A 144179-nucleotide genomic window follows, 5' to 3' on the forward strand; every position below is an offset into this window, starting at 1 on the left:
AAATAAAATTAGTTTCTAAGATTTTTAATTAAACAATTAGTGTAGGACTGAATTAATAATCTCATAGCAATTATCCTTAATTAATTTTGTTTTAAACATAATGCTAGAAATAAACTGCTTTCAAGGACAAAGCAGTGTGACCAGATTGCTCTATAAAATATCATTTCCTAAATAAAAATGATTTCTGAAATCATCAAGTAAAGAGGGCAGCATAAATTGTATTTGGATATATCTTTTTAAAGTTAATTATGATTATGCTGGGAGTGAAACAAATCTGCTCAAAAGACAAATCCCCCAAATTAAGTACTGCTTATTTTTTCTTCTTTTTTTAAAATTTTATTTAAGTTATATAAGTTTCATGTATTTCATATATATAGATTTAGGAATATAATGATACTTCTCACCCCACCTTCTCTCCTGCACATGTTCCCAACAATCTTTCTCCTCCCTCTCCCATACCCACTCCCAATTTCTACAAAAATCTATTTTTGGTCTACTTAATGATGGCAGTGCTTATTTTTAAAATTGCATTGATTTTCATTTGACCATAAAGGTCAAGTGATAATTTAAACAAAATAGCATTGCATTATGTAACCAATCATATTGCCTGTATCATTTTTCCTTTTTTTCTACTTTGCATTTTGTGGTAGTCATTTTTGCCATCCCATAAATATTTTTATTTCTGCTTTGATGTCATCCTGATGAATGATGGTCCCAGGGTTCACTTTTATCATCACTGAGTAAGATTTTTCAAAAGACCTTTGGAATCAAGAATTTATTTATGCATCCTGCATGTAGAGGAAATTTGGGAACTCTTAGCTTGTGTCTGAAAGACTTCCTTCTCCCACATCAAGTTCCACATGGCTCTTGAGAGTGGACTGTTCACCATTCCTGACATTGCTGTTGCTGACTTTGATAGGCACTGCAGAGAAACAGAAACAAAGACAGAGAGTTAAAATATGTCACAGATAGTCTCACATCTAAGGAACAAAGTAAACGTTGAAACCTAATTCTACTTCTTTTTTTTTAAATGAAGAATGTTTGGAGCTTTAAACTCAGTGAAATAGTTGGTCCAGTGCATGTTTTAATAGACATTTACCAAAAGCATGTGTTTACCCAAGTCCTGGAGCATTTAACCATGAAAAAAGATTCAAGACTTATTAGTAAAGCAGCACTCATATGATTTCCTCCTATTGATGTTAGTGTTAATATTACTCTATTTACTAACCTAAGTACTTTTGCATAGACCTGATTATAATTTTCAAAATAAAAGTTACACACAAATAATATTTTTCAAGACAAATCAAACCATTATTGCATCAGAGAAATCTATTCATTTTGTTGGTGCTTGAGATAAATGGAGAAGAGTCAGGACTTGTAGACCAGGTTATTGTTTAAAATATTTCAATAAAAACTTATTTTTTGTCTTTTTTTAATCTTTTTTTAAACTTTTATTTAATGAATATAAATTTCCAAAGTATAGCTTATGGATTACAATGGCTTCCCCCCCCAATAACGTCCCTCCCACCTGCAACCCTCCCCTTTCCCACTCCCTCTCCCCTTCCATTCACATCAAGATTCATTTTTGATTCTCTTTATATACAGAAGATCAGTTTAGCATACATTAAGTAAAGATTTCAATAGCTTGCTCCCACACAGAAACATAAAGTGAAAAATACTGTTTGAGTACTAGTTATAGCATTAAATCTCAATGTACAGCACACTAAGGACAAGGATGCTACATGAGGAGTAAGTGCACAGTGACTCCTGAAGTTGACTTGACAAATTTGGCCTTGTCTAAATATGATCAGAGTCGGTGAACTCAGGGGGCTTCCATAGCCTTGGCAGCTCATGACAAGAGCCTAGGGTGATTACTGATGCCATAAACAAGAGTGTCAATAAAAACTTATAATTTATTTCAGCTTCCACTAAATACATTTTAAAAGCTAAAATAGCTAACATTTACTTTGTGATACAATCAGCCATCAGTTAATCATTTGCTTCTTCAAAGCCTTGAAAGTTAGAAAATTTTTTGTTTTCTATACTTTACATTCTGCTCTTTTTTAAACTAAATTATATCTATATGAAAAAGAGATGTAAGGGCATATAAAGAAATGCTAAAAAGTGAATTATCAAAATTATTTTATGTGAAAAACAATATTAATTTGTAGCTGAGCAAGCTAGCAGAATTATTATAAACTAGAAGTATTATAAACTATTTTGTAGGATTTGGAAAACATAAATAAAATGTAAACATATGTGGTTTCCTATTTATATACTCTCTATATGTAGTTTTGCACAATATACTTATTGTTACCATATCCTTATTTTTTCACCACTGCTGTCTAGATAACCAGTTTCTAAGTAGAGTCATCACTTTCCTTAAATCTTGCTTCCTCATCCCCTCTCCTAAAGCTAACTTAGCAAAGTAACTCTGAGAACTAGAAAGGGACAGACTAGTTAAACAAACATTTTATTTTTAAAATCAGATTTGCAGAAAATCTTATGCTTAATTATGGAAAGACATTCACCCACATGATTTTTCCAGTGCTGTGTCTGTAAGTTAATCCTCAAATCAATGAGAGAACTGTTGCAATTACAGATCAAATAAACACTGAAGAAGAAAACATGCATTTCCTGGGTTTTATTCAAATCCAAAACCTGAGTTTATTTGTCCCTGATTTGAATGGCTACCTCCACACACACAGGGCCCGGAACTGGACACATGGCAAAGTAGATATTCCACTTGCTCTCTTTATTCTTTCAAGTAAACTACTCTTAGTTTCCACATTCTCTCCCCTGGGTCATTGTTTCCTAAGCACACACAAATGACCTTCTGCTCCCTGCTTTACTCACAGACTGAAATAAGAAAGAAAGGCAGGAGAGTTTTCTAGAGTGAGTACATTATTAATGGAAAGGAAGTAAATTCATGGAGTTTTAATTATTGCAGTGGTTCCTCCTCTCAATCACATTCCGAATATCGGTGATACATTCAACTCCTTGCCTTCTGCATTTCGGGAAAAGCAACAATGACAGTGCACATCCGTGTTCCAAAAAAAAAAAAAAAAAATGAAGGAAGCCACTGACATATAATCCTTGAGTAGCCAATTCATATTTTTGCAAATAAAGGATTCAAGCTAAATAATTATGTTAACAAAAAGTTTCACTTTTTGAGCATTGCAAATCAGCCATCTTGCTTTATGTCAACACAACAATGAGCAAGGTATTTATTTTTAAAAATAAAAATAGGTCAAAGAACCTATTCTAATTCTTTTAAAAGAACCTATTCCTGCCGGTGCTGCGGCTCACTAGGCTAATCCTCCGCCGTGTGGCGCTGGCACACCGGGTTCTAGTCCCAGTCAGGGCGCCGGATTCTGTCCCGGTTGCCCCTCTTCCAGGCCAGCTCTCTGCTGTGGCCAGGGAGTGCAGTGGAGGATGGCCCAAGTGCTTGGGCCCTGCACCCCATGGGAGACCAGGAGAAGCACCTGGCTCCTGCCTTCGGATCAGCGCGGTGCGCCGGCCGCAGCACACTGGCCGCAGCGGCCATTGGAGGGTGAACCAACTGCAAAGGAAGACCTTTCTCTCTGTCTCTCACTCTCACTGTCCACTATGCCTGTCAAAAAAAAAAAAAAAAAAAAAAAACAAAAAACAACTATTCCAATTCTTTTAACAGACACAGAGAAAAGCAAAGTAGCTCCCTCATTGAGTTTACCTTCCAATCCTTCCAATGAAGGAAGTCAAGCCATTACATACACATAAATCATGGAAAGTGAATTTAATGTTACAAATAAGAAAAAATAAGGAAGGGTAAGGGGAACAGGGAGTGAGCAGGTTGGTACAGTAGAGACAACAGAGCAAGGATTGAGGAAGGGAGGAGGTGGCTAGCTAGGAAGTCAGGGCAACATATGGCAACCCTCAGGAGTTTGGCCAACGATGGACCTGGGACAGCCAAGGGGCCATTGGGCCTGGAGCCCACCGACTAAAGCAAAGAAAGGGCTAAGAGGAGAAGAAATGAGAGATTCGGCTGAGAGTTAAACGTGTAGTACGTGACAGAGCTGACTGAGGTGAGGAATTAAACTTTAACTAGGAATAAAATGGGAAGACACTGGCAATGTGGAAACTGGGAGTCAGAGAAATCAGGCCACAAAGCAAGAAAAAGCAGATGATGCAGATCCATCCGATGCACATCTATGCTCTAAACAAACCGCTGTGTGTAAAACAGACACATCCACACAAGCATCTCAGTGTAGCACTGGAGTTGCTTGCAGAAGAGTAGTCGTTTTTGGCTTGCTTTCCACAAAAACCCAGCACACACATAAAAGAGAATACTGAGAACTGTGGATGAAGTCACACTTGAGGCAATAGTCTGGTATGTTTGGAGTTTAACATCACGTTAAGTGTACTAGGAATTGGTTCTTGAAAAACCGGCTGTAGTTAGAGAATAAAAGCTAACACTGCAAAACCTTTTTTTTTTAATATTTATTTATTTGTTTGAAAGTCAGAGTTACACAGAGAGAGGAGAGGCAGAGAGAGAGAAAGGTCTTTCGTCCGATGGCTCACTCCCAGATGGCCACAACGGTCAGAGCTGCGCCAATCCAAAGCCAGCAGCCAGGAGCTTCTTCCAGGTTTCCCACGCGGATTCAGGGGCCCAAGGTCTTGGGCTATCTTCTACTGCTTTCCCAGGCCACAGCAGAGAGCTGGATTGGAAAAGGAGCAGCCAGGACTAGAACCGGCGCCCATATGGGATGCTGGTGCTTCAGGCCAGGGCGTTAACTCACTGCACCACAGCACCGGCCCCAACACTGCAAAATCTTGACTAATTCTGTTGTCAGTGGAAGAAATATTTTATTGCAAACAGAAGCAGAAGAGTCAGGACATGCAGCAATGAGTCAGTATTGGGTATGTATATATATATATATATACACACACACACACACACACATATATACACACACATACACACACATACATATACATACATATATATATATATATATTTGACAGGCAGAGTAATGAGAGAGAGAGAGAGAGAGAGAGAGAAAGAAAGAGGTCTTCCTTCCGTTGGTTCACCCCCCAATGGCTGCTACGGCTGGCGCGCTGCGCCAATCCGAAGCCAGGAGCCAGGTGCTTCCTCCTGGTCTCCCATGCAGGTGCAGGGCCCAAGGACCTGGGCCATCCTCCATTGCACTGCCGGCCACAGCAGAGAGCTGGACTGGAAGAGTAGCAACCAGGACAGAATCCGGCGCCCCAATCGGGACTAGAACCCGGGGTGCCGGCATTGTAGGCGGAGGATTAGCCTAGTGAGCCATGGCACCAGACATTATTGGGTATATTGAACTTCAGCTCTCTAGTGGAAAACACCCTGGTAGAAACTTGACTCAGGTTGACATGTTCTGCTAAAAACAAGGGCAATACATAAAGTTTAAAGTGTTGGATGGGACTGGCGCTGTGGTGTAGGGGGTAAAGTCGCCACCTACAATGCTGGCATCCCATATGGGTGCTGGTTCAAGTCCCGGCTGCTCCACTTCCGATCCAGCTCTCTGCTATGGCCTAGGAAAGCAGTAGAAGATGGCCCAAGTCCTTGGGCCACTGCATCTACGTGGGAGACCCAGAGGAAGATCCTGGCCTCTGGCTTTGGAACAATGCAGCTCAGACCATTGCAGCTATATGAGGTGTAAACCAGTCAATGGAAGACCTCTCTCTCTCTCTGTGTGTGCCTTTCCCTCTCTCTCTGTATAACTCAACTTTAAAATAAATAAATAAATCTTAAGAAAATTTAAAAAAATAAAATGTTGGAGTCATCTGCAAATAGGTAACCATGCAGACTGCATGTACAAATTCAGTGTGGTGGAACTGAAGAGAGGAAGCATAAAGAAACAAGGACAGGCCGGCGCCGCGGCTCAATAGGCTAATCCTCCGCCCTGCGGTGCAGGCACACCGGGTTCCAGTCCCGGTTGCCCCTCTTCCAGGCCAGCTCTCTGCTGTGGCCAGGGAGTGCAGTGGAGGATGGCCCAAGTGCTTGGGCCCTGCACCCCATGGGAGACCAGGAGAAGCACCTGGTTCCTGCTATCGGATTAGCGCGCCGGCCTTGGCGGCCATTGTAGGGTGAACCAACTGCAAAGGAAGACCTTTCTCTCTGTCTCTCTCTCTCACTGTCCACTCTGCCTGTCCAAAAAAAAAAAAAAAAAAAAAAAAAAAAAAAAAAAAAAAGGACAAACATTTGAGAAATGTGCATATTTCAGTGGTGAAGTAGACTTGAAAGAGGAATGCACACATAATAGAAAAGACAAGAGAAACGGTGTCAAGAGATCCGTAGGAGAAACATTTCAAGAAAATAATATGTTGAATGAGGCAGATAATTTGATAATAGCACAATCTCTGAATTTAGAAAAAATATTTGTTATTTCTGAGTGAGAAAATATAGCAGAATTTTTTTTTACAGGCAGAGTGGACAGTGAGAGAGAGAGACAGAAAGAAAAGTCTTCCTTTTCCGTTGGTTCACCCTCCAATGGCCGCCGCAGCCGGCGCACCACGCTGATCCGATGGCAGGAGCCAGGTGCTTCTCCTGGTCTCCCATAGGGTGCAGGGCCCAAGTACTTGGGCCATCCTCCACTGCACTCCCTGGCCACAGCAGAGAGCTGGCCTGGAAGAGGGGCACCAGGACAGAATCCAACGCTCCGACCGGGACTAGAACCCGTGGTGCTGTTGCCGCAAGGCGGAGGATTAGCCTAGTGAGCGTGGTGCCGACCTAAAATATAGAAGAATTTTAAAATAGAAACAGCACTGCGAGGTGCTCAGGGACAAATTGAGGGAACTAACTTGGAAAGAAGATGGTGGACGAGAAGGGTGGAAGGCCCTGGGTAACACTGCCAAGACTCTCTGGTCAAAACAAAAGTCCTGTCCCAGTTTATGTCCTAAATCAGTTAGTTAGTTAGTTTGTTTTGTTAATATGCTACTATGCTGACTTGACTTGTTTGTTTGTTTGTTGCAACTCATGCTTTCTACTCATTGTGTCATCGTATCTGTTTGTAGTAGGAGTGGGAACAGGCCAGGGACAGGTTGCCCGGGTATAGGTAGGCAGCTACTGACCCGTGAGGGGGCCTGGGAAAGGAGAAGGCCCCAGCCCATTATATTTCCCTCTGAAATATAATGCGAGATGCAGGTGGCTGTTTAGCATAGCAGTTAAAGCGCCTATGCTCCATCCCAGAGCACAGGGTTCAATCCCTACATCTGGCTCCTAACGACAGCTTCCTGCCAGTGTGGACCCTGGGAGTCAGCAGTGATGCCTCCCATCATTGGGCTCCTATCACCCACACAGGAATCCTGGATGAGTTCCCAGCTCCTAGCTGCAGCTCAGGCCCAGCTAGAACTACCACAGGCTTTTTGGAAGTAATGTGAGATGAGAGCTCTTTTCCTTTATCTGTTTTGTGTTTTTTAAAACAAATACATTTTAAAAGTGAACTATAAGGCAGAATGGGATTGAGCATTTAGCCTAGCATGCTCATGTTACATATGAGAGTGTCTGGATTCAATTCTCAGCTCGGAATTCTCTGACTCTGCAGAACTTGGGAGGGAGTGGTGATGGCTCAAATAATTTGACTCTTGCCACCTATGTGGCATTCCCAGCTCTAGTCCTGCCCCAATTCTGGCCATTGTGGGCATTTGGCATTGGGGGAGTATACCAGCAGAGGGGGGCTTTCTGTCTGTTATCTTTTTTCTTTCTCTCCCCTCCCTCACTTTCTCAAATAAAATAAATGAAACTAGAAATCCCAATAACACAAGACAGTGGTTAGTTGAAACAAAGCGTCTCCTGGAAAGGACCCTAGTCCATGCCAGTCTGAGACTACCAGCCATCAGTGCGCCTCTGGAGAAACAGTGAGTGGGCTTGTATAGTGGATGACTCAAGAGGTGCAGCAGTGTCCTATGTGTGAGCTGAAGAAGCTGCAGCTTATGCAACAAAGATGGAGCCAGGAGTTGATTTGGAAATAGCTTCCCTTCCCTGCAGATCAGCTTCTGCAATTCACTACACTGAAAACAAGCTGCACCAGTGGCTTTGTGTAATCAGTTTTGCTTTGTTTTAAGCAAAGCAGCTTTGAAGAATCAGAAGTCTTCCGTAGCCCTAGTTCTGGCTGTGCCAGAGCTAGATGAACCCTATACTGTGAATTCTTGAAGGGTTAGTAAATGATGTAAGGTGAGCAAAGAAGAACAGAGAAGATAAAACGAGTGAAAGGAGAGCAGCTGTGACATACTGAGATCAGCATGGGGAAAGGTGCTTTGCATGCGGCTTAAGCCATGCCAGTCCTTGCACTGCCTCCCGTGGGAATCTCTGTGGCCTCAGCAGGGAGGAAAGCAACAGCCTTGTTCTAAATTAGAGCAGACTCTTCTCCTTTCCTGCATCACCCAGCATGTCCCATGCAGGAAAAAGTAATGCCCACCTCTTGCTGGTCAGGAGGATGGGAGGGTGGGGCATGATCCCTCAAGTCAGAGCTGTGTCTGCACACTGTTGCTAAGGGAAAAACTACTGAGGACCCTGCTTGCAGAGAAAAGCATAGAACTAGAACTACAGAGTCTTTAGAGATTAAGACCCAAAACAGCAAGTGCAACTGGGCAGGTTATGAGGTTAGCCATCTGGGTGAGGTGGCCAGATTCTCCAGCTCCGCTTCTGGGATACGTCATCCTCTCCCCAGAGTAAAGACAGACCAGGAAAAGAACTGCTTGCCTTTCCCCTTTTGGTGGAGAGGTTGCTTGAATCATACTGTCCCATGTGGATCCTCTAAAGCATCTAAACCCAGTTACTGACTGTGCATTCACACTGGGCTAATTTTCTGCAACTCTAAACAGGCATTTTGATAACCAGAAATCTGTCTGTGAAGCTCTTCCAAATAGCAGAGTTAATAATTTGATTAAAGTTTCCTCTTTCCCACTCCCTCAAGGAATTTCCATGGCTAAAATATGTGGGCCAGACTAGGGACCCTGACACTGGAAAGCATCTATCTGATGGTTTTAGCATGTACTCTGTTAATACATAGGTCGTGATATATACAAGAAGCGAAAAAAAGTAAAGAAAGCTAACTGCAGAAGTCTAGCATGTCCTGACTTGTGTGGTTCCATTCAGAGAACTACCAGTACCTGAAAGTAAAGGAACATTCCTCTTATCCTTATTCTTTTTATAATTAAAAACTATATATTTTATAATTTTTATTTATTTGAAGGGGACACAAAAGAAGTACTTTCATCTGCTGGTTTACTTCCCAAATACCTACAATAGCCAGGGATGGGCCAGGTCAAAGCAGGAGACAGGAACTCAATCTAAGTCTCCCATGCAGGTACAAGGACTCAAGTGCTTAAGCCATCAACCCTGCCTCCCAGGGTAAGCATTAGCAGGAAGATGGAATTGGATGTGCAGTCAGGACATGAGCCCAGGCCCTCCAAAATGAGTTGCATGCATCCTCAGAGGCATCTTAACCACTGGGCCAAACCCTCACCCCTCATGGGTTCTCATTATGATTTGGACTTCTGTTCCGGCAACCTTTGTTGAACTACTCTAGAATGACCAATCACTGCTGCTTCACATTTAAATCACCACACACATTTTTATTTTTACTGCATGGCAGGAACATAAGCAATAATAATTAATATACAAATGTAAATTTTTGGAACCCATATTGGACAAGGCAGTTATATTATTCTCCACAAATTAATCTTTTAAGTTCTATAGGTTGTAAATAAAGATGATTGTCCATTGATAATATCTGCATATGTCTAACAAGCATTTTAATTTTCAGAAAACACTACTCATGAAAGACTTTGACTTTTCTATTTAGACTTCCAAGTAATAATAGGAGAAAATACCATTTATTTTTTATTTTTTATTTTTTTGTTGTTAAATTTTATCTTTATTTTTTTATTTTTTTAAACTTTTATTTAGTAAATATAATTTTCCAAAGTACAGTTTATGTATTACAATGGCTTTTTCCCCCCATAACTTCCCTCCCACCCGCACCCCTCCCATCTCCCGCTCCTTCTCCAATTCAATTCACATCGATTCATTTTCAATTATCTTTATATACAGAAGATCAATTTAGTATATATTAAGTCAAGATTTCATCAATTTGCACCCACACAGAACATAAAGTGTAAAATACTGTTTCAGTACTAGTTATAGCATTAATTTACATTGGACAACACACTAAGGACAAATCCCACATGAGGAGTAAGTACACAGTGACTCCTGTTGTTGACTTAACAATTTGACACTCTTGTTTATGGCATCAGTAATCTCCCTAGGCTCTAGTCATGAGTTTCCAAAGCTATGGAAGCCTCTTGAGTTCACTGAATTCGATCTTATTTAGACAAAGTCGTAGTCAAAGTGGAAGTTCTCTCCTCCCTTCAGAGAAAGGTACCTCCTTCTTTGATGGCCCCGTTCTTTCTACTGGGATCTCACTCGCAGAGATCTTTCATTTAGTGTTTGTTTGTTTGTTTGTTTGTTTTTGCCAGAGTGTCTTGGCTTTCCATGCCTACAATACTCTCATGGGCTCTTCAGCCAGATCCGAATAAACATCATTTATTTGCATTTTTCCACCAATATTTCGAACTCCCTTCTGGTCCTCCTGGCTCCTTGTCGGTCTACATCTTGGCTGTGGCTGTGTTCAGCCTCCAAAGGGGAACCTTCTGCTGATCATGCCTCTCCTACAGCTTCAGGCTTCTGCATCTCAGCACGTATCCCCTCACCTCCCCCTGCAGACCTGTGGTGGTGACGCCTTCCTTCCTGAGTAAGTCCGGGGTTCTTATCATCCATGATTGGCTATCATAAGCCTACTAATAGCATTATAAACTAGTCATTTTACTAAATCAGATTAAATATCTTTAATTCTACTCCTTTGAGAGCACCTCAATTTGTTCTAGGGCTTCAATTGATACAGAAATTTTCACCAAGATTGGCTGGAGGAAATAGCCGGAGTGGCATCCTGCTATTGAATGACTCATGTAACTGATGACTGCCCTGATCATCTCATTGCTGGAGGAAATGGTACACAGTGATCCGAGACACATGGTGGCATCCTGACGACAAGTAGGGGGCAAGGTATTTGGAGAACAAGTGACTGTGACTTGAGTCACTGTAGCTATAGTGATGGATTTAACAGTAAGGCATAGGCTGGGTGTTTCTGATGGAATTGGAGAGTATGCAGAGAAATGGACCCACTGAAAGACCCAACTCAGGACACAAATGGAAGACTCAACCACCAAGATGGCTTTAAAGATGGTTTTGATCGGCTGGCACTGGGGCATAGCAGGTAGAAGTGCTCCCTGCAGAGCCGGCATCCCACATGGGAACCGGTTCGAGTCTTGGCTGCGCCTCTTCTGATCCAGCTCTCTGCTATGGTCTGGGAAAGCAGTAGAAGATAGCTCAAGTCCTTGGCCCTTGCACTCATGTGGGAGACCCAGAAGAATTTCCTGGCTCCTGGCTTTGAAACGGCAGTTCTGCGGCCAATTGGGGAGTGAACTGGCGGATGGAAGACTTACCTCTCTCTTTCTGTGCCTCCTTCTTTCTCTGCGTAACTCTGACTTAATAAATAAATTAATAAATCTTTTTAAAAATTTCATAAAAAGATGGTTTTGATCTCCAATAGCCACAGGGCAGATATGGCTGAAAATCAAGGCCAGTTCCCTACTCCAGTTGTCACAGCATTGCAATCCTGATGAATGTGACCCTGCAGGATTCCTATACTAAACTAAGGGAGCTATGGGAAGAGAAGATTCTAATTAACTTTTAACTCCTAAGTCATTCTAAAAATTCAACTCCTCATTGAAGAAAGGAGCTAGACTGCTCATCCTGAAACTCTTGCAGAGGCTACACACAGAGCCGTTGTCTCGACTCAGCACAGTCATCACTCCTGTAACCATGACGAAATTCAGAAACTGACAGAGCCCAAATGGAAAAGAAGAAAGCACTCTCCTCTGGTAGCAAAGACATTATACACTACAAAATGTGGAGAATAGTTTCAGTTTCAATTGATAGAAGTCTGGGGAATATATTGGGGTGGACCAGGAGGATGTTAGACCAAGAAGCACAAAAACTGTGTATATGCACTCACCAGGGAGCAAGGATAGCATGTATTAGCTCATGCAGTTGGGGTGGCATGGATAGGTTATTATGTGCGCTAATTAACTCTGATTCATCTCAATCAGTGGGTGGAATCACAAGAGTTGCAATGGAAAATGCTGCAACAGAGTGCAGCTGTGGGCCAGATTTGGGCAGCAACTTGTTTTTGTCAATGTGGTGTTATTGGAATATGGATACTCATATTCTGACCTGCAGAGTCTGGGTGGTAGTACAATAGAATGTCAGCTATGTCATGGCAGACACCATAATTTACACAAAATCTAAAATATTTGCTATCTGGTACCTTATAGGAGATGTTGGCTCCTGGGAGAAATAAAGGAATCAATGAAACACTTGCTTCCCTCCTCTCCTGTACCCTAACTGTATCCCTGGATTGGCTGGGCAATACCTGCTGCAAGACCCAGATGTGAAAATGTCATAATGTCCCTCCTCCAAGTTTCTGGGTGGCAGTGGGTGAGATTTCAATCTAACTATGCTCAGGGTTGGAGCACAGTTTTGTGGGTTTTAAAGCTGGTAAAATGGGAAGTCCTTTTTTAAGTAAAAATATTATGAATTCAAATATAATAGTGCTAATGTAAAAACATACAGAACATCATTTAATTAGAATAATAAATGTCAGAACAATCAGAATTTCAGAGAAGTTGAACATTGTAGAGTTTAAGAATAACTTGTAAAGCAATAATTAAGGTTTTGAACAATTTAAGATTTTTTTTCCTATTTTATTTCCTATTTATTTTCCTATTAATAGCGGTTGTGTTTAGTGTTGTTTGGTGTTTGGTAGTTTGTTTTCTGCATCTTAAGACCAATTTTCACTGTAGTGATTGCTTAGAGGTAGAAGTCCAATTGTCATACTTATCTACCAGACAAAATATGCGAAATTAAAACAATTATTTTAAAATATCTGTGATTGTCTCTGACTCATAACAAATCTTCAGAAATGAAGGAGGTAAGTGGTCCATTTAGGAGCTTTCTGACATACGTGATTGTATAATTTAAAAAGTGTTTGGCTGAATCTGATTGGAAGTTGCACCAGTGTGGGTTCATAGACTGCATGTTTGTGTGTCCCAACATTTCTGTGTGGAAGTCCCTAATCCTCAGCGTGCACTTGGGAGGCATTAGGAATGAGGAAGAGGAAAGTCTCTCTCCTGCTCTCTTTTTCTCATCTCTTTTACTCTACTTTTTTCTTGCTTTCTTTCTTTGTCTCCCTTCCTGTCTCTCTTTCTCTTTTGCTCTCTTCCCCACCTTCTTAGCCCCCTCCCAGCCACATAAGAATGTGTTAGAAAAGTCTTCTTTCTGCCAACCAAGACAAAGGCCCTTGTCAGACATCAGACTTCTGGGCCTCCTGCACCGTGGAAGATGTCTGGTGCTTCAGTCCCCCGTTCTGTGGTTCTCAGTTACAGAGCAGCCTAAACTAAGATAGCAGTCTAAGTCAGTTCACAAGCCTGGAACCCCTTGATTAGTAGAAAACCAGTTCACTTAAGGAAGAAGTTGCATCACTACCCATTGTCTATATATTACTTACTTATTTGAAATGCACAGAGACAGCTAGAAGAAACAGAGACATCTCCTTTCCACTAGTTCACTCTCCTTATGTTTGCAATAACCAGGAATGAGCCAGACCAATCCCAGGAGCTGGGAAATCAAAGTGTTTTCCAAGTAAGTGGCAGAAATCCAACTACTTGGTCCCGCATATAGTGACTACCAGAGTGTGCATCAGCAGGAAACTGAACTCAGAAGTGAAGCTGGACTCAACCCAGGCAGTTAGTCTGGTATGGAGTATGAGTTTCTTAAGTGGTGTCTTCATGGCTGCACAAAACACTGCCTCCACAGCCCATGTTTGTGAAAATATACTTCCACGTCTTTCACAAAAGCATATCCCTTGTTTATCTGCACGTCTGCCTTAGGGAGGGGGTGACAGTTCCAGTCCACAAGTTTGTGCTGATTATTTTCTTTTTTTTTTCTTTATTTTTTTTGACAGGCAGAATTAGACAGTGAGAGAGAGAGAGAGAGAGAAAGGTCTTCCTTTTTCCGTTGGTTCACCCCGCAAGTGGCTGCTACGATTGGTGCATTGCGGCTGGCGCACTGCGCTGATCCGAAGCCAGGAGCCAGGTGCTTCCTCCTGGTCTCCCATGCGGGTGCAGGGCCCAAGGACCTGGGCCATCCTCCACTGCTCTCCCGGGCCACAGCAGAGAGCTGGACTGCAAGAGGAGCAACTGGGACAGAATCCGGCGCCCCAACGGGGACTAGAACCTGGTGTGCCGGCGCTGCAGGCGGAGGATTAGCTGATTGAGCCGTGGCACCGGCTGATTATTTTCTTGCACGAATCCACTGAACTTCCACCAAAGTCTTTGCTGAGAATGGAGATTCAAGGGAGGTCAAATGGAAGATGGGTTTGGCAGAACCACAAAGCCATCCATCCCATGGTTATTGTCTGAATTGTACAATGTAAAATGAAGAACATGTGCACTTATAAACATGTTGAATCTCCACACTGGCTGCTGGATCTGGTAGGTGAGTTACTGTGTTCGAAAGGGTCAAAGGGAGGCCATGGAAGTGTTTCTTTTCACTCTGCCTGCCCTACAGCTGCAAATGGAGAGCATGCCTGTATCCCTAAGGCCACAGAAGAGTTTGGTGCCAACATCAAGGCTTTGAGAGGGGTATGGTTTCTCCTCACCTCTTCCTGTATGACTTTCATGACTATCTAGTTGAAAAGGCAGATGGACTTTGCAGAATGAAAAGGAACAATTAAAAATATAATTGAGTGGTGATAGTCTTCCCAGCTCTGCTTGCAGGTGTGTTATCCTTACTGCAACAAATAAAGACAAACTTGGTCACATGTCATGCAGCTCTAAGCTAGCACTCTGCTTCCACAGAGATAATCAGATGGTTTGTGCTCATGAGACATGGACAGCTATCTGACTAGGCTTTCTTCTCTCCAGATAATGTCAGCAATCCCGTGCTCTGTAATATATATACTTCAGGTATTTCAATTTTCTTAATAGTCCATAGAATACCTTATTCTTTATTCATTAAGGATATTGGAACTGGTGAGTAGGACACAGAGCAAGACTAGAGGATTTAGGTAAACTCTAATTTTGATTGGATGTGTCTATTTTAGGAACTTGCCATTTTCATACATCCTGCACACAACAACACAAACACACTGTTCTGATTTCTAGCTTTCTGTATCAACTTTGAAGAGGCAGTTCTGGTAAGATTAACCAGTAGTTTTTGTCATCAGTTGAATAACTTATTTATGAAGGCAATGTTGTCTTCATGGACACTGAGGAGTGGTTTCCCCTTAAGCTATAAGTGTATATATTACATTCCATTTTTTTATCTTTAGAAATTGAATTCTAGCAGTATTATTTTGATGCGTGTCAGATTATTTTAGTTTTAATTTCTGTAATGCTATTTAGAGTGATCTGTATCAATTTTTGTCTCTGTTGCATGTTTATTTTACTTACAATTTACCAGTTAAGCAGTTGATTTTCATTAGGACTTTCTTATATTTTTTTTTTGACAGGCAGAGTTAGACAGTGAGAGAGAGAGACAAAGAGAAAGGTCTTCCTTTTTTTCCGTTGGTTCACCCCCCAAATGGCCGCTACGGCCAGAGCGCTGCACCGATCCGAAGCCAGGAGCCAGGTGCTTCCTCCTGGTCTCCCATGCGGGTGCAGGGCCCAAGCACTTGGGCCATCCTGCACTTCCTTCCCGGGCCACAGCAGAGAGCTGGAGTGGAAGAGGAGCAACTGGGACAGAATCTGGCACCCCAATGGTACTAGAATCTGGGATGCCGGCGCTGCAGATGGAGGATTAGCCAAGTGAGCAGTGGTGCTGGCCAAGACTTTCTTATATTTTTATTAATATAAAGAGAACAGATTTCATAGATAAAATTCTAATTATTAAATCTTTTAAAATATGTAATACCTTTTATATTTGTTTCCAAAAAGCTAGGTGGTTGCTCGGTCTGTTTCATTTCATCACTCTTGTTAATCATGCAGTTGCTCACATGGGTGCATAAATATTTTGGAGTAGTTTGCCCTAGTGCTTAGTCTCCTGTGATACACATGGACTGATCTGTACAGAGCCCCTTGAATAGTCCCGATGTTTTGCCTGGTTTATGAAAACAAAGTTTCCCAAAACTTGGCCATCTCCTGTAATTTTGAACTTTTTCGGATGATTCTTGGCATTCTTAGCACATCAGTAATGACCAATCTGCTTCATAAGCCCAAAGCCATACTGAGCCTCATGCAGGCTGGTCGTTGACATACAGTACAGAGAGTGACTGACTGTGAAGGGTTGCATCTCTCAGTCACATGCCTCCACTTCTAGTGAGGAATTTCTTCCAATGGACTCTTTCTCCCTCAGTCTTGCAGGGAGGTAGCACACCTTGAAGGAGATGGCAGGATTGCCACTCCTGGAGCAAGTGTTTCATGTTGATGCCATCTGGGATGACTAAACTCTGTGTCTGGGTCCTGTTCTGCTGTCCTGACTTGGCTTCTGGTAGTTAGCAGGAGTTGGCTCAGGTATCTGAGTCCTTGTCACCTACGCGGGAGACTTGGATTGAGTCCCTGGCTCTTGCCTTCAGGCTGGCTCAGTGCTTGCTGGTGTAGGCATTCAGGAAGTGAACAAGTGGATGAGAGCTCCCGTGATATGTCTCTCTGTATCTCACTCTTTCTGTCTTTTGAGTAAGATGAAGAAATTATAAAAGCAAGAAAAGAGAGGGAAAAAAAAAAGAATGCTAATCCAGACAAGACCAAGAGGCAAGTGAGAGCTTGGAGAAACTCTCATTGTGACCACTCCTCTCTCTGTGTACGCCAGTGGCTGTATGATAGTGGGTTGTTGAGACTGAACATTACACATCCTCTTGCGTTCCCTCCTAAGCCTCAATAGGACTTCCAGACAGATGGAGAAGAAAGCAGCAGTAAGTGGCATAAAGAGTGCATAAAAGAAGAAAACCAGATAGAATTCTCTTCAGAGGGGTTGCCTAATTTCTGTATCTTAATGCTTCTTTTTCCCTATAACAGTATTGTGTATTTACTTGTATCATTATATTTATCATGCATGTTTCTAATAGACTTCTACAGCTGTCAGAATTCAACTCAGCCCCATAGTTTCTATGCCTGAATGTGGACATCTGCTCTGAATAAATCTCCTATAAAGCATCCGCCTTGATGAGATCATCAATCTGTCTCTGATTTTCTTGAGGTATCTCTTATTATCACAATTAACTGGAGATGGTTCTGGAACATATTCCCTTTACTTCTCTATAGTAACAATCATTATAGTGAATTATACCCTTCTTTGAATTCCTTTAAGCAATTCAGAATAATGTTTGGAGGGTTGAGATATTTGGGTCCTACTCATGTGTGCAAATATTATTACTAAAGTAATCATTTGTCATTTTAATTTCACTTCACTGAATCTTGTTTTTTTTTTTTTTTTTTTTTTTTTTTTTTAACAGGTAGAGTGGACAGTGAGAGAGAGAGACAGAGAGAAAGGTCTTCCTTTGCCGTTGGTTCACCTTCCAATGGCCGCCGCGGCCGGCGCGCTGTAGCCAGCGCATCACACTGATCCAAAGCCAGGAGCCAGGTGCTTCTCCTGGTCTCCCATGCGGGTGCAGGGCCCAAAGACATGGGCCATCCTCCACTGCACTCCCGGGCCATAGCAGAGAGCTGGCCTGGAAGAGGGGCAACCGGGACAGAATCCGGCGACCCAACCGGGACTAGAACCTGGTGTGCTAGCACCACAGGGGGAGGATTAGCCTATTGAGCCATGGTGCCGGCTGAATCTTGCTTTTTAAATGCAAAATCATTACTATTATACCTGTAGCATGAGCAAGGGGCTGATTTTGGACTCTAGGTTTCCAATGTCATTCCTATATTAACTTATAATTACATTTATTTTATATTTTAATAATCTATTTTATCTATATATCTTTCTTGTATTGGGAATTCTTGGATGCTGGAGGTCACTTTCATTTGTTTGTATTTTCCTATTTTCATACTGGAAATTTCAGAACGTTAAGTCAGGCACTTTTTTATTTCACCTCCACTTGCCTCTCTGGGGAAGCTACTGGGCATGCTAATGGATGACCACCTGTTCAAATCATCTCAGACCCTTAGGCACTGGGGGAATTAGCCTTTGTCTCTTACCTCCACAATATGTTCACTGCTAAAACTGCAAAGTAATGTTAATTGACAGTTGCTGTAGTTTATTAACTACTGATGTATGACCATTCAAGTCAGCATAATTTGCAAGTCGGCCGGATTTCAAGCAGGTGGGCATTGAATAATAAATTTGTGCCACGCCCACAATTCCTCCTTTCACTTTTTCTCTCTGTGGACTCCACTCAGTTTCCCACTTGTGTTAATCTGGCTTATAGAACCTCTGAGAAAAACCCACGTGGGGGTTAACTAGGCTCATAAATCCACGTCTGTTGAGTAATGTCTGAGGAATTTGGAAAGTAGTTATTGTTTTGCTTATAAGGTATGCTTAACTTTCTGTTAATTTTTATATTATAATTGCTTAGATATTTTGTCTTAGAGGCATAATTTACCAATCAACTGTATTATTTGTAACTTTTTTCAATGTCTATGTACCTTTCGGTTCAATATTAGGATATTTTTCCATGGAACCAGTTTGTTTATTTTTGCAACGATATTGTACCACAGTAACAAAATTTATTGACAATAAGCTAGTAATGTTGTTAATTAAAAATGATTTATATAAAGAACAAATTTTATGTATTTCATAACTATACGTCCAACCCTCCTTCCCTTATCCTTTCTTCCTTTTTTTTCTATTTAATTGGGCAATAGCCTACTTTCAATTTACTTTATAATCACATCCTTACCACACCACTAAATAAAAAATGTGATGTACATGAGTGACATTGACATCATGATATTTAACCCTTGTCTATACTCCTTCAGAATAGTGGTCTTTCTGCTTGTTGAAGTTATCATTATTTTTTTTGTCAAGAGTTTTAAGTTACACATCTATTGGGAGTTATCACAATAAAAATTAAATTCAATAAATTATTGCGCATCATTGAAAAGAAGTTAGAGTCTTTGTGATAGTCATGAAACACCCAATGCAGAGCTTGAGGCAAGTTGCAACTGGGAGTCTGTATGGGTCCCATCACAGAATGCAAACAATCCCCAGTTACTCTAATTATTTGAAATTGAGCTGGCAAATCTTTTAAACAGAGAAACACTTAGTTTTCTCATACCTAATTAGAAATGATAATATCTGGTTCAAAGGATTGCTGTCAGGACTTATAAAATCATGGATACAAATAGGAATTCTATAAAAACGATTATTTGCTATGCAGAGCTTTTTAGTTTGATGAAATCCCATTTATCTACTTCTTCATTTGCTTCTTGTGCTCTTAGATTCTTAACCAAAAAAATTGTCATGTCTTAGCATGCTTCTCCTTTGTGCTTTTTAGTAGTTATATATTGCACAGTAGGGTGACTATTGATAATGATAATGTATTAAAAGATGAAGAAAGAATTTTGAATGTATTTGCAATAAAAATGGTACATGTTTGAGGAGACAGATATGTTTAACCTGATTGTCCATTATATAACATATATATGTACCAGGGCCTCTTATGGTACCCCATATATATGTGAAAATTTTATATGTCAGGTTAAAAACAGAACAAAAATAAATAATTTTAGCAGACCAAATCTCCTATAAAAAAGCAGAAACTACAAGAAAGTTAGGTTGTAAAAAGTCATTTTGGAGGCTTTGGAAAGAAATCAAAGTTGCTGGAACTAGAGGAACTAAGTCTTGGTGGCCAGGGACACTCATTGCAAGGTGATGGATGTCTTATTTCCTTCCAAGACACCCCTCAATTCATGTGTGTGGCAAACTGAGCAGCTCAGTCAAGTAGAAAGCATGTTCTTGTGGGATGACAAGTTGGGCTTTGAAAATTGCACAAACAACTCATTTATGCAGCTGGCAAGACAGAGAAAATATCAATGTGAAAAACAGGGTCTTCTCTTATATGTGGTCAGTGATAACTTAGTTCCTTTTTGGAAAAAAAAAAGTGTAATTAAGTAACTAAATTAAACAGAAGAAATTCATCTTGGCTTTCATAAGTAAACATTAGACACTTCCCTGACCTATTTTTCTGACATTTTTCTCTTCGAATTCCAAGTCTTCCATTTGTACTTAGAAGAATAATGTCCCTATATTGAAATTAGGTACATTATGGGAAGAGTCGCAATACAGTCTTCACCTTTTAAACATTACTTACAACCTCTTTATTATGACTCTCTGCAGTGAAATTAATGAAGCAAAACAGTTGGCTGTTTTGAATTTCCTGGTTCAGATGGTTAAATGAGAAGTCAGAGACTGATCAGCATATCTTAATGAGGAAGAGGAAAGACACTAAGATAAATTATTACAAAATGAATATGAAGATTTACCTGAATATCTAAATATCTCTGAGAATGGGATAGCATTTTTAAATAAAAACTCCTGGCATAAATAAAGAAAATTACATTTGTCAATTCCTATATATTTCATAAGAAGTTTAATGTTTGCAAAAGTTTGTAATAGCATGTATAATATGGTAACACTTTTACTTGAAATCTATTATGCACAGAATAAATATCTCCAACACCATATGTCAAGACATCTAATAGTGATTATCACAGTAGGGAAGAATTCAAGGTGATCTTTAGATCATTGTTCATATTTAACTTTTATTCAGCTCTTTTCTGAAACACAAATTATACCATAAAATACAGAAGATCCTAATGTGGAAGACACATCATCAGTTTTATTAGTGCTCCTTCTCACCCATGTAGAAAACAGACTGGGAAGAATCTTGGTCTGATTTAGGCTCTGGTTTGCTTTGGTTTTGCCTTTCACTCTGACATGGATGAATTGCCCTTCTCCTGCGGTTTCTGCATTGAGGAATCAATCGGATATTAATCAGCCACTTACAAAGTGCATTCTGAAGGTGCATCTGGAATACTGGATCACTGAAGATTGAGTGTCTATTACATGCCAAGGGCTGCCCTGGTATCATCACTCATATCAACACATTTTAGCCTCAGACAGGCTTGTGAATTAAGAAAAATCTCAGTGTTTGATAACAGCACATATTCAGGACATCTTGCTAAACAGGCTTAACATCTTATTTGATAAAAATGTGAAGAAATCCACAGAGAAAGAGCAGGAAATTTTAGCAAATGTCTACAGCTAGAAACAGGTGGAACGGAATTGCAAGAATATATTTACCTGACTCCAAAACTTTCTTCTTGATTTCTGCAATATGCATGCTTCACATATATTTTAGATAAATGCATGACTTTTTTGAAATCCATTTTCTTATTAAAATATTTTCAGTGTTTCGATGAAAGCATTCATCTATTATAAACATGTACCGTGATTATATACCCCACAGACATAGGGAGACAAATAATATTAGTATTAAATCTACAGTACTAATGAAAATCTGTGTGCCTTTATGAGTCAAGGAAAGCTTCTGGCTCTTACAGCAAAATACTTCAGCCGTAAGGTGGCAGAATCTTCAGGTTCACTTCAAATCTATGTAACAAACAGCTGTAATGCATCTTTTTAGAATGTGTTAAAAGAGTGCCTTTGAAAAAACAACCAGTTTTAAGTGTCAAAAGTATGGTGAGAAAAATAGTACTTTCAGATGCACTTTATACAACTCTGTATATGATCAATAAAAGAGATTTAACATTATATTTTACAGTGATAATTTTTCTCTACCGAGTTTGTCTTTCTTCAATGTTCAGACTCATGTCAAAATCCGTGCTACTAAGATGCACCCTTATGTTCTGAAATCAAGGAAAACAACCTGAAATGTCAAGCATACGCAACATTTGTATTTCTGATGGCTGCAGGTTTTACTTTCTACTGCATTCCAAAGAAGTGATCTTCAGTGTTACTGTTTCCAAATGAAGTGATATTTAATGCCGAGTCCTTCTCCTTGTTCCTGTCTCTCTGAAGATGTCTTCTGTTTAGGATGCTGCTTTCTGATTCCTTTCACAGTTGGCTCCCTTTATTCTTAGTTGCTTAGAACTATCATCGCCATGTTTGAGAAGCTTTCCTGGTGGTGCTCTTTACCTCACCCACCTGTTTGCTATTTTTTTTCTTTAAATATGTATTGATTTATTTGAAAGGCAGGATTACAGAGACAGAGAAGAAGAAACAAACATCATCCATTCACTTGTTCACTCTCCAAATGGCTGCAACAACTTGTGCAGGGCCAAGCCGAAGTCAACAGCCAGGAGCCAGGAGCTTCTTTCAGGTCTCCCATGCGATTGCAAAGCCTGAAGCATTTGGGCCATTCTCAACTACCCTCCCAGGCACATTAGCAGGGAGCTGGGTGGGAAGTGGTGCAGCCAGAACACACACTGGCACCCAAAAGGGATTCTGGCATCACAAGTGGCAGCGTGATCTGCTATGACATGATGACAGCCACCTGCTCTCCATTTGGTGAACTACTCTCCAATGTGATTCTGTAACTTATGCATCTTATTTCTATTAATGTTAAATTATAATAAGCTGGTATCATCCTCAAATCCATTCTGATTTTCAAGAAATGAGGGTCTGTTTATATTGTGTTTTAATGGATGTATTGAGAAAATTCACTCATTTAAAAGATATGCAATCCAATGGTTTTACTATAATCTCATGATTATGCAATCACAATCATAATCCAAGTTTACAGCAAGTTTTGCCCCATCAAAGAAGCCCATGCACATTAGCCACCAATCCTTGTTTTCTGTCCCATATTTTCTTCTTCATACTTTCTAGCCTTAGCCAACTCTCATTTTTGCACTGCTTGTCATTAGTACAATGGTACATATTAAATAAATGCTTCTTTAGAATATAGAAAGCAATATGTATTTGGTATCTAGGGATGTCCTAACAAAGTATCATAAACGAGGTGGCTTAAAACAACAGAAATTTAATTTCTAATAGAACTAGGCTAGAAGTTAAAAGTAAACATAGTGACAAACCCATGATCCCTCTGAATTCTCTATGGGAATTTTTCTTTGAGTCTTTTTACTTCTGGTGGTTTCTAAGAATTCTTTTTTATTTTTCTTAAGTTGCAACTGAGAAAATCCAATCCAATGTATGCCTTCAGTATCTCCTGTCATTCTAGGATTTTGTCTTCAAATGGCCTTCTACTCATTATAACACTAATATTAAATTAAGATATGTCCAGTCATTTTCTGAAGTAATTTTAACTAATCACATGTGTAACCATCTAATTTCCAAATAAGATCACATTATGAGATACCAGTGGTTAGTGTATATATATATATATATATATATATAATTTCTGGGCTATAATATAGTGGATACATGATCAATAACATTCTTCTTTATAAAGGCTTTTCTCTTAAAAATGTTGTTAATGAGTAATATTACAGTTTTTACTTCTCTAGATGGAAATCCTTTCAGAGCATATGTTTTAATGGTAATTCTATGAGCCATTCAAAGTAACTTATTCCTATAGCAGGTTGCCACACTGAATGGAAACATATTGATTGTATCTTGTTCCACGTTTTGTTCCTGTCTGTATTTAGCATCTGTATTCTCCATCTTGTCCTTGAGGCTCTCCTAATAGAGTCACAAGTGAAAGATTCCACCTGCCATAACCCACACTGTCTTATTTCAAGAGAATTACTCTCTGTTTAAATTACTAGCTGTTATTAGAGCTACATTGTAAAAATTGAGTAGTGAAATTTAGTGATATGTTTTGTATGTTTTCTTTTTTCATATGCAAATTTCTGGTCCAATCCTTGATTATTCTTAGCCCAATAATATTTTGATACCTTAAAATAGCGGAAGATCCAACATCCCAAGGTTTCCAAATATATTCATCAATGAACAAGATATCAGGTTATAATTTGCTTGGAGATTGGGTCCAAAATTATTTGTGTTAAGAATACTACATGTAGTCTCATTAGATACTAATACTCAATCCCAGTATGAAAAATGATTAGGTGTTAAGTGAAGAAAAGAGAAAGGCAAGGAATAAATCTGAATTCTAAGAATGTAAATTACCGGGGAGTATTATTGTTGCTAGATAGTATTGATTGCCACCAAAATACAGAGTAGGTAAGATCTCCAAGGAAATTTACAGAGAAGGGGAAGAAACAAAGGAACCCAAGGAAGACAGGAGATTCTTTAGGTTTGCATTTATTGAGTTTATACAACTATAATCAATTACAAGCATTTTATGAGTGAACCTCTAGGGCCAGATCTACAAAGGAACTAGCTTAAAAGAAGTTCCAAGTACTTATCTGAGCACACATTAATCTTGTGATGCTTAATATGCACTACAAAGGAAACTTTTATCTGAATCAAAGTAGAAATATCAAATAAATCACAATTACATCTACTGTTATATTTTGTAATATTCTTTTTGTAATTAGTTTTTTGATTTATAATATGTTACTTTCTATTTTTTAAGAAACTTAAAACCTTGATAGCTTAATGCTTTTGAAGACCTGCTTCCTTCAAATGTTTCTTTCATATATTAATTGGTTTTTCCCTTAACATCTACTCCAACTCTAAAGGAGGATAACTGTCAGTAGGAAATGCCTTCTCCTTCAATATATGTGGTATAAATACTTTTACGATGTATTTTGGTTAAGAGGCATTATGTTCTTACATTCAATTTGACTTCTCATGTTCTGATATTTATCAAATTGTCCTCTGTTTTAAACCATAACAGCAATTTTCTCTGAGTGTTTAGAATTTTATCTGGAAAAGAGAGCAGATTGCATGGTAGCTTTTATTCATCACTTGATTCCAGAGATGTACAGAAGAGTTAAAAAAAGGTTTTGAATTTTATTTTAAAAATATTGAACTAGATCTTTCTAAATTGAGAACCTATTCTATATCATGTGGGAATTACTCTATGAATAATGTGGAATCCCTTCCTTTAAGGATTCTCATAATCTAGTACTTTAATAAAAGGGGGAAGTGAACAATAGAACTGAGGGGCTGAAAATAGGTTACGGGTGAAGAAAAATTGTGAGGTCTCTGCTGTGCTTTTCTTTGTTCAGATCCCCTTCAAACTTAATACATACATTCTTTCTCCCCAAGAAGCATTTACCATCAAATCTGTAATATTGGCTTTCTTAAACTTTTATACTATCAAAAGAGAAAATAATCATATATGACATATCATTGAATATAACATTTTCAACATCAGAACATTAAACAAAAATTTTGAAAATAATCTGATAGTCTTATGTTGTTATACCACAGAGCTTAGTCAAGTCAAACACAAACGATTTGGTAAAATTATGAATTATGAATGATCAGTAAAGTCGTGTATTAATTTATCCTTATTTTTATGTTTTTATAAATAAAAATCAACTAAATATAGCTGAAACATTTTTCGAAGAAAAATATTGGTAGGTATATTTTTAAAATTTATTTATTTATTTGAAAGTCAGAGCTACACAGAAAGAGGAGAGAGAGAGAGAAAGAGAGAGAGAGAGGTCTTCCACCTGCTGGTTCACTCCTCAATTGGCCACAAATAGCCAGAGCTGTGCCAATCCGAAGCCAGGAGCCAGGAGCATCTTCCAGGTCTCCCACGTGGGTGCAGGTGCCCAAGGACTTGGGCCATCTTGTAATGCTTTCCCAGGCCATAGCAGAGAGCTGGATCGGAAGTGGAGCAACCAGGACTAGAACTGGCGCCCATGTGGGATGCAGCGCTTCAGGCCAGAGCATTAACCTGCTGCACCACAGGGCTGACCCTTTTAGCTATATTCAGTCCTTGTTTATCATGAACATATCTCTTAAAGTGGAGAAGGAAAGCTATTGAACAGTAGTTTCTGAATCTGCATGAGACATTGATCTCAAAGTTTGCTTTTGCTTCTAGCATCAATACTTAAAACTGTTTTTAAATGCAATTAAAATTGTATAGGTTACATGAATCTAGAGAAGAGCAGCTGCCCCTATTGATCCATGAATTGTGTAGAAGATACAGATCAGAGTGTTTTTTCCACTATTCCAAATTTGCTATCTTATAGAAACTTGAGAATGAATGAATGTTATAGGTCCTAACACATTAAAGTAGATCTTTATACAAAAGTCATTTCACATAATTTGAAAATAGTCATCATCTAATAATTAATAATATACATTATTTGAAGAGTATAGTTTTTGATGCTGTTATAATTTCCTTTGTAATTATCATTAATTTGCATGAGCAAGTACTCATTTGTGAATAAATTGCTTGATTCTCCATGAGAAAACATGGGCAGACAGAGCTGATGTATTCTGTGGATCTTGGCGGCTGTTCTCTCCTGTCTTCAGGGATACATCCTGTATAGAAATGGAAGGAGTCAGCCTCTCAGAATGCATGGATCTGATTTTCTTGGTGCCCAGGATGTGGGTTCATTGTGACTTAGCAGTTGTGGGTTTTCTACTTCAGTGTCATGACCTAATTTTTTGCATTTTGGGTTTTATGAAAAGCAGACCATTGTGAACTGAAATATATAGGGCAATGGTCTCAAAAACAAAAATAGAATGTTAGCTCAAAAACCTTAATTTTAATTTTCTAAAAAGTTTATTACATGCTGTGAAAGGCTGTATACTTTTGCTTTTGCTAATGGAAAAGCACCGTTTAATAACTCTGAGTGGGACATGTGTTGGTGTTTAGTGAAGAAAAAATGGAAATAGAATTTATATAAAATTTCATCTGATTTCTAACTCTATAACTTACATGATTGTGATTTCATTTTTTTGACAGGCAGAGTTAGTGAGAGAGAGACAGAAAGGTCTTCCTTCCGTTGAGTCTCCCCCCAAAATGGCTGTTACGGCCAGCGCGCTGCACCGATCCAAAGCCAGGAGGCAGGTGCTTCCTCCTGGTCTCCCATGCGGGTGCAGGGCCCAAGCACTTGGGCCATCCTCCACGGCCTTCCCCGGGCCACAGCACAGAGCTGGACTGGAAGAGGAGTAACCAGGACAGAATCCGGTGCCCTGACCGGGACTAGAAACCAGGGAGCCGGAGCCGCAGGTGGAGGATTAACCTAGTGAGTCGCTGCGCCGGCCATGATTTCATTTTATAACCTATTACTGCATCACAAAACAATTCAAGTAATTATTCAAATTGCATGCCTAGACATTGCTGATGGTGTGAATTAAGAGAAAAAAAAATGGGAGCTGGTGTTGTGGCATAATAGATTAAGCCACTACCTGCAAGGCCAACGTACCGCATGGGCATCATTTCAAGTCCTGGGTGCTCCCCTTCCAACCCAGCTCCTTGCTAATATGCCTGGAAAGACAGCAGAAGATGGCCCGAGTCCTTGAGCCCCTGTACTCACATGGGAGAAGATCCAGATGAAGCTCCTGTCTCCTGGCTTCCAACTGGCTCAGCCCCAGGCATTGCAGCCTAGTTGATGGGGGATCTCTCCCTCTCTCTGTCTCTCTCCCTCTCTCTGTCTCTTCCTCTATTTCTAGCTTTCTTTCTCTGTAACTCCGCCTTTCAAACAAATTAAGTAAATCTTTTTAAAAAAGAAAAAAATGGTACAATATTCTAAGTGCTTGGGTCAATTTAAGCAAAATACCTAAGAGAAAAATAACATATCCCATCAATGACATTTTTGAGCATTTCCTTACTTTCTTACATTATATATAACTCCAGGCTTTTTAAAAATTATTTTTCTCCTAGCATCACCCACTTCTACAAGAAGCCTCAGCATCCATTATTGAAGATTAATATCTAATAGAATCTTTACTACTGGATATCATCTTTGAGCAACTCACGTATATGCATATTTATGTAAATATATCTTTTATGACCATCTATATTAAGCAAAACATGAGTTAGCACTTACTTCAGCTGTGATCTATTAGTGTGTCACTATGGGTTATTCTATCCTCTTCCTCTTGTTTACCTTAAATCTTCCCTCCAGATCAGCATTGGTAAGCATGCTGTTTTACATACATCTCTCTTATATCTGTATGTATCACATTGGGTCTGTGACTCTGGAGAACACTACCATGTACCTTAATGTGAAACAAATTCATCATTTAATGTGCAACCCTTCTCTCCAATTCAATTCTTTGGCTTTTGAAGACTCCACTCTGTGTAGATGCACAAGTGTTACATGCGAATCCATGGATAAAATAATTTTCGAAAGACCATATTCATTTCAAATTTGTTTTTCCCAGCAGCTCATTCCATCTCCACTTCTTCCACATGTTGTTGTTACAGTAATGCATAACACAGCTATATTCTGCAGTCATGTCTGACGTTCCTTCTTACAATCGCTCAGTCTCCTAAGGTTTATCTTTTAAATTTCAGAACAAATTTTTAAGCATTCAATTTCATTAATTTTGCTGTAAAGTTCTGGTTATTTCATATTTCTATGAATCTGCCATTATGATATCCTCTATAATACTTTTAATGTCCTAAAAATTTCTCTTGCGATTTACCTAATCATTCTCCCCTCCTAGCTCAGACCACTGGCAATAACATCATTTTGCTGCTTCAATAATTTTAATTTTTTCAGTATGTCATATAACTGCAATCACATAATATATAGACTTTTCATACTGGTTTTAGCTTAGCAACTTGGTGTTTCTCACAGAACTAAATCTGCTCTTACCACATGATACAGCCACTGTGCTGCTTGTTATTTTCCTGAGGGAGTTGAAAACTGTGTCTACATAAAAACTCTCATATGCTTGTTTATGATAGTGGTATCCATAATCACCAAAAGTAAAAAGCAACCAAGATGGCTTCAGTATGTGGATGGGTAAGTGAACTTGATAGATCCTGACAAACTGTAATATTCAGTAAAGAAAAGAAATGAGCTGATGAAAAAATGATGAAAAATGCAGAAAATTTAAACGCATGTTACTAAATGAAAGAAGCTCATCTATAAACACTGTATATTGCATGATTGCAACTATATAATGATTTGGAAATGGCAAAACAAAGAGGACAGGAAAAAGGCTAGTGATTCCTAGCAGTTAGTGGGAGAGAGGGACAAAGAGCTGGAGTACAGAGGATTTTTAAGGCAGGAGAACGACTCTGTATGATCTTATATTGGTGGACACTTGCCGTTATACATCTGTCAAAACCCATACAATGTAGAACATATTCTGAACTTTGGACTTTGGATGATAGTGTTGTGTCAGTGTAGTCTTTTTAGTAGCAGCAAATATAACATTTAATTTGGGGATGTTGCCTAATAAAATTATCAAATCTTCAAATTCAAGAACATGAAACACCCCTATGTAATTATATTTTTTTGGTTTCTTATGTGGGGTTCTGTTTAATAGATAGTAAACTATTTTTAGATTCAGTTCAAGGTATTATCTTTTTAATTTCAAAGTATATTTATCATTTGTAGTACAATACTTCCTTCCTTAACCATGGGGAATGTTTCCAAGACATCCAGTGGATGCTTAAACCACAGACAGTATCAACCCCAAAATGTAATGTGCTTTGTTCCTACACACACATACCTATGATTAAGTCTAATTTATAAATTAGACATAGTATAAGATCAACAATAATTGTACAATAGAACAATTGTAGCAATATACTCTAATAAAAGTTGCATGGCCATGTTCTCTCTGTCTCTCAGTATCATATGGTACTATCTTTCTCATTCTTATGGTGATGCTATGAAATGACACAATGCCTATCTGGTGCAAGAAACTGGAGTGAACAGCATAGGCATTGGGATGTAGCATGAGGCCCTTGCATAAGGGTTACCTGAAAAGATGCACCGTGGTATCGCAAAGTCAATCTGATGGCAGCCAAATGAGGAAGTGTTGGGTCACATAATTACAGTGAGTACACTGGATGGAAGGGCAATTCACATTCTGGATGGGCAGAACCTGGCTGATGCGACATTTCATCATGCTACTCAATGTATTGCAATTTTAAATTCATGGATTCTTTTTCAGATTTTGGTAAAAAAGAACAAATTATATGTATTTCATAAATGCAGATTTAAGAGCATAAATATGTTTCCACCCTACCCTTCTACACTCACTCATTCCCGCCCCTCCACCTCCTTTCTCTCTTATTTTTCTTTTAATTTTTGCAATTGCATACTTTCAATTTACTTTATAATCACAAGCTTAACTCTCCACTAAATAAAGAATTCACAAGTAAGTAGGAAAACCACTGTTCCTCAGGAGTATAAACAGGGGCTTTAAACTTTAATCAAACCTCAAAATGTCAATTTTTCTTATATACATTACTTTTTTAATTTTATTTTTATTTATTTGACAGATAAAGTTAGACAGTGAGAGACAGAGACAGAGAGAAAGGTCTTCCTTCCATTTGTTCACCCCCCCAAATGGCCACTGTAGCCAGAGCTATGCCAATCTGAAGCCAGGAGCCAGGTGTTTCTTCCTGGTCTCCCACGAGGGTGCAATCGCCCAAGCACTTGGGCCATCCTCCACTGCCCTTCCAGGCCACAGCAGAGAGCTGGACTGGAAGAGGAGCAACCGGGACTAGAATCCGGCGCCCATATGGGATGGCAGTGCAGCAGGCGGAGGATTAACCAAGTGAGACATGGCACCGGCCCCTATATACATTACAGTTTTTGTACTCTGTATATTAGTTATCACAAATCAGGGCAAATTTATTTCTGGAATTTTCAACTTAATATCTTCAGCAAGCATAGAGAGGAAAATCACAGACAATGTGGGACAATGCTATGTGGGAAGGTGACTGATTTTTGTATGTCAACTTTCCATCATACAGTTTTTTTTATACCTTCTTATAATCATTTACTTGTTTTTATCAGGTCCAAGTATTGACTATTTTATTTGCTTGTTTTTCTTTGTGTTGTTTTGGTGTCCCTTTGGAATCTTCTATGTAGACAATTAAGACGTGTGAACAGAAACTGTTTTACTTTTTTCTCCTTACTCTGCATAAATTTTAATTTATCTTCTTTTATGGTATTAGCCAGGGATTCTACAACATTAATATGAGTAGTAAGAAAGAGCATCTTCCTCTTATTCCCTATTTTATGGAAAAAAATGTTTAGTTTTCCACCAGTCGATAGGATGATAACTAGAGGTTTTATTGTTGGTGCTCTCTATTAGGTTGAGCAAGATCTTTTTATTTCTAGAAAGTTTGCTAGGATTTTTTTTAAATCATGAATGAGTAATTGATTGAGTGTGAGTCAATTAAGTCAGTTGATTGATGGTGCTTGTCAAGTCAACTATAACCCCATTGATTTTTGGCCTGCTTGTTCTATAAATCAATGAAAGAGTCTCCAAATGTAATTGTGGTTGTGTCTATTTCTCTCTTCAGTACTGTGTATCTTATGCCTCTGGTATTTTGATATGCTACAGTTACATACAAACTAATGAAGAATCTGTCTGTCTTCCTGGTACTATAATTACAATGCCCTATAATGTTCTTGCTTTTTTAATCCTCTTTTATCTATGGGTTTCCCTTAAAAATTCTTCTTAATTAGAGTGTCTGTTGTGAAGCTTTTCCATTGAAAACCTGCTATTGTTCTAAAACTGGGTTAAAGTGATAATAAATTATCAATAGATGTGAAACATTCTATAATCCTGTGATAAAACCCAGTGTTTTAGTGGTTCTCTGAGCCCTGTTCTGTGAACTGCACAGATGTGTCTCATCTCCCTCCTCTCTTCAGGTGAAACAGGAAACCTAGAATGTGGTGTAGCTTGAGTAATTTTCTCCCTGTGTGCAGGGAAATCTCTAATAAATTTCAGCCCTGCTAATGGGTAGATCTCTGTTGTGGATAATATTCTATGTTTGTTCCAACATGATCTTTTCCCTCTCTATCCTTTGACTTTTCACAGTGAGAACCTGGCTGGACTCTTGGAGGAACTTTGACAATGTTCCTCCCCCTGGAAACAGCCCCCAAGATGTTTTCACTACAGCTAGTTCACAATCTCCCTCCAGTAATACATCAAAGTTAACATGTAAGTATTCCTAACAGCATGTGTTCCAGAAACTCCCATCGTAACTGTTATTGTCTGTATTCTATCTCCCCTATCTGCAACCTCATTTTTTAATGGTTGCAAGAAAAGTCTTTGATTTTTAGGTTTTATTTCCATATTTTTTCTTGGTTTAAGGATGAGAGTGACACTTATAAGTCCCCTTACTTGTTGGAGGTGACCTTGGGATTTATGTAGACATTTTAAATGCTTCTACCTTGTATTTATTCATATAATTTTATCAACAATATGAAGAAAACACAGAACTTGAGTTTTAACATAGTTTTATTTCCTAAATTTTCTGGTAAAGTCAGTGCTGATTTCATAGCTAACATTCTGAAGACTTGGGGATTAGAAAGCTATCCTCTTAGCACTCAGATTATAAAGAGCAGTGACAGTGCAGTCTGTAGGGGTAACAGGAAATGTTAGCACAATAATTTTGATACCATATGTCTAATTTTTGGTTATTTAGGTAATGTGCAATATCTTAATCCATAATATGAGTTTCTTGAACTGAAGCTTGCCAAACAGAAAATGTTTGAATACACTATGGTTCTGAGTAAGTCTGTCTCTACTGGTATTCATGTGTGTTTGTTTGTTTGTTTGCTTGTTTGTTGACAGGCAGAGTTTGACAGTGAGAGAGACAGAAAGAAAGGTCTTCCTTCTGTTGGTTCACCCCCAAAATGGCTGCTACGGCCAGCGCACTGCACCGATCCAAAGCCAGAAGCCATGTGCTTCCTTTTGGTCTTCCATATGGGTGCAGGGCCCAAGCACTTGGGCCATCCTCCACTGCCTTCCTGGGCCACAGCGGAGAGCTGGACTGGAAGAGGAGCAACCGGGACAGGATTAGCCTAGTGAGTGTGGCACTAGCCATGTGGTTTTGAAATACAAATTATTTTCGAGAACTCCTTATTTTAAGCCCAATTTTTCTCTTTAGAATTTAAGCAAAAATGTAAATACAATGACGTTTTATATTTCTCAGAATGTATAAAATATAATGTTGATTCATTGAACACATTTAATTTATGTACCTGGACATTATTGATTATCTGAATTGTGTTATTTCCCCTAGAAATTGAAGCTCTTAAAAGAAGGAGGCTCACCCTCCTTATCATCTGAATCAGTTTCATTTTCTAAGCTTTTCATCAAGACTCAAGATGAAGCATTGTGTGCTCTCTGAAATGCCTCCATTTCTGCAGACAAATTCCTGGTGTTCTTTAGCTTCTAACAAAACTTTCATAATAGATACTATAGAATCAAAGCTGCACAAAAAATGAAAAGCAAAGCACAAGGTAGGCTGCAGCATCATGATTTTTCTGCAGGAATTTTGAGTAAAAATCAGCATAATCAATCATTTTTAGCAGAAGATTTACTTGTGTGGAAAAGAGTGAGATTTACCAAAGCATATGGAAAGGGACTAATATTTACAGAGATGGTCATCTCTTGCATGTACTCGTTTGTCTAATACAAGATGGCAGCATTTGTGTTGTGTCTCCCTTTCCAGATTAGAGATTCAAGGTTTGGTGAAGTTCAATTGTTTACTTGTTTTGTTTTTCAGATAAGGTTATGCAGACATTTTGTGTCTGAATCAGGATCCCTACCGAGGTGAGGCATGAAATGCATTGCCCATGCCCTCTTTCTCTTAAAGAGGGCCTCCTTCCCTTCAGTTTAGCAAAAGTCTCACACTAACTACACTTATGACCTTGGATGATTGACTTAACATTTCTTGATTGAAAATGGCATCTAAAATAAGCAAACGATTGATGATCATTTTAATTTCCTGTGTCCAGAAAAATCAGACCCAAGTGAGAATTTTGAAAGTGGATTCTATTGGAAGATGTTGTTTTTCTCTTTACTTGTTTCTCTTTAGGAAGTGGACAAATGATTGATAATGCTTTAATGAATAAATGCTTAAGTGTTTCCTCAGGGAAGCACTTAAATATATCCCAATAAATACTTTTATAGTGGTGCTTTTCAAACTTGAATGCACATGTAAATCACTCTGGGCCCTTGTTAAAAGGAAGGCTGACTCTGTAGTTCTGCGAAAGTGGTTCAATTGTGTATTTCTAATAGGCTCCAAGATGATGCTGATACTGCTACACCACACTGGTGTAACAAGGATCTACTCTGCTGGATAGACTTAATGATCCACTACAAAGCACCTGCTTCTTAGCCTGACTAAGTAGGCACATTTTTCAAAAGTTAATTTCTAATTAAAGACCAGGTTTTCAACCCTTGCTGCACATTACCTAACCATGGACATTCAAGGAATAGGTGTTGGTTAACAGTTGCTGTGTCATTGGTACCACGTCAAGGTGAGCAAGAATTGGCAGCAGGAATACATGGATTTGTTTCCAGAATCTGTGGATACTTTGGTTTCCTCTGAATGGTGTCAAGAATGCAATTCATGTTTATTAAACATTCTACTATTGAGAGAATCCTCCTTAACAGGAAGTATGTAGAAACTTCCCTTAAAAAAGTGCCCTGTCATTAAGAGTGTCAATCATTTGGTACACTTACAAAATATGTTGCTGTTTTCTTTTCCTGTCTTTTACAATTGAACTATAAAATATCTCAAACATGTTGAAAGTATAGGAAATAATCACAAATGCATGTTAAATTTTTGTCAACCTACTTTTTTTCCCTTGAATGATCTTTTATCCTCCATCTTCAATTATATCACATTCTATATACTAATCCTTGATGTTTTAGAATTTTTTACGTATTTATGGCCATACCCAGATATACTTCTTTCTACAGATGAGACAAACAAGTAGACATATAGATGATGGATATATTTTATATATATGAATATATATACATCCATTATACCTTTTGTATATGTTATTTATCTATATTATACATTGAGGTATTTTAACTAAAACTGATATTTTTAATCATGTGAACAACTTGAAATAATTTATATAGTTTCACAATTTATTTAAATTATTTTTACAACCATTTTTTCTTCTCCATTTTTTTAAATCTATGAATTGTTTTTTAAACATGTGCTTCATTGTTATTTTAGTTACAAATTTGCTCATCTTTTCTCAGTTACATGCTTTGAAAATATCTCCTGGTTGTGGATTGCCTTTCACTTTGGGGCATGTCTATTTAACATATAAAGTTATCTGAATTTCCTTTATATTTGACTTTTGAGAACTGTGTGCCAAATATTTTTCCTCCTAAATTTTATTTTTCACATTATATCATTGAGCCCAGTGAGTGATATCATGTGTTGGCTTTGCATACAGAACAGATTTTCTTTTCTTATAGGTAAACATGATGCCCACATCTGATACTGAATATTCTGATTTACAGTTCCACCTGTCATAAAATGTTGAAATCAGTGCATGAGTCTGTCTGTGTGTGTCTGCATCATGATTAAGTCCTACAAAAGTTGTGCATTGTTTCCATGATGTATATCCTCATACTTCTTTACTCCAGCAGCACGATGCTTATTTACCTAAATAGGGAATTACGATTTCACATCTTTGAATTGCTTTTAGCCATTCTTGTGTTTTTCTTCCTCCATACGAAGTTTAGCTTGGTGTTCTTAAGGGTCATACAAACACAAAGTGCACTTCATGCAATTTTTATTAGAATTTGATGGAATTATTAGAATAGTTTGAGAATAGAAATATTTTAAATAATAGATTTTTTTTGACAGGCAGAGTGGACAGTGAGAGAGAGAGAGACAGAGAGAAAGGTCTTCCTTTGCCGTTGGTTCATCCTCCAATGGCCGCCGCGGCTGGCGTACCACACTGATCCGAAGGCTGGAGCCAGGTACTTATCCTGGTAAATAATAGATTTCTATTCATAAGAAATAAATGCCTTACTTTTTGAAGTCCTTTGACAAATGCTTATAATTGTCTTTGTAGCACAGTAGTATTTTCTGTCTCCATATCTCCAGCCTGGAATATGACCATTTTAAGCATCTGAGTAGTCAACCATCAAATTTAAGTTCTCTCTCTCTCTCTCCCCACCATTCATTCTCTCTGCCTTTCAAAAAAATTTATAACTAACATACAAGTGCTCTTATTTGTAAGTTTACTCCCTCTTCTCCATAGTATGCAGCAAAATATAATAGTATCTATTATGAGAATGTGATGGGTTTTTGTATAATCTCATATTTCTCTTAAATAATATGTTAGAAAAAATACATGCTTTGTAATGAAAATTTTCCATGTTTTCTTTCCATATGTTTATTTGCTTATTCACTTATTTGTTTAGTATTTGTTACTTATATTCTGTCCCTTGGTAGGTTGTTGTGAACAAGAAGTAATAGTGTTAAACCTTGTGTGCTCAATAATTTCATTGTACTACTTCTAATATTGCACTAATAAGATTGGGCATTTGGCTTGGTGGTTAAGTAGCACTTTGGGATTCCCAGATCCCATATCAAAGTGCTTCATTAAGTCTCACTCCCTCTGCTTCTGGTCTAGCTCTCTGCTCCTGTGTATCCTGGAAGGCAGCAGATGATGGTTCAAACAGTTGGGTCCTTGCCATCCAGAGGGAATCCACGTTTGAGTTCTTTCCTCATGGCTTTGATCCGGCCCTGTGTCTGTCTCTGCATTTCAAATAAAATTAGATGAATAAAAATGAAAAAAATATTCACCAATAGAATTTTCATGTAGAATTTATCTGATCATAATGATAGTATATTGGCCATTCAAGATATACCAAGTTTTCTCCTAACAAACCTCTTCTGCTCTTTCACAGTTGTGGTGAGAGTACTGGGATGTCGATTTATTTTTAACATTTTTACATTTATAATTTAATTTTAGTTAACCTATAAATTTTCTTTCTCTAGTTATATTCTTGCCTGATTTTGCTATCACAGTTGTAGCAGCCTCCATAAAAAGCTTGGAAATTCTCATTTTTCAATCATTTGGAACAGTTTATATAATTTAGGGATTACATGTTCTTTAAGGTTTTACAGGACTTACTTATAAAACTGTCTGGATCTGGTAATAGCTGCTGTCTGTTGGAAGAGGATAGATTTTAAACTAATTTTCAAACTATACTTTCTGTAGCTTTAATTTCACAATTGCCTTATTAAGGTTTATAGTTCCTTGTGAGTGAATTTTAATAATTTTTACTATAATAGAATGTCAATATTATGTAAATTATAATTACTTATATACTTTTTAAGCTTTTGAATTCATTACTCTGCTTTTTTATTTTTTTTAAGATTTTATTTGTTTATTTGAGAGTCAGTGTTACAGAGAGAGCGGGAGTGGGAAGGACACACACACACACACACACACACGAGTGGAGGGGGAGTTTTCCATCCTCTGGTTCACTCTCCAGATGGCCACAGCAGTCAGTGATGGACCAGGCCAAAATCGTGAGCCAGGAGCCTCATCAGAGTCTCCCATGTAGGTGGCAGGGGCCCAAGCACTTGGTCATCTGTACGTGCTTTTCCAGGCAATTAGCAGTGAGCTGGATCAGGAATGAAGTAGTGAGAACATGAACCAGCACCCACATGGGATTTGGCATTGAAGGGCAGCAGCTTAATCTCCAATGCCACAATGCCAGCCCCTACATTACTTTAATTCCCTATGTTTGTGTGGGACTTTTTCTTCATTCAACACAACAGAGTTTCATCCAAAATCATATTTTTTTGTAAACTACTTAATCTTTCCTATTAACTGTTAGATTTATTATCCCCTTACTTTAATATTTCTGTAATTATTCTTTAGTTTTTTCTAAGTCTCATGGAATTCTCAACCTATTTTCAATAGAATGTATTTCACAGTTGGAAATCTCCTTCAAAGTATTGTTAAAGTTAAAGCCGCCCAGTTTTGGGAAACACTAGTTCGATTGCTAACGAGAGCAGTGTGGTTTGAATGTGAGTCCCAGCAACCAGGGTCTGGAAACGTAATCCCCAGGGAGACAGTGGTGGGAAGTGCGTCTGATAGGCACTGAGGCCCTTGTAAACAGTTTGCCACAGAGGGTTTCCAGGAGCACCTTCACTGAGCCTCCCACCGCTCTGCCACATCCTGATGGCAGCACCTTGAGCTTGGGCTCCCGTCCTCCAGAACCACAAGGCAACAGATGTCATCACCCATCTCAAATCACCTGGCCTCAGGCATTCTGTTGTAGCAACAGAATTCGGAATAAGACAGATTATTATATATATTTTTTCAGAGTACACATTTTTGTGCTTTCTTTTTTCCCTCTTCTTTAACATAGGAATTATTTAAATGAATATATTTTCCAAAGTATGATGGTTTGGGGGATTATTTTTGGTATGAATGTCTAGTGTTATGGTTCGCACATAGTATCTTTGACTTTGTATTTGTTGAGGCCTGTCTGTTGATGATTGAAATATTCTTTGTTTTTCAAAATTATATGTATGGTCTAAATTCCAATTCACACACAATGGTTCACTCACTAATCTTGTTCATTGTTCTTTTCACTATTATTCTTTTCAAATATATTTGAATCCCTTGTATTGTGATTTCTTCAGAAAGAATTATTATATCCAGAAACTGCTAAAATTCCTCATTATTTTGTCTGTCAACTTATTTTGGAAGTATACATTTTTGTAATTTTCCATTTTAATATTTTCACCTTACAATAGTATGTTGCAACATGTTTTCTTTTCAATGTTGGAAAACACAGAGGCGAGGGGGGGGGAGAGAGGAGAGAGAGAGAGAGAGAGAGTGAGAGAGAAAGAGAATGAAGATCTTCTATATGTGGATTCATTCCACAAACGCCCACAATAGTTCACTGCTCAGCCAGGACAAACCGGGGGCCTGAAACTCCATCTGGGTTAGTCAATGGGTGGAAGCAACCCAAGGGTTTGAGGCAAGAATGCCTTAGCAGGAAGCTGGCTCAAAAGTGAAGTAGCTGTGATGTGAACCAGTACTCTGATACAGGGCGTGAACATCCGAAGCAGTGGCTTAACCCACTTGCAACAGATTTTTGATATTAAATCTATGTATATTTGCTATATGCATTTTTATCATTCTGAATTAACATTTTCTATTGTTTTTATTTAAATTCTCTTGTCATGTTATTAAAATTGTTTTGTCAGCATTTAATAATTATTTCCTACATAATTATAATTGTTTATAATATACTGGATACTATCTTCCAATACATTAATTAATCCACTAATTCTCTCATTTACAATTCTAATCTTCTAGTTAAGGGATTCATTGAATATTTGGCTAATTTTGTACCCTCTACGGGTTATATGTGACTACTTTTCAAGTCTATATCACTATCATTCCTACTTTCACTTTCTTAAACTTGTAATTCTTCCCTTCATTTCATATCATCTTTTTAAGCATGCTGATTTCATTAGACTTTTTCAGTTTTCCGCTTATCTCAAGTTTTGGGATCTTAACCCTCTGAACTTTCATGTCTGTTTTCTTTCAGTGTGGTGGATGATTTCTCTTGTCAGTCATGGTTTCTTTCTTCCTTTACTCAGTTGATGCTTCCACCATGAGTTGACGGACTCCTCCAGATGGTCTTGAGTTTGTATTTACTGCGCTTTGTAGGGTGTCACTTTCTTGAGAATGATGGTTATGCTCCTATCTTGGCTTAGACATTTATGCAGCTCATCACTAATGTAAAGTCAAGCAGATATGAGGTGAGATGTCATCATGAGTTTTCAGTTTCATTGTGAAAATAACCTTACCCTCAATCCAAGTCATCACTGAAGTATCCTTTGTGGTTGTATGATCTCTCCACCTCATCCTCCCAGGACTTGGGGTTATCGTCTCACTGTCACTGGCACACGGCAAAGATGATTCCATTCCCAGGCTTTGCTTCCTGTTAATAAACAGGACAGAGATGCACGTTCCTCTTTCCTAAGTTTCTCATTATTTGGGGTCTAGCTGAGCAAGTGGCAATCACCCTGCTTCTTGATTGCTTGATTTCCCTTTCTTTGTAGCGCTCTAGATTTGCTTCTTATTTTGGAATTGTCAATAATTTTAAAATTCACTTTAATCTGGATTCTTCATGCTACTCTAGTTCTTTTGTTGGAGTTATAACTGCCTCCTTCTTCTGTTTTCCTTGCTTGATTCTTCTACAATTGCACCTTCCTGTTATGCCTCCATTTTTTTACACCAGTATCTCCATATTTACTTTCTATCATATAGTCTACCTACCCATAGCAAAAATTATTGGAATAGAAGGCATGTTTTACTGTGCTTGAAATCTGAGATGGCTTCCCAATGTCTGTGGATATAGTTCCTAAGTCACAGCTTAACATGATTCTCCATAGCGTGGCCTTGGTATCACTCAAACACAACTTAAGTTCGTTTCCTGTTCTCCGTTTTTTAAAAATTGTAACTTATTTTCCATTCCTTGCATGGTAAGTTCTTTTGTGTCAAGACTATATTGCAAGGCCTAGATTTTCAAGGTAGTTCCCAGGAATAGTGGCATCCCCTAGGAAAGTACTAGCATTGCAACTCTGGGGCTCCAGTCCCAGACCTAGCCAATCAGAAAACCCCCAGGCCGTGCCAAGCAATCTGTCCTTTCCCACCTGTTCCTCATGCACGATGAAGTTTGAGGCCCACATCCAAATGGTGTTCCTCAGTTTGACACAAGCTTCCTTCCCTTCCTTCAGCAAGTCCTCCTTGGTAAACTGTCCTGTGCATCAAGCTTCAGATTAAAAGTCAGTTTCTTAGACACAAGGTGGACTGAGTCTGACTGCTCCAGTCACCTGTGTTGTGCTGCATTCGTTGATTATTTTAGTCATCATGTTGTGCAATACTAAGAACCATGTGTTGTAAGCCTTCTGTGAGAACCCAGACTGTGAAAGCAGGATATTCAGTAGCTTTTTTAACATACATGATCAAAGTTTTTCATGTGCCTAGAAGGTAGATGATTATAAAATATTCTGAGCATCCATGATTATAACCATTTTGCATACAGTGGTTGAAATTGATTCTGTTCCTTCTAACTTCATTTTCTTCCACCATTTCCTGGGTAAATTAATAGCAAAGAAATGTGAATTATAGATTTTTTTCTGATGCCTCAACATTTTGGTTTAGAAATGTGGATTTTCAGGATGAGTGTGTGGTACAGCAGTTAAGATGTCACTTGGGAGAACTGTGTGCCATATTCAAGTCCCTGCTCCCTTCTCATTTCAGATTTCTGTTAATGCACACCCTTGGAGGCAGGAGTTGGACGCTTCAGTTTTTACTTAGGTTCCTGCCACCCATTTGGGATATTTGGGTTGAGTTTCAGGTTCCTGACTTTGTCCTGGTCTAGTCCTGTATGTTGCAAGTATTTGAGGATTAAACTAGGATGGAAGAAAGCTCTATTTCTGTCTGTCTTCGCCTGCCTGTTTCCCTTTCAAATAAATAAAAACAAAATAAAAATGTAAAACAAGCAAGATATGTTTCACAACTAATATGGATATGCATATTCATATCCCACTTTTTAAAGTCAATGATCAGTGGATAAAAAATTGTGAACATATTGAGTCATTGAAATAATTTGATGCTAATGCAGACGCAAACTTCAATGTGGTTAATAATTATTAAGGACTTACTCCATGCAAAATGTCACTGAATGTTTTCAGTGGACCATCACAGCTGTGTTTCCAGGTGGCCTGGGAAGGACAGCTGGGGTGCAGGGTTCAAGCTGCTGGATGCAGGGTGAAGGGCAGGAAGCCAGTGACGTGCATGCTCCGTTGCCCTTAGCGTCCACCTTTGGTGACCTCATCCTGCCCCTCACACTCAAGGAAACAACTTTACCTCGGAGGACTCAATTCATTTCTCTCCTGTGGCTGTGTTCTCACTTTTATTAAGAAATTCTTTTCTTTATTGTGAAAAAATCTATTATTTCATTATTGTGTGTTTTATGGAAATGTGTAACATATGCTTTTGAGTTTCAAGTTACCTGATTTTATTTCCAAACTTTAAATCGTTTATTTGTATCTGTTTGTTTAAATTGTTTTAATATTCAAGCACTTTTGTGACTGTTTTAACCTATTTCTTAGTGCTTCAACTTCAAAGATTATTCAATATATTTTGCTGTTCACATTTTCTTTACTTAATTTGCATTTTATTTACTTAACTGTCTTTTGAAGTTTCAAATTTTCAACTTGTAATTTTGCTCTTTGATTCCCTAATTGTATGTTTTCATGTTTACGTGATCAATCTTTACTTCTTAAAATTTCCTGTATTTCTTTTAAAAATTATTTATTTGAGATGTAGAGAGAGAAGACAGACATCTCCCTTCTGCTGATTCACTTTCCAAATGCCCACAGCAGGCATGTCTGGGCCAGGGCAAAACTAGGAGCTGGGAACTCAATCCAGGTAACTTGGACCCAAGTATTTGAGCCATATTAGGTGCCCACACAGTACCCCTTAGGGAAAAGCTGCAATTGGAATTGCAGTTGGAATTCAAATCAAGACAATGATAGCAGATGCTTGGATCTCAAATGAAATCTTAGGCCAAAAGACTGTCCCAATTTTGTTTTTATTTTTACAATTGTAGCTCTACTTTTGTGTATTTCATTTTCATTCTCATTTCATGTACTGAAACTTTTATTTTAGTATTTTAATATTGGTTTAGCAATACATTCTGAATTTCCTGGATTTTGAAAGCATTTATTTGAATTTTATTAATTTTCAATGATTTATTTCACAATGTCAACAGGAATCATGATCTTTAGTTTCAATACAGGAAAATCTATTACAATGAGAAGTGTGATGTGGAAGCTGTCATCTTTTCTCTATAACTGACCATCCTTAACTTCTAAAATAACGATTTGCCATTCAAATCACCTATCCATCAAGAGATTCATACACTAAACTTTTTAAAATGAAATCAGTATGTGCAAAGGAAAAGTATCTAGGCTTGGATATAGTAGTGGGAAAATGGATGAGATCATAGCCCATGAATAAGAGTGCAATGTAAATTAAGTATACACACAAAAAGAAGACCAAGTGGAAATAAATGTATTTTTTCCATAGTTTGTAAGACCAGCAAAGTGTATTTGGAAAGGATATTTGTGAGCAGCACATTCCTGGTCAAAACCATAAGAAACAAATGCATTATTTGAGAAAGCACTTTTGTGGCATTGGAGAATAGGAAAATTATAGAGAAACAGGAAAATCACGCTGGAGGTGACAGAGTGAAAACAAGGGTGAGGTAGCATCTCGAGGAGAGAGAAAACATTGATCCCAGCTGTGGAACTTGAAGGAGAGCCTGAAGAATGAATAGCCGTGTGGTTGTTTGTATTTGTTCTTCAACAGAGCACGCTGGTTCCTCAGTGCAGCATAGACAAGCAAGACATGGGAGCAGATGTACAAGGTTGGTTGATAAGATACGGGCTGTCTGCATGAGGGTGCTGTGAATGCCAGTGATGATATGCTGGGGGGCTTGGTGCACATGTAGAAGGTAAAATCAGCAGATTTTGGTAGGTAGCTTTCAGTGCAAGGTGGGTGAGGCTGGCTTCCTTCTGAGATAGGTGTCTCTGGAGTAAAAGCATGCTGGGAAAACAGACCTACCATCAGCTTGGAGTATGTTTACTTAAATATGTGTGAGGTGCATTGGGCTTAAATTACACCATTACATGCATATGAAATGATACCAGAGGTTTGAAATGGTGATATGGATGTGGCTATTGGCAGTGCCTTGTTGGTGTTGGAAATGATGAGGAGACCTTGGAGGAAGCAAGGTATGCACCAAGTGATATACGGTTGGCTATAAGAGGAGAGGCCAGTGAAGAAAATTAGTAAGCACTGGCCAAAGTGATAGCAAAAAGCTTAAGAAAGTATTTGTCAGCAATAGCATGGGGGATGTTTGACAGAAGGAAGGACGGTCAAGCATGCTGGCAGCTACTGTGGAGGCTGGTGATACGGGTCACTGGCATGTCCATTGGTTTAAACAACACAGTGATTTTGGGATATTTGGCAACTATTCAGAGCTATTAGTTTTGAGGTGAGGAGTGACTGGGAGGTAAGGTAAGGAGAGGCAATCGGCAGGAATAATATGTAAAAGGGATATAGAATACCAGGAGGATTTTCTAGTAGCAGGGACCTCATAGCACATTCAAATTATTTTGGCACGACACTATAATCATCAAAAGGCTTTTTCCTTGTGTCCCTCTTTTTAAATAAATAGATGTATATTTTAATGTCCATGTCTTGGTAGTCACACTCACCAGCATTTAGGAAAGTTACAGAAAAGGAAAGACCATTAAAGAGCACACTGTGTGAACCTGCTCTCTGAGCACACAGACACGTGCCAACCTGTGCCGTCAGCGGCCAACTCCCCAGTCAAGTGGCAGCAGGCACCTCTCCGCTGGAGCCCACAGGTGATTTGCTCTCCTGATTACTATCAAAGAACACATCTCGCTGCTCTTGACCTCAGACACCACCTCTCTGCGTATATTACCATCTCACCGCCCTGTTGCCATATTTATCATGTGGCCAGTAAGCTGCAGTAAGTCACAGAAAACTAAGCCACGTGCCATGTAGGATGGGTCTTCAAAAAGATCATGAGAATGTACATAAAAAAAAAAAAAAAAAACCTATGCATGGGTCTCCAAGTCTTTTGCACCAAAATAACAATTTTTTATTCTATTTTCAAAAATATATTTTTCTGAGGCCATAAAACTGGTTAAGGATCCTGAGATGAAATGATTACAGTGGACCACAATGATCCCTAAAGAAGGGAAGGAGAGTGGAAGGGAGAGAACCATAGATGTGACAGCGAGAGGGGAGGGAGGAGTTGGGGACAGATTTCCAGACAGCATCGTTGCTGGCTTTGAACATGGAGGAAGTGGCCACGAGCCAAGGAATGGAGGCCTTTTCACAGACTAAAAGATGAGGACATGACATCTACAGAAACATCACAGCCCAGACAACACCCTGATTTCAGCCCATGCAGCCCTTTTCATCCTGCAGACCTCAAGGACAGTGAGTGATGACTTTGTATTATCCTTGGTAATTTTCCCAGCAGAAACAGGAACCTGATACAGCATTCTGTAATTATCCCGTGGTTATCATGCCTGCTTTCAACACACCTTGTGGGTGGTTTCAGAGCTGTTTTTGTAGTGGCCGCCATTCATATTCAATGATAACACTGAGGTAGAGGCGAGCGAGAAAAGCCAAGCGGCCTGTGACAGATGTGGGGAAGGGGAGGGGACAGACAATCAGACCTCTGGAGGGCTGGTGAGTGGGATGGAGCAGTGCCACCATCTGCCAGGTCTGTGGGGAGCACAGACACGTAGCATCTCTGGCTGCAGTCCCTCGTTGTCCAAAAGTCCTCAGCAGGGTCACTAACTCCCTCTTCAGAGAGTGTATTCACGACGTCATTGACAAGAAAAATACAGAAATACACATGACATCTGTTTCTGTTAATATTTGGATTCCTATGATGTTCCTGTCATCCTCCTACGTGTCAGAAAATTCAAAGAATGAGTCTTTGCTCCCTGAAGAGGATAAATTGCCTTTCGGTCCTGAAGCCACCAAGAACAGCTCTGAGTGTATTTTTGTGGATGTAGAACAAATCTGGGATGTTTTGGTTTTCTAGCAATAAGTTTATGATAATGGATAAAAATAAGAAAAATACTTTTTAAATTGATTTTAGTTTAGATTTTTAAAGGCTCATTTATTTATTCAAAAGTCAGATTTACAGAGAGAGGGAGATTCAGAGAGAGAGAGAGAGAGAGAGAGACGTCTTCCATCTTCTGGCTCACTCCCTAAGTGGACGCAACAGCCAGGGCAAAGCCAGGAGCAGGGCGCTTCATCCAGGTATCCAGGTAACCCACATGGGTGTAACTTGGGCCATCTTTTGCTGCTGTTCCCAGGCCAGGAGCAGAAGGCTGGATCAGCTGGTGCACAAACCATTGCCCATATGGGATGCTGGTATCCCAGGCTACAACTTTACCTGCTGGACCACAACGCAGGACCTGGAACGATTTTCTTTCCTTTTTCATTTTTTAATATTAAAAAAACTATGAATCATGTGAAAGTCCAACTTTGAGTAACCCTTTAACAAATCAACATGGTCTTTTTGCTGTCCTTTATGGTATAAGCTGGAATACTTACTTTTGTACAACAGAAAGTTTGCCACACTGTGTCCCTAAAAGATGCATTTCCAGGTTAACTAAAGGCTTAAAAAGATGGCATTCTATTATTCACGTTAAATTGCCCCTATAAATGTGTGGCAGAGCTCTGTATAAAAGTTTGAGGGAATAAATCTGAATAATTTTTATTTAGCAGCTCAATTTAACACCTGAAAATATGTTGAGTTATGCCATAAGTGCTGTGCATGAAATACGCAAAGAATAAAGAATTATTCCCTGTGACAATAATCATGAAGTCACTGGGCTCGATGGTGTTTTCAGCAGCTGTGTGCGAATCATTATATATCAATGGCCATGGGGAACATTGTCAGCATCTGGAGTTTTTATTAAACAAATACCAACAGCTACCATTTGATTGCTCTTTCCCTAAGCAGAGATTAAATAATAGACAATCAGACACCTGCTGCACTAGAGTTGTCAGAGCAGCCCAGCACTCCATCAGCATGAAGCAGATCTTCCCTGTGTTCTCCCACACTTAAGAGTTGCCATTGTGGGTGTGAGTGTGTGTGAGTGATCACAACCAGACACTGCAGGAAAGTGTACTGCCTAGTGGGGAACACACTTTTCTTATTACCTAAATGGGGATGTTTTAAAAACTGAAAATATGATCATTATATCACAATCCAGACATATATTTTTCTGAGAATTTTATACTTCACATGTTCTTTAATTATGCATCAATATATTTTAAAATGTCATTCACACACAACAGGATGTGGCATAGATAATGGTAAGTTTCAGAGATAGAAATGGTGGAGATTCACTAAAACTAAAGGTATCAAAATGGTAGTCAGGAAACCATTTATTTGGAAAAATATTTTACATAAATTAATGGGTTGTATGTCTGGGAAATTAAGCTATTGTACTAAAATTCCATCAGAATGTTGCCATTATAATTCAATGGCCATACTAAATGGAAGCATGTCTTTTTTATTTAATTATTTATTTTAATGATTTATTTTATTTATTTGAAAGACAGAGTTACAAAGAGAGTTAGAGACAGAGACAGAGACAGAGACAGAGAGAGAGAGAGAGAGAGAGAGGTCTTCCATCTGCTGATTCACTCCCCAAATTGCCACAACCACTGAACTGAGCTGATCCAAAGCCAGGAGCTTTTCCCAGATCTTCCACAAGGGTACAGGGGCCTGTGGACTTGGGCCATCCTCAGCTGCTTTCCCAGGCAGGGAGCTTCATCAGAAGTGGAGCAGCCAGGACTGACAGGTGTCTATGGGATGCCAGTACTGTAGGACAAGGCTCTAACCCACTGCACCACTGAGCCGACCCCAGAAGCATGTCTAAAGTAACATCTGACAGCGTCTTTCCCAAAGACAATTGGTCTCTCCCATGTTGAAGGAAAGCAAGCATAACAGGTGTAACTAATAAGCAGTGTTTGTGCAACGTAAAACGTACTCCTGGAATCAGCAATGTCAGAATCAAAAGCGAGAGGGATGAGTAAGAAATGTAAATTCTTGGACTCAACAATTCAATAATCAGATCCATTTTTGGAACTGTGTTTACCTGTGTTTTATCAAGATTTTTAGTTGATCTGTATGTAAGCTAAATCTGAGAACTACAGGCTGACTTAGATTTATGTATAAAATGCTGAGGATACTCAAATGTTAGCGCAGTCTGCATTAATCATCAGCCATACAGGAATTCATGGTTAATATATGTAATTTCCGAAAGTCTCTCATTAAAATAATTTCCAATTGTGTCTAATTTTATAACATTATCCTGACATATATGATTGTGTCTATCTAGTACTTCCTCCAAATTTAATTTTAAATAAGAAGAGGTGATAATACATAGTGGAACAGCTAAGTTATGCGACATAAAGAGAAAAACACTGCAGTGAAAAAATACCAAGGCTAAGCAAAAGCCTTATGGTAGTAGAGTGTCTGAACATAGTTTCTAAATTATTAACCCAAACGTAATAATTTATGTAAAATTTTGAGTAAAAGTTAAATGAATATTATTGTGACGATCATGCATAGTCTTTCTGCACTTAATGTATTATAACAAATATTTATGTAATAGTAAATGCATCACTTTGGCATGTTTTCAAATGAAGTTCATGAATTAAATTTGGCTTAAATATGGAACTTACTTATTTTCGCATAAGAAAACTGTGTTGCTCACAAAGTTGCTGGAGAATTATTTGTAATTTGCACTTCTCTTGCTTTGCTTCTGAAGTTGCAATATATCAAGTCTACATTCAAGGAAAGTAGAAGGGGAGAAGGCGCAGCATGAAATCCATGTGTCCCTTTAATCAGAAACGCAAATCCGTCTTTGAAACTCTCCAGCAGGACTTGGAATGGGGCCCATGGCCATGTGAAGCCACCTCTAATGAGAGATGGTGATGGATACACAGGTCAGCCTGTCAAAACGTCTGGATAGTCAATCTAGAGCTGCCACAAACAATGTTTTATAACACCCAAATCCCTTTTGGTTCGATAATTCTGTAATCAATAGATGATATTTATTTAATGATTACTGTCAATTTTCAACATCTCCATGAAACAAGGCAATTGGATTAACCCTACCAAAGCATTGAAAGATGAATATCTTTCTATAGGCTTTTTGCCTCTGATGATTTCAATAATTGGTTTAATACATAAAACAAAAATGAAAGTAGTCATTTTCTCCAATTCCTTTCTCTAACAAGATAGACTAATACAGAACAGATGTTCACGCCCTCCCTTCCCATTCGCCCAGGGAGATAGGCTGCCTGGTTTTGCTCCGTGACCTCTCCTGGTGTCTCTGTGCATATTACCTGAAGGATGTTGCCCGAGACCTTGGACTTTGTTAAGCACGGCTTTATCAGCAGCAGGGAGCTGAACTCAATGAACTTTCAAGGTCTCATCTAAGGATATTATGAGATTTGCCTGGCTGTGTAGTCTCAGGACTTGTTTATAACCACATGAGGTCAATGCTGCTTCCCTCCTATTAATTTTCCTGCCATCTGTGCTGCCAGATGTAGTGAGAACAAGGGAGGCTCTCCACCCTTGGGAAGAAAAGGCAGCTCCGCCCAACTGCTCTGCCTCTGCCTCAGAATTGATTCTTCCCTTTGTTCCAGGGTATTTGTGCTCTCAGTTACAGAAAATCAAGGTCTGAGTGCACCACAAAGTTGAAACTAACCATTCATTTAGCTCAGAAATTATTTATGCCCAATGGATGAATATGGCACATATTTCTTTACCTCTGCTGTTCTTTGGAACTTATTTTCTAGCTAGATCAAAACTTAGTGTTAGTCAATGACTGACCAAAAGTAACTGAGATAAGATTCACTCAAAGAAGGAATTAAAAAATATCAAGGAAATCAGACTCTGGGATCATGCCATGACAGGACAAGGAAGGACACATTAGAAGTAGCTGCTCCAGTTTGTACAACAAGTTTATAACTATTCCCAAGAATATGAGATGTGCCGAAAATAGCAACATTATGTACTGATGGCATAAAATCTAACTCCAACTTTTACCACTTCTGATTCTTCACATATAATCTATGTTAATACAGTAATAACACTGAGAATCAGGTAAGGTTTTAGGAAACTGTATTTGTTCACTTTGGGGCACCCTCTAGTAGACTGTGAGAGGTAAAAAGGTGTCTGAGATCCTCCAGGTATCTCATTTCATGTTAAGAGACACAATAGTGAAGGTGCGCAGGAATGAGGGGATAATCTCCCATCTTCCTCATGGAGAGCTATGTATAGGATGGCAAACAGTATGTTCCTGTAAGGACTGACTGCTTACTCTGTTTACTAAATTACTGTTTTTGTTAAGTGCTTTTGACATACTCATCCACGAATCCCATCATCCAAATTGAACTTTGTGTGCATAGAGTTGAAAAATCACTTTCCCTTTTTTCATGGATACTAGCATCTTGTAGGAATAAATACCAGTTAAGGTGAAACCATTGCAAATAGATTCTTGATGGTAACCAGATTCAGATGTTTGGGTAGAGTAGGGACAGATAAGTACAAAATGATAACAGTAATATTAATAGTACTAGCAGTAGTATTGATGATAGATTTTTAATTCCGTCTACCAAGCTCTACTTTACATGGATGTTCTGACCTTGGATAAATCACTTAATTTAGAAGGACTTCCACTAATTGAGACCATTAATCAGAAAGTAAATGAATAGGGGCTGTAAGTTTTGTCCTTTTTGGTAGAAATTCACTTATCTTAGTTTTAATAAATTTCAAATGTAGTCTAAGACTATCCTAGAAAATATAAATAGGAACATGGTTGCAGGTTTAAGGTCAAGAAAAGTTGCAGGCTTCTACCCACAACCCTGAAATCCCAGGGGATGCAAAACAGAGAGTAGCAGGAATATTGGGAACACCCAGAAACCAAAGAAACTACAAACAAAATAAATTCATACTTAGAATCTGGCTGCCCACTCCCATTGGGTGAGATGGCATCAATTTCAGTGCATGGTTTTTCCACAATTAACAACCCCAGCGCTTTGTAGCTCCTGGAAATTGCAGTTAGATTAATTCAAAAATTAAGGTCCAAGTCACCGGGGAAATTGGACACTGAACTGCACAAACATTTACAGGATTTGATTATCCATATTATTCCAAGTATAAATGTTCTCAGACTGCTTTAATAACTAAAGCTGAGCTCTTCCTTTATGTTTTTATATTATATAAATATATTAATTTTTTAGTTGAAGCATGAGTATACTCGGCATTTAAGGCCATTATACTCACAATGTAATTTCAAAAAATAAAATACAGATGCAATCAATATCTATGGCTATATGGTCATATTTACAACTCTATATTATCTGCACTTTAACTTTTATGTTTAATTGAGCTGTTAAAATCAAGTGAGCAATGCAGACTTTAAGGTAGTATTTGACAGGAATCCTCAAGGACAGTGACTTCCTTTGGAAGAAAAGTCAAAAAAATGAAGTACAGCACACATTGCATTCACTACAGGGAATGCATTAGTTTGGAAATATATTTCTCATTTTTGTGAGTGCTTCTCCATGTTGTAACTTCTCAATGTTGGCTGCAACAGTTGGGAGTACACAGCATTATCACATTCTATTCTGTTTCTCTGAAAACCAGTGCAGGCACCTGAGAGTGTTAGAACTGGATCCAAACTGCCACTCGGGTTATTCTTCCCATGGACATTTGCTGCTACACCTTGGAAGGAATGTAAGCATAGCATTGCCCAGTTTGACACTGGTGGTCTTCTATGATCCTGGGAATCCCTCAGTAGGGACCATTCCTGCTCTTCCTAACAATTTGCTCTCACAAGAACTAATTCATTCCAGGAGACCAGATTAATCTCTTCCTTGCTGAGGATACCAAGTGACCCAGTTGTCTTCTATCAACAGCATCGCTTCCCTACTGCCTTCCTCCCGAGTGTCTCCATGGAGAACAAGCTCCCAACACATGAATAGGAGCCACTCAACCTACCCAAACCAGAGCAACTTCAGTTGCGATGTTTCAGTATTATCCCCTCCACAGCAATCCGTGAAATCAATATACAATTAAAAAAGGGTTTCTTGCTATAAAAATAACAATGACTGTAATATAATTCCCTTCTCAGAAACATGCACAAGATTCCTATTCCAGTGTGAAAAAAAGAATGCTGGAGTTGGATTTTTACTAGAAAGCAAGAAATATTAAAAGAATAGAAAACAGAAATATCAAAGATGAATATCCAAAGTGCTATTTCCACATTGTTGTCAGAGATATAATGAGAAGAGCATTGATTTGGGACCTGGTTTTACATTGCACTTATTCTGTTTCCTGTATGACCTTCAGACAATGTGTCAGACTTTGTGAGCCTCAGTTTTTCTTCTACAATGAAAAAAATAACCTCTTCCCACGATGTATGTAAATTATTGGGCATGTAGAAACATGGCTTGGCCTGTGTTAATCATTGAGGAAATATTATAAAAACAGGTACAACTGAATTTGTATGTTCATTCAGATCTCTTTCAGTAGATATCTGGGGATTTAATTCATTTTTAATTTATACAACTCTGGCTTTGAAATATACCTAACAATTATATTCTATAATTTACAGAATTTCCAAATAAAAGATATATTCTGCATACTCATTACCCTTCCCTCTCTAAATTAACTTAAATTAAGACATATTCCAGGAACTTAGGTAAATTCAAATGTATCAACCATATGTTGTCATGAAGATTAGGACTAATAAAATAAACAAGACCTAGCCTACAAGAAGCCCATCTCCAAGGAAGAGGTACCTTGTTACTGGATCTCAGCATCACTGATAGAAGAGAATGCTTATCCCCCTACCGTTGAGATTAGCATACCCAATTGAGAAGTTGACAATTAGGCTTTGTGTAGCTGTCTTTCTTTCCCGAAGTCACTTAACTCATCATGATATGAATCATTTTTAACACCTGATTTATATTAAAAAATTATACAAAGGGTTTCCAAAAGGTTCATCAAAAATTTATATGAATAAATTATGCATGGGTTTCAAAATAAACTTATCTTTGTAGACATTTCTATTGAGTTATTTTTATTTATTTGAAAGAGACAAAGAAGAAAGAAAAGAGTTGGATAGAAAGAGTGAGATCTTCCATCTATTGGCTCATTCCCCAAATGCCTGCAATAGCTGGGGCTGGACTAAGCTGAAGCCAGAAACTCAGAACTAAATATGGGTATCCCATCTGGCTGTCAGAGACCCAGTTTCATGAACAATCACTTGCTGTCTCCTAGGGTGCATGTTAGCAGGAAGCTAGAATTGGGAGTGGAGCTAGGACTCATATCAGGCATTCAGATATAGAATGCAAGTATTCCAAACAGCAGGTTAACTAATGTGCCAAACACCTGCCATCTGAACTTAAAGATAATTCTATTTTCTTTGAACAGCTGAAGTACCCTCAGATAGGGTAGTGTGAGACTAAGAAGTCAAGCTAGACCTATAACTCACAACGAGGTACTTGGTTTTGAAAAGTGACCTGGGTTTAAATTATTGTGTGATACAAATTTGAAAACAACATGGGTATGTCTGCATGTATTTTAAAATGTAAGACAAGGAATATTTGAACATGAAGCATGTGTGTGTGCAGTTTAATGTAAGTAGATGGAGATTTAAAAATAAATATCAATTAGATACATTGTAAATATGTCTATTAAATTTAACATAGAAAATATTTAGGAGAATTTCTAGGGTAAATAAGATAATTACAATAAAAAATAGTGATTTGAAAAATTGACCTGGGGCCAGCGCTGTGACATAGCATCCAATATGGACACTGGTTCAACTCCTGGCTGCTCCACTTCCGATCTGGCTCTGTGCTATGGCCTGGAAAAGCAGAAGTTAGTCCAAGTCCTTGGGCCCCTGCACCTGCGTGGGAGACCTGGAAGAAACTCCTGGCTCCTGGCTTAGGATCAGGTCAGCTTTGGCCTTTGCAGTTATTTGGGCAGTGAACCGGAGTGGAAGACCTCTCTCTCTCTCTCTCTCTCTCTCTCTCTCTCTCTGCCATTCCTTCTCTCTGTGTAGCTCTGACTTTCAAATAAATAAACCTTTATAAAAAAAATTGACCTAAGAAATTTATGTAGTATGTAGCATAAGAAGCCAACAATATAACAACCTTTAGAAACATATGTAGTAAAAGTAAAAATTTAATTTCTAACATTTATCTATAACAGTTACAGGAGAAACAAAAAGATAAAATGGCAGATAAGCTATAAAAGATATATTTGGTTATTTTCTTTCACTGCAATTGATTGTGTGTTCACAAAAGATTAAAAATGACTAATCACTTTTGATATGTGTAGTAATAGTAAAGAATATCTAGTATAAGCAATTTTAAAAATACAAAGTGAATATAATCTATAGTTGAAGAACTATACACTTAAAATATATATGCTATAAATTTATGTGTTTTTAAACATAATTTTTAACAAACTTAAAGGCTGTGGTTGATAACATTAAGTAATCAGAAAGAATAGATGTTAAATAACTTAGCTGTTACATTTAGCTAAAGAATGAATTAGAATTAAAACAAAATTAATGGACTTTTTTTAACTGCACACACATGTACATACATATGCAAACATACACAAATAAAAAGAAAGAAAAATAGTGATAAAAAAGAGTCCATTCCCCTTAGTAACCAAACCTCTATGATATACTGACCACTATCTTCTGGCATTCTTTATGTTAAATTTCTTGGAGATCATAAGAAAATGAAAAATACAGTATACTTATAAATATTGTGAACTATCATTTTTTCAAAACTGATCTATAAAATCTATGTTTCGCAAGATAAGAGTCGGTGAACTCAAAAGGCTTCCATAGCCTTGGAAACTCATGACTGGTGCATAGGGAGATTACTGATGCCATAAACAGGAGTGTCAATTTGTAAAGTCAACAACAGGAGTCACTGTGCACTTACTCCTCATGTAGGATCTCTGTCCTTAATGTGCTGTACATTGAGACTTAATGCTATAACGAGTACTCAAACAGTATATTTCACTTTGTGTTTCTATGGGAGTGCAAACTGTTGAAATCTTTACTTAATGTATACTAAACTGATCTTCTGTAAAAAAAAAAAAAAGAAGAAATTATCAATTCCCAACTTGACTCTCACTGGGATTAAACATGACAATAGGTCTGATCTGATTTCATCATCATTTAAAAAAATCATCTATTATTTTTCACTTTATGTTTGTGTGGGAGCAAACTGTTGAAATCTTTACTTAATGTATGCTAAACTGATCTTCTGTATATAAAGAGAATCGAAAATGAATCCTTCATGTGAATGGAAGGGGAGAGGGAGTGGGAAAGGGGAGGGATGCGGGTGGGAGAGACGATATGGGGGGGAAGCCATTGTAATCCATAAATCGTACTTTGGAAATTTATATTCATTAAATAAAAGTTAAAAAAAATAAAAAAAATCTATGTTTCGAAGCTCAATATTATTTTTAAATTAAACGTAAGAAGTTGCTATACATTTATATGAAAGGTTAAAAGTTGAAAATAATTTACATAGAATGAATATAAATGAGAATATAAATGAGTAAAAAAATGTTGGGAACCTGTAGGATTGACATCAGATTAAATGGACCAGTGGGACAGGAAGGAGAAAACATAAACAGATGCTCATATATTTTTAAAAGCTTTATTTATTTATTTATTTGACAGAATAATAAAAGAGGTAGGGCAAGAGACAGAGAGAAGCCTTTCATCTGTTGATTCACTTACCAAGTGACCACAGTGGCTGGATGGGACTCAAGACCTGGGAGCTCCATCCTGGTCTCTCATGTGGGGGTCAGGGATTCAAGCCCCTGTAGGCTCTTCTGCTACTCTCCAGGCACAATAGCAGGGAGCCGGATAGGAAGCAGAGAAGTCGGGATCCCAGCTGGTGCCACTATATGGAATGCACCTTTCACAAACCATGGCTTTTCCCACTGTACCTAATCACAAGCCTGCGTTTCAGAATTAAGGAGGTGCAAAGTAAGGAAAGGGGGCATTAGTCAAGAAACAACGAAGGGAGGCCAGCACTGTGGCATAGCAGGTAAAGCAGCCACCTGCAGTGCTGACATTCTATATGGGCGACAATTTGAGTCCCAGCTGCTGCACTTCTGATACAGCTTCCTGCTATGGCCTAGGAAAACAGAGGATGGCCCACGTCCTCGGCCCCTACACCCACGTGGGAAACCTGGAAGAAGCCCCTGGCTCCTGGGTGCGGATCAACTCAGTTCTGGCCTTTGCAGCTATCTAGGAAGGGAACCAGCAGATGGAAGACCTCTCTCTCTCCGCCTCTCTGTAGTTCTAAAAAAAAAAAAAAAGAAGAAGAAGAAGCAGTGAAGAAAAAATTATCTTCCCTGTCACCCCATGAAAAAATGCACAAAATGTACCAACTTTACCATATATTTGTTGAAACTTCCAGAAAATATTCCAAAAAATTTTAATGACTTCAAATTATTTAGTACACAGTTAATAACTTGGCATTCAAACTTAAAAGCTTATTCAATATAAGATTCCATACATATTCAAAATAGAATACTCTCAAATTATATCAGAATTACATTGAACCAACTGATGATTTTATTTAGAATTTTAAAGAAAAGTCAATAAAATAGGATAAATACTCAAAAATATTGGATAGCCCAATGAAAAAAAAAAAAAAAACAAAGTGTGCAAACAGGCAATTCAGGAAAGAGGTAATTGAGTAGTAAAGTGTAAATATTTGAGAAGATAACAAAATTAAAATTTATTTGGCGAAATGAGATGCAACAAAATGAGGTAACATACCAGAATGATTATACAGAAAAAAACAAATGTAAAATTTTGAGGACACCAAGCAAAGGCGGGTAGATAACACGAATGAAAAATTCTAAGCCACATAAAATCCCATCAATATGATAAGAGACCCTAGCAACCAGAAGACAATGACAGACAGTGAGGAAGAGGAGCTGCACAAGCAACCATGTGCATGCATATTTTGAAATATGTCATGGCAAGAACCAGATGCAGAAGATATTTAGCATGCAAAATTTGTATGGCAAATGTGAACTTGTTTTAATTTTTGAAATACTGAACAAATAAATTCAAAATTTAAAATATGAATTATGTTTGTAAGAGAAGGAACAGGATGGGTGGAGGAGGGAGAGAAAGGAAGCATCAGCTGTTTCTGCATTTTTATTCTATTTAAAATACCTTAGCACAAGGATGACTGCTTTATAATATTTTATCAACTGAAAAGACAGGCGTTCATAAACATTTTAAAATCTTTTATTTGTTACTTTTTGAAATATTTCATCTTATGACAGGTCAACATAAAAAATAATTTGAAGGGAAAATAGAGCAGGTCTTAAAAAAGTTAAAAAACATTTTTAATTTTTTGCACAGCTGAGTAAGTTGAGCCTCTCTTGAGGCGGCTGAAGCTGGTCCTGTGCTTATTCAATTAGGAATTTCACTGATCTCAGCGATATTTCAAGGGTCAAAGTTTCACAAGTTTAAAACTGTCTCAGAAAAGTTTTTTATTGTTCTTTTTTACAAAGACATGCACGTTTTGAAGTAGACATTCCAGGATTGATATTATTCAACGTGGCATCATGCCCCAGTTAAGAGACTTGAAGTATCAAAATACTACCAGCAAGCCTGCAAGCACACCTGCACATGAGGTTTCCAGAGTTTTGTATTTTTATTTCAGCAGTCTACCTTCTCTCCAATCTCCCATAAATCCAAATAACACTGGGGCATTGCTTTACAACATCTGGTTCTTAGTGGAAGGCTGTGGTGTGAAGTGGCACTCAGAGAATTGGAAAGGAGATGAAGTACAAATGGTCCCCTCATTTGTCTATTTTCATTTCAAACATCTAGGACCAGGGTATAACCCGAGGGTCCCTTTCTCCCTAATATGAAAATATGTGTGTGTGTGTGTGTGTGTGTGTGTGACAAAATAATTCAGATAACACTTTTAATTGATTTCAATAGAATGGACATGAATTGAGGGTGGCCTCTTTCTAGGTCCTGTGGGAAATATGAAGATGTTTAGCCATAATTCATGGACTTCAGAAACTTGATGTTTTAAAGGGCTATGGGGCATAAAGAAGTAACAATATAAGATAGATAATTTATATGAGTTCTCATCGAAGATTGTGCACTGAAGAAAATTAGGAAAGTATTCTGGAAATTGTCAAGTACAGTCTGCTCATGATGGATGAATGGAAAGTTCACTGGGGCGTGTGTAAAACAACTTCTTTTTTAAATTATAAATGTGCTGTGCGTTCTCAAGACTAGTGGTAATTCAGGAAAACACTGACTTAAGGTAATTCTTACTGTTCCTGATATGCTTGTGTATTTCAATAGATAAAGGGACCCTCACCCTATTCCCATGGGGGTCCTCCCAGCTCTGCCAGGAGTAAATGCAATGAAACTGACAGTGAGCTCCTGGCAGCCAGTGGGCCAAGCCTATGTGCTGTGGAGCTATCACTTTTCCTCTTAACACATGCTAGTCTTCCACTTTTACTATAAGAACATTTGCAAAAGGCATCTGAAGGCAAAGTCAAAATGGCAGAATTGAGGCAAAATTCCATATATGCAGGCAGAATGGATGACCCACAGCTGGGAGGCAGTTGATGACCAAGAAGTTGCTTTAGAAATATTGAGGCTGGCGCCATGGCACAGTAGGTTAATCTTCCACCTGTGGTGCTGGCATCCCACATGGGCGCTGGTTCTGGTCCTGGCTGCTCCTCTTCCAATCCGGCTCTCTTCTGTGGCCCAGGAAGGCAGTGGAGGATGGCCCAAGTGCTTGGGCGCCTGCACCCTCAAGGGAGACCAGGAAGAAGCTCCTGGCTTCTGGCTTTGGATCGGCACAGCTCTGGCCGTTGTGGCCATTTGGAGAGTGAACCAACTGAAGGAAGACCTTTCTCTCTGTCTCTCCCTCTCACTGTCTGTAACTCTAACTCTCAAATAAATGAATAAAATCTTCTTTAAAAAAAGAGAAATACTTATAGATAAAACGCAACTGGTTTATACAGCACATTACATTGGTCATTTGAATAGCTCTTAGAGGCTTTTATTAGAAACTAATTTCTTTCTTTGCTAAACCCAAATAGTCTCTTTTCTGTGTTTTGCCTTAGCATGCATATTATCTCCTGGAGTTTTTGAATTTTATAAAAGGTAAGTATTAGTGAAATTGGTGCCATCTTACCTGAGGTGCCATCTTAAGCTTCAGGTGCCATCTTGGCCTCTTGCCCAGTCACCATCTTGTACCATAAGGTTCAGTTTCTCCGAGACAAGTTTCAGTTTCCAAACCCAGCCTGGTTTTCCAGAAATCAGGTGACCAAATGGCCCAATCACATGCCTTGCCTTCACCCCTCAATAGAATTTACTGTTCTTACTTCCTTATCTCTGCTAAGCCATGTAAGGCCTGTTCTCCTGGTGCGGGCTGCTGTTTCTCTTGTGCACGGAGAGGCAGCCTTGTCAACTGACAGTAAACTTTTCCTTCACTCTAGTGTTGGGTGTGTTTTATAATGGCCTTTCATTGGTGCCATGACTCGCATTCAGGCCTTGCTCTCCCCTCGAGGATCTGATCTGCTTCAGGATCCTGGATTCTTGCCAAACACAACACCACCCAGACCTCCTTCTTCACCACTGAGCACTCCGTGATTCCCATTCACACACTGGCCCTTCAAAATTTCTGAGGTGAGTGGAAGCTTCTTTCATTGTGACTTACTACACATTGTGGATCTAGGCAACTTCACTCCGAATTCCTAGTACCAGGAATCACAACTCCTACGGCCTCATGGCCCTCTACAGACTTTGTGTCCCTGGGAGCAGCGGGTGTGGATGATGACACATCCTCTGTTCCCCTTCTAGACTTTATGCCCTGGGCTCTAGTGGGCGTGGTAATGACCCCCATCCTCTGCTTCCTTACTCTCCTCATCAGACTCCTGAGATCTTTTGGGATACCTGCTCTCTTCCAGTCTGAGAGCTATAGGTCACTATGGGAGCTTCCTCACCCCATGTTCAGTCTGACTCTCCCTTTGGTTGTCTCATAAATAATCCTCTTTCTCTCCAATTGGCCCCAGATCTCAAACACCATTGCCTCATCTTTCTTTGTAATCAGGTGTGGTCCATGTATGACCTCAACAATCAGTCTGAATGGTTAGTTAATGGCACGCTCTACCCTAACATTATTTGGAATCTCTACCACTTCTGTGAGTGTTCAGGAATGTGGATGGAGATTCCTATGATAAAGCGTTCTCCTATCTGTAGTCTAAATCTTCTCTCTTCACTTTGTGTTCACCAGCTTAGGTCCTCTTGGTTAGGTGCCTACTAAAGATCCAGAGCCAGACCAAAATCCCCTTTGTTATACATTCAATCCATGGATGAGTATCCACTTTACCACCCTGTACCACAGGCACCAGCTGAGTTCCTTCCTCTTCAGGGCCCAGTGTAGTCACCTTCCCCTCAACAACCTCAGGGCAGGACCCACCATCTGCTCCTGCCCTCACTGTCTTGTTGGCACCTCTTCCACCTGCCAAGGAATTCCAGGAGGCAACATCCGTTTCTACTCCCCGTCTCCTGCTCGCCTTTATCTCAAAACCAGCCCTTTTCCATTTTGCTCCTCTAGCTATCCCTGTCTTATCTCAAACACAGTCCTTACTCCAACTTTTGCCCTCTCCTTCCCCCATTCCTCTGAACAGGCATACTTTTCCCACCCTGACACTACCACCTCAAGCCATCAACCCCCCTTCTGTGCCCAGTCCCCAAATCACTCACTCTTGTGTGGCAGCTAGGGAGCCTGCCTCCATGTTGTGCTTTCAAGAGGTGGTGGGAGTGGAAGGCAGAGGTAGGGTTTGTGTTCCTTTCTCATTTGCTGATCTCTTACAAATGAACAAAAGCTGGATTCCTTCACCTCCAACTCAGCATTGGACATTAAAGAGTTTCAATGTCTAGCCCAGTCCTATGATCTGACTTTTCATGGTGTCTTTATGATCCTATCCAATGCCCTCCTTCTAGAGGAGTGAAGGTGACTTTAGGAACAGGTGCATTTTAATGCCAATGAGACACATCAAACTGACCCTACTCATCCCATAGGAGCAGATGATATTCCAGAATAGGACCACAATTGGAATTACAACTCTCCCAGTAGCATAATGACCAGAAATTATTTCATTACATGTTTATTAGTGGGCCTTAGAAATCCACCAGAAAGGCTATAAATTATGATAAGCTGGGAGAAGTTATTCAGCATAAAAAGGAAAACTGTTCCACATGTCTACAGCATCTGACATAAACCCTTCTCCAATATATCAAATTAGACTCAGAATCTCCTGGAGGTCAAGGCCTCCTCATGAGCCATTTCTTAGCCCAGAGTTTACCTGATATCAATAAGCAAAGTTAAAGCAGCACAAGCAGAAATTTTAGAGGTGGCCTTTAAAGTATACAATGGGAGGGATGAGAGAGCCCAAAAGGCCAAGTTTCAGAGGCTGGCCAAGGCCATCTAACAACCTGATACATCCGGTGGCCCAGGTGAAAACAGGAGTCACCAAGCTGACAATAAGGGCTTCTGAGTCTGTGTTTTAAATCTGGCCAAATGGGCTACTGGGTCAGAACATACCCCAGCCCCTGGGACCCACTGAGTCCTGGTCTTAAATGTCACCAAACAGGTCACTGGGCAGTGGACTGTCCTCTTTTCTGTTGAGTCAGTAGACCATCCACTCCACCTATGCCCTGGGTTGACTTTGTAGGGCTGGCTGTTGAGGACTGAAGAAGCACATACTTCTGCCACCTGACTATGATCATCACTCCACAGGATCCCAGTGTAATTGTCAAGATATCAGGTAGGCCAGTTACTTTCCTATTGACAAAGGGATACTCTTCTCAGTCCTTACCCAACCACCTCTGCTGCCTCAACCTCCACAGTCAGGATGCAGGAAAAAATTTACAGACCCCCTACAGATTCCCTACATGCTCTGTATAATTAATACAATGCTGTTTTCTTACTCTTTTCTCCTTATATCTCAATGTTCTACCCCCTCCTGGGAAGAGACATATTTTATCAGTTTGTTGATCAGATGGTTTTCATCCTCCTACTATTGTCCCCATCCTCCAGCCCACCTTCACCTCCCCTTTTATTACGCTTTTCTCAAGATGACCTAATCCCAACCACTCTGCCTACCTCAGAACTTCTGTCTACTGTCAATCCATGGGTGTGAGACATCAGCCACCCTACAGTAGTTGCCCATCATTCTCTAGCACAGATTAATGTTCAGGACTTTGTGACTTTGCCTTTTAAGCCTCAGTATCACTCTCTCCTCTCCAGCCTTCAAGGATTAAAGCCTATAATCATTGAACTCCTCCTTCAGGATTACTCCATAAAACCAACTCACCTTATAACACTCCCATCCCAACAGTTAACCTAATGGCCCTTTCAAATAGTCCAAGACCAGCATCTTATCAATTCTACAGTGGTACCCATACATCCAGTAGTACCCAAGTCATATAACCTTCTCTCCTCTATCCCTGCCTCCACTTCTCACTTTTTGGTTCTAGACCTTAAAAATGTATTATTCACTATCCCTCTCAGGATCTGTTAACTTCCTTGTGGATTGATCCCAATTCCCATGTCTCCACTCAATTAACCAGGACCATTCTCTTCCAGGGATTCAAAGACAGCCTCCATTTATCTGTTTAAGCCTTGGTCAATGATCTAGGTGTTCTTGATTTATCTCCGTCCTTATTTCTACAGTATGTCAAGGATCTCCTCCTTTGCAGTTCCTCAAAAATGGATAGTCAACAACATACTGCTATGATTCTTAACTTCCTAGAAACTAAGGGGTACTGGGTATCCTTCACTAAGGCACAGCTTTTCTTATCTGAGGTACTGTGGGGAGCAACTCAGACTAGACTAAGTTACTCGAATTAAGACTTATTCTATGCATCTGCTCTCCCACAATATGGAACTGGGAGAGGAGTAAACAGCTTCTACACAGCTGCCTTTCACCAACTTGACAAGCTGCAGGAGCTGCTCCTGATTGGAGGAGAGCAGCATACTCGGCGTGTGGGTAGCAGAGTTGGGATTGGTGGAAGAGGACTATAAAGGAGGAGAGAGACGGCATGCACCAGGAACATCTATTTGAAGGAACACCTGAGCAGCCCCCGAGAGAGCCGGCCGGCGGTGTGCCGCTCCCCCGCGGAAGTGGGGAAAGTGGCAGGGGGAACCGCCCTTCCACGGAGGTGGAAGGGATGGTAGCCAACCCGGGAAGAACCAGCAGCAAACCCAGGGAGGGCCGAGCAGACAAAAGAACAGCGCAGGGTCCTGTGTCATTCCTCTGCGAAGAGGGGGAGCGACATAATGGTGCCGTGACTCGGATAGGAAACCTAGGCAGGGTTTAGTGTCATTCCTCCATGAAGAGGGGGAGCAACATAATGGTGCCGTGACTCGGATATGAAGCCTGGGCAGGGTTTAGTGTCGTTCCTCCATGAAGAGGGGGAGTGACAAGGTACCCTCTATTGGTGTATGCATTTCATTCCCATTCATAAGGCTATCACCATAGACAGAAAACATCTCATAGTTAACCTCCCACCTTCTTCTACCAAAGACAAAATTCTTTCTTTTCTAAGCCTAGTAGAATTCCTACATTTGTGGATTCCAAACTTCTCCCTTCTAGCCCAATGACTCTACAAGACCACCAAAGGATCCCTCCAAGAGCCTCACATAACCCCAGTCACCTTACAATATCATAAACTCCAAAAGGCTATTCTACAGATCTCTGCCTTACACTTACCAGATCTCGCATGGCCCCTCCTCATCTATGTCACTGAAAACCAAGGACCAGCCTTGGGGATCTCAAAAACCAAAATGGTCCCTCTTTTGCTCCTTTTGCCTATCTCTCAAAAACATAGCTCCTTCAGTCATTGGTTGGGTGCCTTTTTATGGGTGACAGTTCTCATACAACAGTCAAAGAAATTGGCTTTCGGATCACCACTTTCTATCCTCTCCTCTCATCACCTGTCAGAGCTTCTAACTTATAAAGGCCTTCAGTGTCTTCCACCTTCCCACATTTTGGCCCTCCAGGTGGCACTAATTGAAGACCCTTCCCTCACTTTTAAACCCTGTCTTCCCCTCAACCCAGCTATTCTTCTTCCCCACTGCTTGCCATCTCTAGATCACAAGTTTCTTTCTCTTTCAATGAAACCATTGAACACCTATTACCCCATCCTTCAAACCTTCAGGAAGTTTTCCTCATTAACCCCACCCTAGTATAGTTTACAAATGACAGCTCTGTCTACCATCAAGGAATCAAATGGCAAGATATGCTGTGGTGTTGACCACTGACATAATCGAGATTGGACCACTCCCTCCCAACACTACTAATCAACAGGCTGAACTCTATGCCTAAACCACGCCTTCATGCTGGCAAAAAGTAAATCTGTCACAGTTTATACTGACTCCAAATACATCTTCCACCTCTTCCTGTCCAACTCGGCAATCTGGTAAACAAGGGGCCTTCTCACCATAAAGGGAACAGTGATCTCTATCTCTAATATGATTTTCATAACTTCTCTCTTAAAAGCTGCTCAATTACCGAAATTAATTAGAATTTTCCACTGCAAAGCTCATCAAACTGAGAACTCCAATGTCATGGCAGGTAACAATAAAGCAGATCAGGCAACCCATCAGGGAGCATTGTCTCACTTCCCTTCTAGCCATCTACTGTTCCACCCACTATACTGATAACTTACTCTAATGACCAACAACCCCAACAACCCTCCACCTAGATAATTCTATTTTATCTTCATAATTTTTTACCCCAACCTTCCTTCCTTTCTATCATTTGTCAAACAAGCTCTCCCTCTCATGCCGTAAGATACCAAGTATCTTTAACAACTCACTTGTTCATGTTCTATAAGTAAGCAAGAAAACCCTAATTCTAACCTCCATCTTCCACCTTTCCCCTCCCATCAAGCCAGAGGACACCTGTCAACCTCTGACTGGCTAATTGACTTCACCAATATGCCTTGAGTATGTCACTTTCAGTATTTCTTGGTGCTGGTCAATACTTTCTCTGGATAGGTAGAAGCCTTCCCAACCACTAACAAAAGAATACTAACAGTATTCAGGATTTTATTTCAGGAGGACATCCCCTGATTTGAGGTCCCAGCCTCCCTCTAATCAGATAACAGTCCTGAATTTATATCACAAGTAACTTAAATATTGAGTAAGGCACTCAACATCCCTGCCATTTCCATATTCCTTATAATCCTCAGTCCTCAGGAAAGATGGAAAGGACAGATTGTATAATAAAAAATATTCTAGCCAAACTCTCAATTGAGCTTCACTTAGACTGGACTAATCTATTACCACTGGCTCTGTTCCATATGGGGGCCCTTTCAAAGAGGCCTCTCAAACTTTAACCATTTGAGCTAATGTATGAAGTCCCCTGTTCCTCCATCCATAACCTAATTGTTGCATCTCATCTACTCTTACGTCTTCTCAGATATCTACATGTGGAGTTATGGAAATATACAGACACCTATTGCCCAGCTCCAGGTCCAACTACCTTAGGCAGCTTCCTCCCTGTTACAATGGGAGAGGAGGTCTTCCTGTCCTCTTCAGACCCTTCCTTGCTCCCTAATCCTATCAAGCTACAGCCATATGGACCAGACCTTCCAGATTATTCTCACTACTCCTCCAGCAACAAAGTTACAGGGAGTCCCCCATTGGGTCAACTTCACCCAAATTAAATGCTCTTCCTGCCTTATTTTACAGTTCCTCCCACAGAGTTACTCACATCCAAATTTAGCCAGGCTCAAGCTCCTCTACCAACGGTGCCCAAAAACTCAGATAATTCTTCACTAGATGAGCCCACCTCTGGAAAACAGTACCCATACAACCTTATGCCATTTCCAACACCGGATAAATGCTGATCCTTTATTATACTACTCAATTCTTCCTACAGTTTCTGTGGGAGGGATATGGGACACACTCTGTGCCCATCCACCCCACCTGGCTCCTTTCAGATATTGAAGATTTCCACCTCCAGTGAACATTCTCAGGCTTAACTCCCCTTGAGGTCTACACTTTTTCCTATCTCCTCTTACTATCTCATTCCCTCTTCCACACACCAAGATAAAACTCATAGTGACCTCTTCACTCCCTCTTCCACACACCACGATGAATTTCCAGATAATCTCATCCTTTCTGCTCTTTTACGTCTGCCCTCCATCCACACTGACCCAGGAACACATTACACACGGCAATTGCAGATTTACTCCGCTTCCAATTCCACTCCTGCTGAATTACTTAACTCTACCTTCTGCCTCATTACAGGCTGTGCAGGCCCTATACTCTGTATTTCAATTTCACTCAGGCCTGCACACAGAATTGTTTTGATTGGACTAAATATATTTTATCTCAATTTAAGAGACATCCATAGTGTATCTGCTTAACCAAAGATAACACAGGCTTATGCAACGATGCTTACTGGAAATGTTTCTCATCATGGTCCTGTAAGTACTACTATATCAATCATAGGTAGAGCCCCCTGGGAAGACAACTCTCTGAGGTTTTACCCTAAGATGAAAACACTTTAGCTTGTGCCACAAGCACAAAAGAATCACTTGACCCAACCCCTTTTGTCTTTCATTATAACTGACTCCTACCTTCAGATTTGGCAAGATAAAGTTGAGTGACCTATCATCACTTTATATATAGGCTCACTCCAATATGCAAGATCCCCATGGAATCATAAAGATCATCAGGGCCTACACTCAGCTCCTGAAAGTTCCTATAGCTATGGTGGTTGACATAGTAAGGAAATCCTCCTCTAAGCACCTGTCTCAAGTAATTAACCTGACTAAATCCCCCTTAACGTGGTTACAAATTTCTGCTTCTACAAACTCCTTTACCTCCAGTTCTCAGAAAATTGTCAGTCATCTTCCTCTACATTCTAGAGAACAAGATGCAATGTGTTGGTTTACCAACATAACAAAATAACTCAATGAGCTTATGTTAATATCCACTGTGTTATCAATTTAATTGTCACTTCTGCCCCTTTCTTCTCTAGCCCACCTGCAGCCTCATTTCTTTGTAATTGTACCTTATACACCTGTATCAACAGCATTATACTCAGTGCTTGTGTATTAGTAATCTTTCCCCCATCTAACAGTATACGACTACTCCAAGTTCCTTTCACAGAATAATCCCTCTACCTGCAAGAGATGAATGATCTTTCTCCTGGTCTTGGTTGGAATCTGCTTTGCAGCTTCCACTCTTTAGTGGTGATCTTGGTAACTGCTGTAAGCTACGACGTCATCTCTAGTAACTGGATCCAAAAACAACTCCAACAACAACAGGAGGAGGTCACCAGAACCATTGTGACTTCTGCAGACACTATTCGGCATCTTCAAAATCACATCACTCCACTAGTGTGAGTAGTACTACAAAACAGATGAGCTCTGGACCTTATGACAGGTGAAAAAGGGGGAACTTGTGTTTTTATGGGAGAACAATGTTGCTATCACGTTAATCAATCAGGCCAGGTAGAACAAAACCTTAAAACACTCCAGCAAAGATCCAAAGATCCCTTCCTCTCTCACTTTCTATGGAGTCCTCTCATCAATTGGTTAATGCCACTTTTAGGACCATTGGCTGCTATTCTCACCCTGGATTTTATACTACTTATCTTTATTAGTAGAAGTAGCAATATTTTAATTCAATTTGCACACTCATAGAAAGCGATGGTTTCATATTAGGGTCCTGTATAAATCAAGTCCAGTATATCTAGTGTTTTTTAATTCTGATAAAATTTTTCAGTAGACTTTAAGCCATTTCTACATCTGCTGTGATTAAGTTGATTGTCTGAATACTTATGAGAAAAAATGAGGGGAATTTCTCTCTTCTTTTGGAACAAGGGAGTATAATGTATCAATTATCTTAAACAATAGTATGCCACAAATAGTATCTTTAATGGCTCCATAATTTATTGTTCTACGCACAACAAGAATAATACATGGGATTTCCTCTCAAACTCATCATTAAGAAAAGAAAAGAGTCACAGATAACTTATAATTATGGGTGACTTTGTCAATCCAAATATTAATCATGGCAAAGTTTTTGTTCCCTTCTGTTTTAAAGCATAAATGATATTTTGCATATTGCTTTTATATGTGTGATATCAACTCATGTGTCAAGCTTGTGCCTCAGTGTCTTGCATATTGTTGGGCGTTAGAAAGTCAGATTTTTGTATGATTAAGGATTCTCAGAGAAGGAAGAAAGAACAAACATGAAAAATGTAGACATATGTATATTGATCTGTTATTCTTTGTTTTAAATGATTTATTTATTTATTTGAAAGGCAGAGTTATAGAGAGGCAGTGGCAGAGAGAGATTCAGAGAGGTCTTCTATCTGCTGGTTCACTACCCAAATGGCCACACAGCCAGAGCTGGGCCAAATGGAAGCCAGGAGCCAGAGGCTTCTTTTAGGTCTCCCATATGGTGTAGAGGCCCAAGCACTTGGGCTATCTTTTACTGCTTTTCCAGGTCATTAGCTGGGAGCTAGCTTGGAATTGGAGCAGCTGGGACTCAAACCGGCTCCCATATGGGATGCCAGCACTGCAGATGGCGGCTTTACCTGCTACGCCACAGCCCTGGCCCCAAATTGTCATTCTTTATATAGGTGCTATATACCAGTAGCTACATGCTATGTTATATTGATGCATACTGCACATATAGACACAAATGTCACAAAAACACACAGATATATAATGCTTTTTCTTTTCAGAGCATTTGTTGTTTTTCAAAATGCTATAGGGACGTTAAGCAATCATTTGCATTTTGGCTGCTCTTAAAATAATCCAGAATCTATTTGAAACCCTACCCAGGGCATCTAGAGAGTGCTGTTCATGCTAAAATGCTTCCTGAAGGCAGAAAGTAAGGTGAGGAGGTAAATCTAAGGCACGACGCTCTGTGTCTGTGGGGAGCTCCAGTGGTACCACTAGGAAGCAGCTGCCCGGGAGGAAACTCATGAGAAAGAAGGGGAGACTATTGAGTATCTGCTCAGGTGCAGAAATATCTTTGGAAAATTTGTAAAATTGTGAACAGTATTGTAAGTATAGAGAATATGAAGAGGCTGGCGCCATGGCTCAACAGGCTAATCCTCTGCCTAGCGGCGCCGGCACACCGGGTTCTAGTCCCGGTTGGGGAGCCGGATTCTGTCCCGGTTGCCCCTCTTCCAGGCCAGCTCTCTGCTGTGGCCCGGGAGTGCAGTGGAGGATGGCCCAAGTCCTTGGGCCCTGCACCCCATGGGAGACCAGGAAAAGCACCTGGCTCCTGGCTCCTGCCATCGGATCAGCGCGGTGTGCCGGCCTCGGCACGCCGACCACGGCGGCCATTGGAGGGTGAACCAACAGCAAAGGAAGACCTTTCTCTCTGTCTCTCTCTCACTGTCCACTCTGCCTGTTGAAAAAAAGAATATGAAGAATATCAAATATATAAAAAATTTACTAATTTTTTTAATCTATGTGGACACAGAAAATTACCAGATGTTTTATATTTTCCAGCTTCTATCATATTAGAGTAAGAGGCTTTAATGAACTTAGCACAATGTCCACTCTCAATATAAAATGAAGTCACATTTTACTTTTTCATTCATTTTTACTTAAGGGAAGAAATGAACTAACAGATACATTTGAGGGTATTGTATGTGCTTCTTTTTTTTTTCTTCATAAAAGTTTAGGGAAATATGCCAAATCTTTCATCTTTCATGGACAATTACAATTGAAATTAATTTAAACAGATTTTCTAGAGGAAATTTTTAAAACAAATGTTTTTCTGTATCTTTGTGCCTATTACTTCTGAAAAACTAAGAGCCATTAAGATCTCTGCACTTTCCAAAGAGTACTTATTCCCTGGGGCCTATATTCTATGAGTGTTACTTTGAGGTCATTGCAGTGTACCTAGCATTCCTCGACATTTAAGTCCTTATATGCAGTCAAAGTTCATCTCATAGAAAAATGATTATAGTTAATCAATTACTAAATCTACACAGTCCCACAAATCATGTGGTTCACATGCTGGTTTATAATTGCTTCTTTCTATAGGAAAGCACTGCTTTGTTTTACAATTCTGTTTTTCACAGATCATGAAGTTCTGATCTAATTTGTCTAAAATAGGATCCATTTATATGTAAATTTATAAAAATATCCAACTGTCTGCTTTCATTCTCGTAAACTGGCTTCTATACAGAAGAAATCGGCACACTACCTATGGCAAGACTATCAGCCTGATTATCTGGACATACGCACACACAAATGCCAATGCACTTTCTTTTTTTTTCTTTCTTTCTTTTCTTTCTTTCTTTCTTTCTTTCTTTCTTTCTTTCTTTCTTTGACAGGCAGAGTGGATAGTGAGAGAGAGAGACAGAGAGAAAAGTCTTCCTTTGCTGTTGGTTCACCCTCCAATGGCCGCCACGGCCTGCGCGCTGCAGCCAGCGCACCACGCTGATCCGAAGGCAGGAGCCAGGTACTTATCCTGGTCTCCCATGGGGTGCAGGGCCCAAGCACTTGGGCCATCCTCCACTGCACTCCCTGGCCACAGCAGAGAGCTGGCCTGGAAGAGGGGCAACCAGGACAGGATCCGGCGCCCCGCCGACCTGGACTAGAACCTGTTGTGCCGGCACCGCAAGGCGGAGGATTAGCCTAGTGAGCAGCGGCGCCGGCCTCAATGCACTTTCAATTAGTGTGTATGTTTATGTGATTCAGGTATATGTGAGGCTTTCAACATTCAATCACTCTATTTCAGAGACGGAACCTGGATTCACTACAAGTCATGCATGTTTCCTCAAACTTTAATAAATTTATGTTTTCTAACAGTTCCTCAATTTTCCTTAATCCATTAATTCTAACCCTATCTACACTTTCCCCTTTGCCATTCATTGATAAAACACAATTTCAACATAAGTGTTAATATACGTGGACTCAGTTCCGTCAATTTTTCGATTCTGATACTTTCGGTGATAAAATATACTTCTAAAATGTATTCTTAAGTATCTGGCAATATTGATAGTTATCAACAGAAATGAAGAAGGCACCATGTTTTTATAAAAGGAGTGACCAATGCAGAACAAAAAAGAAATATGCAGCATCTCACATGGTGGACATGGATCTGCTGGTGAATAAAACTTTTACACATGTTCACAATTTTGTGAACTGAACAACTCCTCTTATAATCTCCGATCTGACTGTTCTCCAAAGTTGTGTAAAGTCTTTTTGTGTGTTGTTCTGTTTTTTCTCTGCTTGAAATGATGTCATTTCCTTTGTCTTTGTAGATAATTTCTGCACATTTTCAAGGACAAAGTCAAATGTTACTCTGAATTATGTGTTCATGAAGTCTTCCTTCAACTTCTATCTAAATAAGACTTTCCCCAGGTTTCCATTACACAGGTCAAGAATGTCTATGCTTACCATTCTCCTCAAAGTTATGCTTAGAATTCTATCCAATGGGGAAAGAAAATAAATAAAGAAGGTCATTAAAACTTTGAAGAAATAAAAGATGTTCAATATTTACAAACACTTAATATTAATATTCTATTGAATTTACAAATGATGATCAATAAAATTGATGATAATTTACCAACAATAGAAGGCAAGATGGACTGATATTTGATCAATTACATTGCTATATATTAGCAACAAACAATCCAAAAATAGAAATTTACATATTCCATTTAAAATAACATTAAAACATGAAATTCATATACATAAAACACGAATATGTAATACAGCAAAATCTATAAATTCAAAGTCTTCTAAGACTAAAGAAGACCTAAGTTATGGAAGACTCAATTTTTTGAATACTTTTTTTTAATTTCCACATTTAAGCATTTTTTATTTCCAATACAAATTCCAATATGATATTTGTCATTGGCTTTGGTTTTGAATTGTTTATAAGTTTTATATAAAAGTATAAAGTAGCTTGGATAGACAAAACAATCTTGGTATAGGACAAACTTTGGTGAATTGCCACTTATACTTTCAAATCTGAGCACATAAATGTTCATTAAAATTGTGGAAAACATGTGCTATGAAAAGTCTAGACATGTTTTTTTAAAAATCTGTACCAAAATAATTTAAAACTTAAAATAACTCAATTTCTCTGCAAACTTATAAAGTACTCTCACATATGTGATAGACATAGTGGAAATTTAGCATGGATAGGCAAATAAATTGATGGAACAGAGTAGTATGTTTTAGACAAAAATACAAATTTGTTAGTTTCTTTATAAAGTGACATCAATAGTGGTGAATTAAGCCTGAGATTATACAGGGATTGAAATTACGTCTTTGGAAAAAATTAAGAAAAAAAAGAAGGAAGGAAGTAGAGGAATAAGGAGTGTAGGAAGTATGATTATCATCTTAGAACTGTACCTATGAAATACTTGAAATATGTTCATTCTCTTTATATTAACAAGATTTTAAAAATATAGACACTAAATAATTTCAATGAAATATATTTTCATTAATCATACTTGAACTGGATTAACTTATGGGAAATAAGTAAATCTGGATCCTGACTCATACCAATAAGTCATTGAGGCTACTACACAAAAACTAAATGGGCATATAGCAAGAAAGGAAAAATGGCTTAACGTTCCTAAACTAATTAATGCACTGAGAAAAACTCCATTAACAACATCTGTAGATGTGGAAAAAGCATTTGACAAAATGTAACCTCATTCATAATTGAAAGCTCTATTAGAAATAGAATGAAACTTTGTCAGTATGATGAAATATGGTCAAATACTAATTTGATAAACATAAAAGTGAAAATGATAATACTTCTGTAAAGAAAATATTAAAGAAGTGTTTATTAAGCTGAAAGGGAAGATTCTTAAATATTTTTCATGGTATATAAGATTTACACCTCAGTATTTGATTTCTTATTGGCCCTACTGCCAATGTTTATTATTTGTTTTTAAATTTTTCATAGAAATTGCTTTTAGAGTAGTTTAGTTTCACAGAAATATGGAATGGAAAGTACAGAGATTTCCCAAATAGCTCCTACTTCCAATCATGCCCAATCTTTCCCATTATCAGCATCCTCTACCAGAGTGCTTTATTTATTGCAATTGCTGAACCAACATAAACACATTATCATCATTCAAAGACCATAGATTACAGAAGAGTTCATTCTCAGTGCTCTAAGTGTTGTGTGTCTATAGATTTTCACTAAAGTGTAACAACAGGTATCCTGAGTGTAGCATCATACTGAGTCCTTTCACTGCCCTGTCAGCCCTTGTTGCCTTACCCATTCATCCTTCCTTCTCTCCAACTCCTGATTTTTACTGATCTTTTTGTCTCTATAGTTTTGCTTTTTCCAGAATGCCATAAATTCAGAATCATACAGTATACATTCTTCTCATATTAGTTTGTTAGTAATGTCAATTGAAATTTCCTCCATGTCTCATTTAGATCAATTGTAATTTAATTAATTCTTCACTTACTGAAAGACATCTTGATTATCTCCAAATGTAGATAATTATGAGTAAATATGTAATAAACGTCCTTATGGAGTGTTTTACACTGAAATAATTTTCAATTCCTCCGGGTAATTACCAAGGAACTTGATTTCTTATTGTAGGAGAAGCATAATTTTTACAAGAAACTCCCAAATTTTTCACTAAGTGTTGCTGTGTATTTGCGCTGAGAGGATAAATGTGGTGTGGGCAAGAGGCACGGAGTCATGACATAGACACGGAGTTGGATGAAAGCGGGCTAGAGGCGAGCAGCCCACAGACTCGTTTATTTCAGTTGGTGCAGCAGCTTATATAGCCGAGGCAGCCAATCTGGTCAAGGGGTGGTTTATTCTGTAACCAATCGCTGCCTGTTGCTAGGCAGGCTCTTTTGGCAGGTGGGTTCTGAAGCAGTTTCCTGAGTAACTGACACTTGCTTGACAGTGCCATCTTGGCATGGCCTTTTCATTCCACCACAAATAAGTGAAACCCACCACATTTTGCATTCCCACAAGTGATGAATGAGAGTTCCTGTTGCTCCTAACGTTAGACATTTTCATGAAATTTAGATTTTGGCCCATTCCTATAGTTGTATAGTGGTATTTCATTGTTGTTTTAATTTTGCTGATGACATATGGTGATAAACACAACTGATGCTGGAAAGAGTGCTCTAAACACCTCCACCAACTTCTTATAAGGTCCCCAGTTATGGGAGAGGGTCAGAAACAAATATAATTGCCAGAATGTGCATCTGGTAAGACAGAATCTTTGTACAACAAGTCATGAAAAGTAACTTTAATAACTCCAGATAGGCAGCAAAAATGTCAAAAATACAGGACCCATGGCAAGCTATTTCCCAAGTCATCAGGAAAGCTGTCTATTTAGAGTAAACAGAGTCTCATCTATATATGCTTCACTTGGCACCATATGAGGAACTCTGAAGGTATTCCACTCTGTTTTGGTGTTTGACTGCTTGATTGATTGATATTTGTTGTTTTACTGCTTTTAGACTGCTAATCTAGGATTTGTCAGGATATCCTGTCCTGGGAGGGATCCCAATAGTGACTTGGCAGATCAGAACAGTTCCTTCCTGCCTCAGAATACTGCCTTTTCATACCATTCTGCAGTACTCAAGGAGGATGGGAAAGCTGGGTCACCAAGCCCCTCTGTGGGACAAAGTGAAGCATCTTTATATCTATTTGTCACCTTTATATTTTTCTTACTAGGGTATCTGTTAAGGATTTTGATCCATTCTAAAATCATTTCCAATGTCTCCTATTATTATCAATATTATCTTTATTGTAAGTATATTTATTCATTCCTGGAGTACAGGAAAGCAGTTTCAATTGATATTAATTCTGTTTTCTGAAAACTCACTATTTTTTCTATTTGCTTATAAATCCCCAGAGCCTTTTATTGATTCTTCAGCAGTTTTCTACACAATCATGGCACCTATCCAAGTGCTTGACTTTATTTTCTTATTGAAAAACTAGCTACTATTTGCAATGTGATGCTAAAGAGGGATGGCAAAAGCATGCTTTTCATTTCCTTACAATTTTAGGAACAAAACATCTAGTTTCTTACCATAAATAAGATATTAGCTCCGTAAGTGGTAAAATCAAGTTAAGAATGTTTCATTCTCTTAGTGTGCAGAAAGTATTCACCCGTGCTGTTACTAGAAGTTGTGAAGTATTTTTCCTTACATGCTGATGTAATGGTGACTTTTTTACTTCATCTCACAGATGCTCTGGGTTGCACTAACTGAATTTCAAACATGGAATGTGACTTACTAGGTATGTGTGGTGTTTCATATATTTGAACATTTTGGCATTATATTTTGAAGTAATTTTTGAGGATTTTGTATCTAATGGAAATAGGGAATAATTTGATAATAAGTAACATAAGTAGATAAATCAAAATGCTGAGAAGGATCAAAAGAGAACTCAAGAAATTAAAGGAAACTTTCTAACATAAATAAATAATTTTTGATGGACCCATCAGTATACTGAAGCCAGCTAAGAAAATAATTAATGAAATTGAAGGTATATTAATAGTTACTTTGAATAAACACATAGATAATCGAATGTAGGTGTCACTTACTTGTAGGATACCAGTTGGATGTTTCCTTTGTCTCTCTGGACTGTTCTTTTCCTTGCCTTTGGCAAGCTTATACATTTTGTTGAAAATTTAGCATAATATATCAGCTAACAGAAACTGAAGCAATCAAGCTCTTAGTGTTGATCTGACTAGGAGTTAGGCTATGTTGTATGTTGGTTGTACAGATTCAAAATTTCTCTAGTGTCACCACGTCTTTCCCCATTATTATCTTTGGATTGTCCTAAAACCTCCTCTTTGGATGAACACTGTTACAACTCTTCTATTTGTAATCCATCTGTCAGCCTTGCTGGTGTAGTAGTAAAATGGGGACAGGAAAGGTGTATAATTGTATGATTAAATTCTAGTATTTTAGTCAGCTTGAGTTATTAGGTTGTGACCCTCACAAATGTTTCTTGGTCTACACGGTTTGTGTGTGTATGCGTTGTGTATGTGCATGTGCATGTATGTGTGTGTGAGTGCGTGTTTTGCTTAGGTCTGATAGGCACTCCAGAAAGTGCAAGAGTCGGGGTGTTTATTTCTGGGTGGTATAGGACTCCAGTAAAGTCCTTTAACCTAGAAAGCAGGGCTTCAGTTCAGAGAATGTGTTGGCATAAAGTGAAGTAACCACTTTCCCTTTTCCCCATCCAGAGCCGGACAGGAACCTTCTTGACTCTCATGGTGAGAATTAGGGGGATTTCCTGGTGGTGAAGCCCATGAATGGCTGTATATTGGCATTTAAAAGGCTGAAGCCCCACGGAGTGCTTTACTCTCTGACTGCTCTACTTTCAACCCCATAATTTTTCACAATAATTATTTTAATGTTTCATCACATTACATTATCATATGTTCCAAGTAAGTGGGTCTTAGAGTGATCTTGGCTATATTTTTCCCCGTTTGCTCAACTTTCCCAATTTTGAGTAGGCATTTTCCATTGGGCCTTTGAGTGGTCCAAGAAGTAGACAGGGTGTTTCCTTGTTTTAAAGAAAAGAGGGATTACTTTTTTTAAAGCTTTATTTAAATAAATTCAAAGAAAGGGAGGGAGAGGCAAAGAGATCTTCCATCTGCTGGTTGACTCCCCAAATGGTCACAACAGCCAGGGTGGGACTGGGTCAAAGTCAGGAGCCAGGAGCTTCTCCCAGGTCTCCCATGTGGATGCAGGGGCCCAAGCACTCGGGTCATCCTCCACTGCGTTCCCAGGTGCTTGATCATGCAGCTGGATCTGAAGTGGAATAGCTGAGACTTGAAACGGCACCCGTATAAGATGCTGGTACTGCAAGCCGCAGCTTCCCAGGCTGACCACGGCACTGTCTCTGGACTCTGACATAATGACTTCTAAACTGTTTACTTGTCAGTTACCGGAAATCAGATTCACAAATTGTACTCATTTTTTAACATCATTTTCTCCCTCTCTTCCTCTTTCTCCCTCCTCCCCTCCCCTTCCTTCCCTCTACCTCTCATTCATCACTTTCTTCCTTATTCTTCTCTTCTCCCAAACCCTATATTGTTAATTTTTCTCTCAAAAATATTTTGAAAATGTGTGTCTACATTGCCTCAAAACTCTTGAGAATGCATTTTATAAAAGTGAGGGTATTCTGCTTCATGTCAGACAAGTTATTAAATTCTATGCTTTAATACAAGGGTCCTCACCAGGAAATGAGAGGCAGAGCACAGATAAAACCTAAATGGTTTCATACTAGGATGAAGAAAAAGAGGCAATTGTGAGAAAGTGAACAACTTCAAGTGGCTAAAGGAAAATAACGTCATATTAACAAAAATCTCCTTGTTCAGAATTTTGTCTTGGCCATTGATTCCTTCTCAGAGAAAACTTCTTTCCTTCTGCTACAGGGATGGTGACTTTCACATGAGTTTGTATCTCTTGTTTTATTGGGGGGGAAAGCTGCTCTTCTTGCAGCTGCTGTTTTTCAAGTGTCATTGACTCAAAATAATCCACGTGCCAAAGTGTATACATGGGGTTGGCACACTCTATGTTATTCATCCTTCTTAAGATGTGATCAATTGTTTACAATTCCAGGTGATATATTTCCTCTTCCATATAAGCCACAGTTAAACATCACAATTTTTATTTTTGTCAGATTACTTTGATTTCAGGTTTTCTTGATAAAACTGTGCAGCTTTTTTGCTCTCGTGATGTTGGCACTTTGAACAATAAGGCCAGTTTTACTAACATAGAATATTCCTAATCTCATGGCTGCCAGCTCTTTCTCACTTGCAGAAGCAAACTTTCTCCTTCCCTTACACTCTGCATAGATGGCTCATAACCTCTGCTGTTAATCCTTTAGAGGCTTCTGAGGTCTATCCTGCTTGATAATCTTCATTTTGAGCACGAGCCACTGAGCCAATTGTTTCTCAACTGACAATGATAGTTATAACTCTGCCACTAGGAAACACTCTGGACAAACACTTTCAGAATATGGAAATATCCTGCTCCTGATCATTTCTTTCCTCCTATTTTTATCATCCACCGATCATTATTTCTCAAATGCGCTTTTCTTGGCTCACTGCAAGATGATGACCTATTGCTCCCTCCATGTAGGACATCCACAGAACTTCTCTGCATCCCTGTCTATCCTTCCATTCTTAATCTATAATCAATATGCACTTAATCATCACTATATTTTGATGGTTTTATAACCTATTACAGATTTATATTGATGCCTGTATTGTTCTATCTTTGGCCACCAACAGCCCTGTCTTGCTGGCTCTTGGTTTTATTTTTGACATTTTATTATCAGGTTTTTTTTTTTTTTTCACTTCCTTGTTTTCATCCACACATTGATATCCCAAGTTCTCTGGGCAACTTAAAGTTGGAATTGGACATTTCTTCAAGGAAACCAGAGGGGATGTGAGGAATTACCTGTGTGCTGGTTGCTGTGTGAGCTGTTCAAGGAATTACTTTCTTCTAGGTGATTTCACTAGATCTCAGCTAAGTGTCTATGGGTGTGTGGGTGGGTGTGTGCATTTCTGACCAAGACTAGATAGATAGATAGATAGAGGTAAATGATAGATATGTAGCTGATAGATGTAGGTGGAAAGAAAGAAAGAAAGAAAGAAAGAAAGAAAGAAAGAAAGAAAGAAGAAAGAAAGAAAGAAAGAAAGAAAGAAAGAAAGAAAGAAAGGAAGGAAGGAAGGAAGGAAGGAAGGAAGGAAGGAAGGAAGAAAGAAAGAAAGAAAGAAAGAAGGGAAGGGAAGGAAGGAGGGAAGGAAGGAGGGAAGGAAGGAGGGAAGGAAGGAGGGAAGGAAGGAGGGAAGAATAAAGATGTAGATAGATACAAAGTGTGGGCCATTGTATTGCTTTCCAGTGGCTATTGTAATAAATTACTACAAATTAGCATCTTAACACAAAACAAATGAATTATCTCCGAGCTGAACTCTGGAGGCAAAAGTCCAAAGTCCAGGTGTTCACAGGGCCTCATTCCCTAGAGAGACAGAACCTGGGGACTGCTCTTTCCCTCTTCTAGCTTCTGACAGGTGCTGGCATCCCTTAACTTGAATCCCTACCTCCATTTGCCTATCACACTTTCCTCGATGAGTTCCTGAATCTTAAAACAATTTCTGATTGTCTCCTACAAAAATGCATGCATTAATGTCCTCTGTGGATGATCCAGGCCAAATGATTCCACTTAAGATCATAAACTGAATTATCATATTTCCTACATAAAGTAGCATCCACTTGCTTGTCACCAAAGGAACATAACTTTCCTGGGTGAGGAAGTGAGCATCTAGAATGCCATTTTCAGTCTACCACAATAGTCACAGTTTCATAATAATATTTATAATGCAAATTAAATACCTCCTTAAATGCTTCATTTTTTTTCATAATTCTCAACCTGAAGAAGGGGAAATTAAAAGTTATTTTCCATAAATTTTACTCTAATATTTATCTTACGTAGACTCATAATAGTGTAGAGTTATAATATAAATTCTAATCGTTGAAATTATCATTTCAAGAAAATGCTATAGACTTTTTGTGGAACCTTGTTAAATTCAGGACCAATATGGTGTGCACATTTCATATCATACTGTGTGGAAAGTGGATCCTAGCCTTACACACATGTTTGTCTGTATTCTGAAGAAGACACTGCCACAGAGTACCCTTTTCAGGGCAAGACAATCTGTGCAGTTAATTGATTTCAATCTCTCCAAAATAGATTCATTCAAGTCCAAAGTTATTTGTGGGTGACATTTTATATAACCTGGAATATTGCATTTTAAATTATATTGTGAATACTTAGATACATGGAAACAATTCTGTATGGAGCATTATTAGCAAATGAACAAAAAGCACACTAATGATATTAAATAAATAGTACTGATGGCGGTGATGTATAAATGCAGGGGCTGTTAGAGTAAGAAATAAAAAGTGTAGAAGCGTGTAACTGAACCCTGCTGTTTCCAGGGATAGCACCACATATGGTGCTCAGTCTAAAGGCACCACAACATAAGGCAGTGGTACATGCCCCAGAGCATTCTCAGCAAATGGATCATAATAGGGTGCTGTGGGGAGTATGGAAAGAATTCTTTTCTTTTATCTGTGTGCCAGACAAACCTATAGTAAATGGTAAGTAATTTCCTACAAGGTTTTATAGAAAAAAACCGTTTTGTAGAAGTCCAATTTGTGCAGTTTAGGATGTATAAAACTAAGGAGGAAATGCAAAACAAATGACATCTTCACTCTGAAATATTTGTAGTATAGGCTTTGAGGACAAGCATATCTTTTAAGAGAATTTGTTATAGTGCAGAGAGCAAAGATGAGGTGTTGGTTAGTGAAAGAAGCATGCAAAGTGTGTGAACAAGCTGATATTTCCTTATCTAACTGACAAAAATGAAAAGTAGAATTGATACTATTGAAATGTTTTTAACAAATGTATACTGGCATATAATGTAACCACAAATTCAGATGTGAAAGACAGGGAACCTTCAGCTTTTTATTTAACAAGTGATAGATCCGTGTTAAATTATGTTAATATTTTAATGTTATGCTGTGTTATGTATAATTTATAACTTCCGTGCCAAAAGTGAATTAATGAAGACCTCTTGATTAAGTTTTTCTAATGTGAGAACTCAGAAAATATTGCATGTTATTTTGTTTTATTTATTATGCTATTTACCAAATCAGTTTATGCCTTGTGAAGTTACACACTGAGTATGTTTGGAGACTTATTGAACTATACACTAGTTTTACTGTAAGAAATATACCTAGTTTAACAGTAGCTGCAACTACAAAAAGTAGGAATGCATCACCTTAGAGAGTGTCTTAAACTTGATAAAGACATTTCCTCTCACTTTTTTTTTTTTATAAAAATGTGTCTGTTACCCTCATGGATGTGTTTGAAGCAGAAGTGTAAGTTTTATAATGAGAGTTAACAGATTTAAATGAGTAGTGCCTTTGGATTTTCAAATTACAGCTTGGGAAGCATTAATTTTTATGGGGTTTATATTTGATGAGAATCCCATTTTCTCACTAATTCTCCATTAATCTTTTATGAGAAGTCAACATTAGATAATACAGAAATGATTATTTATGTTAAGCTAAAAGTGACAAAACACTCCAATATTAATTCACTGATCATAAATTATAATCTTAGCTTCTAATAGAATTAAGAGAAGATCAAGTAAAATAGCATAATTTATTATATAATCCTGTAAATTGGTACAAAGGATAATGAGAAGACATGTGCTTCATTGCAATCACAAATTTGAATGTTGCTCATAATCACTAAATCTTTGATCTTGTTATATTCATGCAAAGTTGAGAGGGAAGTAGAAAATAGGTCTTTTAATAAGTGAAAAAAAATAGATGATAAATCAAGAGTGGGATATTATTCAAAATTACACTGTCAAATGACAAAATAACAGTTTGTATAGAAGCATAAACTTTTGAATTCCAAATTTATAGGCATATATTTTCAGAACACTGTTTGCATGCCATAAGCTGTCAGGGGTACTCCTGATGCTTGTAGACAAAAAGATACTTACCTTTATTTTTCCCATGCAAATCAAAACCACATGGAAATAACCTAAGCAGGAAACAAATATAGTCACATATTTCATAATTGAAATAGATTTTCTATAACTGAAAATGATACAAATTCTAGTTTTCTGATAATTCTAAACAATGACCCAAAATTTTGAGGCAAATCTTCCTCATGCCAAAGTGAACTTATTTGTAACTCTGGCTTCTTAGGGTACTGCATGCTCTCTTGTTATTTTTTATAACTTGTTATTACAAATTTCCATATACATTCACCATTGTGCTAGAAAATATTGTTGGCAGTAATCCCATTAGTCTTGAGCAAAATGCAATTTGAAAGTTTGGGAAATTATAGCATCTACTCAGCCACTTACACCAAGTGTTATGGGAACTCTCACATGCACGTGATCCCATTTAAATCCTTCCCAGAGGCCGTGAGGATAAACTATGTTTCAATTTTGAAGAAGAGGAAAATGAAGTCTGAAAATTGCAGTTACTAAAATTCACAGCTAAAGATGGGATTCCTACGGAGATGCATCCAACTTCACATCTAGTTCTTTCTTCTGCAAGAGTTTTTAAACCTGGTGTCATAGTCAGAAGGTTACTTAGAGAACCAGAAGTTACTTCTGGGCCTCGGGATGGCTTAGTGGCTGGATTCTTGGCCCCTTGTCTCAGCAAAACTTGTTTTGCATTCATCTGCTTTACATATTTATAAAAAAAATAAACAGAAGAAAAAAAGACTAGGTGTTCAGCAATGTGATTCAGATGCTTCTTGGGACACCCACAGCCCATACTGGTGTGCTTGAGCACAAGTGCTTGCCTCTGCCCCAATTCCAGCTTCTGCTTAATATTCACTAGAGGAGGCAGCAAATAATAGCTCCTGTAGTTGGTTCCTGCCACTCATGTGGGAGATCCGGCTCTGGACTGAGATCCTAGCTGCTAGATTCTCTCTGGTCAAGCTCTTATTGTTGTGGGCATTTGGGAAATGAGTCAAAAGATGGAAGATATTCTCTCTCCTCCGCCCCTTTCAAAATAAAAGAAACAAAACAAAAATACCAAGTCTCATAGAATATACAGCAAGAGTGAACCCTAATATAGCCTATGGACTTCATATGATGCTAAAGGATGAGTGCAGGTTCATCAATTGTAGCAATTGTGTCACTCTGATAGGAGATTTTTACAATGGAGGAGGTTGTGTTTCCAGGAAGGCAGGGTATACAGGTGATCTTTGTAATTCCATCATTCTAATTTTTTGTGAGTTTAAAATTATTCTAAAAAAGAAAAGGCTTTTTTTTTTAAAAAAAAAAAAAAGGAAAACTAGAGTCAACATTGTGGTGTGGTAGGCAAAGCCGTAAACTATGACACCGGGCATGCCACATTGGCAAAAGTTCATGTCCTGGCTGCTCCACTTCTGATCCATCTCAATGCTAAATACTGAGAAAAGCACAGGAAGAGGGTCCAGATGTTTGAACCCCTGCCACCCACAGGGAGTCCTGGATGAAATTCCGGCCTCCTAGCTTCAGCCTGGCCCAGTGCTGGCCATTGTGGCCATCTGGGACCTGAACCAGTACAGGAAGATCAATCTCTCTCACTGTTTTTCCCATTCGCTCTGTAACTCTGACTTTCAACATAAATAAATCTTTTTTAAAAAGCTGCAGAAAGAAAAAAGCCTAAAATGTTATAATCTATCCTAAAATGATACCACCTTAGACAATAATATATGCCTTTATAACATATGAGTGATAGCTAAAGGCCATTTATTTGTGTGCCTAACCATCATATTGATAAAAAATCAGGAAAATCAGCATCAGCAGGATGTTCATGCCAATTCCCATTTGTTTACACTAACATACAATGTCAAAAACAGCTTCATAGTTTTCTTAATAAATGAAATACTTCACCTACAAGAATCTTGTAAGTTGCTAATTTAAACACTTTTTAATGTTCCCCACCAATTATAGTATAAAAAGAAAATCTACAATCACATTTTAAAGGGTGAGAATAATTTTTTTAGAAAATATTTATTAGGCATGGGGCTGTGACAGGCAGATTTCCACCCACTGGTTCATTTCCCAAATGCCTGTTTCAGCCAGTGTTGGGTCACCCTGAAACTAGGAACCAGGAACTCAGTCCAGGTCTCCTACATGGGTGGTTGGGATTCAAGTTCTCAAGCCAACACCCACAGTCTTCTAGAGTACATGTTAGCATGAAGTTAGACTCCAAAGTGTAGCTAGGACTCAAACCCAGCCACTCTGATATGTGATTCAGGCATCCCTAATGGTGTCTTAATCACTAGTCTAATTGTTCAGGGAAAATGAAAATCATTTTACAATTTGAACTTCTCTTTTGTTTTTAATTTTACCTGACACCTAAAAATTGTATGTATTTATCAGATACCGTATGATGTTTTGATACATGTATATGTTATGTAACATCCAAATCACAATAAACTTATTTGCATCCTCAAACATTTATCACTTCTTTATTTTAAAAACATTCAAAATCTTCCTGCTAGCTTTTTCTTTTCTTACAAAAATATATTCAATGTTAAATTATTGTCTATATTCACCCAACTGTGCAGTAGAACACCAGAACTTCTTACACCTATTATACATCTTTGTACATCTTTTCAAAAAATACTATATCTAAAACTAGATCAGGACTAAAAAAAGGGGAACACAAATAATTTTTAAATCTACAAGTCTGTCTAAATATATGAACATTTGTATAATTATGGTGGTGTTATTTACATTTTAAATGGATCTTCAAAATATAAAATACACTCAAATCCACAAACAAAAAATAAGCTATATCCTATGGGAAGCGGGATACACAGGAGACCCATAGAATGGCAGATGTCCTAAACAGCACTCTGGCCTCAGAATCAGCCCTTAAGGCAGGCAGATCCGGCTGAAAAGCCCATGAGAGTATTTCAGGCATGGAAAGCCAAGACACTCTGGAAAAAAAAACAAAAAACCTAAATGAAAGATCTCCACTAGTGAGATCCCAGTGGAAAGAACAGGTCATCAAAGAAGGAGGTACCTTTCTCTGAAGGGAGGAGAGAACTTCCACTTTGACCATGGCCTTGTCTAAATATGATCAGAGTCGGAGAACTCAGGGGGCATCCATAGCCTTGGCAGCTCATGACAAGAGCCTAGGGTGATTACTGAGGCCATAAACAAGAGTGTCAACTTGTTAAGTCAACAACAGGAGTCACTGTGCACTTACTCCTCATGTAGGATCTCTGTCCTTAGTGTGCTGTACATTGAGATTTAATGCTATAACTAGTACTCAAACAGTATTTTTCACTTTATGTTTCTGTGTGGGAGCAAACTGTTGAAATCTTTACTTAATGTGTGCTAAACTGATCTTCTGTATATAAAGAGAATCGAAAATGAATCTTGATGTGAATGGAAGGGGAGAGGGAGTGGGAAAGGGGAGGGTTGCGGGTGGGAGGGACGTTATGGAGGGGAAACCATTGTAATCCATAAGCTGTACTTTGGAAATTTATATTCATTAAATAAAAGTTAAAAAAAAATAAGCTATATCCCATTTCACTGACTTTCCTTGGAGTGTTGCTTATTTTATTAAAATGAGTGAGCCTTGTTTACTAAGCAATTATTTTAAAAGCTGAATGTGCTAATTTTAGTCTTAGCAATTTAAAAGATGAAACCACTAAGAATTTTTATTGGAAAGTGGTTTTGGGTTGCTTTCTGAAAAGGTATCTTTCTATGAAGTATTGCCTTGACTCTAAGAAGGTAAATGGAAAAGCCCTGATAATATTATTCTTCCTTATCAACTCAAAGACTTCTACAAACACTTCACAATCTTCATTACATCTGCCAACATTCCTCAACTTAGAAATTAATGGCACTTTGCCCTTGATATGGATGATAAATGCTTTTCATGAGTCCAAGGTAAATATTCATAAAAATATACTTGATTAACTATTATCATCGGAAAAATGCTACAACCATTTTCAAAATTAGACACAGGTTTTCTATTCACTATATCTAATATATCTACAAATATTGTTCGCTCCACTTTCAAAATATGACCAGACTCTGACTATATCTCAAACCTTCTCCAGCTATTAGTTGATAAAATCAGAATCACCGCTTGTTTGTTGTAATAACCTGCTAATTGGTCCTCTGTTGTTGGTCTTGCTCCTCAATTAAAAGCCAATTAATTCTCAACCAACTGCCAGCATGATTCCTTTAAAATATAACGGGGGCCATGTCTTTCTGTGCAAAATCCTCTAATGGTTTATTGGAAACCTCATTCCCACTGCACAGTGAAATCTTCATAATCATCATGGGATTGCCATATCAGATTCTTGTTGCCCATCTCTCTCTCTCGCTCTCTCTACTTCTCTATCCCTCTCCTCTCCTTTTCTCTCCTCCTCCTCCTCTCTCTCTCTCTCTCCCTCTCCCTCTCTCTTACTCTGATTGGTCACTTGGGCCTCTAAGCCTGCCTCCTGTGTGTTTATTCTTTGGGGACAAACAGCTTGGAATACCCACATGGCTCACTTCTCACCTTTTCAGTTCACATGACAGTTCACCTTGTAGCCACACTTTTTTTATTTTTAGGACTTAAACTTGTCCCCTCTCCAACTCCCTTCACTCCAGATCCTCTTTATCCTGACTTTTATTTCCTCCATTGTCCTTGGTTCCACCAGACAACACATTGACACACACACACACACACACACACACACACACACACAGTTGTGAGTACATCTGTATGTTTATCTGTATGAATGGGTGCATTGTTTTCCCTACTGCTGTTTTACTTACCTTTCATTTTAACAATGCTAGGAAATGGCTGATTGTAAAAACCAAAGCTTAGCTCAAAGACAGGAAAATTTGGAAGAATATGTGTTGAAGGAGAGCAATTATCCCCATCAGACTGTATGACTCTAAATTGGGGGAAAATGAGCAAAGACAAATTGTGGAAAACAAGGATTATCAGTGAGACAGGTCCTTGAACCCTGGAATCTAGGGGCTTAGGTCTGAATTCAAAAGGCTTGGAACCCAATATATTTGGAGGATTTATACATGGAAGTTATCCTGTATTTCTGTCTTACAGTGAAAACAGGGCAGGAAAGACCTTTCTTTACCATCTTGGCATTCAAGACTTGAATGACTACTGCTTGATCCCTCATGAACATAGATACAATCACTAGCATTGGAGTAGAAAGTCCAGAGTCCTAAATTAAAAGAGTTTACATGATAAACAGTGAAGGCAATGCCCTGCTCTTGTTTTCTGTTAGCAGATGAAGTAGTGTTCAAATAAGATCAAAAATACAGTGGAAACACAGAAAAAAAGGGATACAATTGGTGCACAACTAATGCTAATAGTCTAGACATAAGATCTTAGTAGCCTATTTAAATCGCAAACCTATTTGGACATGCTGGAATTGCATTTCAATTTTCTCTAATATGTAGTAAATTCATGAAATAGGGTTCAAAATAAATAAACACATTCTGAAAAATGGAATACATACTAATGAAAAGCACTGAATTAGATTCTTAACCTTTATGGGAAATCCTTAATAAAGTGTATTAAACAATGTTGATTTGGTTCATCAATCTACCAAATTAAATTCCAAGTTGAATGCTTCTTTAAATACATAGCTCAGCAGAAATTGGAAACACAGGCTTGTTCTCAACAGCAGCACGTCGCCTCTGTACCCCACCCCATACACACCAAATCCATAATTCTGGTTGATGCAAAAGAAAAGGAGGTACTAGCAGATAAACCATCCTCTCCCAACTCTAGAGAGCTCTGTTAGCTCACGCAGTCAAGGCTTCAGTGTGTGCTCCCTATTTCTCTTTCCTATTTCTGACTTTGAATCCACGTGAGTAAAATGTGCAGCCAGTTGCTTTCTCATCTCTGTATCTCTCAGGTTCAGTTACACTTAACCCTTATCTCAATTAGCTAAACATTCCCGGGATGACAGCGCTGACTTTCTCAACACCTGAAGTTAACATTCCTCAGCCCAGCTTCTTTCTTACTATCCAGATCATCAGCAGTGCTCTCAGAAAAATGCTCTACCCCCTTGATCTTTGCATCACACTTGATCCACAAAATCCATAGCTTGCTGAATCCAGCCAGCTGTCATTTACTGGCCTGAATCCTCCTTACCTATGTAGTTGAATGTTACTCAAGAATATCTGGCCGGCGCCATGGTTCACTAGGCTAATCCTCCGCCTTGCGGCGCCGGCACACCGGGTTCTAGTCCCGGTCGGGGCGCCGGATTCTGTCCCGGTTGCCCCTCTTCCAGGCCAGCCCTCTGCTGTGGCCAGGGAGTGCAGTGGAGGATGGCCCAAGTGCTTGGGCCCTGCATCCACATGGGAGACCAAGAGAAGCACCTGGCTCCTGCCATCGGATCAGTGCGGTGCGCTGGCCGTGGCAGCCATTGGAGGGTGAACCAACGGCAAAAGGAAGACCTTTCTCTCTGTTTCTCTCTCTCACTGTCCACTCTGCCTGTCAAAAAAAAATATATCAGTGGCCTAGGCAATCCAAAGTCACTTCATCCATTGCCTACGTGGACATGTGTGCCACCTGCCATTCCCAGTAGTTTTTAAAGAAGCTAGGACTCCAGCTCTCTGTCATGGCTTATTCACACCCTTCCTCCTTCTCCATGCCCACCTCTTCTACTATAGTAACACACATTCTCTCGAACATCCCAGAAAACGAGCAATAGTACAAAATTTTTCATTGTTAGGTGAAATTCAAATTTAACAAAGCAGACTGTATCTTTGTTAAAACTGGCAATGGTACAACTACTCTTTCACTTGTCAGTGCCTTTTCCTGTCTTTAACTGACATCCTGTGGAAATACCCTCACTTACTATGACCAGCATCAATGGGTCACTATACTTGGTCTCACTCTTCCTTTACATTTTTATGGAAAAGAAAAAAATATATAAATATTGTGTGATCAAAGATAACCCCCTAACATGAAATTGAGATGCTTATGCCTTGTTTCTTTGGTAGTTCATGCTTCAGTTCTGAGTTTCCATTACTAATCAATCTCTGTGTATGCGGGCATGTTTTCTCCACTCCACAACCCTCTTACTGCCCACCATTTCTGCCACCATGGCCTTCATGCATTCCAGGTTAGGCACCGAGCACCCTACTGTTCTCCCTGAGCCTCAGTAGCCAGGAACATGCGAATGACGCCAAGCTTTGTATCTCCAGTTCAGCTAAGATTCCTGAGTTCTGATTTGCTTGTTCAACAAACAGCTCCATGAAATGCTCCACAAGTAGTGCAGTGTTCCAATGTTCTAATTCAAACTTTCTCTCTCTCCAAGGGGTATCTCTTAGGCAGAGCTGCACTCCCATGAGGGTGGGATCACTCATCCCTCCTTCTTCTGTCCACAGTCCCTGGCTCCTTTTGTAATACAGACTCCCATATGGGGAGTGAAGCAGGAGGCTTTGCACAGACGTCTCTGCTCCTTCCCCAGATGTCCTTGATTATTTCTTATCTTTCAGTTTCCAGTTCAAATATTAAGTCATTAGTAAGCATTCCCAGCACATTTCACATAGAAAGTTACGTTCAATCCTTTTTCCCACCACATCTGTTCCTATTCTTATTATACTTTCTCTTTCCATTTGTTTTCTTTGCTTATCTGTCTCCTCCGCTAAGCTATGCTTTTATCCACTGTGCTTAGCAAAGGTGGCACATAACAAGCTTTTTTTGCTGACTAAATTGAAGAAAGGGGCAGGCTTCTTGCCTAGCAATTGGGTTGCCTGTTGTGCTGCCCTGTCGCATCTTGAAGCACCTTGGTTCAATGCTGGCCTCCAGTCCCTGACTCCAGGTTCCCATTAATGCAGCCCCTAGGAGGTATAGGTGAGGACTCAAATAGTCGGGTTCCTGCTACACCTATGGGAGACCTGTGCTGAGTTTCTGATTTAACTTTTTCTTTGTCCCATTCCCTGATGTTGTGGGCATTTGGAGAGTGAACCAACAGATAGGAGCTCTCATCATCTGTCTCTTTTGCTCTGTGTCTAAAATCAAGAAAACCAAAGGATATAAATGAATCATTATATAAATTATTTGTAAGGACATAATGTTAAATATTGTATGATGTTCTCGAATGAGCAAAAATGTATTGTGGATTATAAAAATATAAACATTGTTTAAATAATATGTGTATATCATAGTGATATATAATATCTTCAGCCACCAGTTTAATATATGACATAAATTGTACTAAATGAAAGATTATAATATTCATTTAAGTTCCTAAATAAAGGAACTCAATAAACTAAGACAAATTGTTAGAGATGTAATGAGAAAAAATTGCATCTATTAAGGTGATAATTCTGATCTTACAATTAAACTTGTTTGGAGTGCATTTCATTTCATGTGAAGATAAATTGTCTAGGAGCCATTGTTTTACTTCTGAGATACATTTAGAGGTGATTTTGCATATCCCTGAATAAATTTATTGTCCTGTGATTACATCAGTTAATATAACTAACATAATTATTTACAGCTTACTAATCAACACTGAACAATTAGGAAGATTTAGTAGCCCATTTCTCATTTCCTTATCTTGAGCATGAGAACAAGAATCCTTGTTTTTCTTTTATAGAATAACACTTCTTGAAAAAATCTTAAAGAATATTTTTAATTCCCATCTCTAGACTTCATCAAACTCTAGACTTCATCAAACTCTAGATTTCATCAAACTCTAGGATAATGAGTGGTGAAATGCAGACATTTCATTTTTCTCCTATGAATAAAAGAAAAAATGACTTTTAATATAAAAATTTTGCTTTTATTAGAATTCTGCCCTTTCAATTCTTTGGGAGTCTTTCCCTTTTTTCTTTGGAAAACTCTCTCCTGATGCATCAATACCACATGAACTGGGACACTTTGCTTCCCCATTGGAGTCGGACATTGTGGTAAACAATACTAACATTGAGTGACATCAGGAGCTAAATTGCATTCCATTGGTTGATCTGATATGTGAGGGATTGCACCAAGCAGTGTGCAATACTTATTGTAGAGGAAACAACACTAACGGTATATTTTCCAGTCTCAGAGGAAAGGAGGAGTTGGATTTTTAGCAAGTATTTATTGCTCTGAAGTCTGCTAATGGTGCTTGCCAGCACCCTGAAAAAGCACTCCAATCTCAAGCAACAGGATCGTTTTGATTAAATTAGAGATGGAAGCTATTCCTGATTCAAGTCATCGACTTGCTTGTTCTGCTTAACAGAACAAAGAAGTAGTCCTCATGTGTATCAATTGCATCAAGTAACAGAAGACTGTCACTAAAAATGCTTTGGTTTTTGCTGCTTTCAACTGAATATTGCCCTGAAATTACTTTATGACTCTTGTCTGATCTTGTGCTATTGCTTAGGCTCCTTGTTAGCCTTGAAATGAAATCAGTACTCTGCTAGTAAAGTCTGATTTCTTCTAAGATAGATGAAAATTCTATTTTGTACTTTATTTCATATATATAGATTCATATTACTGTATGAAGCAGACTTTTTTTTTTTTTTTGACAGGCAGAGTGGACAGTGAAAGAGAGAGAGACAGAGAGAAAGGTCTTCCTTTTGCCCTTTGGTTCACCTTCCAATGGCCACGCTGATCCGAAGGCAGGAGCCAGGTGCTTCTCTTGGTCTCCCATGCGGGTGCAGGGCCCAAGCACCTGGACCATCCTCCACTGCACTCCCGGGCCACAGCAGAGAGCCGGCCTGGAAGAGGGGCAACTGGGATAGAATCTGGTGCCCCGACCGGGACTAGAACCCGGTGTGTCGGCGCCACAGGCAGAGGATTAGCCTAGTGAGCCGCGGTGCTGTCCTGAAGCAGACTTCTATACTAATTTTATAACTGTAAATCCTTTATCCATATCATATATATGAACCTTAAACTTCACAATGTACAAACATAAAGACACTTATGATAAAGCTCTGACCTATTGAATCCTGCGACGTCAGAGCAAGAATGAGCTCTCAATCTGAGATGAAGGTATGTGAAATAAACACCAAGCAGCACAGGGTACATTGGACTACAAGACTCCAACTTGTCATACATCGACTGAATGTTTCATCAGTGTGTACATTTAAACAATTGAATGTATAAAAATGAATGCCCTATAACAAGCCCCTGAGTCTTAACTCAATGTTTTTGATAAATAACTCTGCTGTCATGTAACTCAATTTTGTGTTGTATTTCATATCACCATGACAGAGGATAGATCACCCCTCCATATCTAATTTGTGAGCACCTCAAAAAAGTGTGGCATTTGTTGCATAGCAAGTACTTCATGGAAATAAGGACAGACTCTAGTCACAGTGTGGTCTACTTATTTTTGGGAAAATAGAAATTGAGTGGTTTTAGCATTTTTTTTTCTGTAGAAAATCCATTTATTATCATTTCTAGTGTTCTCTGTTTGTGATTAACTTTGCTTCATTCAAAAAGCCACTTAAGCTCACTCCCTATTTTTATTTTCTCCTCAAATGTTTCAAAAGACAATGACATGGCTTATTATTATATATAAAACAGACATGTTTTTTTTTTTTTTAAAGATAATTCATTTTGAATCAAAACAATTGCTTTAAGTCAGCATTTTAAAAAAAATGCAGAGTCTCAAAAGCTTCCTAACTTAGTAATCTTAAGGCTTTGGGGAAAACATGTTTCAGTTAAGCAATACCCAGCATAGGAGATGGAGTGATTTACGGTCTAATGAGGGAAGTTTCCGGGTGCACTGAACACAGAACTCTAACTGCGAACAGCATTTGGTGTGAAAAGCTCTCAATCAGTTTGTACAGCAAAGGAATGATTGTTAAATGACAGTTTTCTGTAATATCACTCCATTGATCGATGAAGAGAGAAACTCAATTCTTAATAAAACTGTGTGAAAAATTTTATAAACAAAAACTTCCCTAAGAAACAGAAGGTTTAATGAAAAATACATGCAGAATATAATTTATCGTGGTGCATCTAGAATCCAACTTTGTGTTGACTTATGTTGCCAAAGACTGATCAATCAGAGGACAATAACGGGAAAGAACAGGTTTGCCAGAGTTCTGCATTTGAATAACTAGGAAGCAGGGAATTCTATTTACATAAATATTTGTAACGTTTCCAAATATGTCCATGCAAACGCACTAATATAGGCTTGAAATTTACCAATTCATTGTTCCCTTTCCCTTCTCCACTATCCTATTGTTTTGATGAATCCTATAAGCTTTGTTGAATTTTCTTAACTTCACATATTCTCTTATGCTTTCTCTGTAGGTGTTTACTGATGATGATGAGGGATATTCCAACTAACAGGCTACATTGATTGGACAAGTATTACATACACAACTCTTGATGACTAATAATCACATTGTTTTTAAACATCATGGACCTTGTCAATTTCTCTACTCTGTTACACTTGGGAATTCTGTGTGTTAACTAATGTTGTCCTGCAACTCATCCGTTAAGATGTCCCTCATTTTATTTTATTTTTTTTTTAATTTTTTTTGATGTCCCTCATTTTAAGGTGGGCCATTATGTGTATACCAACTGCCCACTCAGGAAAAATTAAATTGTGTTGATGTAAAATGTATATCCAAAATTTAAGTAAAACTAGTTAGAAAACATACATTTTACTTTAAATTCTGCATATTCAGATGATTAAAAGAACATGTTATATGTCGTTTTGCTCAACTCTTACATCTGGTATCCAAAGCCACTTAATAATTGTAAATGAGCTATAGTTTGACAATATTTGTTACTATTTACAAAATAATGATATGATATACTTTTTTTTTTTTTTTTTTTTTTTTGCCAGGCAGAGTTAGACAGTGAGGGAGAGAGACAGAGAGAAAGGTCTTCCTTCCGTTGGTTCACTCCCCTAATGGACGCTATGACCAGTGCTGCGCTGATCCGAAGCCAGGAGCCAGGTGTTTCCTCCCGGTCTCCCATGCGGGTGCAGGGACCCACGCACTTGGGGCATCCGCCACTGCCCTCCCGGGCCACAGCAGAGACTGGAAGAGGAGCAACCTGGACAGAATCTGGCACCCAAACCAGGACTAGAACCCGGGGTGCTGGCACTGCAGGCAGAAGATTAGTCAAGAGCGCCACGGCGCCAGCCGATATGATATACTTTTATATTTAATCTGCTTTATTGACTTTTTCACATTTATTTCCTAAGACTAAGAATCCCCTCAATCAAAATCAAGTCCCAATTTGTGGCATTTGGCAATTTCTCTTATTATAAATACCCCCATCATTGCCAAATTGATGCTGCCAGAGCGAAGTCAATGAGCACACAGCTGGGAAAGCTACACCTCTTTTCTACTACAGAAATAATAGACACAAACTTTAACAGCACAGAAAACATGAAAACAGCAAGAAGGTCATGAATTTTGAATTCTTATAATTATTTTGGCATGATTAATGTAATTTTAATTTTAATTATATAGTTTAATATTGAATAATTTAACAATTATTTGGAAAAATCCTGTCATCTTAGCCAAGGTCTCTGACAAATCCATAGGAGCTGGCTCCAATACAGCATGGTCTTGTGATTCCCTGTAATGTACTTTCCTTGGGGAGCCTTGCAAGTTTTCCAGTCTCCAAACTGTACATTTTCCATGTATTTTTATTATTCACTCAAAACTCCAGCACCATTGTCATTTGCAAGTTCTCACTTCCACATCTGTTAACCTAGATCAAGACATAGTTTGAAAGTCACAGTTTTTCATCAAGTATGCCTCTATAAGGCAACACTCTCACAACAGTTCCAATTTCCTACCCAGACTGACTCACTATGTAAAGCAAAAGGTATCTACTGTTTTCCCAAATCAGAATTCAATTTTAATTTCATGTCTTTCATTGAACTATGTTACCTTGGGTAAGACATCTATATCGTGAAGCCTCCATTTCTTCATGTGTAAAATGGAGATAATAATAGCAAGTGTGTTGGATTTTGGCTATACTTAGTGTAGAAACAAAAACATGCTCATAGAAGCTCTGTAAAAGTGTCTTCACCTCTCAATCTCAGCTCAGGTGGAACAAGGTTCTCTTAAGACAGAATGAGCAGGTCCAGGAGGCCTCAAAGGAAACTTTACAGCCGTGGGAAGCCAGGTGGCTTTCAGTCACCTTACCCAAAGAATGAGTGAATATACTTATGCAATATGCTCCAAGTTGGTGTCATCTCCTCTCACTGGCCACACATTGCAGATTTGGGTATATCTCTCAAGTGTCTTTAGATGGGGGATTCTGGTACCTTGCCCAGAAGGCATGAGGCTCTGTGCCTTTGTCGGGTGGACTATTCCCCAGCCACTGGGTGTGTGATGGCTCAGTGCAGCAAGCCCTCTACGTCCTATAACGCGGAGGATCTCTGCTCATCTTCCCCTACTGTGGTTTCCCCCATGTCGGTGGCACCAATCGTTAGACAATCTTTGCAAATATGCTGTTTTGGTCCCGATCACACTGGGTTGTGGCACTCCCGAGGGGAAAATGACAACACACACAGCATTGGAGCAGAGGACAGAAAGACTAGGTTCTGGTACTGATTTGACAGTGACTAGATCTGTGAATTTGAAGAAATCAAGAAATTGCTCAAAGCCACAGTTTCTACAACTGAAAATGAGATGTAGCAATTTTTCTAGGATCTTTCCTGTTCCAGTATTCAATGATTCCATGATCGTCATTTCATTGCTGCTCTCAGAGGCTGTGCTAAACGGTACAAGTCTTTTCCACTCTGCTGCTTAACCAATCTTTAATTGATGGGAATGACCTTAGCTGTTTGGTTTCATGCTGCACAAGAGAACATGGGCTAAGAAGCAGGCAGGGAGAAATATCTCTATAGAATCTAATCTTAAAATATGAATTTATGTTTTACCTAAAATGCAGACTTTTATTTTTCTGAAGCAGTAAAAAGCAATATCCTGAAACATAAAAATAAATGGGCACAGACTGCGAAGATTTGTCAGATAGTCTCACTCAAGAAGATGTGACCATGATTTATACAACATTTATGGAAAGTTAGGTTGGCATCTGTTTGATAGCAGCACCATTTTAAGGAGTATTAGGTAAAATTATAATGGTAACAATTATAAAATAAATTGATTTAACAACAAATGCTTAATTTTCTCCTGAATCTAAGAGAAACTCAGTTAAAGTAAGCTAGTGAAATATGTACATGTGGTCATTAATATCCATCTTTATACACAATTCATTAGGTATGACATCCACCTATCTTTTGCATTTTGCATATCTTGTCTATATATTAGAATTGATAATCCAAACTCCACTTACTCTTCAATGATCTGGGACCATGGATTAACTAAAATCCTCCAATGCCTTTAGATTCCCTGATGTTTTTGAGGAGTTGCTTGTCACTGCAATCTCTGTTAGAGTAGTCAGCATTCATACATTGTTGTATTTCCAGCAAGATTCTTAATTCAGAAAGGATATTTTGCAGACTCAATAGAGGAGGTTTTGTCTATCTATAATACACATACAAATAATCCAAGATTGACAGATTTATTATAAAATATAGAATTTGAATTTAAATTTTTATATGAGTCAAGCAACTATTCTTTGTAACATGTGTATATGCCCCACGTGATCTTTAGGATATACACTAAAATTTTATTTTTTTTCTAGCTGAAATTATGACTTAATAGAGATTTCTAGTTTACTTGATAATCCCAATCTATAACATCTTGAAATGCACCTAATACATACTGGTTATTCAGTAAATACTCAGTTATACAAAATGCCAACATATAATCTTACTCTCTTAAAGATATAACAATGATATTTAATATATTCATTTTTGGAAGTTGACAGTGGATATTCTTCTATTTATTTAACAAAGGCATTTGAAGACACTTAAGATTTGATAATGTATAAATCACTTTGTTGTGGTATTAACCATTGCTACTAAAAATGCACTAAGAAAGCCAGGACTGGAGGCTTTACGACTACATTTTTCTTTATGCTCAGCTCAGAGCTCACAGTCCGGGCCTATCTGAACTTGCTGAAGAAAACGTGGGTTTTATTTCACACATTTACTCACAGAGCATCCCTCTCTCTGAAGCACAGCTGTGGGCAGAGTCACATCAGGCTTACATAAAAGAGAACAAGGGGCGTCTAGCCTGACCTGAAGGAGGACTCTGAGGAACATACTGTTATTTCCTAACTTTCCCACTCTATCACTTGGATGCATGAATCCTAAGGTGCCATGTAGACATTCCTTGAGTAGGCTGAAGTTGTAGGAAAGAAAATAGTAGAGTTTTTTTTTTTTTTAATTCTACAGTTCTAATATTTCTTTATTCTGTGTTGTGATTTGAAGAACATTTCTTGGTCTAATTTAACAAAATGAAAAAAAAAAAGACTCAATATAGCACATTCCTGTATCCATAATATGAATAAATTTACTAAAGAAAATTGATGAGAGGAGTTTTGTAAATTTTAATATATGTCTACATATGGATTTCATCTATTCAGTTTTGCATATATTATGTTGTTGGTTATTTGTATCCAACTGAGGTTAACACAAAGGTTAATAAAGAAGAGGATGGTTATATTCCCATGAGATAGTCAAAAAGAAGAAGGAAGGAATTGCAAATGTTTTCCCTCTATAGACGCAATGAAAAAGAAAAAAAGGCAAAACTGTGTAGACTGATTGTCAGAACTAAAAAAATGTCCAAAAGCTTTAAGCAAACAGGAAGTACTCATTCAAGAAATGTGGATGAGTCTCAGCAAAAACAGAGGGTGTTGTGTCATTTGGGTATAGTTAATTCTCATGCAGCAATCCCCATTTTAGTGATAGCTTTGAAAACAACAACCAAGGTTTCATTGCAGACGCTAAAGGAAGCAGAATTAACCATATTTGCACAAAAGTGTAATTATGTGCTTGTACCTGATGGTGGTAAACTAGAAAATTAGCCCAAAAGTTTTGCCTGTATCTTACCTAAGGCAGAACTTACCCAGTGCTGAAGCTATTGGCTCTGGGAGGTGTCTCACAGCATGCACAGAAAAATGATTGAGTCACTGCTGGGGCGATGTTTTAAGTTAAAGCAAATACCAGCTTCAACTAAAACCTTGTGGTGGGGAAAGCTTGGGAATGGCATGATTTGGGGTATAAGGTATTTGGAAAACTCCAATAGAGTTTTAAAATGAATAAAATTAATAAATAAAATAAATAAAAAAGGCCACATACATGCACAAGAGCACACATGCTCAGGAAAGATGAGAAATATTTCTTTCTTTCTTTTTTTATTTATTTTTTATTTAGTAAATATAAATTTTCAAAGTACAGTTAATGGATTACAATGGCTTCCCCCCTCCATAATTTCCCTCCCACTCACACCCCTCCCATCTCCTGCTCCCTCTCCCATTCCATTCACATCAAGATTCATTTTCAATTATCCTTATATACAGAAGATCGATTCAGTATATATTAAGTAGATTTCATCAGTTTGAACCCACACAGAAACACAAAGTGTAAAAATACTGTTTCAGTACTAGCTATAGCATTACTTCACATTGGACAACACACTAAGGACAGATCCCACATGAGAAGTAAGTAAACAGTGACTCCTGTTGCTGATTTAACAGCTTGACACTCTTGTTTATGGTGTCAGTAATCTCCCTAGGCTCTAGTCATGAGTTGTCAAGGCTATGGTTCCTTTTGAGTTCGCCGAATTCGATCTTATTCTGACAGGGTCATGGTCAAAGTGGAAGTTCTTTCCTCCCTTCAGAGAAAGGTACCTCCTTCTTTGATGGCCCCATTCTTTCCACTGGGATCTCACTAGCAGAGATCTTCCATTTAGGTCTTCTTCTTTTTTTTTTTTTTTTCCAGGGTGTCTTGGCTTTCCATGCCTAAAATACTCTCATGGGCTCTTCAGCCATATCCAAATGCCTTAAGGGCTGATTCTGAGGCCAGAGTGCTGTTTAGGGCATCTGCCATTCTATGAGTCTGCTGTGTATCCCGCTTCCCATGTTGGATCATTCTCTCCCTTTCCGTTAGTATTAGCAGAACTAGTCTTGTTTGTGTGATCCCTCTGACTCTTAGACCTATCAGTGTGATTAATTGTGAACTGAAATTTATTGCTTGGACTAGAGAGATGGCATTGCTACATGCCACCTTCATGGGATTGTATTGGGATCCCCTGGCATGATTCTAACTCCACCATTTGGGGCAAGTCCTATTGAGCATGTCCCAAATTGTGCATCTCCTCCCTCTCTTATTCCCACTGTTATATTAAACAGGGATCACTTTTCAGTTAAAATTTAAACACCTAAGAATAATTGTGTGTTAATCACAGAGTTCAACCAACACTACTAGACCAAAACAAAGAGAAAATACTAAAATGGATGAAGTATTACATTGTACATCAACAGTCAGGACAAGAGCTGATCAAGTCACTGTTTCTCATAGTGCCCATTTCACTACAACAGGTTTCCCCTTTGGTGCTCAGTTAGTTGTCTCCGATCAGGGAGAACATATGATATTTGTCCCTTTGGGACTGGCTTAATTCACTCAGCATGATGTTTTCCAGATTCCTCCATATTGTTGCAAATGACCGGATTTTGTTGCTTTTGACTGCTGTATAGTATTCTATAGAGTACATGTCCCATAATTTCTTTATACAGTCTACTGTTGTTGGGCATTTGGGTTGGTTCCAGGTCTTAGCTATTGTGAATTGAGCTGCAATAAACATTAATGTGCACACCGCTTTTTTGTTTGCCAATTTCATTTCCTTTGGGTAAATTCCAAGGAGTGGGATGGCTGGGTCGAATGGTAGGGTTATCTTCAGGTTTCTGAGGAATCTCCAGACTGACTTCCATAGTGTCTTAACCGATTTGCATTCCCACCAACAGTGGGTTAGTGTCCCTTTTTCCCCACATCCTCTCCAGCATCTGTTGTTGGTAGATTTCTGAATGTGAGCCATTCTAACCAGGGTGAGGTGAAACCTCATTGTGGTTTTGATTTGCAAATAAACCTCTTTCCTTCATAAACAGCCTGCCTCAGGTATTTTGCTATAGAAAAGAAAACTTGACAAATATATTTGTGATCCTGCCATTTTGAAGTCCAGTGCCCACCTCCCTTAATCCATACCCATGTGCATTATTCCATATTCTGTTGCTATTAACTCAATGCTGCAGTCCAGGCCAGTTATACAGAAAACAGCTTATTGTGAATCACTGTTTTGGCACAAGTTCAAGGAGCCATATCTGCTGATGGCCTTCTTGCTGGCTGATCCTGTAGAAGTGCAAAGCACCACATGGTGACAGACCAATATCCATGATGAACATAGATGCAAAAATCCTCAATAAAATTCTGGACAATAGAATGCAACAACACATCAGAAAGATCATCTACTCAGACCAAGTGGGATTTATCCCTGGTATACAGGGATGGTTCAATGTGTGCAAAACAATCAATGTGATACACCACATTAACAGATTGCAGAAGAAAAACCATATGATTATCTCAATAGATGCAGAGAAAGCATTTGATAAAATACAACACCCTTTCATGAGGAAAACTCTAAGCAAACTGGGTATGGAAGGAACATTCCTCAATACAATCAAAGCAATTTATGAAAAACCCACGGTCAACATCCTATTAAATGGGGAAAAGTTGGAAGCATTTCCACTGAGATCTGGTACCAGACAGGGATGCCCACTCTCACCACTGCTATTCAATATAGTTCTGGAAGTTTTAGCCAGAGCCATCAGGCAAGAAAAAGAAATTAAAGGGATACGAATTGGGAAGGAAGAAGTCAAACTATCCCTCTTTAAAGATGATATGATTCTTTATTTAGCGGACCCAAAGAACTCTACTAAGAGACTATTGGAACTCATAGAAGAGTTTGGCAAAGTAGCAGGGTATAAAATCAATGCACAAAAATCAACAGCCTTTGTATACACAGACAATGCCACGGCTGAGGAAGAACTTCTAAGATCAATCCCATTCACAATAGCTACAAAAACAATCAAATACGTTGGAATAAACTTAACCAAGGACGTTAAGGATCTCTATGATGAAAATTACAAAACCTTAAAGAAAGAAATAGAAGAGGATACCAAAAAATAGAAAAATCTTCCATGTTCATGGATTGGAAGAATCAATATCATCAAAATGTCCATTCTCCCAAAAGATAGAAATATTTTAAATCCTCATTTCTGGTTAAGAAAGTAACTGTGTGATCAAGCAATGAGGACTAAGGCAGAGTTGTAAATAATTCACTGGCTGAGTGTTGCACATGTGCTCTGATACACATAAAGAGTTCCACCATAAGATATCTTTTCCAGTCTTAGACATTGAAAGCAAATATCTGACCAGGCATGAAACGAAACACAGATATTACAAAATTATTACAGAAAATGACTAAACACACAGGAATCTACAACAAACAGTAATGGATCTACAACAAGCAGTAATGGTAAACTCTACAGAGGACGGAGAATGTGATTTTCAAGGTTGTCACATGGAGATATGGGAAAGGTCCAATTTCCAACAAAAATTATGTAACTTGTTAAGAAATAAGAAAATGAAGCCCATTCAGGGAGAAAAGCAAATGACGTGAACTGTTCCTGAGGAAAAGTACAAAAATAATGTCAATCAGCTACTTTCAGGGTATTCCAAGAACTAAATAAAATTCTGTCTAAAGAGTTCAAGGAAGCATGCGAATGTTGACTCACCAAATAGAGAATAACAATGAGGAGAGAAAAAAATGTGAAACACCATGAAAGAAAATGTCTACAGTGAAAACTCTTATAACTGAAATGAAACCTTCACTGAGCGTGTGTAGGAGCAGATTTGAATAGCCAGACCAAAAAGAAAAACTCAGTTCCCAGGGACATAAATCAGTTGAAATTATCCAATGCTAGGAAAAGAAGGAACAATACACGAAGCAAAAAGTGCTAAAGAGATTTGAACACCACTGTAAACTGTCTTGACCTCTCTGAAACTAAAAAACACTCCACTTTGTAAGAGAGTACACAACACATTCTCTGTAATACTCATGAAATATGGATGGGCTATACAGTAAGGCACAAAGCAGATTCAGAAATGGAGCACAAAAGACATAAGTCATATAAAGTGGGATGAAATTGGAAATCAGAAATAAAGGAATCAATGCAGAAGAGCCATTTTAAAAATCAGCACTTTTATAATAAATAATGCAGAACACACCAGTACTAAAGAGTGAATCCCTAGGCTCAATAAAAGCAATCTGATCATTTCATGATTAACATCAGGCTGAATGTTTTATCACTGAAAGTTTTTCCCCTCAGATTAGGAAAAATACAAGGGTGCATTTCCTTAACACTTCTAATCAATGTGTTATTCAGAGTTTCAAATTAGGAAATTAGTCAAGAGAAAGAAATAGAACACACCCACATTAGAAAGAAAACAGTGAAAACATCACAATTTGAAGATAATCCGATATTAAATACAAAAACTCCTGTAGTTTCTAACTTTATCATTCAAAACGATAAAACCACTAGAAATAAATGTATCATTGAAAATACAAAACATTTATATCAAAAATGCACGACTGTGTTGAAAAACATAAGACCTAATTATGTCCTATGTTCATAATTGAAAAATTATGATGATAACTTCCAAAATGTTCTACAAATTCATTCTGTATCATATGAAATTTCAATTGCATTTCTGGCATAAATTGACAAACTAATTCCAAAATTCATATAGAAATAAAAGTGATAATGATTTACTAAAACATACTTTGAAAAAAAGAAGAATAAAATTGTAGAACTCACACTTCTGGACTTCACAACTTACTAATAAACCTAAATATTCAAATCTGTGTTTCTGGCACAAGAGTAGATATAGAAAACAACAAATTAGAATTAAAATTAAAAAAAAGAGAACTCTCTTTTTTATAGTCAAGTGTTTCTCAATAAGGCTTTCAAAACTATTCAATGAGTTAATGGCAATATTTACATAAAGTTATTCTGGGACAACTCTACATCTACATTCAAAGAAAGAATTCGCAGCTCTATCATACTATGTACAAAAAAATAACTTAAAATTGGCCATAGACCTAATGTAAGGGATAAAACAATGAGTTTATGCAAGGAAACATAAGTGCAGATCTTTTTGACTTTGGACTAGACAATAAGTTTGTGTGTGTGTGTATGTGTGTGTAAGATACCAAAAGTACAATTAACAACAACAGCATCAACATCAACATCAACGATAGATAAATTGAACTTCATTCAATTAAAATTTTACTCTCAAGGGCACTACTGAAATGTGAAATGTGACTTCCAGACGGAGTACAGAAACTATATCCTCACTCTTGGACACCTTCATACTTCTATGCCACCTGCCCTCTCCACCAATGACACAAATGCCTGAGGGCAGTAACAGCCCCATGCAAGGAGCTCCACTTGGCAGTGAGATTGTCCTCATTTCATACAAAATCAATGATGGTGTTGCTGATCCTTTAATAACACTGCTAGAAACTCGAGATAAGGTCTTTTTATGATAATTAAATATGAAAAATGATAAAACTGAATAGCCAGAATCCAGGGGCAATCCAAACCACTTGGTTTGTGGGCCTATCCAATGAGGGGACTTTGAAGAACCTCACGTCTCAGGCTACAATAGGTATTCCTGGGAACTACTGATTCCTGCTACAGCACATTTTTTAATACATTGAACAGGACAACCAACAAGGCAAAGATAGAGGTACACCCATGGCACTTTCGATCTTGGCTGTGAGCCACATGAGGGCACTATTCCTACCATAAGGCAGCCTTTCCTAGGAGGAAGACTCCAGGAAAACCATTCATGACACCATAGCTGCTCCTGAGGGAAGGGTCATAGACACCCAGGGATATGACATTATTCCTAAGGTCTTAGATGACACAGTCTTGTCCTGACTGCACCAGATGCCTTTAAATGGCAGAAGCCTCCCCTCCCCCCCCCCCAAAATCCTCACATTCTCTCTTTCTCTGTCATGTGGAATTATTCTGGGGGGAAGAGTGGAGGAGACCTGTGATGGGAAGCTCAACTGAAGAGCCAAAATGGGAACTCATGGGGCAATTGAGGGAAAAGAAAGGAGGAGGCGTGGCCAAGATGCAGAGCACTGTGACATGGATAATTGAACCATGGAAAAAGCAAAAAAGTAGCTCTAGTGGAACAAGAAGAGGGCTAACAGGACAAGAATGATCGGGATTTAGTCCATCACAGTTGACCTCCAAGTCTGTGAAATTGCATGTAAGTTTCCAACCTTAGCGTTTGTGGTATTCCACATCATTGCAATGACTGAGGATGTGGTAGCTTGAGTGGGAGACTTGTGTACTTTTATTGTTCTTGCTGACATCTTCCTCTCAGAACCTTTGCAGGATGAAGACGGGACAAATTTTCACCACATGAACTGGCCAGCTTTCACTGATCTTCCACATGGCTACCTCTGTTTCTCTGTAATATTCATATGTCGACAGCAGGTATGAATAGGTGTGCAACATGCCCTATTACCTCTGGAAGTAATTACCATTCACATTGCTGGTGACAACCTCCATGCAAACTTAAGGAAAAAAAGTTGACCAGGTAATAATGTGAGGTTCTAGACTCAATGGCATGCATACACTGGGTTGTCAATTCTAATGAGATCCAGGGACTTGTTAAACAAGAACAGTTCTTGAAAGGCAACTGGACTGGTAAAAAAGAGGGATGCCTAAAAATAGTTATTCAGAAGTTGCTGTACTTGGCAGCCCTAAACAGCTTATTTGGTTATTGTAGAAAACATGTTCTTCGCTTGAATATTTATTTGAACCCTCTAATCAAGATTAGCCAAAATGTGGTCAGCTTGGACAGGGTCTTTAACAAAAACAGGCACTAGAAACCAAGCAACAGGCACTGACTTGGGCTCTGCCATTGAGCCAAGGGAGCCCTTTGGTCCTGTGAAATTGTAGGTCTCAGTGACACTCATGTGATAGAGGTCCATCCAAAAAAGAGACTGCTCGGACTTTTTTTTTAATGTATTTAATCGGTGATTTTCTTTTTTTTTAACTTTTATTTAATGAATATAAATTTCCAAAGTACGATTTATGGATTACAATGGCTTCCCCCCCATACCGTCCCTCCCACCCACTACCCTCCCCTTTCCCACTCCCTCTCCCCTTCCATTCACATCAAGATTCATTTTCGATTATCTTAATATACAGATCAGCTTAGTATACATTAAGTAAGGATTTCAACAGTTTGCTCCCACACAGAAACATAAAGTGAAAAATAATAGATGATTTTTTTAAGTGATGATGAAATCAGATCAGACCTATTGTCATGTTTAATCCCAGTGAGAGTCAAGTTGGGAGTTGATAATTTCTTTTTTTTTTTTTTTTTACAGAAGATCAGTTTAGTATGCATTAAGTAAAGATTTCAACAGTTTGCACCCCCATAGAAACACAAAGTGAAATATATTGTTTGAGTACTCGTTATAGCATTAAATCTCAATACACAGCACATTAAGGACAGAGATCCTGCATGAGGAGTAAGTGCACAGTGACTCCTGTTGTTGACTTTACCAATTGACACTCCTGTCTATGGCATCAGTAGTCTCCCTATGCTCCAGTCATGAGTTTCCAAGGCTATGGAAGCCCTCTGAGTTCTCCGATTCTTATCTTGTTTAGACAAGGTCCTAGTCAAAGTGGAGGTTCTCTCCTCCCTTCAGAGAAAGGTACCTCCTTCTTTGAAGACCTGTTCTTTCCACTGGGATCTCACTCACAGAGATCTTTTGCCAGAGTGTCTTGGCTTTCCATGCCTGAAATACTCTCATGGACTTTTCAGCCAGATCCGAGTGCCTTTAGGGCTGATTCTGAGGCCAGAGTGCTATTTAGGACATCTGCCATTCTATGAGTCTGCTGAGTATCTCACTTCCCATGTTGGATCACTCTCCCCTTTATTTATTCCATCGGTTAGTGTTAGCAGGTACTAGACTTGTTTATGTGCTCCCTTTGACTCTTAGTCCTTTCATTATGATCAATTGTGAACTGAAATTGATCACTTGGAATAGTGAGATGGCATTGGCACATGCCACCTTGATGGGATTGAATTGGAATCCCCTGGTATGTTTTTAACTCTATCATTTGGGGCAAGTCAGCTTGAGTATGTCCCAAATTATACATCTCTTCCCTCTCTTATTCCCACTCTTATGTTTAACAGGGATCACATTTCAGTTAATTTTTAACACTTAAGAATAACTGTGTATTAATTACAGAATTAAACCAGTCATATTAAGTAGAACAGACAAAAAAACTACTAAGAGCATCAGTTACCTCAGACAGACACCATATCTTCTCCCTCCCAAGAGTGGCTCTTACTCTGCTTCTTGACCATCTATTAACTTAAGATGTATGTTGAATGCCTTAACATGGATACTTGGTCATCCCACCAGTGGTATAGAATTTAGCTCAGCAAAACTCCATTGTTAAGTGCCTTTTCATTTAACATTGAGCTTGGCCTTAACTCAAGGTGTCTTGACTGAAGCTCAGGAGATAGTCAAGCATATACACAACAAATACCTGTAATTTCCTACTGATTTGACCATAGAACAAGACATAGATCTCATCTCTGATGCAAAAATGCATCAAATAAATCACAGGCACTTTTTCTAGATGAAATGGAAGCCCAGGATGAAGCACAGTGGTATGATTCTTAGGAGTGCAGGCCATACCACCTGGTGAACATTAACCAGGGCATAGAACTTCTACTAGTATGGCAAACAGATAATGGTGAACCACTGTTCCCCATCATGGATTCCAATGCCAACTCATTGTGGTGAACACGTATGCCCCAATAGGACTTCCATTGTTAGTGTACCACGTGGAAACTATATTATAGTTTATTTTAACACTTTTGCTGTGTCTTCAAATATATCTTGGTTTTTCAATCAGTTCAAGCTGCTGCTCAAGCTATACAGCAATGCTCATGCTCCCATGACATAAGACGCTATTTCATCTCCAGGCTAATAGAGTGATAGACCAATAAAATCTGCACTTAAAGTTGTTGCTTCCGTAGAATAGGAAAATTGTGAGATCAGTACAATTTCTTAAATTCTGAGCACATATGTGAACATCAAGACAATATTGTGTTCCCCAATGGAAGTACCTGAATTAGAAAGCTGGATAGAGTAACTTTAGTGGAAGAGAAAAGAGTATAAACTTACTAGAAGAATATGACCTTAATCCTCTATGAATTTCTGATGTCCTCAAAGAAAATATCATTATTGCTCATAGTCCATATAAAGTGTGATGGAGTTCAGAAGAAGAGAGGGCTGCAGGAATGTTTAGGGAACTAGCAGACTAAGCAAGTGAACATCTGAGCTGGAACAGCTTTAGGAACAATGGAATATCTGAAGCTAAATCAGAGCTTCCTCTCATTGGACATCCTCAGAAGCGAAAATATCTGAATATGAAAGCTTAAGTGTGTTCTAAGCCAACTAAGTGCTGAATGGAATTCAAGGACTTGGAGATGAGTAGGGTGGTTTAGAAATACCCACCTCCCATAAAGGTATTTCTTGTGGACCTCTGTGGAGGATGTTCATTGGTAGAAGATTCTTCCTTCTCTTACGCTATACCACCTCTTAAAGACAGTGACTAATAGTGCCTCACTGTGGCTTGGATGTGGCAATTCAGAGCCCAGAGCTTGACTTGGACTCCAGACACAAGCTCTTATATTTCAAACCCTCAGAATCTTATTACTGCTGTGAATTTTATTTTTAGAAGAGCTGTTAATCAAGAAACCACTGAAAAATGATTTTAATATATTTATAAAACCGCTTAAACTCAGGCAATGATATCACAAAATTGCATTTCTCAGCTATAGACAACTATGTAAAGCTAATTCTTTATAGCTTATTTCTATGAAAGGAAAGAAGAATCTCCTTATAAACATAAAAATGCCGTGTCATTTTCTGCTATATTCCAATTTATAATTATATGGGACCAAAAGATTATCATTGTAAATTTCCTTGATCATGCTAATTTTTAATATGAAAAATTATCACTTATGTTTTAGTTGATGTTAACATGCTGGTAATTCTCTATTAAACCATGTTTTTGTCATAGTGACCATCATAGAGGAAAAAATAGTGATAACGTACACCCAGTACTCAAAAATAGAATGGCAAAATTCTCTAAATAAATTACTTTAAAAGGGAAATAGAAACCCTATATTAGTGCAAACAAAAATAAAAAAGTGAGGAATAGAGTAGAAATGTATTGCTCTATTTCTCCTTAAAATTACTTCATTTTATGTCAATATTCATATCCCTTTTATTCTTGAGTACTTAAATGTGTAAGCTAGCAGAGAAAGGGATGGCCCTTGAAGATAGATATGGTAACCATTTTTCTAACCAGGTTTATTATCACAAGTAGAATTACATTTGTCTTTTGACTCAGGAAGCCAAGAATAAAATTCAATGAACTCTAAATGTGTTTTTATTTCAGGAATGCATTTCACCTTATGGTGTGTACATACATTCTAAATTAAGACAAGTTAATTAAACAGAGAAATTCCAGTAACTCAGTGTTCGGCTATCATCATCCTTAATTTACTTTTAAGGAGTTTACAAAATGTGTTTCAGTGAATAGCTCTGAGCTCTGCTCTACCCATTTTAATTTTGGTCAGAAATCATTGGTAGTTATTAATTTTTTCCCTTCTTCTTGTTCCCATGCAGTCCAGATGAATATTGTCGAAAAAGAAATGGAACTTTTGGCAGAGATAGACCCATCTTCATGAGGAAAATGGTGGTCCATTTTACTGTATGGTAGAGAACATCTTTGCTTGGTTTGGACAGTGAAGCTGTGCAAGGGCTGAGTGACTGTTGATTAATATTGGATGACTGGGCCGGTGCCACGGCTCACTTGGCTAATCCTCTGCCTGAGGCACCGGCACCCCAGGTTCTAGCCCCTGTCGGGGCACCGGAATCTGTCCCAGTTGCTCCTCTTCCAGTCCAGCTCTCTGCTGTGGCCCAGGAAGGCAGTGGAGGATGGCCCAAGTGTGTGGGTCCCTGCACCCACATGGGAGACCAGGAGGAAGCACATGGCTCCTGGCTTCGGATTGGCACAGCTCACTGGCCGTAGCAGCCATTAGGGGAGTGAATCAATGGAAAGACAACCTTTCTCTCTGTCTCTCTCTCACTGTCTATAACTCTACCTGTCAAATAAAAAAAGAATAATAATAAAAAATATTGGATGACTAGCGAGGAGTGTGTGGTTCTTTATAGGATCACATTGTTTCCATTATTAAAGGAACATTCAGTTATATCATTGATTATCATCTGTTAGGTAATGTCTGGGAAGGATGATTACAGTGAAGTGAGCTCAAGCATAGAAGTCTAGGAGCATTATAGAAGTTTTCTTCCCCACTTCTGCCTGTGGCTAATGACCTCCCTTCTATACAAGGAAATGGGCACATTTATTACTTATTATCATTAGTCATTATTATCAGTAAAAGATACTTAAAGCACAAATGTTGTTTGTTGCTGAGAATGATCCCTATATATTTTAACAATTAAAGAAACAGGTATAAAAAGAAAAAAGAAATAGGAATCGCCCTTTTATTTTTAAAACTATATTAATGAAAAGAAGTATTTGTGTGTGCAAATTACATATGTGTGTGCAAATACGGTTGTGCACTCTGTTCTCCAAAGCTTTAGCCTACTTAGAATACTAATTGTTAATATTTATTGCCCATGCCCTGGGCAAAGTGCTCTTATGTCATTTAATAGCCAGAGGAAATTAAGAGAAATTTGCATTTTGTCATTCAATTCCAGTTTTTTAGGACTAATGCAATAATTCTTAGATATGTGAAAATCCCAGATTGCTTCTCTTCCATAGCTGATCTTGATTTTAAAATTGATTCCTCACTAAGTCCAAATATATTAATTAACCTTTCTCAGTTCCATAGAGCATGGTATGAAGGTGAGCCTCCCCTTCAGGGTGTTGCACATCGGCTACTCTAAGGCTACATCCAACATGTGTGCTGACAGACAGTTTAATGGCTAGTGAAATCTGCCGCTGGTCTAGTTGGCATCATCTGTTCAGAACAGGGTACCCTAGCACATGCAGGAGGGGAGTAGGCACAGGGTGAGTGTTGTGAAGTAACTTGAGTGATAGACTCCAGGCACTCACTCCTCAAGCATGGCTCCTACTACTCGTTTCATTAAATCTAAATTAGTGAGAACATGTAGTGGCAGATCTTGAGCAAGTTCAGCAAATTTCTAGACCAAATTTAGAAGTAAAAATAACAACATGAAGTGACATTTTGCATAAGAAGGAACAATTTACTCATTTTTGTTGATATTCTACCATATAACTCAAAGTCATTACTCATTTTGCATCTTCCTGCAACTCTATATCAAACACAGACAGAATAAAGATCACAATGGGGAAAATTTTAAAAAATTATTGATAAAGATGAATATTATATTCTATGTTAATAGAAATTTTATGATATTATGGGGAAAAAAGCTAAAGGGCTTTAACAAAAACTGTGTCTTCCTAAATTATCCAAAAGTTAACCCTTACTGAAGAGTATAGTTTTTAAAATGTCTTGCCTATTTCCAGATCATATAATGTAGTTAGGTTGGAAAAGAAAGGAGAAAAAAATAAAGAAAAAAAAAACACTTCTAATCATTGTGCAATTTGCTTTAATTTAACTCAGAGTCTAATTTATTGTCACAATAGATTAACAGAGGCTGCACAAACAAATGTAATGAATTCAGTATGTTTCACAGCCAAAGGGTGAACCTGCAACCAGGTATTAGATTCTGCTTCGTACTTGTAGGAAGAGATGGGGTTTTAAAGTAATAAACAAAATCCAATAAAGAATTTTAAAACAAAGCAAATCTCAATTTAAACTGGCTATATAGATACTCAAGTCAATGTCACACATAGCAGTCACCCTATTTCATTTTGTTTTTTAACAAAAAATTAGAACTGTTTTATAATATAGCATTGATTTGTGCCTAATCTGGAATAGCCCTTTTTATTAATATTGTACTAAACCCCAGGAAATGATGCCATAGGCCACAGATTAGTGCCAAAATGCATATGAAGTCAGTTGATTCTATTTATTAAGACCATACCGGGTCTCTGACCCTGTCGCAGTGAACAAACACGACCAGCTGGCTCACATGCGTTTTTTTCATACAAACCTGCTCACTCATCTCTGCTAGCAACTTTTCCTTTCATCGAGGTCAGAGCAATCCAAAAATGTATAGGAACCCAGCGGTGGCGGGCAGGATTATGTTTAGAGCGGTTAGCAGAGGTGTGTGCTGAGCAAGTGTGCCAATTATCCCCGCTGCAATTGGGTGCTAACCAAAACCGGCTTCTTGCAAGTGTGTGTGCCAGCTCTGTAAAACGGCACCTGGGAGCAGTCACGCGAAATGAGGTGCCCTCGGATGATTTTATTTTCCCAGGGAGAAAATTGGGTTGGCCGTTTGAATGGAAGCACTTGCTTTAAATAGAAAACTCATCATGGGGGACCCAAAATGAAAAGAGTTTCTTATACAGTAAAGGAAAGTGGACAAAAAGAGAACTTTTCATACACATGTATATTGTTTTTACTCAAGTGACATGATGGAAGACATTCACATTACCCAGCTCCTGCCACCAGAGATGGACATGCAGCACTCCATGTGCATCTATTTTTCATTTTATTCTTGGTGTTTTTTTAAGGCACTAAGAAAATCTGTAGCTTGAATTCAAATATCTTTCAAATGCGTCCATTGTAGTCTTCGTTTCTCTTTTCCAAAATGAAATTTGGATATGAGCCATGATCATGGTATTCATGGGATTTCAAACCAGATCAGTGGAACAATTGTTGTAAATGACCCAGAAATTATAGTCTTAAAAATAAGCTCTGGAGAATAATTTCTAAAGGAGAAATTAGATGCAGAGCATCAGGTTGTGGACAACCTGTGTGTGGATTCTTCTCACTGTAAGTGACAGGTAATGTTTTCAAAGTACAGATAAGTGCTAACGCATTCCCCTGTCCTCAGCACATGTGAATGATGCAGCCGCCTTGGCCCTGAGGAACTTAGACATTGACAAAGACCCCTAAAGTGACCTGGCCATACCTGGTGCAGGAGGATTGCATGGCAGCCAGGGGCATAACCTGCCTTTCTCTGCATTCAGGACCGCCTCTCAGGAGGGGGGCATTTGATAGCTATTCTGTTTAGAGAATTGAAATGGTCTGAATGTTTGTGCCCCCATCCCAAAATTCATTTATTAACACCTAATCTCTGGTATCGTATGATTAAGTAGTGGGTCTTGTGGGGGACACAGCTCCACAGCTCCGAAGTGTTATCTGTGAATCAGAAAGCTGGCTCTCACCAGACACCAAATCTCCTGGTGCTTTGATCTTGAAATTGCAGCCTCCAGAACTCTGACCAATAAATGCCCAGTGCTCATAAGCCACAAGTTAATGCATTTTCACTGTTGCAGCCTCAGTGAATGAAGACAGAAAGATCCACAGCTTTAATGCTGAAGCCCAGCTTTGTCAGGCCTCTCCCAGCCAACAGTGAGTGTGGCAGTCCCATGAGGCCATTTCTACTCCCTTCTTTCTGGGCTGAGACCCTCTTTAAGCTGCACTGCAAGCTAAACTATGACACCCAATCCTATTTTCTTTGCGTTTTCCCCTTTGCAAGGTTCAGAATTGCAGAACAATTGGGAGTCTTTCCCCGCCCCCGCACACACTCCTTTGTCTCTCTCTCCTTTATCTTTCACAAATATCTCCTCCCCTCAAAATAGATGGCTTGAATATTTAACTCCATCAGGAATTCTGGTTTTTGGAGGATGCAAATCCATCATCAGGAATTCTATACGCTTGTGTTTATTTTCAGAGATTCCAAAAAGAGACGTTTTCCAACTATAAACCGCATAGTGGGAGAAAAGTCAATCACAAAATACAGAAAATTGAAACACAATCTGGGCGTGCCCAGACAAAAAATGTATGTGTGTCCTACAACTGACTTTGATGACATTAATTCTACTGGGCGGCTGTTCTCTATCCATGAGTGATGCATAGCATCACAGTGCAGCAGAGGCAAGCGGACCCTTCCATCTTCCAACCTCACAGCTCCTACCTTCTATCGGTTCACACAATGTCACCCAATAACTGCCTGGGAAGGATGTCCCCTGACCCAGCTTCAGCTGCCAATGGTTCTGCTTTCCAATCACTGTCAAAGAGCAGTCATTTTTCACTATACCCATGTATTTACCACCGTTTCCTGTAGATTTCACACAACAGTGTTTTCTATTCTTGATTACTGTAACTCTCCTCTCAAAGGCCCTTAATGATGTCTTAATTTTTCTTTGGTTCCCTGAATGTTTCTCACTAAACAATATCCAATATCTTACATTGTTAATCTTTGTCTAATAATAATAATAATCACCCCATATAATACTGTATCCTTGACCAATTCCTTTCTGAATTCTGGTGATTTCCTGAATGCAGAGAAGTGATTTCACACATTGTCTTCTGTTTTCTCCATCCTTTAAGTATGCATACGTTATCAGTAATTTATTTATACCTTTGGTTTTCTCCCATTTTTGCAAGTTTCAGCGATATAATTAGGACCTTCTCTGATATATTATCATGAGATAACTAGCTAGTAATTCTACCTCGAAGCTTTCAAAGGACAAACATTCACATTTATATTGTAGTGTATATATATATATATATGTATATATATGTGTGTGTGTGTGTGTGTGTGTATATTCCAGTCTCTCTTCCTCTATCCAGTGTCAAAAATGGTGAATTACTTCTTGGAACTTTTAGAAACAATGAAAACAAAATTGACTTTTGTACTTTTTCCTATCTTGTTAATTAATTAGCTACACACCATAATTTAGCCTGATTTTTCTTTGCATATATGGTTTCTCCTCCATCTCATAGTTTATGCCATATTTCTAGTTACATTTTAATTCTATTTATTCTCTGACATCTTCAAAAGTTTTTTCCAGGTGCTCATTTAACTGTTCACTTGATAGTTTCTGATATTATTCATTCAAGCAATAGTTATTGAACCCCTATTATGTGCTATGAGGACATCGTAGATATAGTCCCTTACCTCAAAGAGCTTGTAAGCTCTTGGGGGAAAATAAATACTAAATAAATATGTGAATAACCACCATGCCAGATCCTTTGAAGACAAAGGACAAGAATTAAATGTGAGAAACCAAGATTAAAAAAAAAAAAACTACTCAGGAAATTTCTCACTGAGAATATATTTAAGTTGAAACCTGAAGAATGAGTTAATGTACATGCATACATCAGGCAGACACATCAACCAGTAAACATATATTTATACCTATATCTAACTTCCCTGCCTCCATTGGTACTGTCAATTAGCAGAGGAAAAACATAACTGTGCATAAGAAGCTAGACACCAGCGATGCACAGGCCTCTCCATCTGCTCACACATGCCTCCCTCCAACGTGACAGAAGGAGGATTTTGGTAATTAATTGGAAAGCGCGGAAGGAAAAGGCGGGAGGATATTGTCTGGCATCCTTTTCGCTCTGTGGTCCTCTCAGCTGACTCCTTCTGCCTCCGCCACTGCTCTGCAGGGGCCGGCATCCTTCCAGCAGTGCTCACCAGAGTCTCCTTCCTACCTGCTGCCTGGCAGCAGCCTTACTGAGGCTCCTCGCTGGCATCCTCGGATCTCAAATCAAGCCGCTCACTTTCTCCTGTTGTCTCATTTCTCTCTTGTTTAGTATGTATCGTTTTTAGGATATTAGGAGGGACGAGCCTTTCACATGGCATCTGCAGTCAGCAATTGGCCTTCTGAATTTTCAGTCCTTAGGCATAGAAACTCAGTATCATCCAGAGAGAGCTAGATAAGGTCTGTGGATGAATGGGTTATTCCTCCTTTCTTTCACTGATAGGGCAGGTGCCCTAGAAATTTCTCATGACTTAATCCAGTTATATATCTAGAGGATGCAAATACAGTCTAAAACCCATCTCTCCTTAATTTATTAATAGCACATTCAGGTGTTCTGGGTTGTTGGGGCACTCCTGGTTAGTTAATAAACACATTTAGTGACTCATATTCATCACTATTTTCTCGATGAAAGTATTACAGACAACACTTCACTCTCTGGAATGAATCTTCCAGTTTGATGCATTTTATTCTGTCTCACACATAGAGCCCCTTTATCTTTCCCTTCTATACCACATACATGTATTTTGTTTTAGCATAAAGCCTGTGCTTATGTATATGACGTGTTTCCATCTAAAGCATGTTTTGACATTTTGTGTTTTTATTTTTTAAAAATCTAAAATATGTTACTTTTCTTCTGTCCAGAAGAAATGCACAGGGTGCATCAACCCAGATATCTAGGCTACGTACTTAAGAATACTATTTTTAACTATTTTTTTAGTTCTGCAAGACAGCTGCTGCTTGGGTTCTGATGAGAATGGAGAATCCGGGACCCTCCTCTCTAAGCTAAAAATGGAAGCAAGCACCCACATAGGCCACAAGGAAGTGTCTCCCAGGGTACTTACAGGTTGGAGAGTAGGGGTTGGGACATTGTGCACTATATATCATGGACTAACTTAATGGCAATTGCTCTGTCAAGCCCTTCATGGGTGTAACATCAGTGTACACCTTATTCTTTTACATGGCATAAGTTTATGTCTCACTCTTGATAGATATTGTGAGCATAAGAGAAATGGAAGCAAAGCATAAGAGATGTTAAATAACTGGCTACAATGCTTGGAGTTGAAATCTAAACCCAAACCACATGTGCCTGACTTAATAGCTCTTATCCTTATCATGCAATACACACTCTCCATTTTTGGGTATTCTTTATCTTTGTTGTCTGCCTCTAATCGATACCTTTGTTAGAGGACAAACAACAAGTACTGAATTTGAGTAATTTATGTTTGAATTCCATTTTCCAATTGTTTGGGGGTGACCCAAGCCTTGGTATGCATGAGGGATATTTAAGTGCTGCAAAATCAATAGGCTTAGATGTTTATCTTAATAAGGGGAATAAAAAAAGGTACTGAAGACATGAGAAGGGCTTGGTTGCAGAAGAGTGGTGAAAAGGCCCACATCCCTGTTTAGTACTACCTGACACTTCTATTTACTATCTTATTAACAGCATATAATAATTGAAAGACTTTTACTGAGCTCTGCTGAGTCCCAGTTCTCAATCACTAACATGGTAGACAATGGTAGATAAGATCATTTTACCACTCTAAGATTTGCAATGCGTATTATCGTTTGGGGGTGTCATGGTGACTTCCTTGTTTTTATTGCCTCGGTTTTTACGTTTGTTATTTGGCATATTGGAGATATTTGGTTTCTTCACTGTGGTGCTTTTTCTTGTTATACTATGACTCTAGATTAAGTGGACTGTCTTTGATGGAGCCTTAGAGGCTTGAGATGGGTGTGGCCTGAGAGCTCTGTTTGGTGTGCCAAAGGTGACACTCCCAGGTTAGGCGTGGTAGATCTCTCTCTCTCTAAGTAATTCTGCACAGCTGAACGAAGTTGGAGGTAGTTAGCAGGCAAATGATATACCCACAGGAGCCAGAGATCGGAAGCTCTTTCCCAAGGACCACACAGGGAATCTGTTCTGCCCTCAGGGTGGGCTCAGATTCTCCTTCGGTCTCCCACTGGGTTGCCAAAGTTACAGAATTGTAGCATCTCTGGAGAGTACTCAGGTGAATTCCGTGAGTTCTCTCCCCCACCGTCTCTTTTTTCACAGTCTCAGTTCAGTAGCACGACAAATTTACTAGGTCCTAATCTCCTGTTAATTCGCCCCACCCAGAGTCAGGTTTTTCTGCTAGGCTCAGGGCCAGTGCAGACCTGAGGTCGCTCTGCTTATGACGTATGTCCAAGATGGCGCCTACTCTTTGTCTTGCTTGCCCTTGAGAGGTGAGGGGAGAGAGAGAAACCCGTGTCCGTACCAGTCACCTTTTTTTTTTCCTCTCTCTCTCTCTTCCAGTTAGCCTGGTGAACTTTTCCCCCCCGGGGGTCGTTCCCTCTAGTCTCCTCTCTCCGCTTGCCTGCCGGTGTCTCGGACTATTGAGGTTCGGCTCACCTCGCGTTCCAGCGCTGGTGTGTTGAGTCTGCCGCTGGTGTCCCGAACTGTGGGCTCCCACGCTCTCCACACAGGTCCACTGTGAATCATGCGTTTCGGAAGAGTTTCTTCTGCTGTTTCCTCCCCTACTCTTCCTTGAATCTGCAGTATCTCCACTTTTATTAAACTGTCTCTCCCCGGACTATCAGTGTGCTCCCTTCCTATTCCGCCATCTTGCCTCCAAGATTATGAAGATGATGAGTTAGAAGACATGCAAGAAGCAGATCTCAAAAAATTGATAAGAACATTAAGAAGTTCTCAAAAACAAATTCTTGAACTACAGAAATCCTTAATGGACAAGATAGAAAATCTCTCTCGGGAAAATGAAATATTAAGGAGGAATCAAAATGAAACGAAACAACTAGTACAACAGGAAACTGTGATAGTGACGAGAAATCATAATGAAGTGAAGAATTCAATAGATCAAATGAAAAACACAATAGAGAGCCTTACAAACAGAATGGGTGAAGCAGAAGAGAGAATATCGGACTTAGAAGACACAGAACAGGAAAGGATACAGTCAGACCAAAGAAAAGAAGAGGAAATTAGAAATCTAAAACATATTGTCGGGAATCTTCAGGATACTATTAAAAAACCCAACATTCGGGTTCTAGGAGTTCCTGAAGGCATGGAGAGGGAGAAAGGATTGGAAGGCCTTTTTTAGTGAGATATTAGCAGAAAATTTCCCAGGTTTGGAGAAGGACAGAGAAATCCTAGTACAGGAAGCTCACAGAACCCCTAATAAACACGACCAAAAGAGATCCTCACCACGACACATTGTAATTAAACTCTCCACAGTGAAACATAAAGAAAAGATCCTAAAATGTACAGGAGAGAAACGTCAGATTACTCTCAGAGGATCTCCAATCAGACTCACAGCTGACTTCTCATCAGAAACCCTACAAGCTAGGAGGGAATGGCAAGATATAGCCCAGGTACTAAGAGAGAAAAACTGCCAGCCCAGAATATTATATCCTGCAAAGCTATCATTTGTGAATGAAGGAGAAATAAAGACTTTTCATAGCAAACAGAAATTGAAAGAATTTGTCACCACTCGTCCAGCCCTGCAAAAGATGCTTAAAGATGTGTTACACACAGAAACAAAGAAACACGGTCATCAATATGAAAGAAGATAAAGGAAGGAAAGCTCACAGCAAAAGATCACAGGGAATTCAAAGCATATATTAGAACTTATCTTTGGCAAATGGCAGGGCAAAGTTACCACTTTTCATTAGTCACATTGAACGTTAATGTCTTGAACTGTCCAGTTAAAAGACACCGATTGGCTGATTGGGTTAAGGAATAAAACCCATCTATTTGCTGCTTACAAGAAACACATCTTTCTTTTTTTTTTTTTTTTTTTTTTTTTTTTGAAGACCTTTCTCTCTGTCTCTCTCTCTCACTGTCCACTCTGCCTTTCAAAAAAAAAAAAAAAAGACCCTGTCCTAGAGTTTGTTGTTACTACTGTTCTTGATACTTGTTCATTCAAAGACTATATTCCCCTGATTTTGTAAACACTAGTTTTTTATGGTCTTTTATCAAGAATTCTATTTTCTTACTAGTCGGCTAATTATTTGTCTAAGAATTCCTTAAATTCTCAGGACTAATCAGTTGCTAGGGTTTTCTGCCATTGTACATGTGTTGGATCATCTCTTCAGAATGTAGATACATGATTTGAACTCTACCTTAACCTTTATTCTCGGTGGCAGACAGTCTCAAATTCAGAGATGAGATGATCCAGCTCCCTGCTAATGGCCTGGGAAAGCACTAGAAGAAGGTTCAAGTGTTCTTGGGCCCCCGCGCCCACATGAGGGACCTGCAAAAGGCTCCTGGCTTTGGATTGGCCCAGCTCCAGCTGTTGAGACCACGTGGAGAGTGAATGAGCAGATGGAAGACCTTTCTCTCTGTCTCTACCTCTCTACCTTTCAAATTAAAATTAAAAAAAACAACTCAATATTAACATTTGACTTCTGCCTGGCAAATGAATATTTACAACCCTGATTTGTTTACCATATATTGAATTAAAGAATAACTGAAAGTATCCAAAAATATTTGAGCTCCATGCATTGAATTAGTATTGAGTTGTACAAACACAGAAGCCAAAATTTCATTCAAATGTCTTCTTGCAGCAAGTGTTGTGGTGAATTGGAGTAAGCCACCACCTGCTATGCAGGTATCACATATGAACACTGGTTTCAGTCATGGCTGCTTGATTTTTTTTTTTTTTTTTGACAGGCAAAGTTAGACAGTGAGAGAAAGAAAGAGACAGAGAGAAAGGTCCTCCCTCCATTGGTTCACCCCCCAAATGGCTGCTATGGCCGCTGTTTTGCCGTTCCGAAGCCAGGAGCCAGGTGCTTCCTTCCAGTCTCCCATGGGGTGCAGGGCCCAAGCACTTGGGCCATCCTCCACTGCCTTCCTGGGCCACAGCAGAGAGCTGGACTGGAAGAGGAGCAACCAGGACAGAATCTGGCACCCCAAGCGGGACTAGAACCTAGGATACTGGCGCCGCAGGTGGAGGATTAGCCAAGTGAGCCACGGCTAATTATTCCTGCTAATTGTCTGGGAAGGCAGTGTAAGATGGCTCAAGTACCCGGACCCTTGTTACCCGTGTTGGAGACTTGGATGCAGTAATAAGTTCCTGGCTTCAGCCTGTCCCACTGAATATTGCACCTATCTGGAGAGTGAATTAGTAGATAGAAGATATCTCTCTCTCTCTTTTTCTCTCTCTCTCTTTCTCTTTCTTTTTTTTTTATCTTTTATTTAATGAATATAAATTTCCAAAGTACGTCTCATGGGTTACAATGGCTTCCCCCCCCATACCGTCCCTCCCACCCACCACCCTCCCCTTTCCCACTCCCTCTCCCCTTCCATTCACATCAAGATTCATTTTCGATTATCTTAGTATACAGAAGATCAGCTTAGTATACCTTAAGTAAGGATTTCAACAGTTTGTTCCCACACAGAAACATAAAGTGAAAAATAATAGATGATTTTTTTTTTAAATGATGATGAAATCAGATCAGACCTATTTTCATGTTTAATCCCAGTGAGAGTCAAGTTGGGAATTGATAGTTTCTTTTCTTTTTTTTTTTTTTAACAGAAGATCAGTTTAGTGTACATTAAGTAAAGATTTCAACAGTTTGCACCCCCATAGAAACACAAAGTGAAATATACTGTTTGAGTACTCATTATAGCATTAAGCCTCAGTGTACAGCACATTAAGGACAGAGATCCTACATGAGGAGTAAGTGCACAGTGACTCCTGTTGTTGACTTTACAAATTGACACTCCTGTTTATGGCATCAGTAATCTCCCTATGCACCAGTCATGAGTTTCCAAGGCTATGGAAGCCCCTTGAGTTCTCCGACTCTTATCTTGTTTAGACAAGGTCATAGTCAAAGTGGAGGTTCTCTCCTCCCTTCAGAGAAAGGCACCTCCCTCTTTGAAGACCTGTTCTTTCCACTGGGATCTCACTCACAGAGATCTTTTTGCCAGAGTGTCTTGGCTTTCCATGCCTGAAATACTCTCATGGGCTTTTCAGCCAGATCCGAGTGCCTTTAGGGCTGATTCTGAGGCCAGAGTGCTATTTAGGACATCTGCCATTCTATGAGTCTGCTGAGTATCTCACTTCCCATGTTGGATCACTCTCCCCTTTATTTATTCTATCGGTTAGTGTTAGCAGATACTAGACTTGTTTATGTGCTCCCTTTGACTCTTAGTCCTTTCATTATGATCAATTGTGAACTGAAATTGATCACTTGGAATAGTGAGATGGCATTGGCACATGCCACCTTGATGGGATTGAATTGGAATCCCCTAGTATGTTTCCAACTCTACCAATTGGGGAAAGTCAGCCCGAGCATGCCCCAAATTATACATCTCTTCCCTCTCTTATTCCCACTTTTATGTTTAACAGGGATCACATTTCAGTTAATTTTCAACACTTAAGAATAACTGTGTGATAATTACAGAATTAAACCAGTCATATTAAGTAGAACAGACAAAAAAAAAATACTATGAGGGATAATGTATTAAGTTGTCCATTAGCAGTCAGGGCTATGCTGATCAAGTCACCATTTCTCATAGTGTCCATTTCACTTCAGGAGGTTTCCTTTTTGGTGTTCAGTCAGTTGTCACCGATCAGGGAGAACATATGGTATTTGTCCCTTTGGGACTGGCTTACTTCACTCAGCATGATGTGTTCCAGATTCCTCCATTTTGTTGCAAATGACTGGATTTCGTTGTTTCTTACTGCGGTATAGTATTCTAAAGAATACATATCCCATAATTTCTTTATCCAGTCTACCATTGATGGGCATTTAGGTTGGTTCCAGGTCTTGGCTATTGTGAATTGTGCTGCAATAAACATTAGGGTGCAGACCGCTTTTTTCTTTATCAATTTAAACTCCTTTGGGTAAATTCCAAGGAGTGGGATGGCTGGGTCGAACGGTAGGGTTATATTCAGGTTTCTGAGGAATCTCCAGACTGATTTCCATAGTGGCTTAACCAGTTTGCATTCCCACCAACAGTGGGTTAGTGTCCCTTTTTCCCCACATCCTCGCCAGCATCTGTTGTTGGTAGATTTCTGTATGTGAGCCATTCTAACCGGGGTGAGGTGAAACCTCATTGTGCTTTTGATTTGCATTTCCCTGATTGCTAGTGACCTTGAACATTTTTTCATGTGCCTGTTGGCCATTTGGATTTCCTCTTTTGAAAAATGTCTATTGAAGTCCTTGGCCCATCTCTTAAGTGGGTTGTTGGTTTTGTTTTTGTGGAGTTTCTTGATCTCTTTGTAGATTCTGGTTATTAACCCTTTATCTGTTGCATAGTTTGCAAATATTTTTTCCCATTCTGTCGGTTGTCTCTTCACTCTCCTGACTGTTTCTTTTGCAGTAAAGAAACTTCTCAATTTGATGCAATCCCAATAGTTGATTTTGGCTTTGACTGTCTGTGCCTCCCGGGTCTTTTCCAGAAATTCTTTGCCTGTGCCAATATCTTGAAGGGTTTCTCCAATGTTCTCTAATAACTTAATGGTGTCAGGACGTAGATTTAGGTCTTTAATCCACGTTGAGTGGATTTTTGTGTAAGGTGTAAGGTAGGGGTCTTGCTTCATGCTTCTGCACGTGGAAATCCAGTTTTCCCAGCACCATTTATTGAATAGACTGTCCTTGCTCCAGGAATTAGTTTTAGATCCTTGATCAAATATAAGTTGGATGTAGATGTTTGGGTTGATTTCTGGTGTTTCAATTCTGTTCCATTGGTCTATCCATCTGTTTCTGTACCAGTACCATGCTGTTTTGATTACAACTGCCCTGTAGTATGTCCTGAAGTCTGGTATTGTGATTCCTCCGGCTTTGTTTTTGTTGTACAAGATTGCTTTAGCTATTCAAGGTCTCTTGTGCCTCCATATGAATTTCAGCATCATTTTTTCTAGATCTGCGAAGAATGTCTTTGGTATCTTGATTGGGATTGCATTGAATCTATAAATTGCTTTTGGGAGAATGGACATTTTGATGATGTTGATTCTTCCAATCCATGAGCATGGAAGATTTTTCCATTTTTTGGTATCCTCTTCTATTTCTTTCTTTAAGGTTTTGTAATTTTCATCGTAGAGATCTTTAACGTCCTTGGTTAAGTTTATTCCAAGGTATTTGATTGTTTTTGTAGCTATTGTGAATGGGATTGATCTTAGCAGTTCTTTCTCAGTCATGGCATTACTTGTGTATACAAAGGCTGTTGATTTTTGTGCATTGATTTTATATCCTGCCACTTTGCCAAACTCCTCTATGAGTTCCAATAGTCTCTTAGTAGAGTTCTTTGGATCCTCTAAGTACAGAATCATATCGTCTGCAAAGAGGGATAGTTTAACTTCTTCCTTCTTGATTTGTATTCCTTTGATTTCTTTTTCTTGTCTGATGGCTCTGGCTAAAACTTCCAGAACTATGTTAAATAGCAGTGGTGAGAGTGGGCATCCCTGCCTGGTGCCAGATTTCAGTGGAAATGCTTCCAACTTTTCCCCATTCAATAGGATGCTGGCTGTGGGTTTTTTATAAATTGCTTTGATTATATTGAGGAATGTTCCTTCTATACCCAATTTGCTTAGAGTTTTCATCATGAAAGGGTGTTGAATTTTATCAAATGCTTTCTCTGCATCAATTGAGATAATCATATGGTTTTTCTTCTGCAGTCTGTTAATGTGGTGAATCACATTGATTGATTTGCGAATGTTGAACCATCCCTGCATACCAGGGATGAATCCCACTTGGTCTGGGTGGATGATTTTCCTGATGTGTTGTTGTATTCTGTTGGCCAGAATTTTATTGAGGATTTTTGCATCTATGTTCATCAGGGATATTGGTCTGTAATTTTCTTTCAGTGCTGCATCTTTCTCTGGCTTAGGGATTAAGGTGATGCTGGCTTCATAGAAAGAATTTGGGAGGATTCCCTCTTCTTCGATTGTTCTGAATAGTTTGAGAAGAAATGGGATTAGTTCTTCTTTAAATGTCTGGTAGAATTCAGCAGTGAATCCATCTGGTCCTGGGCTTTTCTTTGTTGGGAGGGCCTTTATTACTGTTTCAATTTCTGTTTCAGTTATGGGTCTATTTAGGTTTTCGATGTCTTCATGGTTCAATTTTGGTAGATTGCATGTGTCCAGGAATCTATCCATTTCTGATAGGTTTTCCTGTTTGCTGGCATACAGGTCCTTGTAGTAATTTCTGATGATTCTTTTTATTTCTGTGGTGTCTGTTGTTACGTTTCCTTTTTCATCTCTGATTTTATTGATTTGGGTCTTTTCTCTTCTTTTTTTAGTTAGTTGGGCCAATGGGGTGTCAATTTTGTTTATTTTTTCAAAAAACCAGCTTCTCGCTTGGCTGATTTTTTGTAATGTTTTTTTGGATTCAATCCTGTTAATTTCTTCTCTGGTTTTAATTATTTCTCTTCTCCTACTAGATTTGGGTTTGGTTTGCTGCAGTTTTTCTAGGTCCTTGAGGTGCGCTGAAAGCTCATTTATTTGGTACCTTTCCAATTTCTTGATATAGGCACCTATTGCTATAAATTTGCCTCTCAATACTGCTTTTGCTGTATCCCATAAGTTTTGATATGTTGTGTTGTTGTCTTCATTTACTTCCAGAAAGTTTTTGATTTCTCTTTTGATTTCTTGAATGACCCAGTGTTCATTCAGGAGCATGTTGTTCAGTCTCCATGTGTTTGCATACTTTCTGGGGTTTCCTGAGTTGCTAATTTCCAGCTTCATCCCGCTGTGGTCTGAGAAGCTGCATGGTATGATTCTAATTCTTTTAAATTTGCTGAGACTTGCTTTATGGCCTAGTATGTGATCAATCCTAGAGAAGGTTCCATGCGCTGCTGAGAAGAATGTGAAGTCTGTAGATGTAGGGTTGAAAGTTCTGTAGATATCTGTTAGATCCATTTGGGCAATAGTGTCAATTAAATCTGCTGTTTCCTTGTTGATCTTCTGTCCGGATGATCTGTCTATTTCTGAGAGTGGAGTATTGAAGTCCCCCAGTACTATTGTATTGGAATCTAAATCTCCCTTTAAGTCCCTTAACATATCTTTTAAATAGACCGGTGCCCTGTAATTAGGTGCATATACATTTATAATAGTTACATCTTCCTGTTGAATTGAACCCTTAATCATTATATAGTGTCCCTCTTTGTCTCTCTTAACAGTTTTTGTATTAAAGTTTATTTTGTCTGATATTAATATGGCTACACCTGCTTTTTTTGGTTTCTATTGGCATGGAATATCTTTTTCCAACCTTTCACTTTCAGTCTGCATGCCTCTTTGTTAGAGAGATGTGTTTCTTGTAAGCAACAAATAGTTGGGTTGAGAAACACATCTTTCTAACATAGATCCATACAGACTGAAAGTGAAAGGCTGGAAAAAGATATACCATGCCAACAGAAATGAAAAAAAGAGCAGGCGTAGCCATCTTAATATCGGACAACATAAACTTTACCACAAAAATTGTTAAGAGAGACAAAGAGGGACACTCTATAATGATTAAGGGATCAATACAACAAGAAGATATAACAATTATCAATGTATATGCACCTAACTACAGGGCACCGGTTTATCTAAAAGATTTGTTAAGGGAATTAAAGGGAGACTTAGACCCCAACACAATAGTACTGGGGGACTTCAATACTCCACTCTCAGAAATAGACAGATCAACAGGACAGAAGATCAACAAGGATACAGTAGATTCAAACGACACTATAGCCCAAATGGATCTAACAGATATATACAGAACTTTCAATCCTACAGCAATGCGTATTATCAGAATTTTTAGCTTTACAAAGAATGAACAATACACTGCACTAATCTACCTAAAAAACTAACAGTCGTGTAATTATGTGAAAGGAAAATATATTTGTTGGCTAAGAGTTATCATGGACACCACTGGTCAGCCCATTAATGAATAGGAGCTAAATAAGTTTAATGTAAAAACCCAATTAGAAACATTATTTTTAGATTAAGATTGATAACTTTTTCTATAGCTATTTGGTAAGCATATACTACCATGTTGTGTGAGTGGAATTATGATGCAATATTGCATATTTTTACTTAAAAACTTATCACTTTAGAAAATGTTACAAAAAATTTATTAAATTCTATTTTATTCTCTTATATTCTCTCCTCTCTTTCCCTCTCTGTTTGTCTTCCCTCTTTCTCTCTCTCATTTTATTGCCTACTTACACACTTTACTGATATTGACTATGTTTAGGGAATAGGAATATTATAAATTTTTTAAAGAATCACCTAATTTCAGAAGTCTTGAAATAACCCTAACTTGATGTTTCTATACCTGTACCTATTTATTCGATTATCATGTCATATTTTATTGTAAAAAGCTTGTAATTACATATAAGTAACCAAAATAACTGAGTGCAAATAACAAAATTGCTATAATCGGAGATCTTCTGAAAGACTGAAGAAACAAAATCCATGCATAGACTTTTTATCTGTAGACTTTTCAAATTATGCATTTCTTGAACACTTTGACACATGTCATATGCATGGACTTCAAACATTTTCGCAATAAGAACTTTTAAATTACATTTCTATTATTTTTCATGCATATATATATATTTATATGTGCATGCATATTTGTGTGTATGTACACACGCATACATACGAGGCGGAAGGGAGAGAGAGATGAGAGGCGTTTACTAAGGGAATTGGCTCACTCAGTGGTGGAAGCTGAGAATTCCAACACTAAAGCACATTCAAGCTAGAGAACAAGGAACATCAGTAGCATGGCTCAATCCAAATTAGATGATAGTATACTTCTCAATCTGAGGCCAAAAGGTTAAGAGACAGAGGGTACGGAGTCCGAAGGAAAGGTAACTTGGAGTTCTGATATCAAAGGGATGAAGAAGGGCACCTGGCAGTAGAAGAGAGGGTGCAACACTTGCCTCTCCTCAACAATTATCTTCTGCCAAAGCTCCTGATTTCATGGTGCCTGCTCATACTGAGGACAGCATTTCCCCAAACAGTAGAGCAACTCACACACTAGTATCACATGGAACACCTGTCACAGACATACCTGATCAGTCTAACCGTCCTAATCAAATTCTAAACTCCTTAAGTTAACCTTTCAGTAGAAGAGGGATGTGCAATGCCTATCCTAGTATTAGGGATAATTATTCAAATGAATGAGAATAAATAATACTCTGACAGCTAACTGCATATCACTTACTCCAGTCATTTTGACACAATCAATTATTGCAGACATTAACTGATTACTTAATTTATGACTAATATGAAGGATGCAACAGATATGTTCTCATGCACTTTTCACAAGAATTGAAATTCATCTTCTTACCATGAAATTTCAGATTAGAGAATGTAAATATCTGTTAATTAATTGTCACATAAGCTACAATCATATTATCATTTCCAGGATGAAGTACATAGACACACACACACAATGGGTCTCACTACATGTTTGTATGAAAGTTGTCATTTTCATGTTTGGAAAATTTTACTTTGAAAAGATTCATGTAGTCTCTTTTCAGTCTCCCCAGATAACTCTGCAGAGATAAATAGAAATTTACTGGATAAGGAAGCAAAACAAAGGGGAGACATTGACTAGCAGTTGAAGACACCAATGTGGATGACTACGTCTCACATCGGGTTTCCTGGTTTACATACTTCACTTCACCTCCTGAGTCCAGATTCCTAATGCCATGGTTCCTGGGAAGCTGTGGTGATGGCTCAGGTCGTTGGATTTTTGCCACCAAAGTAGGAGACCTGAATGGGCTTCCTGGCTTCCAGTTTTAGTCTGACTTAGTCCCAGCACTTGGGGGCATTTGGGGCAACCAACCTGTAAAGAGAGCACTCTCTATCCCTGTCTGTCTCTGATAAGTAGGTGAATAAAAAAAATTAATCAAAACAGACAAAACATAAAGATAATATGTGCAATATTGCTTACTAAAGAGTATCTAATCATGCCTTATCATCACATATAATTTTATAATTAATCTTTTCAATTGATTTTCTATTTTGTAGGCTCTGTGTTCAGTGTTAAATGCTACTAATAGACCAATTTATTAAAACCTGTTAGTACAAGAGAAAGTCAATTTTATTTATCATGTCATTTTTATCCCCATTTGCTAAATTTATAATATAACTTTGAATATACAAGAAATACATTTATACATTTTTATACTGTGTAGTTAATCTCTGATTTTCATAACAGCAAATTGCAAAAACTTTAACTTATTATTTTTCAATTACTTTCTAAACTTTAAAATAGCAATTTAGATTTTATTCCACAGCAGGAAAGTACATGGTAAAATTAAAGGAAAAATACTGCAGAGCAAATAGATTTTGGCCAACATATAACTTTATACCTTGACTGTATATCAAAATGATGTTGACATTGTTATTTGATTTGAAGAGATGGCAATTATTAATAGCAAGGATAGAAGCAAAAAATAAAAAAAGCTAGTATATATTTATGCTACATTGAACTTTCTAATTGATGGTAATAGGAAAATATGACTTCAAAAATTTAATTGAAAGTTTTTTTTAAAAAAATCTACTATTTTCTAATTTGTAAGTCAAGTCAGACAAAAACCAGAGCATAGTTTTTAAGGCAATGAAAACAGTATGGAGTCAAAATACTTTTAAGTTTGAAGAAATACAATAAAAGATTAAGACAGTGGTGCATTTTTGCTTTGTTTTGAAATATTAACTGTCAAATCAATATTGATGTTGGTTATCAAAGTTGAGAAGTTTTCACGTGGTAATGCAGACTTTTGTTCACTGAATTGAAAAGAAAGGACTGAAACTAAATCCAAAGGCTCCAAGATACCCACTCTGTCTCAGGATACTAAACAGCATTACATTTTTATTGGTGAATTATTAAGCAAAATCTATTATAAAACTCTACAATGCTGTTCTCTATAAAACTCTACTATGCTGATCACTTTGGGGGAAATCATCAGTGTGATTGAATGACTGACATCATGAATCCTTGGTGTCAACCTTGCACCCAAGCATTTAACAGCTGCATGTGTTTGTTGATATAAATGACAGCACCCATTTTTTTTCACCTAGTTCTGGAGATCATAGGCCTAAGAACTGAGGGGTTTAGGTTCTACAAGGAAAATCAATGTCAGCAAGGCTAAGTTCCTTAGCCTAGAGAGGAGAATCAGTATATGTCTGTGGGGTCATTTTTCATTGTAAAGTCTGTGGTATCTGGCATTTGTATAGTTATACTCAACTTACTTTTTTTTAAACGATGTATTCATTTGAAAGACAGAATACCAAAGAGAAAGAGAGAGAGATTTTCTATCCTCTGGTTCACTTCCCAAATGGCTGTAAGGTCAGGTCGAGGTCAGGCTGAAGCTGGGAGCCAGGAACATGGAGACAGGGTCCCTAGAACTTGGGCTATCTTTCTCTGCCTTGCCTGGTGCATTATCAGGAAGCTGGATCAGAAGCAGAAAAGCTTGAGACTTGATATAGGATGCTGTCCTCACAAGTGGTGGCTTAATCTGTGTGCCACATGCTTGGCTAAATGAATTGTATTTGAATTGAGTCTCATGTACATAGAATAAAGTTTAATAAAAAATACAAATATATACAGTCAAGATCTGTTTAATTTTTTAAGTATGTATATTTAGACCATTTATATTTAATGCAATTATTAATTTGTTTGATCTTAAATTTGCTATTTTATATTAGATTTTAATTTTTTCTCCATTCTTCAGTTATATTTTCTTTTTGCTGCTTTCCCTTAGATTTTTTTGTAGGTTAATTGAGCATATTTCAGAATTCCACTGATTACTCTTTACTGTTTTGAGAATATTTCTTTGTATACCTTTCACAATCTCCTGATGTCATATCACCCATGCAAATGACATATAGATATGTTTTCTATATTTAAATCCCTTTCCTGTTAGAATAACATCATATAATGCTAGAATTTTTTAAAGACTTATTTTATTTATTTGAAAGGCAGAGGTACAGAGAGAGAGAGAGAAGGGAGAGACAGGCAGAGAGAAGTTGGGGGAGATCTTCTCTCCACTGATTTACTCTCCAAATTGCAGCAATGGCTGGAGTTGGGCAGACCCGAAGCCAGGATCCAGGGGCTTCTTCTGGGTCCCTCGCAAGGGCAGAGACCAAAGTACATGGGTCATCTTCCAAAGCTTTCCCATGTGCATTAGCAGAAAGCTTGATCCGAAGTGAAGCAATCAGGGCTCGAATTGGTGCCCATATTGGATGCCCATATTGCAAACCATGGCTTTTAGCTGTTACACCACAGTGCTGAGCCAGATGCTTATAATTTTTGCTCCAAAAATAAAACACAACTTATAAAATTCAGTTAAGAAATAATTTCACATACTGTTTACTGTTTTTTAATTCATCCTGTTTGCTCTTCCTTCTTGATGTTCAAATGTCCCTTTTTTTTTTTTTTGTTCAGAATAGACCTTTAGCCATTCTTTAAGGCAAGTATACACAAAGCAAATTCAATTTTGTTTCATGTGGAATATCTGGATTTCTCATTCATTCTTATAGGGTGCTTTTGTAGGTACAAGATTCTGGATTTATAGTTCTTTCTTTCAGAACTTGCAAAAATACTGTGCACTTCCTCTGGCCTTCATGGTTTCTGAAGGGAAATCCATCTCATTTGAATTGTTTTCCCATAGATACTAAGTCATTTTCTCTGGCTGCTTGCAGGAGCTTTCCTTTGTTTTTATTTTTCAGAAGGTTGCTTATTACATGCCATGGTTAGAATTTGGGGAAGTTTAATTTGTTTGTGGATCACTCAGCTCTTTAAGAGGGTAGGATTATGCATTTTGAAAAAAAAAAATGGAAGTTGTCCACCATTATTTCTTTGAGATTTTTTTCAGCTCATTCCTCTTTCCCTCGTCTTCAAAAACTCTGATAATATGTATATTGGATAATTTGTTATATTTTCAGAGTTCCCTGTGTCTCTACTCATTTTTAGTTTATTTTCTCTTTGTTTTAATTTTGAGTAAATTGTCTTGTTCTAAATTCTGGTCAATTGATTCACACCTTGATACTCTTCATTATTTTATTAAAATTACCTACTGAATTTTAAATTTCAGAGTTGATTTTTCATTTGCAAAATTTCCCTTTGTTCTTTATATCTTCTATTTACAAAGCTTTTTGTTTTTTTCATTTATTTCAACACCGTTCATAAGTCCTTATTAAAACACTTATAATTATTGATTTAAAAGCTTTGTCACATACTTCTTGTATTTCTATCATTTTGATGTTGACATTTACTTGTTTTTAAATTCAGATTTAGATGTTCCTGGTTCTTGGTATGGCAAATGATTTTCTGTAGAATTTTGGATATTTTCATTTTATATTTTGAGCTTGAATTTTATATAAACATTATGTTTTAGTCAGATTTTTACAGAACTTCGTCAGGGCAGTAAGTCCAGGAAGTACTGCCTTGCTTGTTGCAGGTGGAGAAAGACGTCTAGTCTTCCTACTTAGATTCTATTGACTAGCACTGGGTGAGATGCTCCGATGATCACTGAGAATGATGGGAGTTTGTTCTGCCTATGTGACATCATTGTATGGGCAATCCTACTATCACTTGGCAATCACCAAGTCTCCACTGATACCATCCCAACATGATGGGAAAGCATATGCTGTGCATGCTAGGTAGAAGATTGTAAACCCAGGCTCCTCAGTTTCTCATTGACAGCACTAGGAGGTGAGGGCGTTGTGGTTGGTTAGTGAGAATCAGCTTGCTTGTCTCCTGTTTGACCTTTCTGATGTCAGTCTGGTGGAGAAGCTGGAGCGACTTGCTGCTATTTCACTTTGAACATGTAGGCTTTGCATTCAGCCTTTGCTGGTGTAGGTAAAGGGAAATTCACAGCAATTTTGTATGTGCAGGGATGCAGAGATGCCGAACAGCGAATGTTTTCATTTGGTTAGGCTTGTCATTTCCATGGTCTTTGTGCAGGGAGCTTGCAGACTCTTGCAATTACCTCTCCCTGAAGTCATTGACATCTATGTTGTTAGTTCGCCTCAACCCTGGCTTTAAGATATAAGGCAAAAAGAAAACTAAGCAAACTCATCTCCATGCTGTTCCTCAGAACCAAAGCTCTTGTTTCGTACAAGCCTCTATCTCTTTGTTTCTTTGTCTCTCTCTTTCTCTTTCTCTCTCTCTGTCTCTGTCTCTGTTTCTATCTCTCTCTCTCTCCCTCTGTCCACACACACAACACACACACACACACACACACCCTCATGGGGGGTGTTCAAAGCATTTGTAGAAAAAATAGAATTAAAATATAAATTAGATTTGTTTTAAATTTAAAATTCATTGATGAGGAGAGAGAGAGAGAGAGAGCGCACTTCAATCTACTCATTGACTTCCCAAATTCCTGCAATGGCTAGGGAATGGGCCAGGATGAAGTCAAGAGCTAGGAATTCAATCCAAGTCTCGGACGAGTACGACAGGACCTCAAAAACACTCAATTACTTGCATCATTGCCTGCTACCTGCCAGGATCTGAATTTACAGGAAACTGGAGTCAGGAGCCATAAGTGAGTATCAAACCTCAAGCACTCAAATAAGGCATAAGAACATGGAAAACAGAGTGTTTTGAAACCCAAGCATAGACACTTTCATAATATACATCTTTCATGAATTCTTTGAAGACCACAGACACACACTCACACAGACACAACACACACACACACACACACACACTCATTTGGTTTGCACTCAGTGGGAGGAACAGGAAATGTCAAAATTCTCTATCTTTCCAGAAGCAGATTACTCAAGTCAGTATAGACACCTAAATTCTAGCATTGCAATTCATTGTGTTTTAAGTGACTTTTAATCTAGATTTTGACTTCTTTCTTTTTTATTTTTTATTTAGTAAATATAAATTTTCAAAGTACAGTTAATGGATTACAATGGCTTCCCCCCCGATAATTTCCCTCCCACCCACACCCCTCCCATCTCCTGCTCCCTCTCCCATTCCATTCACATGAAGATTCATTTTCAATTATCTTTATATACAGAAGATCAACTTAGTATATATTAAGTAAAGATTTCATCAGTTTGCACCCACATAGAAACACAAAGTGTAAAATACTGTTTCAGTACTAGTTATAGCATTACTTCACATTGGACAACACACTAAAGACAGATTCCACATGAGAAGTAAGTACACAGTGACTCCTGTTGTTGACGTAATAATTTGACACTCTTGTTTATGGCGTCAGTAATCTCCCTAGGCTCTGGTCATGAGTTTCCAAGGCTATGGAAGCCTTTTGAGTTTTTTTTTTTTTTTTTTCGAACTCAAAAGACTTCTTTCTTAATTTGTTGATGAAATAAACAAATTTTTCCTCCAGAGTTTTATATAATACATGGGGCTGTTGTGAAACCTGTGGTTAGAAATTTGATGTGGAATTATGGGAAGAATACATCAGAAGTGTTATTTTGCTATTCCATCAGGAAAAACAAAACAATCATATTTTTAATGGAAAATAATCCTAACCATGTCACTTGAAAAATACCAACCAACACAAATGGAAAGGTCACCTCTAATGCCAAGATTATTGACATTAAATATTATTTTCCAGAAAAACATATTATTATTAGGGAAAGCTAGATAAAAGATTTGTGGAACATTGTACTCAGTTTTCAGGACTTCGGGAATTCTCACCTATGCCATTAGGAGTTTTAAAGACTAATATGCCTTTTCAGAGTTATTTTACAAATAGTAGTCATTTTATGTAGTAAGTTGTCAAGTTATTAAGTTTTCCAGGAATATATATTTTCCAGGGTCCACATATATGAGTAAAGACATAAACAATATTAATAATGTTGAGGTGGAGTATAACTCCTCTGCAAACTGCATATATTTAAAAGGTTAAAATAACAACATTTCAAAAGACATAGTATTTCACCCATTTTGTCTCATGACATTTTGGATGTCAGTTATAATAAATTTGTAAAAATTAACACTGAAAACTTGTAGTGTGGAGAGTAAGGTACAGTTAATAAACTTGTTGAGTTAGTCATGTCATGTTAACCTTGAATTCTAATATGCATCTAGTATTTCTTAAGAAAAAGTGAATATAAGAGTGAATTATTCTTGCAGTACTATAAGTTATGTAAAAGAGAGTGAAAGAGGAGCATATTCATAGGCCCAATCTGCCTGATCATGGATCGCTCCCAATGTTTTTGGAGGTACATATTATGGTGGCCTGTATAAAAAAGAATACAGGATGGTATTGGAATGGTGCATTTGATAACACAGTAATGACATACAAATATTTAAGTATGAAATATTGCTAAGGACAGTCCAAGATGGTGGAATAGAGAGAGAGATTACCGCTCCAGTCTAGGAGAAGTTAGTTTAAAAAAAAGTGGAAATAGTGCAATCTTGAGAAGAGTTAAGGAGAAAACTGCAGAGGAAACTCCATGCGAATTAGAAGGACACAATGGATCTATATGTAGGATGTGGATGCACACAACTTAGCACCCCAGCAGTGAAAGCTTCAGTACCAGCTTTGGAAAGTGAGGCAAGACCAGCTGCAGAAGCTTAAGACACTAGTGATACAGTGGGAGACAGTGCGCTTGCCAACCTAGAGGAGATAACAAAAAAGGGAGCACTCTTCTCTCTCCCTCACCAATCGGTACAGGAGTTCTTTCACTATCTGAGAGAGGGTAGGCACAGTTTTGGACAGATATAACAACTGTACCAGCTTGTATCTGCACCAATCAGCTAGAAGGTGACCCTGACTATGGCAGGGAGAATTGACAAGGAGTAGAGCTCATGACTGTGGGAGCCTTGTGTGCTGTGCCTGACTGTGAAACACTGTTGCCGCATGGGAGGGAACAGGATGTAGCTGGGTATCTGAACAAGGACTGTGGGAGGCCCCCAGTGCTCAGGGATCCCTGACTGCCTGGTGAGCGTCATTGCTGCAGGATGCGTGTTCACACTGAGGGCTGCACAGATCCTTTGCTTGGCTCTTGCAGTGCAGATGGCCATTGCACCCACAGGGGCTAGCGCCTGGGCATTGGTCCCCTTGGAGGAGAGGAAGTGAGCGTGAGACTATCACAGAGAGCTGATAAATCCCTCCCCTCTGATAAAAAAGAGGGTATTTACCACTCCCAGCTTGGTGTCACCTTGAACAATCCCCTCACACTGGAGCACTGAACAAAGCTCCTAGGCCATACCCAGAAAATGACTCTAAGTATCCATGAAAGAGCAGACACTGCACTAAGCCACAGTACACAGTCCAAAGATGAAAATCAGCACAGGGAAAAAAAAAAGAGTATTTCCACAGATGCCTAAAAATAAAGTCATAAATGCAAGAAACAAGAATAAGGAAGACAGACAATCTCATACCCTCAGAGGGACAAAACAACACTTCAATACTAGATTGTGAAGATGAAGATATTGAAAAATGCTGGAAACAGAATTCAGAATATTGATCGAAGAATTACTTAGAAGTAATCAGAAGCAAATTCACGCACTAAAGTAATCCATATCTGACATGAATGAAAATTTTTCCCATGAAATTGAGATTGTAAAGAAAAATCAGAATAAAATTTTGGAAATAAAAAATTCAATAGATCAAATAAAAATGTGGTGGAAAGCCTTTACAACAGATTTGAGTGAGGCAGAAGAAACAGTTAGAAGACAAATATCTGGAAATTTTACTATAATACAAAAAAAGAGAAGAAATTATAAAACTAAAAAAAAATTTAAAAAAGTGTTGGAGACTTACGGAATACTATCGAATGACCCAACATACTGGTCTTAGGAGTTCCTGAAGGCATGAAAAGAGAATGGATTAGAAGGACCTTTTAGTGAAACAATTACAGAAAACTTCCTTAACTTGGAGGAATAAAAGGTTGTCTAAGAACAGGAAGAACACTGAATTCCTAATAGACTTGACCAGAAACAAATCTTTACTATGACACATGGTAGTCATACTCTTCACAGTAAAACATAAAGAAGAGATTTTAAAATTTGCACTATAGGAATGCTACCTTCAATGTAAATGACCTCAAATCTCCAGTTAAAGATACATAATGGCTGAATGGATTAAAAAAACAAGATTAATCATTATGATGCCTACAAGAAACACATCTTACCAGCAAAGTTACAGGCATACTGAAAGTGAGAGTATGGAAAAAGAAATTCCATGCTAACAGACACCAAAAAAGAGCTGGTGTAGCAATCCTAATATCAGACAAAATTGATTAACACAAAAATTGTTAAATGAGACAAAGAAGGACATTATATATTGATATAGGAATCAACAGGAAAATGTAACTATTAAATGTACATGCACCTTATTCCAGAGCACCTGGTTATTCAAAATAAATTATAATGGATCTAAAAGGAGACATATACTATCATACAATATTAATGGGGGACTTCAACACCCCACTTTCAGCAATGAATAAATCCATCAAACAGAAAATCAGCAAGGCAACAACAGAGCTGATTTACAATATAGACCAAAAGGACTTAACAGATATCTACAGAATTTTTATCCTACAAATTCAAAGTACACATTATTCTCACCAGTACGTGCAATGTAATCTAGGATAGACCACATGCTAGAGCATAAAGGAAGTATCAGCAAATTTTAAAAAATCTAAATAATACCATGCACCTTTTCTGACCACAGTGGAAAGAAGCTGGGAATTAACAGCTCAAGAATTTCTAAAACATATGCAAACACATGGATACTGAACAACATATTTTGAATGAACAATGGGTTATAGAGGAAAATCAAACTAGAAATAAAAAATCTGGAAAAGAATGAAAATACAACATATGAAAACATATAGTATGCAACAAGAGTGATGTTTATAGCAATTGGTACTTATATCAAGAAATTGAAAGTTCACCAAATAAATGAGCTATCAATGCACCTCAATTATTTGTAAAAAACAACAGGAAAACAGACCCAAAATTAGTAGGAGACAAGAAAAAAATTAAAATCAGAGAAGAAGTAAACATAATTGAAATACAAACCATACAAAAATCAGCTAAATGAAGAACTGACCTGTAAGAAAAAAAAATGGACACACCACTGGATGAAATAACCAAAATAAGAATAAAGATGGAGAAGAACCAAATCAATAAAATTAGAGATGAAAAAAGAAATATAACATATATAATAGAAATAAAATGAATCATCTGGAATTACTACAAACAGCTGTCTGCCAACAAATTGGTAAGCCTAGAAGAAATGTATAGATTCCTGGACACATGCAATCTGTATAAATTGAGCCACTAAGATATAAAAAACCTAAACAGACTGATAACCAATGTAGAAGTTGAATCAATAATAAAGACCATCCCAACAACGAAAAGCCCAGGACTGGATGGATTTACTGCTGCATTCTACCAGGCATGTAAAGAAGAACTGACTCCAATTCTTCTGAAAATACTCAAAAAATTGAAAAGGAGGAAATTCTCCCAAACTCCTTATATAAAGCCAGCATCACCTTAATAACTAAACCAGAAAAAGATATAACAGAAGAAGGAAACTATGGACCAATTTCCCTGATGAACATAGACACAAAAAATGTCAGCAAAATACAAGCCAATAAAAATCAACTGTACATCAGAAAGATCATTCACCTGGACCAAGTGGGATTTATGCCTGGTATGTAGGGATGGTTCAGCATTCATACATCATTTAATGTGATACATCACATAACAAATTGAAGAACAAAAACCATATGATTATCTCAAAAGATGCAGAGGAAGCATTAGATAAAAAAGAACATCCATTCCCAAAGAAAACTTTACGCAGATTGCATATAGAAGGAACATTTTTCAACATAAACAAGGCAATATAGAACAAACCCACAGCCAGTATCCTAGTGAATTGTGACAAGTTGGAAGCATTCTTACTAAGATCTGAAACAACACAAGGATGCCCACCCTCACCCTGCTATTCACTATAGTCCTGGAAATTTTGCCAGAGCCATTAGGCAAGAAAAAGAAATCAAATGCATACAAATTGGTAAAGAGGAAATCAAACTATTCATATTTGCAGATGACATGGATCTATAAAAATGGGAACAAAAAGACTCCACTAAGAGGTAATTGGAACTCATAAAAAGTTTGGTAAAGTGGCAAGATATAAAATCAACACACAAAAATCAATAACCTTTGTATACACAGACAATGCCACAGCTGAGAAAGAACTTCTAAGAGAGATCCCATACATAATATCTGCAAAAAATTATATACCTTGGAATAAACTTAACCAAGTACATTGAAGTTTTCTATGATGGGAACTATAAAACTTTAAAGAAAGCAGTAGAAGAAATCTTTCAAGTACATTGATTGGAACAATCAATATCATCAAAATATCCATACTTCCAAAAGTGATTTACAGATTCAATGCTAGAGCAATCAAAATGCCAAGGACATTCTTCTAAAATATACATAAAATGATATTGAAGTTCATATGGAAAACACAGGAAACCCCGAATAGCCAAAATGATCTTAAAGAACAAAACAAAGCCAGAGTTATCACAGTACCAGATTTCTAGACATACTACAGGGTAGTTAACAATCAGAACAGCCTGCTACTGGCATAAAAACAGATGGATAAAGCAATGAAACACAATACACACTGCAAAAATCAACCCATGCATCTATAATAACCTTATTTTTGACAAAGGAACTAAAATCAATCCCTGGAGCTAGGTAAGACAGTCTCTTCAACAAATGGTGCTGTGTAAACTGGATCTCTGTATGCAGAAGAGTGAAGCAAGACCCCTGCCTTACACCTTAGTCAAAAATCTGCTCAAAAATCGATCAAAGATCTAAATCTATGACCCAATACAATCAAATTACTGGAAAACAATGGAGAAATCATAGAGATGAGGCATAGGCAAAGAGTTCCTGGAAGAGACCTCAGAGACAAAGGAATCAAAGCCAAAACTGACAAATGGGATTACATCTAATTGAGAGCTTCTGCACAAAAAATAAACACTCAGCAAAGTGAGAGGCAACTGACAGAATCAGAGAAATTATTTTCAAACTATGGAACTGATAAAGGATTAGTATCCAGAATATATAAAGAGATCAAGAAATTCCATAACACAAAACAGACAACTCAGTTAAGAAATTTCAAAAGAGAAAATCCAAGTGGCCAACAGACACATGAAAAAATGCTCAGGATCACTAGCCATCAGGGAAATGCAAATCAAAACCACAATGAGGTTTCACCTCACCCTTGTTAACATGGCTTTCATATAGAGATCAACAAACACCAAGTACTGATGAGGATGTGGGGAAAAATTTACCCTAATCCATTGTTGATGGGAATGTAAACTGGTAAAGCCACTGTGGAAGACAGTATGAAGATACCTCAAAAATGTTAATATAGACCTACCATATGACCCAGCCATTCCACTCATGGGAATTTATCCATGAGAAATGAAATCAGCATATGAAAAAGTTATCTGTACCCCTATGTTTATTGCAGCTCAATTCACAATAGCTAAGATATGGAATCAAGCCAAATGCCCATCAACTGAAAGAAATTATGGGAAATGTACCCCCATGGAATACTACACAGTGGATAATGAATGAAATCCTGTCACATTTGCTACCAAATGGATGCAAGGGGCAAACATCATACTTAGTGAAATAGTCCAATCCCAAAAGGACAACTACCACATGTTTCCCCTGACCTGTGATAACTAATAGAATACCTAACAGATAATCCATAGAAGTGAAACTGAAACTTTGAGATACAATGTTTTTGAACACACCTTGATCAAGTGTTGAACAACAAGTTTTATTTTTTCCATATTATTTGTTGAACTTTTCCTTAGAATAGAGTTAATTGTATGTGTATAAAGTTAATTGAAAATAGATCTTAGTACAACTTAAAAATGGGACTAGAAGAGGGAGGAGGAAGAATGGTAGGATTGTGGGTTGGTGTGAAGGTAGAGTGAAAAGAATCACCATGTTCCTAAAGTTGTATTTATGAAATGCATGAAGTTTGTATACTTTAAAAAAAACTATTTCAGGAAAAAATAAATCATGAACTCTCTCTAAAAAAAGAAATACTGCTAATAGTGAATGAAAATTCTATACTGAAGAATGTTTTGCTAGAATAATATGATCAAAGTTGTGATTCTGGTACATATTCTATCAACAGCCTTTGTGATGGAAAAATAATAAGGACAAAACTCAAAGGGAAACCATTGCAGATTCTATGTATCTACATCCCTATACATATATATACACCCACATACATATATAATCATACACACACACATATATGTAAATATCCTGTTTTTGAAACTACTATATTCACATAAGAGTTTCAAAAGTTTTTGAAAAGCACACATTATCTTTTATTCTATTTTTTTTCACAAAGCTTTTAAATACTTCTCATGTGAAAGTGACATACACAACATGATGAATGAGAGGATGTAGGAGTTCAAGAGTGCTAACTTCACTACATCCAGGAGAAGAGATCAATAATTAATAAGTCCCAGATCTCTGTTTCTTAAGTGGGTGGTCAACGGCAGCCAGACTACTTGGCTGACTACAAGTCATAAAAGACGTTTTTCAACTGGAAAATTCTGCTCATAACAGCAGCGCACATCAATTAGAATAAAACTTTTCCAGAAACATTTCCTTAGAGGAATCTGGTTTGGAAGTTATATTGCGCCGTGGCTCAATAGGCTAATCCTCCACCTTGCGGCGCCGGCACACCGGGTTCTAGTCCCGGTTGGGGCGCCGGATTCTGTCCCGGTTGCCCCTCTTCCAGGCCAGCTCTCTGCTATGGCCAGGGAGTGCAGTGGAGGATGGCCCAGGTGCTTGGGCCCTGCACCCCATGGGAGACCAGGAAAAGCACCTGGCTCCTGGCTCCTGCCAGGATCAGCGCGGTGCGCCGGCTGCAGCGGCGGCCATTGGAGGGTGAACCAACGGCAAAGGAAGACCTTTCTCTCTGTCTCTCTCTCACTGTCCACTCTGCCTAAAAAAAAAAAAAAAAAAAAAAAAAAAAAAAAAAAAAAAAGCTGCTATGCAGCATTTTCCCCTGACAAAACATAATACTATTTGAAATACACATCCCTATCATAATGACATTCATAGTTCCAGAAAAATCTCCTATGTTCTTATATAAATCAAAGGAAATTAAAAGGTAGAAAATATTAATATATCAAATGTGTTCTTCAGTATATCACAAAGAATTGTTAAATTCTTTTGGAAACAATTTTTTGTTGTTTTGTTGTTCTTACAGGAGAATAGATGTTTTAGGTTCAGTGTATTTTATAGTCAATAAAATAATTTTAAATAGTTAATTTTGTTTTGCTAAAAAAGTGTTTTAATCACTTTTAATGATTGTATTTGATACTTACAAAACTTCTGAAATAGAGATACTTTGTTTTTAGCAATGGCGATTTTTGGGCTCAGCTAATTGATTTGAAATTTGGACACGTAGTTTAACAATTTAGCTAAAGCTAAATAATATTAAAGAGCTGGTTATGTGGGTGATTTTATTAGGTCAACTATTGTTGGACACAGTATCTAGGATAATATTTGTTTCTGCATATTTTTCAAGCGTTACTTTATGGTGAGGAAGGACAATAAGGAGACAAATATATTAAAATTAAGATTTGTTGACGTGATTATCAATGACCAAACTCAAAGAGCTGGCTGATGCAATATTATTATCTATAGAGAATTCTGTACCCACAGAAAAGAATAATGAAAATATGAGATAGATGAGAATAGTTTAAAATATCAGATGAAAAGTTTGAATTTGAATATTGATTTTTAGTTAATTCTTTTTATAATTCACTTATTTATTTATTTATTTGAGAGGTAGAGTTATAGACAGTGAGAGAGAGAGAGAGACAGAGAGAAAGGTCTTCCGTTGGTTCACTCCACAAATGACGACCATGGCCAGTGCTGTGCTGGTCCTAAGCCAGGAGCCAGGTGCGTCCTCCTGGTCTCACACGTGGGTGCAGGAGCCCAAGCACTTGGGCCATCCTCCACTGCCCTCCCGGGCCACAGCATCGAGAGCTGGACTGGAAAAGGAGCAACCGGGACTAGAACTGGCGCCCAATGGGATGCTAGCGCCGCAGGCAGAGGATTAACCAAGTGAGCCACGGCGCTGGCCCCTGGTTAATTCTTTTTTATAAATTACACAGCCGTATTTCACTAAGTGGGAAAATATTCAAATTTCACTGATTATTCTCACGTTTTCATCACAGATACATCCAAATACACTTGAAGTATCCAGATATTTTCATATAAAATTTCAAATGTATACATATTAATTTTGCAGGTTTATAAAGTTTTTCAAATTTTAAATCACCATGAACAAACAATGTGCATTTGTTGTGATTAAGTGGTTTTAAAAATAGTAAATCAATAGCAAAAAATGGATTTCAAAACTATAGAATACAGCAATGAGGTTAAAGAAAGATAATTGCTCGTTACAGGAATAAACACAAAATGCAATTTGAAGATTTTTTCAAATATGTCTATTTTGAATGTTTTCTTCATAAAATACCTAAAGGAACATCAAACCATACTTGTGATAACATCCTAAACTAATACATGAGAAATTTATCCCAATTGTTGAATTAAATTACTGCATGCATACTGAATTCTTTGTATCTCCGCCATATAATTTTGCACCTCTTTTGAATGATCTAAAGGACTATTTAATTTTTAAATCTCTAGTGTGCTTTAAAGGAACTAATATTTTGGCCCAAGACGTTGGGCAATTACAATGCAAGACATCTGCAAACAGAATGGATTCTATTCTAAGCTTAACTCCAAAAATGTGAACTTCAAAAGGTTCATAGAAGATGTATTGCATTCTAGCATACGTATCTGTCATGCATAAGAACTAGTTAACTAATTTGCCTGCTTTGGGGTCATTTTTTCTTAGAAACTATATATAATTCTTTGAATTCAAACTCATAAAATCTGTTGATGAGATTCAGCTTCAGAAGAATATTTCCTGACTCATAATATTTCAAAAAACACATTTCTGGAAACTTTACTATATTAAATCTTATTAATACAGAGGTCTGGAGCAATCATTATTGAGTTGTCATCAGAGTCTACAGAATATAAATCTAAACAAATGCGTCCAATATAAAAAGGATTCTTTATTAAAACCACCTTTCTTTAAGATTCTATTACCTCAATATGTGACTTCGGTGTGTTTAAATGGGGCTTTCCCTCATGTCACTGTAACTGGCCACTGCTTGCTGGCATTCCATCAAAACTGACACCACTAAGAAAAGAGAAGAAGTGCTTGAAAATGTACTGTTTTCTTAGAAAGTGAAGCAGGTCAAAGTGAACATCTTAACTAGTTACAATTTTATTATAAGGGAATGAGGAAAAATACTGCTGTTGTTCAGACAATTAAACTTCTTTGAAGTAATTGTGAATATAGTTGATTTATATATATATATTTTTTAAATATCTATTTATATATATAAATATCTATTTATATATAAATAGATATTTATATAATATATAAATTTGAATATATATTTAAAATATTTTTAAATTCATTTAGCTTATAAGGAGAGTGAGAGAGAGAGACTGTGTGTGTGTGTGTCTCAGAGAGAGAGAGAGATAGAGAGAGAGAGAGAGAGAGAGAGAGAAATTCCCCTCACCATGTACTGATTTGTTCCCCAGAAGCCTGCAAATGCCCCAGGCTGAGCCTGGACTAAAGCTGGAAACTCAATCCATGCCTCCCACACAGGTTGCTGCCTCCACAGTAGCAGAAAGTTGGATTCAGAACCTAGAACCCAGGAACTCAGATGTGAGACTGGGGCATTGTAACAGATGCCTGAACCATTTGAGCAAGAGTCCATCCCTTATCTTTGCTTTTTAATCTTCTCTTTTCTTCATTATCACATTTAAATGGAGAAAATCTCTTAACTGTGTCCAATCTTTAGGCAACGCATTATTTAAGAAAATGGACTAGGGATTTATATGTATTTCTGATTAGCTTTCTTAAGCTATTTAAAATGCTGATATCTGATACTCATCTTGCAGAATGAACACATTTTTAGAATGTGTTTCAAGAGAAATGAAAAGTCCAGGTTTCAACCTGGAGGCTGCTATATGTGAACTGCTAGAGCTCACATTACTGCAAGGTGGAAACAATGACAGCAGGAACAAAATCAGCTTTTTATGTAACTCATTGTACATAGCAATCCGTGAGCTAATAAAGTCAGTATTAATATATTGCCACTGTGCATAATAATTCCGAAATATAAGTTTCACATTTTAAATAGGGTAGTTACACCAAGTTATAATAAACTGAGTTCACCACTGCTTGTTAAATTCTTAAACTAAGCCAGAATTATATATGCGTTTCCAAGACTCTCATGGTAGGGAAGGAATGCCCAGTGCTATTTTATTTCACAACAAGGAAGGGACCATCTGCTCTAACCAAAGGAGGGGAGGACAGGGTTCACCTACGTCTTGCGGCTGACATACACACAGTGATTCATGGAGTAAGCAGATCTAAATCAGGCAACAACACTGGCCAACTGTCTTTAAAGGAGGAAGATATTTTAGATTAATCAAGCTCATTGTTACAAATATATTACACCTCAAATTTTATGCATTATAACTCCTCTTCTATTTTTAAAGGATCTCAATATTTTATGAGGGGTAACAGTATAAAACCAGAGAAAGCCACTTTATAAAATATATTTATTTTATTTCTTTTTAGTTTCTTAATTTTTATTGATATATGGTGAACAAATTTCATGTATTTCATATACAGATTTAAAAACATAATGATATTTCACATCTTATCCTCTCTCTCACCCTCTCTCCTCCTTCTTTCCTTATCTTTTGATTTTTACAATGACATACTTCAGTTTATTTTATAATCACATGTTAACCCTCCACTGTTTCTTTGAGAAGAGAGAGAGATTGATCCTCCACCTGCTGGTTCATGGGGTTGGGTCAGGCTACAGCCAGGAACTCAATTTGTCTCCCATATGGATGGCAAAGACCCAAGTACTTCAGCCATCACCTGCTGTCTTGAGAGACGAGCAAGGATTCCAACTCAGATATCACAGTATGGATGAGGGTGTCCCAAATGGCATCTTAGCTGCTGCTTCACATACCTTCCCTACAGCCAGTTTTTCAGATGGCATTCTTCCAATGAGTAGCATGAGAACGTGACGGTAGTGGGTGCCTTAGTCTCAACATCCCCCGATACAGACTACTTTGTGGTGGAATGTATGAGATTAAAAAATATTACAAGGCATCCCTTCACCCAGGCACTTGCAACAAAAATAGGAGCCCCTTTAAATCCTTGAAGAC

The sequence above is a fragment of the Oryctolagus cuniculus genome, chromosome 9, assembly GCF_051225735.1.
Source record: "Oryctolagus cuniculus isolate XC-2025 breed Fujian yellow rabbit chromosome 9, ASM5122573v1, whole genome shotgun sequence".
Classification (NCBI taxonomy): domain Eukaryota; kingdom Metazoa; phylum Chordata; class Mammalia; order Lagomorpha; family Leporidae; genus Oryctolagus; species Oryctolagus cuniculus.